At 40.1% G+C, this 127408-nt stretch overlaps 5 protein-coding genes across 7 annotated transcripts; 2 read left to right on the top strand and 3 right to left on the bottom strand.

The window, feature by feature from the left end:
* The first annotated feature begins 34620 nt into the window (after positions 1-34620).
* LOC137286638 (coiled-coil domain-containing protein 83-like) lies at positions 34621-55893 on the top strand. Of its 2 annotated transcripts, none has more exons than XM_067818604.1 (12): positions 34621-34661; positions 36633-36789; positions 43305-43389; positions 43615-43783; positions 44028-44195; positions 44538-44629; positions 46358-46426; positions 46740-46861; positions 47206-47339; positions 49802-49909; positions 53899-53972; positions 55559-55893. In XM_067818604.1, exons 2-12 carry the CDS (start codon positions 36683-36685, stop codon positions 55733-55735), a joined length of 1305 nt encoding a protein of 434 aa, XP_067674705.1. In that variant the 5' UTR covers positions 34621-34661; positions 36633-36682; the 3' UTR covers positions 55736-55893. The 2 variants fall into 2 exon arrangements, with proteins under 2 accessions (XP_067674705.1, XP_067674704.1); XM_067818603.1 differs by having other exon boundaries at positions 34624-34708.
* A 6076-nt stretch (positions 55894-61969) lies between these two features.
* On the top strand, positions 61970-78698 carry LOC137287252 (con-Ins Im2-like). 2 transcript variants are annotated; one of them, XM_067819483.1, is made up of 3 exons: positions 61970-62232; positions 75315-75579; positions 78242-78698. In XM_067819483.1, the coding sequence occupies exons 1-3, from the start codon at positions 62200-62202 to the stop codon at positions 78391-78393; spliced, it is 450 nt and encodes a 149-aa protein (XP_067675584.1). In that variant the 5' UTR covers positions 61970-62199; the 3' UTR covers positions 78394-78698. The 2 variants fall into 2 exon arrangements, with proteins under 2 accessions (XP_067675584.1, XP_067675583.1); XM_067819482.1 differs by lacking the exon at positions 61970-62232 and adding an exon at positions 71173-71240.
* A 2643-nt stretch (positions 78699-81341) lies between these two features.
* On the bottom strand, positions 81342-90989 carry LOC137287793 (UDP-GalNAc:beta-1,3-N-acetylgalactosaminyltransferase 1-like). The gene is made up of 3 exons (XM_067820181.1): positions 90843-90989; positions 85171-85741; positions 81342-81487 (listed from the first exon to the last, which is right to left on the bottom strand). The coding sequence occupies exons 1-3, from the start codon at positions 90987-90989 to the stop codon at positions 81342-81344; spliced, it is 864 nt and encodes a 287-aa protein (XP_067676282.1).
* Positions 90990-94860: 3871 nt separating this feature from the next.
* On the bottom strand, positions 94861-95859 carry LOC137288112 (beta-1,3-galactosyltransferase 5-like). The gene has a single exon (XM_067820507.1). It carries the CDS (start codon positions 95857-95859, stop codon positions 94861-94863), a length of 999 nt encoding a protein of 332 aa, XP_067676608.1.
* A 6518-nt stretch (positions 95860-102377) lies between these two features.
* LOC137288091 (ras-related and estrogen-regulated growth inhibitor-like protein) lies at positions 102378-109749 on the bottom strand. The gene is made up of 4 exons (XM_067820468.1): positions 109624-109749; positions 107008-107064; positions 105940-106016; positions 102378-103150 (listed from the first exon to the last, which is right to left on the bottom strand). Exons 1-4 carry the CDS (start codon positions 109685-109687, stop codon positions 102677-102679), a joined length of 672 nt encoding a protein of 223 aa, XP_067676569.1. The 5' UTR covers positions 109688-109749; the 3' UTR covers positions 102378-102676.
* Positions 109750-127408: the final 17659 nt, after the last annotated feature.

Below are 127408 nucleotides of genomic sequence, written 5' to 3'. Positions count from 1 at the left end.
AATGTCCACTGTGATATTGACGAGCAAAAGCAGCCCCTACCTACCTGTCATTTAATTGGAATTAATGTAATTGATTAGATACTCACAATGGGAGAAGTCATCAAGGGTAAATAATTCAGGCATGAAGAATCTGTCATCCACACATATGGATAACTTAATTAGGGGAAGGCTGCAGTGTCCTATCAGAAAGGGTTAAGTCTCCAGGTGATGGTTTGATTCTGTGTGACTGGAGTTCAACAAAAGACTTGGGTATATGGGAGGAAGCATCAATGCATGATACACCATCACCTAGATAGGATACACCAACTTCTTGATTAGGACACACCAACACCTAGATAGGATACACCAACATCTGCATAGGAGACACCGACATCAACATCTTGATAGGATACACCAACACCTAGATAGGATACACCAACATCTAGATAGGATACACCAACATCTAGATAGGATACACCAACATCTTGATTAGGACACACCAACATCTAGATAGGACATACCAACATCTGGATAGGACATACCAACACCAACATCTTGATAGGATACACCAACATCTAGACAGGATACACCAAACATCTAGACAATATACACCAGCATCTAAACTGGATACACCAACATCAATATGTATATAATCTGCTTCTTGCCCCCCAAAAGACCTCTACTGAAATAACATGAATATATATATAATCTGCTTCTTGCCCCCCAAAAGACCTCTATTGAAATAACATCAATATATATATAATCTGCTTCTTGCCCCCCAAAAGACCTCTATTGAAATAACATCAATATATATATAATCTGCTTCTTGCCCCCCAAAAGACCTCTATTGAAATAACATGAATATGAATATCATTATGAATACCTAAAAAGACAAAATACAAAAATGTTCCCAACATACTGACCTGGGTACCACTCACTGAGAAAACAACACTATATAAAATATTAGTAAAGATTGCTGGACAGTTAAGCTGTTATATTTAAGATATAACTTTTTATATTCCATAAAAAAGCCATTGCAAAATGGTTAAATATTTGTTATCAGTCATGAGTGGAGCATTTTAAACAAAAAGAAGCCTGTAAAACTAAACGAGAAGTTTGGTTTAGTGTTTCTGCTGCTGCCAAAAGTCCCTTGATCATCATCAGAAGTTCACAGTCAATCGCCTCAATCTCTAACTTGACCATAATGACCTGCAATTATCCAGGAACAAAGCACCCCTACAGTCAGCAGGCGAGGTCACTCATCCAGACATGTGACCACAATGCATCACTGGTCCATGCAGCAGCTGACCAGACCAAGCCTGGGGCACAGAGTCATCATCCGTGACCAAGAGAGTACTGATGGTGTACACCAGTCCAGATAACATCATTCCCGTCATGATCAGGTCTTGGACTGGAGGACTTAAAAACTTAAAGAACTTACTGGCTTGTCAGTTACTTTAAGATTAATTATACTTGTCCAACAGAATAATTGTACAGTAGGTAACATTTATACAAAAGTTGGATTGTCCATATATGTGAAATGAGAGTTTAAGAAAAGAAGACCTGATGACTCAATTAGCCATTTTAGTCATTATTTTGCAGAGACGTTTAGATAAACATCATGCACTTTGTCCATGTAAGATTGATGGTATATCCATCAAGTGTTTGACTGAGTCATGTCACTTCTGTGTTACTATTGTCCACACGGCTGATGTGAAACACATGTACATGACTGCAAATACAAGTACATTCTGTTTGGAATGCCAGCATCTTTATGCTTACCTTTACATTTCATTCACTGAATAACAGGAAATTGAAATACAATATTTGATAAATCTGTTGCATAGTGATCATAATGAACCTTTTTGATTATCAATACCCACCACAGAAACAAGTTTACACAAAAACAGAAAACCTCTACCTCATGGACAAATGCTGTACATTCTTCAACAAATAAAACCAACTAGAACATATAATACCACATGTTGGTCAGTGATGAAATTTACCATTTTCACCATGAGTCTATAATTATTGTTCTTGACTATTCCTTTAAATAGCAGTTGCATGTGTCCGGTACACCAATGCATACATCTAGCAGACCACAGTATGTCTGCCCGACCACCGTATGAGTCTAGCAGATGACTGCATGTGTCTAGTGCATGACTGCATGTCTAGTGTACTACTATTTTTCTAGTGTACTATTGCATGTGTTTAGTGTACCATTGTATGTGTCTAGTATATCACTATGTGTTTAGTGTACCATGGCATGTGCCTAGTGTATCACTGTATGTGTCTAGTGTACCATGGCATGTGTCTAGTGTACCATGGCATGTGTCTAGTGTATCACTATATGTGCCTAGTGTATCACTGTATGTTTCTAGTGTATCACTGTATGTGTCTAGTGTACCATGGCATGTGCCTAGTCTATCACTCTACGTGTCTAGTGTACCATGGCATGTGTCTAGTGTATCACTGTATGTGTCTAGTGTACCACTGTATGTGTCTGGTGTTTCACTCTAAGTGTCTAGTGTACCATGGCATGTGTCTAGTGTATCATTGTATGTGTCTAGTGTATCACTCAGTGTCTAGTGTACCATGGCATGTGTTTAGTGTATCACTGTATGTGTTGAGTGTATCACCACTGTATGTGTCTAGTGTATCACTCTATGTGTCAAGTGTACCATGGCATGTGTCTAGTGTATCACTATATGTGCCTAGTGTATCACTGTATGTGTCTAGTGTACCATGGCATGTGTCCAGTGTATCACTGTATGTGTCTAGTGTATCACTCTATGTGTCTAGTATATCACTGCATGTGGCTAGTGTATCAATGTATGTGTCTAGTGTACCATGGCATGTGTCCAGTGATGTGTCTAGTGGACTAGTAGACTACTTTGAACAAAAGAACAGCACTCTTTTTATGGCTGTCGCCCTGGCCCCAACCTCACATGTGTAGACAGATGGACCTGACACCATGAATATATTGATGAGACATACAGGACTGTGAAATATTAATTATAAGGGAATCTAGGAGCTATCATCTGCAGCAGGAGCTCAAGACGGGAATGTGGGAAACAACTGGCTGAGCTGCACTCACCCTTACATCATTCATATTTTAATAATTTACAAAAACCTGCATGAGAAAGGTCTGAATACGTTAACGATTTACATACAGCTTAAACAAACCAACATCTTGTACATAAACATCTTATATGCATTTGAATGACACTCAAGTCCAACTAAAGTATTTCAGATGATTCTTTAAGTGATGGCCCTATACTGTATTTCATAAAGGCTCCATATGTGAGCTTGTGGAACTGATATGACTCTACTACCTGTATTTTATGCACTGTATGTAACTTTCCAAGATAGCCAAGATTGAGATTTAGATAAATATACCTGAAGTTCGTTCTCATATGCACATACATCTGTATAGAAGACTGTTTTCGGCAAAGTACAAAAGGGGAAAGTGTAAGCGCTTCTGTGGATGCTATGTTGATAGGGGTCACACTTCCCTACTGTTAACTCCCCTACAAAAGTAGTCATTAGGGACATCTTATGACCAAACATTTGGCACAGACAAATGCGCAAAGCCTTTTTCTCTGTTGTAAGCTGAATGTTAAATGCAGTAGAATCATTAGCTTTCTAGTAGGCATAAAGTGGCTGTTTAGTGGGTTTCGGAGTGTTCGGTATGGAGGCACAGCATAGTCATGTTGTAATATTGTTTAAACTTCACAAAAAAAACTCTATATATTGGAATCATTATCCTGTGTGTCCGTCATTTCATGAAAGCAGTGCATGAATTCTTGTAATGACTTCAATACAAAAGCCAGTACAAAAGTAAAACCAGTGTAGTAACTACTTTAACACATTATCTTTCAAATAACTTGTCTTTCATCAAGAAAAATTGAATTTAAATTAGTTTTATCCTTTTTGGTTCGGTTGATTTCTAATTGCATCAATGTGTGTTACTGGTGTGAACAGTTCTGAATTACTTTGTACCTGAACTTGGGATCACAGCACTATTTCTAAAGGTATTTCATATTTTTGTCCCAGTTAATTTTTTTCAAAAGCAAATTTGAATTGTAGAGTCATGTACAGATCTTTTCCTGTATTACTTACATATTAGTTTTTGTTTGGATTAGAAAAGGAAGTTGAAATGGGTTGACTACAACTGTCAGTCCCTCTTTCATATGTCCACCCTTGAAGACTGGTGATATAAGATCAAAAGAAAACCATGTGACATTATTATAATCTATTGATCCAGTTATAGTTTGCTTGCTGGGACAGTGGCAGTGTACATGGATGCATGAGCCATTTCGAACTTTCAGAAATGACATTTATATAGTATTTACAGTTACATTATATACTAGTTTAAACACAGTTACACCTTACGTACCTGCTTCATACTCACTCACCCACCTGTACATCCAAATGTCCACCCATTCACTCACCCATCCAGCTAAACAATTACTCACCCACACATCCGTACACCCAAACTTCCACCCATCCACCCACCCACTCACCCACACAGCTAAACAATTACTCACCCTCCTGTACACCTAAATGTCCACCTATCCACTCACTCACTCACCCACACAACTAAACAATCACTCACTCACCCACCCGTACACCCAAACTTCCACCTATCCACTCACTCACCCACACAGCTAAACAATTTCTCACTTACCCACCTGTACACCCAAATGTCCACCCACTCACTCACCCACACAGCTAAACAATTTCTCACTCACCCATCCGTACACCCAAACTTCCACCCACCTACTCTTTTTATCCACCCAGCCATACAACACACTAACATTCTCACTCACTCAACCCTTTGGATTAAAGAATTTCCCAAAATACAGATGAGAGAAAATCTTAACAGGGTTGTTTTTGTTTGTACCATCTAAAATTAGGAGAAAGGACAAAAACATTTTTCTGGGGTTTATTTTTCTGTTGTATTTTTTTTCAAAATTGTGTTATCTGAATTTTGTATTCTGAAGTCATAACCCTATCACTCTTTTGTTTCCTGAATTTGACTACTGAGACAAGAACAAAGGTCTGGCCATGGAAGTAGAACTAACACATTACACAAGACCACAGTGACTGGTGTAGCTGGGACAGTTCAGGCTACAGAGAAGCAAGATAAGACTCCATGGGGTATGTGCTGCACACTGTTACAAATTTACATCAGCACATCAAAATATAGCAAATAATTCATGTAGCTCAAAATCTTTTATAGATGGAAAAACAAAGCATTTCAATGTATGTACATTAGTTTTTTATCCTATTTGATGCTACTAGTGATCAGTCGTGAAATATGAAAGACTGACATCAACTGATATACCTTGCCACAGGTGAATACCCTTATCAAAATGTTTAAAAAAGATAATAAACAAACATAAATGTTCCATGACATAAAGCCTACATAAACTGGTACCCACTCAGTTGTGACCTTGGTTCATATTTTTTATCATATTTTACCTCCTGTATCTGCACGTCAGTACAGATGATAAAAAACAAATCACTTGTTCTGACCTAAGATAAATATTCTCATCACAAAAGAATTGATCTGATCTAAGATGATAACAGCCTTTGAACTGTTCTTAAAGAAACATTAACCCTATGTGAATTTATTACTCTGTATATCTCTTCATACTCTGTCTTTAAGCAACAAAATATGAACTTCCAGAGAGGTTTTTGTACCTCGGGAAATGTCCATATGAGACATGCATCTGTGGAATTCAATACAAAATTGATTTAAATTCTTCAAATTTGACAGACCAGAACATTTCATGACATTGTATAAATATTTCTCTTGTGTAGTTCCATCTGTATGGAATTGAGATTTTCACTTGACACAAGATCTGTCTCCTGGCTTGATTAATTTTATATCACCAAAAAAGTAAAAGAATCACTTTCTGTGGAATAATTCATGATTTCCCAGGTAATTTAATAATGCCACATTAGTTGCCTGAATTTTGAATTATTAGTTATCACCTGTTTCAAGGCAATTAAGAGGGCCGAATTAGAAGTTGTTTCATTTCACTAAAATATGAACATTTTTCTGGGTTTTTTGTTTTTTGGTTTTTTTTGTTTTTATATGTTATGCATGATTTTATTCCTGACCAAAAGACACGGGCTTTGTTGTTGGTTAACTGCTTCAGACTGCAGTTGTAACCTACATGTAACCAATATCATAGATATAAATTGATAAACCTAGTTTGACCTTATTCCTCTGACGCAACATGTTCTGCAGCATTAGGCATATGAATCTGATACTTCTAGTTTGTATAATGTTCCTGCATGGGATATCAGCCACTTCCACAGATAATCACTGACTTGAGACTACTGTCTGTTCAAGACTTTATCAACATGGTAAATAAGTTTTTTACGATTACTACTAATTGAAGCATTATGAACATATTAACTGTAAATGAAGCTGTGGCCATAGTGTTGTGGTTCCTAAGACTTACACTACTTGATTAGTGAGTGAGTTTAGGTTTACGCTGCACTTTAGAGAGAGAGAAGATGGGAGGGTGATTGAATGAATGAGTCATGCTGGTAGGCAAGCATGACTTTGTCAAAGTGTCCCAAAAAGAGTAAATATATTGGTACTGAAGTTAAATAATGTTGTCTTCCTCAAAATGATTTAGTATAAAAATGCCACTTATGAGACTATAAAATTGAGTGAGTGAGTGAGTGAGTGAGTGAGTGAGTGAGTGATAGATACACATAACCAGCCCATCCACGCGGCCTTGTCCACCAGCAATGGTTAGTGTAGTGCAGTCAGCTGTTGACCGTTGATTAATAGGGAATAGAAGACATACTATTCTGTACTTCTTTGTCCTGTGTATGATGAAATACAGAAACAATATTAAAACAGTCTGTGTAGAAGTTATTAAACAAAGGAACAAAGGAAATATTTCTGCACTTTCAATGCTGAATATTAAATATCCAGTATCACGGACAATAATATTAATGAACAGAATCAGTGGAACATCTGATTGATGTATATATCTGTTGGAAATTATCCTTCACCTAAAACATTTTTTTTTCTCTGCTTCCTTCACACAAAGATTCTCATACCACTTCAAATATCTTTAAAATTCAGTACACTTACAAAATATGAAAAAATACTGGAAAAATGAAAGCACTGCCCTTCATTTAACTTCTCACACCAATGTTAAAACAAACTTTCAGACACTAGAGATTGAGGTATTCAGCAAAACAAACACTGTCCCTGAAGTCATACCCCTATTCCCTCCTGTGACAATGTCTGTATATAATATGTTGGGTATGGCCAAGGATACCATTACCACAATCCTGATACCGAACACAGATAGGGATCAGGTATTCACCATAATGTTTTTGCCGCTACTCAGATAATCCCCAGAGGTGACCAATCAGGGGCAGCTTTACTTGTTCACCTGTAAATAGAACCAGCAAGATGGCCAGATAAACCCCATGTTCATATGTCAAGCCGCCAAGTCTTTGTTTAGACTACTACAACAATAATGTCAGACAGAATACGAAGACTGCTCAATTGAGCTTTTGTGAACCTTTTCTCCAACAGTAAAAGACAATACAGCAATCTTAGATTTCTGACTTTTTCAAGGCACTGCTAGTATTCAAATGAGCACTGACTCATAGAAATGGCTCAAATGGTATATAGGTATTCTGGTTCAGAGAGTAACAAAGTTGAAGTTGGAGGGTCACTTTTGAAGTTCCCATTGCACCTATGGGTATTGTAAACAACAGAAGATCAAAGGATATTGCGGACCTATATTGAAATCTAATCAGCACCCCATGAAGAATGACATTGTATCAAGTGTACATTAAGGGAAATGTGCTCTAAAATTGGTCTTGCTTAAAGTAGGCACAGGTATTCTCATAAATATCACCTCGTGCACTAATATAATTTTCTTAATGAAAAAGGTATTTCTGACTTTGAAATTTGATACCCCTTGATTCTGTGAGAAATATGTAGACTTCTTGTGAAATTACATTAAGGCTTAAAGTAACTGGAAACTGGTAACAGAATTATCATTTCACATGTCTGATATTTACCAGGGTATGAGGGGGTGACATTCTGTGGTGTAACATGCACAATAACCACACCTAGTTTAGTAGAATGTCCACACTGATAGAGAGGGGCAGATCGTGTAAATTTCAGAGGACAACTTTCTACAAAGGAAAAAGATTTACAGTCCCTTCAGGACAAAAAGAAACATTACTGCACAAATAAACAGTTCAATGTTTGCAACATTTCTTTGTCCTTGGTTGTCCCCGCAAAGAGGTTAGCATTCTTTGAAACGTTCCAAACCACATCCAAACTGAAATACCATTAAATGTTCTTTTTCACTGTGCGACCAACTGATTATATGTTTACCCTCAAACCTCCATGCCATTGCCCAAGAAAAGGGAGAATGTTTTTTTTAGAAAACATAACAATTTCAATTCCTCATTTAACATATTAGGGACATAAAATAAGCCATAAAACTCTAATCTTTCCGTGATAACACTGTTACAGCTCGGACGTACTGACAAAGGAGGCGCTGCACTTACTGAACTAGCTCTCTTATGGCCTGAATCATTCATGCCTCCTTTAAAATGACCTGCAATATTAATGCTGATCTTCAAGTGTGTAGTGGGCATTCTGCGATATTTCTGATCTATGAGACATAATAAGCCCCGGGAATGCCAGTGTTCACACCAAACAGAGTACATTATGGGCAGATAAGGTACAACGACTTTCACCTGGTGGTGCCTGCATGTGACTGATGATAATCTGAACAGTAGCTGAGCATTTCAAATGCAGTTGAGGTGATAAGTTGTTGGTTGTGCTGGGACATTATCACTAGCTCAGTTGCAAATGATGTGAAATTATAACAACACTTAGATGAATTATAGTAATACTTAGATGAATTGTAATAATACTTAGGTGAATTGTAATATAACTTAGATGAAGACAAGTAATGAAATTATTTCAACATTGAATTTTCAGCTCCTTCCGATACAAATGTGATTGACAGGAATCAGGAGAAACTCAGTAAGTATGCAGATATTTTTATTAAATGTCAGGCTTGCGTCTCAAGTGCCTTAGGTTTGGTACCCCTCAATCTCTTGACTGATATTAGATTAGTATCCTGGGCCTAGATATTTGAAGGTCTCTCAGTGCTAAGTTAGTCATAAGTTACATCATTTACATTAACTTATGCTCAGCTTCACTCTAGGACAGCTTAAAAATCTAGGCTATGGTTTGTTTCCAAGAACACAGTTCTTTGGACACTCTGCAGAGGGATGTAATACTGGGGAGTTTACACATCCTCCGAGAAGTTCTTGATAGGTTCATGTAGGCAGTGCTTCTTGGGGAACTCCTATTTGCTGCGGTTTAAGAAGGCAAGGACCATGAGATGATGATGAACTTAACCAGACCAGCCTGACTGGCCCAGGAGCATCTGAATACTCTTGTCTGTATTTATTTATACATGTATATGCATTATAATCTGCAAATAACAACAACAATAATCATAATAATGGTTATTATTGCAGAAACTCTAAAACAGTATATAACCTTGATATCATGCACCCATAAATGTGCACTTTGCCCTATATGGGGGAGTTCCCTCTATATTCATATATAGTTTCTATGGTTACTAAGGTGAAAAACAATGTCTTAAACTTACTTTCAATACACATAATCTGTTTGGTAATGAGATCCTTGATCCCATGTGCTTCTGTTTCATTCACATTCACTTTAGGAATAGTGAAAAGGAGTATCCACATTTATACATTAATGACAAGATCTTGCTTTTAGACTTTAAAATTTAGTTGTCAGTCAATGGATGATTTAATCAGAGCAGGTATATTGTACATAACAACAGTAAGTTACTAATACCAGTGTACAGATGTATCCTATCAAACAGTACATCATGGACAACTTCTAATTATATGATTGGCTTGACCACAATGGTGTGACACATGGCCAAGAGAAGCACTTTAGATATCTAGCAAGTATATGTAATTGACAAGCCATCATTATCACTCAATCTGGCTATGCCAAGTCTGTTCTTCACACTTTTTCATCAATCACTTGTCAATAATTCAATATATCTCATAAAATTAGAAATAAAGCTTTAAGCGCGCCTGTTGACTGACCAACTGCTTGTACATTTCACCATATGCTTGTACATTTCAGACATACAGCCTCAATTTCAATCAGTTTAATGCACTGTTTTTATGATGCAGTTATTGTAGTATGCAAAATAAAATTTCTAATCACCTCTTTCTTGATGAGACCAGAAGTACCTCATTATAGCATGGGTGATTTCCAACAATACCTGAACATTCTGGGTAAGAAATTGATAACTGTTTCACAGTTAAAATTGCTTGCAAGCATCAACATAATTGTATCTATGTCATGTGATCCAAATGTTTGAAAATTTCACTTTGCTGGCCCCACTTGATCAAAGCGCATTATAATGAGGATTTCAAGTCTCCGTGAAGCACAGGTAAACTTTCCAGGTAGTGTAGTGGGATCACAGCCTCACTGCCCCATGGGGTGAATCGATTGTTGATGGAAGGTAATTACGCTTACCTTACAGGAGGGATACTGTCTTGAGACCCATTTTTACCTGGCCAAGGTAATTTAATCAACACATAAGTGCCTTAATTATCATGAGAGTTTTCACCTTGCAACAACTTGATTAATGATGATCAATAAAATTTCTGTTTTTGGTAATTTCATCAAAAATCATATGCTTCCGATGGAGAGGGAATGAAGAAGAGACAGTTTTAATCAGCATGCTGTGTATGCTGATGGGCCAGAGTTTTCAGTTATCCCAGGGAAAGTGAATTGGTTCCAACTGAGAATGCAATGATGCTGAATACCTTGCAGGTGACAAATGTAATTAGCTGTACATCAGTCAGAACAGATGTCATCATACCAGATTAGGTGATCATTCAAAATTTGGGGAGTTGATACAATGTGGATTTCATTTCTTTCAAAAATTAGTTCCCTATGTATAATCCTGTCATGAGTATTTTTCAGCCTAGATGGACATTTTGTTAAAATCTGTCAAATTCATTGGTGACTTATTCCAAAAATGTATAATACTGAGCAATATGTCAGCACAGTGTGTGAAATAGTTTCCAAAGTTTGCTGTTTGCCTGTCCAGTTAGCTATGCATGACAGTTACTAGCCCACAAAATAATTTACTAGCCTGATATGTGAAAGTTCAACTATGCAAAGATTACGCAAAATTAAAATACCCTCATTTATTAGACCATGATCTTGCATGACTATATAGTCAGAGAGAGTGGTATGTTTAAGAATGACCCCATGGAAATTCACTGTCCTATCTAGTGTCACATGATATCAGTGTGTGATATAAGAATGAGATACAAGTGTATGATATCAGTATATGATATCAATGTGTGATCACAGTGTGTGATGTTAGTATGTGATACAAATGTAACACTCAGTATGATATCAGTCTATGATATAAGTATGTGATACAAGTGTATGTAACACTCAGTATGATATCAGTCTGTGGTATAAGTATGTGATACAAGTGTATGCAACACTCAGTATGATATCAGTCAGCCCTTGTGTGGTATAAATTTGTGATACAAGTGTATATGCAACACCCAGTATATCAGTGAGTGGTATACATATGTGATACAGGTGTAGGATATCAGTGGGTGATATAAGTAATAATGATATCAGTGTATGATATCAGTGTGTGATATAAGTAATAATGATATCAGTGTATGATATCAGTGTGTGATATAGATATCTCATACATGTGTATGATATCAGTGTGTAACATAAGTATGTGATATAAGTCTTTGTGACAACAATGTGCATTGTAAGTGTGTGATATCATGCGGTCAAATGTCATGATGCCACAGGCTGCAACAATAACCATACCGTCTAATTTTAAAAAAATGCATAGAAAAATCTAAGTTTAAATGTTTATTTTTAATCAATTTGACTGGATGATTAATACACTGCTAACAGTAGCCTATCAAAATCAGAGATTCTCACATTTTGTGATGCACAAATATAATTTTTCTTACTTTTTTAAAAATGTACAGTAATGTAAGTCAGTCATTTCGAAGTTACTGATTTTTTAAATCCCATTCCAGTACACTACATTGTAGCTACATTTTCAGCAATGCATAATCTGTTGACATTGTACCCAAAATAAGGAACCATCTGACTGTTAGAAGCACAACACCTACATACATTTACAAGTCCCAACTTCACACACATGGTTATTTCATATTGAACGAATAAATTAGACAGGCTTGAAGTGTGCTGGACTAAGGCAGATCACCAGGAAACTCCAACTGTTTACAGTCTGATCCTGTGTGATTATCAGCCACCCAATCCTCATGACAGGTATGATCATGTAAAGCACATCATCTTTGTGATCATCAGGTATGATTAGCTTAAGCTGGCTGTATCCATGATCAGCTACCACCACTGTCAATGTACTGTGTTCTTTGTTTATTCAACTGACATACACCTGAGGAGACTGAGAGTGGATCTGACGTTGCCTGACATTTCCAACAGTCTTGTTTACGTATCCCTTTTCAAAAGTCTGAAATCGGATCCTAAATTTCTGTATGAAAATTTAATTTAGTTGACTTTGACTATTCACTTAGAGTGTGTTTTACTGTAAATGGACTTGTGTACATCAATGTGGCACAGGACCTAGGTGGAGCCTTACAACACATGCTTCAGTCTCATCTAAGCCTAAGCATAGGACGGGGGAAGGAAGGGACATGATAATCCACTAAAGTGGGAACCATGCTGGCATGTGCTGGGTTAGTCCTGTTACTTGAAGCTACATGATGACTGCCTTATAGCCAGTTTGTCCATTTCTGATGATTTCACTGAGTAGGTTTACAGGATGATCTGGTACAAAAACAATAATAACACTACAGTTGCAGGCCTTATGTCTGTGATTCATTAACGATTTGGACAACATGGTCACTACTGGTGTAACAGGTCAAACATTCCCCTGGCAAAACCTTCCCCAGGATAATTTTGGTCTTGGACAAATTCCCTCCCACTAGAGTTAATCTTCCTCAGGAAAAGTTTGTCCTAGGACAAACTTTAATCAGCTTTAAAGGCTCAGCACTTCTTTCCCACCTTTGTTTTCATAACAAAAGGGAACTAAATCTGGAAATATATTTAAGGAATAAGAGTGAGAAAAATGGCCGACTTCTTTCAATTCAATGCCAAACAATTTAAGGGTGGAACATCATATGTGTGTAGTAGATCCTTTAACTTACTATGAAATTAAAAAAAAAACAGTTTTGTATCAATATGTATCTCTCTGACATGGGTACTGAAATATAAACAACCACTGGTATAAATAATCATGTTTGAACACAATTCCCTAGTTCAAAATCATGAAAAATAATTTAATACTACAAAATGTAACTTTACTTTGTTTTATATTATCATTTACTTATTTTTATATTTTATTGATTTATTTATCCCCACTTATTCCAAATTGGTTATCTCGAAATCATTACTAAATTCAAAACTAAATACACAGTTTTCACTTGCATGTATGTACCCATCAATGAATGTTTACCTCTTATGATGACATGATTTGGACAGATGACACAATATCAATATCAAATGCTTTATCATTCCACTATAGTGCCTTATTCTAAATTAAAAAGGCAAGGTTTGATAAAGGGTATATACCTGGCCCATGGATATTTGAAACATACTTCATTCACAAATAGTGAATATGGATTAGTGAACAAGATCATGTGAATAATGTTCCATTACATTTATAGATAAATACAACAAATATTAGATAATAAATAGCATGATAAGAGACTTTAGCCTAGCCCAAACTTTCCTTGGGGTAAGGATATCCTAGGACAAAACTTCCCTGAGGAACGTTTTATCCTACTCTCCGGGGACAGTCTGGACTAGGGGTAAGAAATGGCCTGATACACTGTTACACAAGTATATTGTAATACACAACATATATGACCTCATGATCTCAATGGTTTAAAGAAGAAATAAATTCACATTTTTTGCACTTTTTTAACCATTACATATGAAAGACTTAAGCAGAACACCAATTTTTTTTGAAGAAACGCATGGTTAATTAATACCAAGCAATTAAAAGTTGCCAAAAAGTTGCTTCCTGTACTCTCGCCTGCCAAGGAAACCACAAACAGATTACACAACTATGTCACCAGAGCACTGCAGTTAACTGCAGTGACATCATATCAGGAAGGGTTTTCAGTTAGTTGTATATAAAATGCGTAACAAGCTTGTCAATTTGCTGATTTCTCGACGTCAAAAAGGATGCCAAATCATTAGGGTGCCGCCAAATGCTCCCAGGTGTCGGGTGATAGTGTCACCATGCACACATTTCCCTGGGACCCCTCAGTTTGTGCTGAACATGTTGTTTGTGAGTGTGAAGCGAGCATTGTGGAAGCCTGTACGTATTAAATCAGGTGCTTTTATAACTACCTCGCTTCCAAGATAGAAAATGTTGTTTAGATATGTTTTCATCGAGTTACAAAAACTCAAAACTACTTCCTAGTAAATGATTGATAACCATTCTGCATGGTACAACTTGTAACTTAAGGATTTCTTCCTCAGAAGTGATTGAGGTTTTGGTCGAAGTATTCACAATATTGTAAGAAGCATTATATTACCAACTATTATATTGACACCCACCTTGCTTCCAAGAGTGAAATTGTTATGTTATGAGGAACATCATTCAAAATCCTATTGCCTATCAATCAAATACACATTTTGCCACCAGTAGAAAGTAGTTTAGATTTTGCAACTCAGTGAAAACAATCCTTAAAACACCTCTTATTCTCAGACTGGTGGATGTTCGCGACAGGGTGCCACCACTTTTTAAGTCAGTTTGAGAATCAATTAGATTATGGTTTGCTTTCATCAGGTTAAAAGATCAAAACTACTTTATACTTGTGGTTAAATATGTATATGAACCATGACCAAAAAAGATTTTGCATGACACCGCTTGTAACAGAATGATTTATGACCATTATGACAACAAGCAATTTCAATAGAATTGTCTATGAAAACAAGCTGTATGTCAGAAAATAAGCAAAGCAGGTGACAAAATTAAATGTCAATAGAATGTGACAACATAAAGCTGTCATTTTTCAAAACAATTTTCATGATTGCAGATTTAGACAAACTTTGGAATGTACATGAATACTACAGCAACCCACATAGGTTACCTACCATTACGTCATGGAGGTGTGCCTCTCTGATTGGTTGAAATTTTGTTTGCAGGCTAGAATCATGCACTGTTGTCAAAAAGGTCAATCTAAGGTAATTAAATGTCAAAATGAGTAGTTTTAATGATGGAGTTTCATTTATAACAATGTCAATAAATAATTTATGTATCTGTACCCACCTAGAGTATATGTGATCTTTAAATTATAATCCACACAGACTTTCATTCACAACACGTTTTGTTTCATTACTCAGTGACAAAACTGCACACTGTAATGCTATAAACTGTGTGAAAAAGACATTGCTGTTATAAGAACTATAACATATATATGTTTAGGGATCTATATAATTTAGAAAATATGACTGACATGCACAATTATTGTCACTCACTCTCAAACATGGAAGTTCAGCAATAGGGTACCTGAATCGCAATATATTGCCCTTTTGATGATTGTACTTGTATTTGGTAAAAGTTTGACTCAATCCAACTGATCTCTCCCATTTAGGCTTAGAACTTTTCAGCCAGCCCTTGTATCTCTCATCAGCAACGGCCAGCAACTAATGCATTCATGTCATGCTGTGGTTTTAGATGAAAAAAATACACTGTTGCAAGACCATTCACATTTAACTGTCAGAGGCAAACCAGGGGTATGATTTAAATACAAAAACAACAAAAAACAGTAAAAATCTAAAACCATTTTAACATCAAAGGTATCAGTTATTTTATTGTCAGAACATATTTCTTTCCTCACATTAAGTTTGTTATATAAACAGGTTTCTGCAACCATTGCTGTGATACAATATTTACAACAACCACCTAGAGGAAATAAATATGGCAAATAACTACAAATATTCATGGATCTATCAGTGGAAATAACGGATGACATTTCCAGATGTGGTGTGTCTTGCTCTGGTGATACAGAAGACAGTGAGGAAATTCTGTTGATATTTCCAACACTTCTATTTTTATCATAAATACTTCATTGTGGAACACTCAGTCAATGTATCATGTAGACTAAACACTTATCAAGTTACATTCTAGTGTTAGTAACTGCTACCCAACTTAAATAAATCACAGTAGGTAAGATATTATAGTAACACCCCAGAGTCAAATGTTTGCCGTGGAGTTCAAGGAGCTGAGGGAGTGTCACTGTCAGTGTTACTAAATTGCTTTCCATTATGGACAAATGTCACAACAGCACTAATTAAACATCTGTCATATGCTGCTGAAAGATGAAATGTTAGTTACAAAAGTAACCATTCAGCAGCATAACTGTCGTTACTTGTGTAGTAATTTCCCACATATTTCTCAAATGAATATTTTAAGTGTTTCTGCCAAATGTGAGGACTTTAAAAGATGAAATTGACAAGATTCTGTTTCAAATTTACTCAGTGCCCTCTGAAATACACACCAGAAAATCAAAGTGGAAAAAATCTGTCAATAGCTCCTGTGAGCAATTAACGTACCGACACCTGTCCCGGGTCGGAAGTGCAGAACGTATGAGGCTGTTGGAACACTGGATGAATTATAAACAAAGCCATGCACAGGCAGACTACTGCTGGATCAGTTCCTCCGACTTGTAAACTGCACCTCAGACAGTGCTGTTTTCAATGGCTTTGTTCAAGTGGAAGGCATATGCTATTTTTTTACAGGTATCAGTTTAATCACATTTTTCTGAAAAAAAAATACCACACCCTGACACTGATATAGTGAAAAACACAACTGAGGTAAAATAGGAAAATGTTTGTCTAAGAGGTTTGTTAGAAACATAAATTACAGTCTTATCATAACTAGACAGACATATATTACAGATTTCAAATTTAAAGATTCTATCATTTTTATTGAATGTTCTTTTAGAGTGGCAAGTTTGAACTTTACCTTAAAAAATCAGACTTCTTGCATGTGATTTATCAGCAGTGAATATGTGATAATCCTGCACTTGTGAAAGTTTATTCAGCCGAACGTGCATTTGCTTTATAAAGACATGTCATAAATTATAACTATTAAAGTTTGTAACAATATTGTAATAGGCCCCCTATAGCGAGTAGACGTCAAGCAGGTCTACAGCACTGGAGCATGACAGCTGCAACATTCACTAGTAGGAACCTGCTCACACATTTACCTGAAACCAACAACCTGTTTATACGCCACCCAAACTGGTTTTATGGGAGATTTGATAAATCTCATGAAATAAACATAATAATTACCAAATAATGTATCAAAATTTATAAAGAAAAAAATCGCAATTATGAAATTAATAACACTGATACTTTTGTTAACCCGTGATAGCATTTTAATACTTTAAAAATTGCACATATATGCTTTGTTTTGACTTATTTCAAAGAAATATTGGAAATAACTTTGGTTACCAAGTCTTGCAGAAAACAGCAACTTCAATTAGTTGAATATCGCATAAATTATGCACCATCAGTAAGGAGAATGTTGCATGCAACTGGCTGCATGTTGTTAAACAAATGATAAAGGGCAGTAATAGATCATTAGCATACTAATTCTTTGCTATTGTAACAAAACATTCAAAGAGAGAACCACTGCAGTTTAGTGTGAGGTTTCTGTCTGCAGATTTGATAACGGACAAAATGGGAGCAAATGGCGCTAGCCATTAAAAGAAACTTTAAACTGAGCTCTTTTAAACTGAGCTCTATCAGTGAATGTCAGCTCTGCGTTACGCTTATTCCAGATCTTCCATTTCTACTTGTGTAAATCCAAGAAAGTGCTAGCTGACTGAGGTACAATGGCCCTAGTCTGGCAATGCTAGTTTCACAGTGCTAGCTGTCTGAGGTACAAAGGCCCTAGTCTGGCAATGCTAGTTTCACAGAGCTAGCTGTCTGAGGTACAATGGCCCTAGTCTGGCAATGCTAGTTTCACAGTGCTAGCTGTCTGAGGTACAAAGGCCCTAGTCTGGCAATGCTAGTTTCACAGAGCTAGCTGTCTGAGGTACAAAGGCCCTAGTCTGGCAATGCTAGTTTCACAGAGCTAGCTGTCTGAGGTACAAAGGCCCTAGTCTGGCAATGCTAGTTCCACAGAGCTAGCTGTCTGAGGTACAAAGGCCCTAGTCTGGCAATGCTAGTTTCACAGAGCTAGCTGTCTGAGGTACAAAGGCCCTAGTCTGGCAATGCTAGTTTCACAGAGCTAGCTGTCTGAGGTACAAAGGCCCTAGTCTGGCAATGCTAGTTTCACAGAGCTAGCTGTCTGAGGTACAAAGGCCCTAGTCTGGCAATGCTAGTTTCACAGAGCTAGCTGTCTGAGGTACAAAGGCCCTAGTCTGGCAATGCTAGTTTCACAGAGCTAGCTGTCTGAGGTACAAAGGCCCTAGTCTGGCAATGCTAGTTTCACAGTGCTAGCTGTCTGAGGTACAAAGGCCCTAGTCTGGCAATGCTAGTTTCACAGAGCTAGCTGTCTGAGGTACAAAGGCCCTAGTCTGGCAATGCTAGTTTCACAGTGCTAGCTGTCTGAGGTACAATGGCCCTAGTCTGGCAATGCTAGTTTCACAGAGCTAGCTGAGTGAGCTTCCATGAACCAAGGCTGGTAATGCTGGTTTTACAGAGCTAGCTGACTGAGGTTCCATGAACCAAGTCTGGTAATGCTGGTTTTACAGAGCTAGGTGACTGAGGTTACATGAACCAAGTCTGGTAGTGCTGGTTTCACAGAGCTAGGTGACTGATGTACCATGAACCAAGGCTGGTAATGCTGGTTTGACAGAGTTAGCTGACTGAGGTTACATGAACAAAGTCTGGTAATGCTGGTTTCACAGTGCTAGCTGACTGAGGTTCCATGAACCAAGGCTGGTAATGCTGGTTTCACAGAGCTAGGTGACTGAGGTTCCATGAACCAAGTCTGGTAGTTTCACAGTGCTATCTGACTGAGGTTCCATGAACCAAGTCTGGTAATGCTGGTTTCACAGAGCTAGCTGACTGAGGTACAATGGCCCTAGTCTGGTAGTGCTGGTTTGACAGAGCTAGCTGACTGATGTATCATGAACCAAGTCTGGTAGTGCTGGTTTTGCAGAGCTAGCTGAATGAGGTTCCATGAACCAAGTCTGGTAGTGCTGGTTTCACAGAGCTAGCTGACTGAGGTTCAATGAACATAATCTGGTAGTGCTGGTTTTACAGATCTAGCTGACTGAGGTACCATCAACCAAGTCTGGTAGTACTGGTTTTACAGAGCTAGCTGACTGAAATACCATGAACCCAGTCTGGTAGTGCTGGTTTCACAGAGCTAGCTGACTGATGTACCATGAACCAAGGCTGGTAATGCTGGTTTGACAGAGTTAGCTGACTGAGGTTCCATGAACCAAGTCTGGTAATGCTGGTTTTACAGAGCTAGCTGACAGAGATACCATGACCCTGGTCCATAAATGCTGGTTTCACAGTGCTAGCTGACTGATGTACCATGAACCAAGTCTGGTAATGCTGGTTTTACAGTGCTAACTGACTGAGGTACCATGACCCTAGTTCAGAAATGCTGGTTTTGCAGAGCTAACTGACCAAGGTATTATGACCCTAGTCTTATAATGCTGGTTCCACAGTGCTAACTGACCGAGGTACTATGAGTCCCTAGTCTGATAATGCTGGTTTTTTCACAGTGCTAACTGACTAAGGTACCATGACTCTGCTCTGTAAATGCTGGTATCACAGAGCTAACTGACTCTGATACCATGCTGCTAACCTGCAGTAATACTGGTTCCATACAGCACTGCTGGTTTCATGGTGGTAGCCATCTGAGATACTGAAACTGAGACACATTGAACATAATCAGTTAGAAAGCATGATCCCAATAGTCTTTAGGCATCACCATCTCATTATGAATACTGAACCTTAAAGTAAGAGTCAAAGAGTCTTACTATGGATAATGCACAACCTACAACAGTAATGACTGCAGTTAGGTAAACTTTCATTAAGTGTCAGAATGAAGAATAACACCCTCCCAAGTGCATAAAGAAATGGGGAATGTGCATTGTTTCATGAATGTTGTCATGCAGAAATGTTCCAAAACTGATCCTTCTTCAGACAACCTATAATTACATATTCATTACATGATCCCCTACTTTTTTCAAAGAGTATATGTGAATGAAAAGAATAAAAACTTCTCTGGCTTGACTGCCTCCTTGACAAATATGGCTGATTAGTAATGATGAATAATGTTAAGGTTTACTAATATCTGAGGTCTCACATCTGAGTTGGTCTTGTGCCTGGATGAGCAATACCCAGCTTTGTCTATCACAGATCACATAGGTAATATCTACTTATAGATAAGCTGCTTCAGATAGCGATCCTCTTCAAATATACATGGTGCTTAACACAAAGGGATGTTGGTGCAATCATTCTGTGTTGTAAGACATATCCTGAATAAAAACATATCCAACCATCTTGACTGGGATACTAGGCTCTTGTTAATTTCAGAGGGTTTGGGTTCAGTATGAAACAATCATATTCCAGGCTGTGAATATACGCTCTGGTCTGAATATAACTTGCTCTCTGGTTATTGGTTAAAATGTTTTCTTTGGAATAGATAGAGAATCATTCTTCAAGTTTCAAATCAACTTATGTGAGAAGTAAGCTGTCTTACAGTCCCTACTCCTAGCCATCGCTGCAATGCTAAAACCCTAATTGAAGCAAGTCTAGATTCTTTCTGAATTTCCCATCTCAATGGGGCTCCTTTTCAATTAGAATCGGTTATTTGTTACTGTCAGTATTATAAATATTATTCAGAGACTAAGCATTAGTCTATACAGGGAACAGATCACTGATGTACAGAGTCTGGGGATATGTGGTTGCACACATTAGTGTGATGTTCTAATTATTGGCAACCATCACTGTGGTGTGCCCCTATTTAAATACTTTCCGCCACAAAAAGACAATTAGTACAAAAAATAAGTACTAAAAATAATGCTACTACTTTAGAAGAACATATTGCAGCAAAACCAAGATTAATCTGAGATTCCTGTCAGATCTTCATTCAAATATCGAGACTGAAGTGAAGAATTTTCTTTGACAGGAGAATGACAAACAGGAATCAGCAAGGTATAAGTATCAATGATCTAATGATCCATCTGGAAAACTGATAACATGGGTGCTTAAATAAGGCATACCCTTAACATTTGGGAGATATAGGTGTAGAGAGGTGCAAATGTCAGTGAACTAAACCGTATATTTAAGTGATGATTCTTACCTGGAAATGATGTACCAGCACAACTCCAAGAATTTGAAGAATACCTATTTACAAACACAGAATTATTAAAGTCATATAAAGAACAGGCCTACCATACAAACAAAGAAGAAAGCATCAAAACTGAACACATTTACACCAAAACAGAACAAAATCACCAAAACTGCAACTCTATAACCGAAACAAACGTTTTTTAACCAATCGTTTGAAATGGAAACATAACTTGTGTATCAGCTACAACAGCACCCGAGAACAGTCACCAAGGGCAGAAAACGGCAGTCATAGCATCCCAAAACAGCAGTCATAGCATCCCAAAAGGCATAGATATCATAAAATATGGTGGCCAGGGGAGACAAACAGGCTGTAGTCAATAATGTTTCCTGTCACCATGAGTCTAATATTGAAAATTTGATATCGCGATGTAGCGCATCAACCCCCTATTGTATTAAGCTTCAAATCTATGTTCATACTTCTCAGTGTCAGGCTTGTGATTCTGCACAATTTGATCCCTTGTTCGACTGAACAGGCTTTGCTCCAAAAATGTGAATGTCTGAGTGTATTCAGTATAAAAAGAAGCAAAAATTCTGGCAACATTGCATTCTCATCAGAAAAGGAAACATGAAATTGCTTATATCAACTGCGAAATGTGTATGAGTGAGGTTTTTGATACTATGACTACCGCTTTGTACACTCGGTGACCGTTCTCAGGGGCTGTTGTAGCTGATATGCAAGTTTTGTTTCCATTTCAAACGATTAGTTTTTCATTGAAGAATGTTTGTTTCAATTTTAGAGGATATTGTCGCAGTTTTGATGAGTTTTGTTCTGTTTTGGTGTATATGAGTTCAGTATTGATGATTTGTACACCATTTGTATAGTGGGCCTGATGAAAAGAATCATTTATATCTTGAACTTGTATTGTGAAGTACACATCCCTTCTAAACTGCTGTGTCTATATTTGAAATGTATTGTATAGACATGGACATTAAGACTGTACTGAGAATTTTAATATTTGAATGGGGCCCTTTTGCTTTGTGTAGAAGTTGATTACTGGATACGTATTGGAACAGGATGCTTAATGAAGTGAATAGGCTCTGTGCCTGTACAAATAAGAAGGGCTACTGTTCATTGCTGCATTAAACCTTATTCACTCACTCACTCACTCACTCACATGTGTTGGATTCACTGTTAGACAATAAGAATGCCAAGTTTTTTATTCTGAAATCATTCAGTTTTATACTGCAGCATTGATGAAAACCTAATGTAACATAAGTTGAGTAGCACTTAGGAACCAGACTGTACAACTGTCATTCAACAGACAATGTGAGTTCCTATCAAAACTTGTAATTGACAACATACTCAACACACTGAACATTGAAACATCTGGTGATACTTTACTATGGAGTTTATAACATTTTAACTACTTTTGTGTATGAGATGTAAAACATCAGCAACAATTCAAAGAAAGAGGTTAGATTGTGTATATGAGTAAACCCATGGAAAGTTCCCAGAATGTGGGATATCAGTGTGTCAAAACCTCTGAAGGAAGTTGTACACTGAAATAACATGAATGAGTGGATCGGGAGGCCTATTGCTTGTATTACCTTGGTAGACAACCTAATTACTTCTAAGTTGTGTCCTGGTTGGCTTCGTGCAACCTTTGTGTTAAAAAATAACTTTTTATTTCTTACAATGTTTCACTGCTTCGGAAAATAAACATTTACCTTTCGATTGAGAAGATATATGTAAGGCCTGACAAATATTATTTCTAGTTTTACAGAATTTTGTCTTCAGAAAACATAAAGACTGGAGGGGAAAAATAAAATTACCTTTTAAAGTAATATTCCTCTTGAATATCAAAAATATTTTACTTTTAGCTATGACATGCCCATGGGGGAAAAGACAATTTAAAAAAAAAATCATGAAAGTTTACACTTTGGGCCAGTAAAAAGATTCAAATTTTATATTTTGGGTTGGAAACTTTTTTTTTCCCTTATTCTTGGAAATATATGACAAGCTGATATATAAAACAAGAAATAAAATTGGTCTGGCCTAAGCTTCATTATTGTGCATATAAAGTTTCTTCACAAATGCAATTGCTACATTTTAGTTCAAAAATACACTTTAAAACATAGTGGAACCTACACTTTCAATTTGTATAGTAAGAATACTGATGTGTACAAACTCTTCAAAGACAGACATCTTATAAATGCACCATGCCTAAACACAACACATGGGATGTACATGCATGATGCAGAAGCCCCATACATGTGTATGGGGTGTGATTCTTCATTTTCACAGTTTTCAAGAAAGTTGATAAATCACTGTAGGCCATTAATTTTGACAATCATCTTGCATCTTGTTTGAAAATGAAAATTGAACATATGCAAATTTTACGTCATACGCCACTCATCTTTCAAGAGCGATTACTGTACAAACAACTATGGCCATAAGGAAGTGCAAGTGGTGATGCACTCTCAACACATAATATATTATCATATTCACATTGATTGACTACTATACATCTCCCTATGTTTCTCAATCGTAAATTAAAATTGAAATTTCACTAATTTTTTTAGGGGTATAGCAAAAGTATTTGTCCCTCACTGTGATGGACATTTTGGAATGTAGAAAAAATAAGGAGTAACAATTTCTTCATTTTGGTTGGACCACATATTTTTGTCTGTTGAAATCAAAAAGAATAAAAACTGACATCACTTTGAACCTTTGATATTAGTTTTCGTTGGATGAGTTGTTTCAGTCTACTAATCTAGTCTATCAAAGCACAGGCTGACTGATGGATCTGGTTAAATATGAAAGTCACTTCAACAAAACATTCATTTTCAAGATTTGGTAATATAAACTTTGCAATGACGAATATTTTTGCAGAAATTAGGGTTGTCAGATCTGTGATACAGAAAATGGAAATATAATGGGGTTGCAGCAAAATTGTTTTTGCATTTTTAACATATGACAACTTTAAGTATTTCACTTCTAAATGCCCTTCAAAGACTTGATATGACAACTTTTCCCAGAGAAAATTCTGTATGGCAGTAGTGTTGATGTTTATCATGGCAAGTCAGGTGAGAAGTTCCATCTAGACAAGGGAAACAACTACATTTCACAGACAACAGGATATAACACATGATAATATGTCCTAGCAAACAGTGGTCACAGACAAAAACACTTCACAGAAAACATGTCACATATGATAACATGTCCAAGAAAACAGTAGCCACGTATGAAAACACTTCACAGACAACATGTCACACATGATACCACACCCTAGACATAAGTGGATACAGACAACATGTCCCACACAACACTTGTCACAGACAACATGTCACACATGATAACATGTCCAAGACAACGGTTGTCATATACTACACTTCACACACAACATATGACAGATAACATATCCTAGACAGCAGTTTCACAGACAACATGTGACAAATGATAACATGTCCTAGACAGCAGTTGTCACAGACAACATGTAACACATGATAACATGTCCTAGACAGCAGTTTCACAGACAGCATGTGACACATGATCACATGTCCTAGACAGCAGTTGTCACAGACAACATGTAACACATGATAACATGTCTTAGACAGCAGTGGTCACAGAAAACAACATGTAACACATGATAACATGTCCTAGACAGCAGTTGTCACAGACAACATGTAACACATGATAACATGTCCTAGACAGCAGTTGTCACAGACAACATGTAACACATGATAACATGTCCTAGACAGCAGTGGTCACAGACAACATGTAACACATGATCACATGTCCTAGACAGCAGTTGTCACAGACAACATGTAACACATGATAACATGTCCTAGACAGCAGTGGTCACAGAAAACAGCATGTGACACATGATCACATGTCCCAGACAGCACTGGTCACAGAAAACAACATGTCACAGATGATAATATGTCCTAAACAACAGCAGGTCAAAGACAGGATAAGAAAAACACATGCTCCTGGCAGAACCCTGATCTTCACATTGGAACACTTGTGGGAGACCAAGATACACATGCTGAGATTCAGTAATAACATAGGGTTAATTATTTTGCTTTCTCGCTGCTGTTAAATGAAACCAACATTTATGGATCTGAATCTCAAATGCGGCCTGAAAATGTTCTTTGTTTTTTGTTGACATGGCCACAGTGGTACAAGTTGAAAACATACGTGATATCCAACTGTCCTTCCCACATCAACTGAAAAGCTGATGCAGACCTGAAAAACTGCTCAAAACTTTGTCAATCTAACCCACACAAGTCATGTGAAATTTCTTTCGCAACACATAAATCATAGTTCACCACAGGTTATAATATGTCTTGTTCTTAAAGAAAGAATACCCCAGAGAACTGTGTCAAAGTTAACATAGAACTGCTACACATGAAGACTGATTGTGGAAACAGTGTCCTATCTGCACTCCACCTTAAACCTGCCCTACTCCTTTGTACCTGGCATTTTGTAGGAACCCTTCCTGTTTACAACACACAACAGATCTCAGACAGGGTCAATACAAAATGAAATCATCATGCAAACCCACTAATAATAACATATAACAAATCACATTGTAATCATATTTACACACATTTCAAAATTATCACAAAATGGCAGCTGAGAGCAATACCTTGGTCAGTATTTATAAAACTGTCTTGTTTAACATGACAACATTTGGATACCTGCCAGATGGAATATTCATGGGATTTCCTCCAATCTGAAACCTACACCAGGAAGTGTTTCATTGTAGAAATTTGGAATCCATATTACTATAAAAGGAACCATTTAATGATGAAATAAAATCAAACATAAAATGCAGCAAAATATTCAGCAAAAGTCATCTTTATGATATGGACAGTTAACATGTGTATATTAATTGTCATTAGGTCGTATCGAACAATATCAATCAGTTGTCAGCAGTGATGTGTACATCTCAAGCTAATACAATGTCTGATCAGAGACATGATCCAGCTTATAGCATTGCACATGCCATGGCAAGTGACCAGCACAGTGATACACTTCAGCTACACACACATCTAAGGCATGTTGATGTATAAAACACATGACCACCAAAACTTAATCAAGAATAGCATACAAGAACTATCATCTAATCTTGCAAAAGTCTACAGAGTTGTCTTAATGTGGTGTTATATTTTCTATCACCAAGGGGAACAAGATAACTTTGGGTTTTCAATCCTCCATTCTGAAAACTCCTTCCTCAGCTATAGTTATGAATTCCCTCTGCCCTGTAGGGGAAAACCTGGGCACAGGCCCTCTTTCATATATTTCATGGTTAGCCCTTACTTCTCTTATCAAGTTTGGTTAAATTACCTTGTTCAAATTTCCCACATACACTGTCCCAGACAAATGATATGTACATTGAAAACTTGTTGTGTTTCACAATCCAGTCTTTGCATTGTATACAATATATCACACATGCTAAGGCTTTTACTTTGTTTGGAACTTTTAAAACATAGAAACTCAAATATTCATTCATGATAATCCCCATAATTCGCTTTTGAGAAAATAAAGAAAAAAAGGAGATTTAAAGGTTCAGTTTTGAAACATGTATTGATGTACAGTGAATAACATGTAAAACAAATCTGCTGATACCCTGACTTTAACTGACTGTTCACTGACTATACTGAACTGACTGTTTACTGCAGTAAATATGTTTTTATCAAGCACCATCCTTTGTATGTAACAAATTAAATTTAGTGATGCCTCTGATTCAAAGACTTGTATTGCAGCCTACATTTCACAGTGAAAGACCCTTCTCAATCAGTAACTGTTTTTCAAACTTGAACCAAACAAAGACTGCAAGAAGTTATCAGAGCAGCAAGGCCAACGTCAGCAGGTCGAAGGGAAATAACTCTGGGTGTATTTAAAGAAGTATCTGTAAAATCTGTGTATGTATCCTAGAAATCTGCGGTAGTGATGTTACTCAAAATCAGCTGGTGGAAGGGAAATAACTGTGGGTGTATTTAAAGCAGTGTCTGTAAAATCTGTGTATGTATCCTAGACATTTGTGACAGTGATGCTACTCACTGAATTGGAACTTATTTACCAACAGTTATAGCAATTATATCATGATGACACACTTCTAATGAGATTACAATCACGCCTGTTTCAGCGCGCTGCCAACTACCATAGAACAAAATTAAGTCTTCCGTCGTTACCTCGGTATTCAAATGTCCCGCATGCATTGAGATTTGTCTTGTGTCAGATGTTGTCGAGATCATTGTTCGCTAAACAGGCATGTTTTACTTTTCATACTCACTAGCGCTCTGGTGGTATTCGTCGACAGAGAAATATGTAACCCCATACACGATGTTAAAAGAACAAGAAATGTATGACTTCCTTTTTTGCAAAAAGCAATCCATGCTTGACCTAAAAGGTGACACTGCTTGTCGTGTGAGGCAGCTAACGGCATAGGGTGGCCAGGCTCGCTGACTCGGTTGACACGTCATCGGTTCCTAAAAGCGCAGATCGATGCTCATGCTGTTAATCACTGGAGTGTCTGGTTCAGACTCGATTATCTACAAACCGCCGCCATATAGCTGGAATATTGCTGAGTGCAGCGTAAAACTAAGCTTACACCTGGGTCAACTTATGGCCGGAGACAATTACATATAGGTTTACCTCTACATATACTGTCCCTAAAAGGAAACGCATAGGTGGTTTGTGTGTTTAACAAAGTATTAATTGCCTATTGTGTTCAAACAATCGTCAAAATATGTAACAAAAGTATTGATAACATGATTTTACACAATTGCACAAGCAACAAAACGGATTTTACTTCAAAATGTTGATTTTGGTGAGATTTCTTACAAGGATTAAAAAGGCATCTCCACAAGATAACAGAAATCACCTTTGAGTTGAAATTGTGCAGCAAAGAGCAAAGAGCATGCACTGTCTGGCAATAAAAATCCAAATTGGCAATCGTTTCGAAGAAGGTTCAAGGTCAAATCACTACGCCACGTCTTGACTCTGCGACACAGAGCAATGCCATTGAAAGAATGCATGTTGGAGATTTTACCAATCTTTTGTGGCCAGGCGTCTGAATGTTAGTCTGAGCAAGATGTCACGCCTTGCAGTTCGTTGCAACCAAACAGGTATAACAAATGACCGTCCCCGTGCAGACAGACCTCGACCACTGCAACCCATGATCGGTACATCCGGGTACTACATTAGCTTGATGGTACTGCCGGTCGGACTGTACGGAACAGGTCGTGCTACGTCGTCACCATTGCGCTCAACGTCACCGTTATCTAATAGTATCCGCTTTTTTGTATAGACATAGCCTTCTAAACTTGTGTAAAACGTCACGTGCTGAAGTCTATTTGTGTACGAGTTATGAATTTTTGAAATACAATCCTTTCGCAACACATTTCTGGTCTATGTGTATCTTTAAGGGGGATAGTATATGTTCTGAAAGGGGTTCATCGATTTTGAGCCCGTATCGTGGAGATGGTGATCTTATCGTGGATGCAGTAGGGGTAAGTGTCTGAATTCTTAGGGAGTATGAAACACTTCAAGTTGTACGACGCCAGTTTTAGTTCAAGGACGACACAGACGCAGTGCCAGTTTAGCCGTTTTGTATGCCCTCGGCAGCATGCCACTACAACATTACATAGATAAAAGAACATTCCGCCGACTAACAAACGTATGTAATGCAAAGTATAACTGTGTTTTTAAAGTCATGTTTCAAGTTCGTCAGGGTCACATTTGTTGTACAGACAGTTCTACATGAATCGTATGAAGTAGAAAATCTCCTATATACAATATGCTGTAACTTATAAAGTGGTATAACTACACGGTAGACTATATCAGTAATGTGTCGGTTCATTACTGTACATGCTTGCCATATGCCGTTAATGATGCTGTTGACTTTCATCTTGATAATGTGTTTAATGCTCATATTGCAATCTTCATTCACCTTGGGGAAATAAAGAATTATATCTATATACATCTACTAAAAATATGATGCAGGTTACACCCACACCCATACCCACACCCACACGCACACCCATACCGGCACCCACACCCACACCCACACCCACACCCACACCCACACCCACATCTATACTTGCACATAAATCAACACTTTCATGGACATCTACACCTACTCAATTTCTACACCTACATTTACACCTAAGCAGTCTATATTCACACCTTTGGCTACACATAAATCTACACCCACGCCTATACATTGCCATGTCTCTATCTAGGTCTGCTTCTATGGACATGGGTTGATTTCAGGTAACTGCATGAACAAAATCATACCAGCAAAATCATTAATTGCTCTCATTAAACATCTGACTTAATATTGATACCGGGGTCACTTTTATTTGTTGAAAACAGTGATCTGTGAATGTATGTGCCAACCCAAGTGAGAAACTGGTCCATATGCACGTATCATGTTGCGGGCACCTCCGGTACATCACGTAATGGTGAACGGATATTATAGTCTTGTTGATGAGAGTTGATATTGGGCACGATTTAGGTGGTCAATCAAATTACGTCAGTCAGTGTGACCCTATCAGAGATAAGATGCGAAATTAATTCAGCGTGACAGGTGGCCATCAGTTGTCCAGACCGAGTGGCGGACCTTCACTTTGGCTACGGTCAATAACCCCGGCAGTGACGTAACGCTGACGATCTTGGAGACACAACCCGGGGCTACCGTGTGTAGGGTACCTTTACATGACTGATGACTGTAAATAGTCAACATTTCATAGATGAATTGCTTCATTTGACTTGCGAAGCAACACGTGTAAAACTTACATGTAAAAGTATGAAGTTATCTCCCCTACTCCGCGATGTGACCTAGATAGGAATTATATCAGTAGCAGCGTTTTCCGCATCAGGTTATCAGGAGACGTTCCCTCACAGATGAACCTTGTCGTTTGAGGGCACCGGTTGACTACGCTGAAAATTTAACCCCCAGCAGACACGTATGATGCTATATGCAGTTGAAAGAGTTCCACGCAAACCGAGTCCTTGAATCCACGTGTTGCACCCGGCGATACATCGGACTATAACGTGTTTCCTTATTCCATTACGTCATTGCATTTATGAACATCTCATCACAAACTGCGAGAATCACGTCATGTCTGTGACGTCACACTATTGTTGATTGTGTTTCTGGTGACGAATCATCGTAGCCAAGAAGTACTGACTGTTTTGGGTAAGTAGATTGTCTAATCAACCCAACTCAACTTATGTATTTATATATTTCGGTTAGAGTGGTTTCTCATCAATCCATTTGAAGTGTAAGAATTCGGGAATTGTTAAGACGATTATCTAAATCAGATTAAGTGGAATAAACACTTGCTGACATGTTTTCACTTAGAAGGACTTTTGTTAGAAATTTGATCTTCATCTTTAGGATTGAAAAAAGTTTATAATGAAATGCATGTTCAAACAGACCCGTTCGTAACATATCTATAACCATATGCTTATACCGTTTCATCACAGTCGTTTGATTTTAGCAAAGAAATTCCATATTGCATATGCGATCCCAGGAGATGGTATTGAAGGGGTGCCTTGAATCAAGTTGTTTACACCCCCCATCCTACATTCGCACTTAGCTGATGTTATACGCAGCGCAATCTGCTACGTTAGGCCCAGAAGATTTGTTTTAATGGTATGTAGAAATGTAAATCAGGACAGTCATTATAACAATGGTCACTGGGTTTCCTTGTTTCCCTGACAGGTTACAGAAGACGATGAGTGTGTGGATCGCCTCCTCCGCTGTTGTTGCAGGCGCCTATGTAGCTTTGAAAGGTATGTCCAGTCTCGGCTAAGGATGATTCCCTGATCGTACCTGTTCTACATAAGGATTAGTGTTATATCTGCAGTGCAGTCATCATTAACTGTCAAGCCCCGAGCTATGATCAACACACCTGGCGAACATAGAGGTAGTTTGTCCATTACTTTATGTACCCTGTAGATGATGGTGAATTATTTTACGAGCGTGCGAAATCTGTTCATGGAGTTTTTAATCGCTCATTAAAGAAAGTGAGAGAGTGAGTATGGTTTTACGCCGCTTTTAGCACCATTTCAGCAATATCACGGAAATGGGCTTTACACATTGTACCCATGTGGAGACTCGAGTCTCGACCTTCAAACCTGACCCCACCGCCCCTATTAGAGTAAGCTCCCCAGTGGTTGATAGCGTGAGCAACGTCTACCCTGATTCAATGGCAAACAGTAAACCAGTTAAACATTATGACCATCAGCCCCATGCACTTGCACCGATGTAAAGCCCTAGCATTCTTCAAATGTCTTTTTTTTCTCAATTTCAGTCGCATTTTCTTGGTATGAGACAACCCAACGCCCTGCCCTGACCAAAGTGGAAGTTGAAATTATTCCTCCTACCTTTCTCTCAACTTCTCCTTGGGGTCAAGCCCACTATTCTCGACCGTCGGCCAGTCTTTCGGGTGATGCTAAAGTTGCGAATTTGAAACTTGCCGCCTCCCAGCTCTACCGCCGCTCAAGAGTGGCGCTGTGAATCCGTGTATAACTAATAAACTGATATGTAGAAACACATGATATGTAGAAACACATGATATGTAGAAACACATGATATGTAGAACTAAAGAAAGGAGAGTCAGATAATGGCACTTACCTGTTTTATGTGGAATAGTGTGTATATTCTGATGTCGATGTCTCCAGAATCTCCGGGTACTTTCATTATCGCTGTGTAAAATAAAGTGCTATATAGTTTTGTCAAAATAAAATGTTACAAACAAACACAGTGTCTTCCTTTCACTACATGACTATTGATACGTTTGTCTGGTCAGGTTGCGTTTAGTCACTGTGGCATATACTGAACCGTTATACAAACAGGAAAGGTTTTCTATTTTTCGGTGGTTTCTTATTGAGAGATTTCCCTTTTCTACTTTTATGCCACTGGGTGCGAATACTTCAACTGGATGAGAATAATTCTAAAATTCGCTTACTACACAGGAGTGTAGTATGTCGTATAGCTGAGACATGTAATTTATTTAGATTTACCAGAGATAATCTACAATCGTGATGATTTTGTGGAGCCCAAGAAATCCATAGCTACCCTTATCGTATGAGGTATCGTATGAGGGCGGGCGTTGTCCTGTTGGAATGTTAACCCAAGGCCATGACGTTTCAGAAAAGGTCGAAGAATCTGATCTGGCCCCGATTTCTCGAAACAAACTTAAGTATTTACTCAAATTTCAAACTGAGATTGACAATTTGAAACTGCTTTATTTTTAACTCAAGTGCATTTTTTAAAATAGAAAATGCTCAATGCTCAAATACCGTAAGCAACGTATTCACAAACCCAAACTGTCTACTGTTTTTGAGTTTGAAATCAATTTCAGTACATTCTGGAAAATGTATTTTCTCACATTTGAGTAAAAACTCGAACTTAAGTCAAAACTCAGACTGAAGTTTGTTTAGAGAAATTGGGGCCTGACGTCGTGGTCTGATCCCGTGATGACGTAAACGTTGTCGAACTGTGTTGGGGTGAATACGGCGAAGTACTGGGATGGTCCGGCAGTCATCACCGCAGTCTGAAACCTGTGGCGAAGATGGGTCACCCTTAACTATCTACCCTGTCTTGCCGTTGTTACACGTTGACGTCCAATACGTGGCCGATCGATGACGTCAATTGTTATCTGGTAGCGTCTCACCAGTGCAGAGATGGTGTTCTGGTGGCAGTGGAAATGTGCAGCCACTTGTCGTTTAGACATTCCCCCATGGACCATTCCAGTGTCCCCTTGACGTTGTGCAGACGTTAGCGTTGGCATGCTATACTTTTCGAAAACCGTTTAATATTTTGAACGAGCGCAAAGGCAGGGTTTGAGCTTTCCAAAGTGACATTACTCTGTGGCATTCATTTGCTGTTTCTCTTTCCCGCAATGCACGTGCGACAACGTATTTGCACGTCTCAAGGACGAAACCACTGACGTCACGGAACGTGGCACGTGCATGCATGCTGAATACATGTCACTAATCCTTATGTGTCTACACGGGTTTGGTAAATTTAGATTTTAAATTTTCGTCTGCATAGTTTCTTTGTGTGCCTAGTATGTTAGCAGATGTGACTTGTTGAAATTTACTTACATGTGACAGAACTATCATCAAACTGGTTTGGGTAGCAATCTACAGATACTGAAAAGTACTGTCCGAAAAAAAGTATGTTAGTCTGAATTTAATTATAACATGGAAAAAGTGTGACAAGTAACCCTACAAAGAATACGTAACAAATTTACTAAAAACTTGTGCGTTCGTTTAAAACAAATTAATGAACGAAAGCATCTGTTTCAAGAGAGGTTCTATGCATTCGTAACACAGGGTAACAGAAAAGAGTGAGTGAGTTTATAACACGGCTGTATGTCCAGCGTGTCAGCTTAAAGGCGATCGGCGACGAGTTTGCTTCGAATAGGCCTGGACACATTCTTTTCATCTTTCAGTTTTATAAGCGTAACCACTAACCCGCTGGCAAATGGTAGTAACTGAATCCTTTCTAAGTGTAGCCGTGTGTCCTTAGTTCGGCCCTGGGCTGCTGCTCAAGACGACAGGACACAGTGGTAATGAGATGATATGCTTTTTTTGCTGGAGCATGAAGCTGTTGTTGAGTTCAGTCTGGGAAATGGAAAAGATGTTTCCTGCTCAACAACAGCTAGTGGAATGAGAAGGAAAACAGGTGGCCAAAGGAAGTAAGGTCAGACGACACAATAGCCAACGAGGAAATAGATAAAACATCAAAGGAAGTCTTTGATGTGCCCTATAAATAGAGAAGGGAAAATCCCAAAGAACGGGTTGTCTGGCTAAAAATGGAGAGGAAGTTATGGGAAAACCTTGTTGACAAGGTTCCAGGAAGCAGAAGAATAGGGTGAAGATGTATAGAAGTGGCATTCAACGGCAAGACTAAGACAACATAGGACAAATGAACACTTAAAATACAATGTGTATGAATCATGTTACTTTTGTGGATGACTTGATTTGAGATTTATACAATAAATAAAAACACTGCTACACAAGCATGTGCCATAGCGCTTGATTATTTTTACATCCAACTGAAAAACTCGTGAACCTATCAGTATAATTATAACAACGTTATATGCAAATCGCGAGTACGAAACTAGCGACTACTCTTGACCTAAAGCTGGCTTTGCTTGAACTCGTTGCTAGTCCAAACAAAGATGGCGGCGTAAATATACACGTTTGGTAGGTGTTGGTATCAGCTGTGCATATAACCTCTTCGATGGAGTAATGTAAGCATTTTCTTCATATGTTCCAATAGACCTACATAGGCAAGTGCTATGTATCTTCAATTTTGCACACGTGTGCTAGATCAAGATACGTTAAATTACACACTGAATATCAGAGTTACGCTGCAGTCAATACTGATGAAGTTGCAGTGCCCGTTACTGTTGTACATTTGACAATGTTATCACAAACAAAATACATATACTTTAGACAATGTTAAACATGTGAAAACCTTATCAGTGAGCATAGTGGCATGTTGGACTTGAAATAGACATAGATAGTCGCTTGAGATTGTTGATTTTTTTTCCTTGTTGAACATTTGAATTCACACTCATGAAGCAGATTTGCAGTCAGTGCAGACTTAATGTAAAATTTGTCTTAGAAAGAGTTCAGCACATACCCCGCTCTCTTTACATTGTAAATTTCCTCATGGGACAGTCCTTCCCCAGTGTATTATTCCAACACTGAAATAAGTTCGTTGATTGTTTTTTCACACCTGTTCTTGTTTATTGAATGTACCCCAAAGCGAGCTGAATTCAATTATCTGGTGATTTGCATTGCTGGCAATGGTACTTTTGGGGAAGTGCATGCATGATCAGAGTGCACAAACAGTTTCATCGGTACGGCGGATGCCCAGTTCCTATTGTGAGACGTTTTATTGGCAATTGAAATCCAGAAGTTGAGTTATGTAAAGATCAAATAAACATCAATACTATTTACCCGAGATCGTTAATACCACTTCAGATGCAAAATCAATTGCCTGTATAACAAAAAATCGCGAGCAAGATCAGTCATCAGCTAGTGACAGGTTATGAATAAAACATGAAGCCACATGATCTAAACACTCTCTCAAGTGCAGAGGGAAAAGTATTGCTCATCATCGAAAACACATACAAAATATGTGGATATGGCAGGTGGTAAATCGATATGAAAACATTTCATCATCTGTAAGATTAAAAATGTTATAATAATTTCATAGTCTGTATTGTTGTTCTATAGAAAATGCCCAAGACAATTTAAGATTTTAATTATTTTACTTTGTCATACATGAACTGACAAAGGTCATTAATGCCGCTCGACTTGTAAATACAGTATACAGTTTTGATCCAGAAAAGTTGTCAGCTTTCGATGTAGTATTAAATACATTGATATCCTGAAACCATATACAAGCAAAGATATGTCACATCAGTATCCATCCTCCTCCTCTAAATAAGAGGATGTTTCAATTGGAACTCATTCACAGTGACTTGAAATTGTAATCTATGGCCATCGGGATGATACACAAAGTAATTAAAGTCTGATGGGATCATAGAAACATGTTGAATGTTTTTAATAGAATTGTTCCTTGCCTGCACAGAGGTCACAAGATGAGGGGAAGAAAAATAATCATAAGATTTTGTGTCAGATGAAGTGAGCATCTTTTTACTGGCTGCAGAAATTCTGTGTACAGTTAATAATCTTTCATTCCAGGGCTTTCTTGATCATGATGTTACAAAAATTACAGAGAATGTGATCATATTGATTCGTTGTTAGAAATGTAAAATTAGGTAATCAGTCATCAATGACAATACCTGCAGTCAACATATACATGCCTGCCACAAGTCATTTTCAACTTTAATTTGGTCTTGGGATAAAATTGTAATCATTAATCTCTTGACACCTGATATAAAACACTGAAGACCCTGTTGATACTTCAAGAACTTCTAATGTGAATGAGAATCATAAGCTACAGTCATTAATATTGAGATTGTGAGTCTCTTTAAAACCATACAGCATAAATACAAGCATCATTTCTCACCATCTCAAATGCATTATTCTAGAATCAGTGGTATGTGAAGTCTTTTAATGATATTAAGACTGCCTGCCTGCTTGTCTTTTCACTCAGCAATTTCAGTAAGTTTAAAGTAAATGTATGGATCTATTTTTCAGACTTTGGATTTGCATTTCAATACCACTGGCCACAAAAGTAGTCTTTCAGTATGGGTAAAAAAGGGAAGAAGGGTAAGAAAGGGAAGAAGGGGAAGAAAGGAGGGAAGAAGAGCAAGGAACCTCAGATGACAGCAAAGGAAGCTATCCTGGGATATCAGTGAGTTGTAATGCTTAACAACCTGAATGCTTTGAACATTGATAATTCCAAACATTGATAACTCTCTATTGTATAATTTATGATAACCATTTTGGGGGAGGGGTGTTGTCATCACTTTAAAGATTATGCTTAAAAATATGGAAAGGGGAGGGGCAATCAGTGTATTTTGTACATTACATGCAGAGGGGGTGTTCCTTATTTGGTCCATAAGTTTTAATGGGGGTGGGCTCCCAAAAAATCATCATCACACGCACATGCTTCCCTCAAGTCCACTAACTATATATTAGGAACGGTCCCACATCATGATTATGTTTCTAGATCGATTCAACAAAACGGTAAACTGTCTAAAGCCTGCATCACCTCAGTTTTCTATCTGTCATTGGTTGGACTACTATCCAACATGTACAATTCAACAGTGAACTTAATAGTATGTCAGCCCAGATGGAAACTGTCATTCCCTGGTTTTAGACCTAGCCTTTTGTACCACTGGAAATGATATGTTAAGGGGCCATTCAGAATTTATAGCTAGGGGGTGATGAAAATTTGTATGGAGTTGCATGTGCAATGTGAACGACACCCCTGTAAAATTAATGTACAAGGTAAGTGTCCCCCTTGCTAGTCATGTACAAAATTAATGAACTACCCTCCAGAACATATGTACAAAACTGTTGAGTCCCCTACCTCCCCAGAACAAAATGGGTCACTCTAACTTTCATCAACACACCCATAAATGTTTCTTCATCCTGACTCATGCTAATTATTCTTGTCTACTTCTTCTATCCGAACATAGTGGAACACTTGAATCCCTTGAAGTTCCCTTCATTTAAGAGGACGTAAAATCAACATTCACCCATGAGTAGCCTCCCTTTAGCCCATGCATTGGCATGCAAATCAGTCACATGACTGGCCTTGCTTGTCACTCTCTCCTTCATGTATACCAGATATGGCACCATTTTCTTTTAGTTTTTGACCTTATATCATCTAAATTTCAGCTGTAACATATTTTTGGTCTGTGTATTCACATTATGTATCAGAATTATTACCAAATTGTGCGGCAGTGCCACAGCTACTCTGATGCACTCGGGCCAAGTCTACAGTCTTCGAGAAGATCTTGATGATGACCTGCATGGAGACTTGAGTGAGGGCCAATCTGAATTGCAACGTTGACTAGTTGAGGTTGAAGACCTGCACAAAGACCGGCGCTGAGATCTGTGCAAAAGTGCACAGTCCAAGGCTTAACCGCATGACAGCAGGAGTTTATAGTCTGCCACAAACACATGCTCGGCCTTGGCTACCAGGACGAGTCGACTGTTACCGTATAAAAATGCCACAGGGTTTCTGCAAACAGACTTGGAGCAGGTCACTCCCCACTCCCATACAGATGCTGCAGACATGATTAGTCATCACAGGATGATCATGACCATGCACAAAGAGGTTATCACTGATACTTCTCATCATGAGACCAACCTGCGGAGAGGCATTCAGACTCAAGGGAATTTCAAAGGAAATTTATCAAAGTCTTTCACCTGCAGTAGTCAGCCATGAACGCATGCATGATCTCTCAGTTAGGAGCATCTGCACAAGGATGCAGGTTCAGCAATGCAGCAAGTTTTACATATGCAGGTTCCATGAAGGCATGTTCAACATGCACATGTGCGCCGAAAGCAACTGCAGTCATCGAGGAGGTTCCACTAAATTACAGCTTCAGGAAGGTGTAGGCAACACCTCAGCATACTCGAAAAGCTGCCATTATATCATGTCAAGTTTCAGCCCACATCATAGAACTTTGTCCCAGGCGTGTTCATGAAGCATATGACAACGTCGATGTTGGCTATGTTGGATTAATGTGTAACCTAACAATGTCAGATGACATCTGAGAAAGCACTGAAGTTGGATCTTCATCACACAGGCTGTTGTAAATGCCATGTTTGTACATGGCAGACAGATTACATGACGTTGTCCTGCATAAAGAAGATGGCGTCAACTTTGCAAGATTGCAGCTACAAACAGATCCTTTTGATTTACATTGTTGCTGTACAGTGTACAGAGAGAAAGAGGACAGTTTGGCAGTCGTCACCAGCCTGAGATCAGACTAACAGTCTTTGATGTATAATTGTTGCAGTCAAGATCTGAGCTCTACTATAACCTCTTTTGTGCATTACAGCACAATTTGGTTTTTTAAGAGAATTTTACGTGGCTTCAATGAGACTGGTTTCTAGAGTCACCTAGTAACAACATTAAGGAAGTGTGGGAACATCATCACATCATCTGTATATGATGGCATTAAAGAATAAAAAGTGGAAGAACAGACACAACTGCCAAGTACACGCAGTGATGTTTTTTCACGCACTTCCATTCAGCCACCCATACACGTGTCCACTTGTGTAACTCTGGGACAGGCCGAACTGTGAGATTACGGACAAGACCTAGCGAAAGAAATCAGTGACTGCACAAGATTCCATGATGATCAATTGACTGCAACACTGGCAACGTCACTTTTCTGGAATCTGATTGGTCCATTGTTGACAACATCTTGTGCAGAACTCAGTCACAGTTCATGTATCAGGAAATCATCTACAGATGTAAACCATCCTTTCAATGTCGGAAAAAGACTTCATTTACAGTCCACATAGCAGTGTACAGCATTGTTTGACTATCTTCACGGGTCATAGAGGTCTTCTGTCAGCAGGTTAAAGGTTATTTATCTGTGACTTGAAGCAGCCAGTCTCCACCACAATCCAGTCTACTATAAATAGACTCCCATCGATAGCATTGGATCATGGATTGTCGGTGATTTGAAGTCGATGATTGATGCATCATCACTGCATATTGCTGAGATTCCGTTAACAACATCTTCATTACAGATGAAGCATGAACATAGTTGATTCTACCTCAGCCTATGACTGATAACATCAGTAATCATTTGATGGGAGCACTTTGGCAGCAATGAGTATTCTGCAAACAATAACATCATATTACCCGAAGATGGATGAGATACGATTCAAGTCATGATGCCATAAGCAATACTCTCTCCCTTGACACTTCGTAGTTGGCAGTGTTTACTTGGTTTACTGATGTCATGCAGGTGGGGGTTACAGTTATGCCTGTTACAGAGATTTATCAACGATCACATGAACAATACCCACCTGCCAGATCATCTCAAGCCATATCAGCTTTGGTGGATTCACAGAGACAACATCTGTGGGGGAACCTGCCTAACAGAGCCACACTGCAACGTTCATTTATAGTCTGGTTCATAATTATTGAGAATTTTTCTTCTTACTTTGAGCTATCCTAACACCTCAGCTGATTCACTGATACTTAAAACTAAGTAATGGTATAAAGGAGGAAACTCATCTTGGCCTACTGAGTATAGTACAATTAGAGTTACCCCCCCTGAATTTGTAGCAGACGTCATTTTCCTCAGCACTGTCAACAATGTCTGCTGAAGATAAAAGAAGGTTGATTTTTGAGTTGTGTAATCAAGGAATTGATGATGTAAATACATTGGCAGAGAGAAAAGGAACTCCTCTTTCTACTGTGTATAGGATTAGGAAGAATTTTAAAGAGGGAAAGGATTTTGGGCACCAGAAAGGAGCAGGGAGACCCAGAAAATTGGACTTCTCAGATCGCGTCCGGCTGGGAATTTTAGCGTCTAAAAAGCAAAGGGCAAGCATCTCCAACATCAGGTATGAAATGATAGAAAGGGGATCAACAGTTGTATCAAAATCTACAGTTAGAAGAAATTTGATTGATCTTGGATGGGAGAAAAAGACTGGAATTCCTTCTCCTCTCATGAAACAAGAACATAAAAACAGGCGTGTTGAGTGGTGTTTGGCACATGAAAACTTTGACTGGGAAAATGTGATTTTTACTGATGAAAGCTCAATATGGGTATATCCCAATAATGTGAAAATATGGACAAAGTCTGCGTCAGCACCGTTGCATCAACGACCTAAATACAGCCCAAAGTTTCATGTATGGGGAGGGATATCCTTATTAGGAACGACCCCGCTGTGTGTGTTTGAGGGAAATCTGACAAGTCAACGCTACACTAACATATTAGATAATTTTCTCCTTCCAAGTGCACATGTGTTTTATGGAAATGACTGGATTTTGCAGCAAGATAATGATCCTAAACACATCGCCAAACATGCCAAGCAGTGGTTTCAGGAGAAAAATGTGACTGCATTACCATTTCCTGCATATAGTCCTGACTTAATCCCATTGAGAACATTTGGGGGATGATGAAGGAATGTGTGAATCAAAAGGGGTTGACAAAAATTGAAGACATGAAGAGAGAAGTGGTCCGATACTGGGACAACATAACTCACGAGACACTAACCTCTCTGATAGGAAGTATGCCTACCCGTCTTAGACTGTGCCGTGAAGCTCAAGGAGACTTGATAAAATATTAAATTGTTACCTACACAACATGAAAAGGTCAGTTCACTTTCACAATACATTCAATTTTATCTGATTTGTTCTCGTTTAATAATATGAAATGCTTTAGCTATTCTCAATAATTTTGAACCATACTGTATATGTAGATGCATCTTTTCAAGGATAGGGCACTCACCTAAACGACGAAGTAGCTTCAGGGAAGTGGTCGAGACAAGATCATATTCAACACATCAGTCTCTTACAGATGAAAGCAGTGATCAACACAATATAACACTGGTCAAGCCTTCTCAAAAATGCAAGCTCACTCAGTTCACACAGACAACTCCATAGTAGCACTCTACATCAACAAACAGGGCTCAACTAGGTCACCAAGTTTGTTACAGTTCACATTTCACCTGTGCAGCATCGTCATTAAGGTGAACAGAATGGAGGATACATCCAGAGACGTTTTGGCTCATAATACAGATATTAGGATCCGCAAAAATAGACAACCAAGTTCAACAAACAGTAACAGACATTTGTGTCTCCAATACCGGATCCTGACGTGGTACTCTCAGCATACCCTGTTATGGACTCAACACGGGTGCTCATTTCCACCTCAAGTACAACTGCCTCAAGTATTACAAAAAATCAAGCATACAAGATGACTACAACTGACTGTGGTCGCGCCCTACAGGCCAGCGAGGGTGTGGTTTCCCAACCTCCTACAAAACCACAGAAATCCTGCCTTAAACCTACCATAATGGCTGAATCTGCTAATTTATTCACACACCTAGCAAGTTCTCTGGAATCCATCATTCCAGCTACACTTTTGGACCATATTGAAGAAATGAGGATATTCCGTCCGAGTGTCAATGGTTGTCACATTCGCCTTACAAACATCTACTCAATCACTATACTATGATACGTGAAAGAGATTCAAGTTACATGAAAAGTGAGAGAGCTTTACTACGAATAAAGCATGAACATGCCCAAGAAAACAGTCCAGTCGTGACATTGTACACCTTGGACCCCTTGCCAAGAATCAGCTGCCTGGACAGCCTGACAAACAATTTCACATCCCAGCACTGTCTGCAGTACTCGATCCAAGCGACATACAAGATTATCCTTGTGTCCCATCAGAGCATTGAAAATTTACCTGCAATGGACAAAGACAAGGAGAGAGAAAACTGCTCGATAGCAGCAATTATGGAGAGTTGCTTTATACAGTGTTTACCAACCACCAGCCCAGAGATATCGCTACCGAAGAGATTGCATTCACCAGTCTGGAACACTAGTTGTAGTACAACTAACAGTTCCTGAAAGGCATTGAGACAATCTCACCCTTTTTATCACATGACTTGCCCTTGACAAACACGGAGTAAAATGGTTGTGGAGTAAAATGGTTGAGAGGCCATGCACATGTCTCAGAACAGACTAACGTTAGTGATTGCATCCCTGTACTTGTATGCTATATTTGTACCTGAAGAAGGGATTGCATCTTCAATTGACGCATCTGTCAAATGATGAAGTTGCTATAATATAACTAGTAGTACACTAGCATATCTAAAACCACATAAAGACAAGTTTGTCAAGTGTGGTCCCACCCAGATACAGAACGAAAGCTGAAAGTTTGCAAGTCTAGAGTGCTGTTTTCAAGGTCCCATAGGGGGTTACAGGATGTAAAGTAAAGACAGCCGGAGAATCCAGGAAGTGGCCTGACCAATTCTGTCAGATTCTGTCAAGCATAATAAGCATGAGTCAGGATAAGGAAAAATATGTAATTTTCTGATTAAAAGTGATATTTTATACTTATCCGGACTCATGAGGTCAACAATCCCATCCTCCCCTCTCATGACACTCTGATTTCACTGTAAATCCAGGTATGGGGCTGTTTGATTCGGAGAGAGTGACAAGCATGGCCTGTCATGAGACCAATTTGTGCACCAATGCATGGGCTAAAGGAGGCTTCTCATGGGTGAGTGTTGATTTTACATCCGCTTTTCTGAAGGGAACTTCAAGGGATTCAAGTGTTCCACTACATTCGGATAGAATAAGGAGACAAGCATAATAAGCAGGATAAGTATAAAATATCAGTTTTAATGAGAAAATTACATTGTGTTTTTGTGCAGGATCAACATTGTGGAGAAGAAATTAGAGGATGTTTCTTTTGAGATCCGTGGCTGGGAGGAGAAGAACAAACGCCATCTTGAGAGGGTAGGAAACCAAGTTTAATTTGAATTTGATGTCCTCATGCACACACCCAACACTCACACACACAGACACAGCTTGTATACAGGGATATTGTGAGTAGCTCTGTGGGTGTGTCAAGAATTGTCTGCTGCTTGTGTCCAGGGGTGTTTTCAGCTGGTTGTAGAAGTGTAGCAGTTTGTGTCATATGGCCCAGGTTATTACTGATAGCTATCCCGTTGACTTTTCCAGAATGAAAAGCTAAAGTCTGAGCAGCTGCTACTAGTGGAACATCTTCTCAAGCAGGCCAAGGATGCAGAGCGTTTTTTTGAGTCAGAGGAAATCAAAAACAGGGAAGATGTTGTCCTAGCCATGAAGAACATGTGGCTTCTTCGACGGCAACGAGAGAAGGAACTAGAAGGTGGGTATGTTTGTTGCAAGAAAACTATCCATTCAAATTCTGTAGGATAAAATAAGCGTATTGTTTTTCAAAACAAAATGATGTTTATGGAAAAGAGATTTGTTTGACTGCTTCTGATGTAACTTACTGAAACTCTGAAGTCACTATAATTCAACATGCTCTTGAATGCACTTTCAGAGCTGAGATATTCATACAAGTTAGTGAAGCATGCTGGCTGACCTAACTGTGCTTTCCCTAATTGCAGAGAAGAAGAGTGCAATAGCCATGGAGCAGACCAAAATAGAGGAGGTGTCAAAGGAGGTGCAGTGCTGGTCTTGGTACCGGGACAAGGGCAAGGCGGAACATGAGAAGCAGATCCGCATTCTAGAGCAAGAGCTGCAAGACATGCAAAACAGCTTTGATGAGATGGCAGGTATGTTATTCAACATCATCATTGGGGATACTGGTGGCCCAGTGTATTTGTCATAGTGAGCGATGTAGAGTTACTTCCCTTGACATGATTGCTTCTCAAACCCAAAAGTGTCTCATACCATGTGATGTCATTTTAAGACTATCGCATATTCATGTGTAAGGTGTAGTGTTAAAATGGCTTTTTTTGGAACAAGGCTTTGTTCTGTGTTGTCTCACACTAGGACGATGTGTCAGGAGAATTGGATGGTATTATTCTAATGCTTTTTAGGGGATGCTATTTATTCAGTGATGATATTCTGTGTGTGGATGAGTGTCCAAGTGAAGATGGCACTGCCTGTTCCAGGTCACCTGAACAAGTCACTGGAGGAGTCCAGAGCTGAGGTAGATAAGTACACAGAGGAGACTCTGGCCAAACAGAAGGATCTGGCCTCTGAGGTAGGGACAAACTGCCAACACTGCCGGATTACACACTTGGTCTGGATCTGTTACCATGTTACTATTGTATGGTTGGATATGGGAGGCTGGGCGTGGAAACGGATTCAGTCTATTGTTTCAACCATACAATAAACATTGAATAATATCAGAAATGTGCTTATGCAGTTTGTAGGATTTCTTAAAGGTCACATGCAACCAAAAATCAAACATAAATAAAACACATTTATCACTTATTCATGACATATAATATACATTGCTGCTTTTAAAAAAACAAATAAACAAAATTATAAGTGTACAATCACAGTGCAATATTTCGTCCTTGGGCTTACTTCCCCCGAAATGAAACCAAACCCAGTTGTAGCTGGTGGATCTGCACTCAAGTGTAACGACGACTTCCGATTGGCTGTTTCATTTGGTGATATACTGAGGATTCATAGCATGTACAGAAAGATGATCTGTTTGATGGGAATTTTAGAAGTATGGAGAGTCACAAGTCACAAGTAAGATTCTTTATGGATAACAACTTCTTTTTGTGTACTTGATGCGTCGTTTCAGTATGGATTCATATACTGTTGTCAAACAAAAAATTATATACAGTAAAAAAAGTTGTTATCCATGAAGAATGTATATAGAGATGTTAGGTTTTGAAAATACATGTTCTCTGAATTTGCACTCGATTTTGCACTGTCAGATCCACTCATCTGAAAAAAATGAATGTAGTTTGTTTGCAACCCACAGACATAAAAACATGTCATGTGTATCACACCTGCCTAATTACATTACTTGGCAGAGACGGGACTCGGGTGCATGAGTCATAAATCAATTTATTTTCTTTATGTCGTATAGTCTGATAGGTGTTGAGTTCAAATTGCACGTGGTCAATGATTGAAGCTGTGTACTGCATGTTGTCTTTAGCAGACAGGCAGGCAGACACATAGGTGTGAATAAAGCAGAGACTGAGCTTTCTCTGAGACAGAGACTGCTTACCACAATCAACAAGTTTTTTTGCGTAACAAGTAGATTATTTACTTGTTTGTGTACACAACCAACAATAGACTACTGCTCACAACCTCAGACTCTGGGCATGCATCCTGTTTTAACTTATTCACTGTGCATGCATCATGGACGCAGTGCAACACAGCTGTTGAAACCAGTTTTCAATTTTAGTGAAACGTTTGAACTCCGATTTTGTGGGCTTTTTTTTTCATCGCTTTTTTTTTCAACTTTATAGGTTGAATTGGCATTTTTTCTGATTTATTTCGGTAAGTGTATACCGAAAGGTACCAGAATCTGCAAAGTTGTGTTTTAAATTGCATGTGACCTTTAAATCTTTTCCTAAATCTTATGAGTATATGTTTATGGGAATCTTGACTTCCCTATTATTTTGAATGTTTTAAGCATAGTTTGGTGCACAAAGTCATGTCCCATGGCGTGAGGGCACCAGAAACCTGATTGTAGATTCAAATCCAGGGCTCACGTGCACAAAGTGATCTTAGTGCTACAATGATTGTAACTTCCATTCTCCAACATAGACTTAAGGCAGTCGTAGCGCTTACATTACCTTGTGCAAGTGGGCCCAGGTTTCGCTCCAGTTATGTTTACAGGTTTGAAACTGAACTTGTTCAGCATCTGGACACAAATTTAAGAAGGGTGAGAGATGCTCTGAGGCCACTGATGCTGTTTCATGTCATAGTTTGGAAGATTTTAGTGTTGTCTTTGTGCTTACAGAAAGCCATTGCCCACATGGACAAGTACAGCCGTCAGGAAGTGCTGGACAATGACTGGCTCAAGAGGGAGGTAGGTCAACATGGCAACTGTAAACACTGTATCACAAACAGGCTGGCTTGAAAACATCTTAGGATCAATAGCCATATCTTATAAACCCTTCTAGCCATGATCATGATCCCTCCCATTGTTGTATGTACTAGGTGCAGATGATTCATTATGTGAGCCTGATGTTACAGGAGATGATCCATCCTGGCATTGTGTGACTCTGATGTTGTGTGTACTATTTGCTGGTGATGATCCATCCTGATGTTGTGTGTACTATTTGCAGGTGATGATCCATCCTGGCGTTGTATGACCCTGATGTTGAGTGTACTATTTGCAGGTGATGATCCATCAGCGTGAGTCTGAGGAGCTGCACAGTGTGGTGGAGGAGCTGGAGAAATACAACCTCAATGTGATGAGTCAACTGTTTGAGTGTACTGTAGATGATCTCAAAATATCCAGGTCAGTCTCTGTGGTGAAAGAAAGTTTGGGGATTATTCCATCAAGTGAGGGCAATGTGTTTCAGGATGAAGCTGATATCTTTGCAGAATGTTATGCTTGACAATTGTGTTACCATTTGGGATGATGTAATAGAATCTTGCACAGTATTTAATGATTTATTGAATGTGACACATGATGCCATTGTATTAGGCTAGGCCGATAAACATTTAGTTAGGGAGTGTATATAATTTATGGCTAAAGGAGAGGAGGATGTTTGTGTGGAGAAGCATGTAAAATATGATTTTACAGCAGGTCATGCACAACATGTAACCTGTTACTGTTTACCTGTTACTTTTTGCCCCCAGAAACTTCTTCTTGACCCAGTTTGCTGACAGGGAGAACCTGGATGAAACTGGAATCCTGGAAATGGATCTTGCTAGTCTCACCTTCCCAGAGGATGAGGACAAGGTAGAGAAGAACATCAGTCTCAGTGAAAAAGGTGAGGCAGAGGGAAAGGTTTACATGGTGTAGTGAGAGCGGAGCGTCTCAGTGGGAGAGGTTACTTGATGTAGTGAGAGAGGGGAGCATGACTTAGTGGGAGAGGTTACTTGATGTAGTGAGAGAGGGGAGCGTCTTAGTGGGAGAAGTTACTTGATGTAGTGAGAGAGGGGAGCATCTTAGTGGGAGATGTTACTTGATGTAGTGAGAGAGGGGAGCATGACTTAGTGGGAGATGTTACTTGATGTAGTGAGAGAGGGGAGCGTCTCAGTGGGAGATGTTACTTGATGTAGTGAGAGAGGGGAGCATCTCAGTGGGAGAGGTTACTTGATGTAGTGAGAGAGCGGAGAGTCTCAGTGGGAGAGGTTACTTGATGTAATGAGAGAGCGGAGCGTCTCAGTGGGAGATGTTACTTGATGTAGTGAAAGAGGGGAGCGTCTTAGTGGGAGATGTTACTTGATGTAGTGAGAGAGGGGAGCATGACAGTGGGAGATGTTACTTGATGTAGTGAGAGAGGGGAGCGTCTCAGTGGGAGAGGTTACTTGATGTAGTGAGAGAGGGGAGCGTCTTAGTGGGAGATGTTACTTGATGTAGTGAGAGAGCGGAGAGTCTCAGTGGGAGAGGTTACTTGATGTAGTGAGAGAGGGGAGCGTCTTAGTGGGAGATGTTACTTGATGTAGTGAGAGAGGGGAGCGTCTCAGTGGGAGATGTTACTTGATGTAGTGAGAGAGGGGAGCGTCTCAGTGGGAGATGTTACTTGATGTAGTGAGAGAGGGGAGCATGACTTAGTGGGAGATGTTACTTGATGTAGTGAGAGAGGGGAGCGTCTCAGTGGGAGAGGTTACTTGATGTAGTGAGAGAGGGGAGCGTCTTAGTGGGAGATGTTACTTGATGTAGTGAGAGAGGGGAGCGTCTCAGTGGGAGAGGTTACTTGATGTAGTGAGAGAGCGGAGAGTCTCAGTGGGAGATGTTACTTGATGTAGTGAGAGAGCAGAGCGTCTCAGTGGGAGATGTTACTTGATGTAGTGAGAGAGGGGAGCATGACTTAGTGGGAGAGGTTACTTGATGTAGTGAGAGAGGGGAGCATGACTTAGTGGGAGATGTTACTTGATGTAGTGAGAGAGGGGAGCATCTCAGTGGGAGAGGTTACTTGATGTAGTGAGAGAGCGGAGAGTCTCAGTGGGAGAGGTTACTTGATGTAGTGAGAGAGCGGAGCGTCTCAGTGGGAGAGTTTACTTGATGTGTAGTGAGAGAGGGGAGCATGACTTAGTGGCAGATGTTACTTGATGTAGTGAGAGAGGGGAGCATGACTTAGTGGGAGAGGTTACTTGATGTAGTGAGAGAGGGGAGCATGACTTAGTGGGAGAGGTTACTTGATGTAGTGAGAGAGGGGAGCATGACTTAGTGGGAGATGTTACTTGATGTAGTGAGAGAGGGGAGCATGACTTAGTGGGAGATGTTACTTGATGTAGTGAGAGAGGGGAGCGTCTTAGTGGGAGATGTTACTTGATGTAGTGAGAGAGGGGAGCGTCTTAGTGGAAGATGTTACTTGATGTAGTGAGAGAGGGGAGCATGACTTAGTGGGAGAGGTTACTTGATGTAGTGAGAGAGGGGAGCGTCTCAGTGGGAGAGGTTACTTGATGTAGTGAGAGAGGGGAGCATCTTAGTGGGAGATGTTACTTGATGTAGTGAGAGAGGGGAGCGTCTCAGTGGGAGATGTTACTTGATGTAGTGAGAGAGGGGAGCGTCTTAGTGGGAGATGTTACTTGATGTAGTGAGAGAGGGGAGCGTCTTAGTGGGAGATGTTACTTGATGTAGTGAGAGAGGGGAGCGTCTCAGTGGGAGATGTTACTTGATGTAGTGAGAGAGGGGAGCATGACTTAGTGGGAGATGTTACTTGATGTAGTGAGAGAGGGGAGCGTCTCAGTGGGAGAGGTTACTTGATGTAGAGAGAGAGGAGAGCATCTCAGTGGGAGAGGTTACTTGATGTAGTGAGAGAGGGGAGCATCTTAGTGGGAGTTATAACATGATGCTTTATCAATAGAGATTATTGGAGATGACTGACCATGAGGTTGAGAAGTCAGACACACAGGTTTGCTTGAACACTGCAACAGTTCAAATGAGAATGATGAACTCGAAATAGATGTGACATGTGGTCCTAAAACCTCTGTACCCAACAGGATCTGACATTTTATTATCAGTCACCGTAAACGTTGTCTAAGAAACCATCATGTAATGTGCTATTTTCACGCTTCACACCAAGGGCTGATACACAGCTGGTGCCAAAACAGACTGTAGACAAAACCTTGTACTGGGGATGCAGTTTTGTATGTATAGGCTTTTCCTTACGGCTACACGGCTGAAACATTGCTGTTGTTAAATGTTAACTCACTGTAGCAGACTTGTGCTGTAGAAGATATATTTGATACTTTGATACATTACTCCTCTGTCCATCTGTTACAGCAAGACCAATGAGTGCCACCCAGAGAGCTGTTGAGCAGAAAGTGTTCAGTCTGGCCACATCCACTCTGGATGAAGGAGATACAGAGGATGATGAGGACGACTCAGCAGGTGGGCACTCACACTTCCACAGTCCTTCATAATCGGAAAAGGTCTTTTATATATATATCACATGACTTGATGAGGTATTTCTGAGGCATTGGTGTGAAAACGTAGCATGAGAAAACTATCTACCCTGGGAGTGTCATGTGATGCTCACTCTGCTGTCTGGAGTTGCCTACCACATGCATGCAGACATACCCAGAACAGGCCCTGTTATACCATATAACGTTTATTGTGGTGCAGGACACATTTTGTGATATACTGCTGAGATGATGTTGATGTATTGCTGAAAAGAAATTGCTGGCCAATAATTTGAAGACAGTTGCTTAGATGTTGCTGTCATGCTGCTGACACAGCAAAAGGCCAGCACTGTATGTTATTACCCCTAAGATAAATTTGTGGAATTCCTTTGGTTAATTGCCATAGCATATGAAACCATGCAAGAGAATTTGCCGAGATGTAAGGACTGTGCAGTCCCTGTCAAATCTGCCATGTGACACTCTACACTGGTTCACAAATGACCTTGACCTCAGATGGAATATGACTACCAAACATCACGTTCAAAATATTAGAGTAATAAAAGTGTTGCTTTAATTTCTTATTTGTGCCAAAATAGAAATATAAAAAAATAAAACGTTTCTCATTCCAATTGTCATTTAAAAAAAACATGAATTTGATCATTTTTATCATAAACTGAGCCACCCTGAGTTATCTCCCTTTTTGACCGTTCAGGAAAAAGTATGGCTAAACCTTTTGCGTTTCATTGTGCCGAAGGTTGAATGCTGGTAGTTAAAGGGACACTGATGCAGAACAATTTCCATGGACTTGTGGTTTTTTTTGTTATTGTTTTTCCCCCGTGAGTACCCGGATGATATACCAGAATTCATGGCTGGTTTGTGATCTCTACTGCGCCACCTATATGTGCAATTGATAGTTTATGTGTAGACTGATCAACAAAGATGAAGCAATTTTACTTCGTTATTATGAAAACAAATCACACACCTTAAAGTTCACTCATCTGCCAGTGCTAAAAAAAACAAAACGTCAGGGCTGAAAAATAACGAAGTCAGTGTAGGTCTTTATATTTTGTCTTATAAACCTTATTAGTTCCTTGTCACATTTGTATGCATTTTGAAAGTTAATAAAAAAAGCCACATGGTCTGCTTATACTTACAGTGAATTTCTAACATAATTTTAATGTCTAAACATTGTATAGATTGCCAACGTGAATCATATTTCACACACACCCTATTTGCAACCTAGTGCATGTTTTCTGTAATACAGATTCTGCTGAATGCTACAAGAAATAAATTAAAAGAAAATGCAAATATTAAATTTAAGACAGACGAAAGTGAATGCAACAATGTCAGGCTATTACCTCGTTCAGGAATGTATCCATCAATATCCACATAAAAGAATGATATTCCATTCATCTGCAGCTGGTAAGTAATCCTGCTCTATGTCTGGTGTCTTTCAACAGTCTAATATGCGAAAAAGTGACACATCGTTTGAGAAATTTTCACACTTGTGTATACATAATCTCACTGGTCACCCAGGACAGCACACCTGGCAACTAACTGTATGATGTCTGCCATTAGTTAGCCAATAATGAGCAACTATCAATCAAGGCAGTGGCGGTTAATTCTTTGTAGGAAGGATGTTGTTTTCACACTCGTACTTTACGACAGGGTGTATTCAGTATAGAGTACTGATTACTCCACCTCACTTCCAAGAGTGAAATTGTTTTGTTGTAAGCAATGTCATGCCAAATCCTATTGTCCATCACTAAAATACATATTTTACTACCAGTAGAAAGTAATTGTCCATTTGTAAGTCGATGAAAACAAACTTTAAAAAATAGCATTCATCCCAAGACAGGGTGCCGCCATTTTTGAAAATCGTGAAGTCAAATCCATTTGAATTAATGAGATTATGTATGGTTTGTTCTCATTATGTTAGGAAATCAAAACTACATAAATATGTATTTGAATCATTACCAAAAGGAGTTTGCATGACACAGCCTGTAACATAACCTAAGCGAGGTTGGGGTCGAAGTGAAAATACTGTGCGATAAATTTCTTCACTTGCTAAATTTACTTGGTTTGTAACGTTCACTTACAAGTATGTAGACACTTGTCAATATACGTCTTTATACTTGGTCTCATAATCACAATTACTTTATAGTCATACTCGTATGCATTTTGAAACTTAATAAAAAGAAGCGATCTGTAAATGTATAACAGGAATGTAATATGTAGACATTTCATAGTTTTCCTATATGAATCATAATTCGCACGCACGCCCTAGTGTATGTCGTCTGTATCATTACACTTAACAACGAAAACAATGATTCTGTTGAAAGCTACGACAACTTATTAAAAACAAAAATGCAAATATTAAAATTAAAGTTATAGGAGCAATGTCATGCTATTACCTTCTTCGAGGAATGTATCCATCAATATCCATAAAAACAAGTGATATATAATTCATCTGCAGATTTCCCAAGTGATGTGTCTTTTAACAGTCTAACATACGAAAACGTGATGTATCGTTTCAGGTTTTTCACATGGCTGTATAGTTTCATTGGTTACCCAAGATAGCACACCTGGCAACTAATTGCATAATGTGCGTCATTCTTTTTAAAAAGTTATTTAGTTAGCCAATAATGAGCAATCAATGTATTGGCGGTTAATCCTTTGAAAGAAGGGTGTTGTTTTACATAGACACAGACACGACAGAGTGTATTCAGTATAGATTAGTAAATGTACATACATAAACACTACCTTTTGACAAATCCCCCATTTAAATCCCCATAAAACTAATTAATCAATCAGCATGTTATCGGTTAATCCTTTGATCGATCAATCCAGACAAAAGAAATGCCAACTGGGGGCCTTTGTCGGGTAATCTAAGTGGCGTTACCACTAATTATACTTGTTATAAATTCATTAACTGAGCATCAAGTGAATGATAACAAATAATGTGTAGGTTTATACCAGCTAACACGGATTACAACCTAGCGACACCAAGTGATTTTGACAGAATCGTCTATGAAAACAAGGGCTGTAACTCGAAACCTGCAAAGCAGGAGACAAAACTAAATGATAGTAGATTGTGAGAACATATAGCTTTCATTTTTCTCAACAGCTTTCGCGATTTCAGGTTTGTACAAACCTGTAAACGAAATAGTTTAACCCCTGAAATGTAGATGAATACTGCACAGACTCTCATTTCTATACCCACTATACGGAGACGCACCGCTCTGATTGGTTGAAATTTCGTTTGCGGCTAAGAATTGTGCACTGTTGACAAAAAGGTCGATGTAAGGTAATTAAAGATCGAAATGAGCAGTTTTAATGACAGGGTTTCATTTATAACGATGTCAGCAAGTGATTTTGCATTTGTACCCTTTTAGAGTATATGTGACCTTTAAAGGGTGTATGGAACTGTAAGACCCTTGTAAATTCTGCATTTCCCTGCACCTCTTACAGTCCTGTACAGCCTTTCAAAACACCATGTATCTAATAGTATTACTGGTATACTGCAAAATACTTTGCAGACAATACATATTACAATATTGTTTTCTGAGATCCAGTATGTTGAGTAAAAAGCTATTTGAGGTTTTATGATTATTCCTAGGGTTAACAGATGTTTCCCTTGATAATTTACTGACTGCGTAAAATGGAAAAGAGAATCTAGAACAGTCCTACCTAATGTTAAGATTGCTGTTACCAAAACTAGAACTTTTTTATTCCGCCTTATCATGTAGAAAATAGGACCTGCACATACAATCAGTGTCATTTAATTTTGTTCCCAATAATACATATTATATTATTATATCACAATATGTGATATATATATATCACAATATGTATTGCAGTTAAGGTACCTTACTTGCTGTATGTTGCAAAACAGCTTATTCGCCCAAACACAGCTCTACGAAAGGCCGATATGTGATGACTATGTATTCAGTAAATATCTTGTCTTGATTGTTTCAGATGGTGCTTCTACACATACCAGTCAAGGCAGTGAGCAGTTTGAAAACCTCTTCTATGAGGAGGAAGATTTTACTGTAAGTTATTCTGTGGTGATACACACTCAGGCAAAATTAACTTCGGTAAAAGGAACCTTAAAGGTCACATGCAACCCAAAACTCAAACATAATTAAAACACAATTATCACTTATTCATGACCTAATATACATTGGTGCCTGAAAAAAAAAAGCAAATAAAAAAAATATAAGCGTGCAATCGCGATTCAAAAGTGCAATATTTTGTACTTGGACTTACTTTCCTCGAAACTAAGCCCACGGGAGATCGAACCCAGTCAGTCTGCACTCAAGTGTAATGACGGCTTCTGATTGGCTGGTTTTTTGCTGATATGCTGAGGGCTCACTGTGAGTACAGAAAGATGATCTGTTTGATGAGCATTTTAGAAGTATGGCGAGTCACAAGAAAGGTAGATTCTTTATGGATAACAACTTCTTTTTGTGTACTTGATGCGTCATTTCATCATGGATTCATATTCACATGCATGCAGCACAGCACAGCTGTTGAAAGCACTTTCCTCCCCAGCGGTGGGATAAAGATATTGAATCATTTCGCAGGCTTTTTTTATCACATAATTTTTATCTTTATAGGTTGAATTGGCATTTTTGATGATTTAATTTGTTTCAGTAAGTGCATACCGAAAAGTATCAGAATTTGCAAAGTTGTGTTTTACGTTGCATGTGGCCTTTAACCTGATCATTGAGAATGTGATCATAGAGAATCAGCTGTTGTTAGGAAATCTATGGAGGTATTCTTCTGTCATTTGAACACTAGTAGACTTCTAATCTTCTAAGAAAAAGAGTTTTGAGTTGTGTGCTTGTTCTATGTAAGAACAGTAAAATAACATGATTGTAGGTCCATTTTGAGATATAGCTGACCTTGACAAATAGAGTGCTGCAGTTCCCTGTACAGAGTTGTCTGATATCATGGCTTTTAATCGCAGATCTGTTTTGGTTATGGTTGTTGAGGTTTCAGAATGATACCCATACTACTGTTCAAATGCAGTTAAAACCAAACTCAGAGAACATTTACATGTGCCAGTTGTTATACTTGTCTCCTAATCGTCATCTGCGATACCAGTGATACAGGCAAACCACTAGAGGTGTAACGATACAGAAAATTCACAATACGATACGTAATGTGAGATTTTGGAACGATACGATACAATTCGATTCTCATCACAGTATGCTATCTTTAGTTATTTTCTTTAAAAACGTATATTTTTATATCAAGTAACAGTGTAAATTTGGACATAACCGTCAATTTCTAGTGAAAATTAACAATAATAATGCCAGCGATATGTATCACAATATGAAAAACGTATTGATATATTCATCAGCCGATAAAGTATCACCTTTATCGATACTGCGATATATCATCACAGCTCTACAAACCACTGGGTCCTCCTTTGTGTTTGTTCAGTCTCACTCCCCCTGGGATGCTGGGGTAGTCCAGTGGTCAGACCACTCGCTCTCAAGGCCTCATAATGGCCCAGGTTCTCTTTCCAGTTGAGCACAATACGTAAAGCCAACTTCCTGTACCTCCTGCCATAATGCAGGGACATTGCTAATGCATCAGGAAACCCACTTTCTATTCCTTCACCTTGCAGGACTATCTACAGCTGGGCCCACTGGAACTGAAGCTACTGAACGTCACTGGCACCCAGATGCCCATCCACAAGCCATGCCAGCCAACAGATGAGGAGTTGCAAGCTCTCAAGTGTAACCCAGAGGAGTGGCCTGTCACACAACCCATGCTCAAGGGTGCTATCACTCACACAGCATAGCCCTGGGGGTGGGGTTGGCTGGGTGGGGCAGGGAGTGGACCATGGGTGGGTTGTTGAATGAAGTCCTAGGGTAAAAGACAGGGTACTGTATCTGTCATAATGAGATCAGTTTGGCGAATATTGTATCTCAAGTCACATATCGTCTTGTAACGGTCTTACAGAGCATTCTGTCTGAAGACAAAACTAAATTATGTCAGCTGATGAGACAACTATTATTCGACTACTAGATACATAATACTCACCTTAAAGCTACAACTGAAATCAAGTGATGGATTTGATACACTATTAGAATCAAGGGAGATATGCCCCAAACTTGGTCCCAGTAGAACTGTGTGTGGAATGACATTGTGAATCAAACTTCACCGATTATCAGTAAAAAGGATGTGTTGCCAGTTATTATGCTTGTGTACCTATTTACAGATGTATGTTTACATGGTGATATCCTTTCTGCTCTTCAGTATGTATTTGTTACTTCTTTTGCTCACACCTAGTTTACATCCTTGATTGTAACCTCTCAGTACATGGTTTTCATATTTTACATATTTTATTTTTATACTATGATAATGGTATGTCTTCCCAAATTGTGTCCTCTTTAAAGTATTATCATACCCTCCAGGGATCATTTTCATGTGGATTTATCAATGTGGCACAATGAGCTTGTCTGTGTGTCACTGTCACTCAGATGTTGACAGAAAACAGACAGTGCAGTGGACATGATCATCTCAGCGATCTTACTTTGATTGCTGATGGGGAGCAGCTCATGTTTCTCAGTGCCTTCATAATTTGTAAAGAGTCAGATTAATACATGTTTTTAAACAAACAGGACAGTGGATTCCACAGGTCTTAGAAATACAGTATTCATAAAATTGTTAAATTAACATTTGATTATATGAATTCAGAACATTAAACTTAAAATCCTCCCAATTGCTTTTTGGGTTTGTTGGTTTTAGGTGAAATGTGTAGTTATTTTCAGTTGAATGTCAGCCAAACAAAAATTCTTTTACCTCAGTATTAAAGCTTATAGTTATATTGAATGCTCTGCTGGAACACTGATCAATAATCCTGTCTTATCTAGTCCACGTAATAATTATGATTGCATTACAGGTTTTAATGTATAAGATACATTTGATGTTTCACAATGAAAATATTCTATTCAGGTGATCAATCTTTCGAAACATTATGCTTGTTTATATATTTCCTTTGAGTATGGGTAGAATAGAGAAGATAATATTAGAAGTTAAGCATAACTGCATGTATGGGTTCTGGTAGTTATATGAGACCAATCAGTTTGCAATCATTGTGTACTGTTTACTGTTATGTTGTATTATTGTATTATTCCCAAATGTCAGACGTGTCAATTGTCAGACGGGTAATTATCAGATTAGTCATGGTTGGTTAGGCAAGCATTAGTTACCTGTTTACCTTTCAGTAAATGGAACAGACCACAACAACAAAAACTTAGTAAGTCCCAGGAAAGTTTTAATAACCTTTGCTCTTTTATTTTTTACATATCAAATTATCAAATGTAAAATATGGTGATTTGATTATTTTACATCACAATCTTTATAAGTAGTGTAAGCACCAACTTTAAATGTTAATTACATATCTTGTTGAGAAATGTAAGTACCAACTTTATTATTTAACAAAAATATTGCACTGTTTACTATTTACATATATGTCAGTCAGTAACGGAGTATTGTATCCAATACTTATAGCACTCCACATGCACTATTTACATATTAGTCACAGTCACCTTCACAATTCAGTAGTTTTAGCCAAGTTTCATGTAGATGTCCTACAGCATCCAGGAATTCAGTGGATGTCAGTCGACCAATTCCCTCTGCATGTCTCATCTCCAGTGTGTGGTCTGGAATCTGGTATTATTCTTGGAGTATGTGAACCCATCAAGAAATATATACTTGCTGGGTTCCTCACTGAGACTGAATAAGTTCCACTCTGTGTATGCCAGCCATAGCAGCGATATCGTACTAACTTTAGAGTTCATGTTATATATCACATGTGAGATTCAGCTTGAGTTGTGGAGAACTTTAAACCACTTACGGAAGTACATGCAAAACAGTTAATTTAATAATGTTTACTGCATTCTGCATACTTCCTGTATTCCATATAGTTGAACAAACTACTACAAAATCACACGCCTCTCTACATACTGAAGCAGCGGCAACAACAAAAAACAAAAGAGTTTAATCTGTTTCAGTTAACAAACTTGAGTAGCTGGGATCAGCCTACTCACCCTGTCCAGAGTTTGGAGCAGTTCATTAATTAGTAGGTAAGGCCAGACAGTTACACTGGTCACACTTGACTGATTTGTCTAATGATTGAACCGTCTGACAATTGGAACGTCTGATGCTTGGGAGTGAACCTTATTGAGTATTATTACCCAAAGCCAAAATAACTTCTATATCAGAGCATGTGTCTGTTAATGAACACCCACCGGTGTGAAGGAGAGATTATATTGTATGGACTGTTGAATAAATGTGATGGAATGTGTTAAACATTGATTGACTGTTACAGTTGTTCACTTTTGACGAGCTTAGTCAATCTAGTGAACCACACCCACAGTTATACGAACATGGGAATATAATTTAAGCATGCAATCTGGGGAATGGATTAATGCATCCTCAACTGACGTGTGAGCAAGGCATTGGGAGCCAAGATGCTTGATGCACATGGAAGTATGGATGCAAGGCAGCGGGAACCAAGATGCTGGAGGCACATGGAGCCAAGATGGTTGATGCACATGGAGGTATGGATGCAAGGCTGTGGGAGCCAAGATGCTTGATGCACATGGAGGTATGGATGCAAGGCTGTGGGAGCCAAGATGTTTGAGGCACATGGAGGTATGGATGCAAGGCTGTGGGAGCCAAGATGTTTGAGGCACATGGAGGTATGGATGCAAGGCTGTGGGAGCCAAGATGTTTGAGGCACGTGGAGGTATGGATGCAAGGCTGTGGGAGCCAAGATGCTTGATGCACATGGAGGTATGGATGCAAGGCTGTGGGAGCCAAGATGTTTGAGGCACGTGGAGGTATGGATGCAAGGCTGTGGGAGCCAAGATGTTTGAGGCACATGGAGGTATGGATGCAAGACTGTGGGAGCCAGGATGTTTGAGGCACGTGGAGGTATGAATGCAAGGCAGTGGGTGCCAAGATGCTTGAGGCATGTGGAGGTATGGATGCAAGGCTGTGGGAGCCAAGATGCTTGATGTACATGGAGGTATGAATGCAAGGCAGTGGGAGCCAAGATGCTTGAGGCACGTGGAGGTATGAATGTCTGAACAGTTGGGTCCAAGATGCTTTATGCACATGGAGGAATGGATGAGTGGGAGCTAAGATGCATTTAATGTACATGTTATATATAGTTCATGGATTGGTGTAGTAGAAATGCCCAATCACACACTTAGTGTAGGCTAATATGTACATATGACATATCACACACTTAGTGTAGCTTGGATGTACATATATGACAGATCACACATCCAGTGTAAGTTGGATCTATATATGACGAATCACACATTTAGTGTAGGCTAAGATACACATAAATTTAGAGTAGGTTGGATGTATATTCAGTGTAGGCAAGGGTGTATGTATAACAGATCATATGTTTAATGTAAGCAAGGATGTACATATGGCAGATCACACATTTTGTGTAGGCAAGGATGTGTACATTACAGATCACACAATCAGTGTATGTTGGATGTACATGTGATTGGAGTTTAGCGAGGTTTGAATATTAGGGGCCTTTAGCGTGACGTTTCGTATCATACACTTCTTTCATCTGCTTTATGTATCCTTGAAAGTTCCTTTGTTACTTTTACTAATCCCCAAACCAGTCTCATCTCAAGGTAAAACTATACCAAGGTGTTTCGTTTGAACGAATGGTTGCCATTTTGTTTGGAATGTGTATTACAACCATATATTGAGAATTGATTGCATGCTTCACCAACGCTTGAACTTTGACTGATTTATTCATTTCGGTTAGTGTTTTCAAAGAGCTAATTAGGCTCTTCATGGTCCCCGTTTTTATATGATGAACGTTTCGATTATATGTGGTAGGTTGGTCAACAAATTAGTGTCCTTTCCTTTTGATGTTTCGCCCTGGCCACTAATTGCCATCCAAATCAATCACACCACTGTCGATGACGTTGATATCTTCACTGATAACAGGGTCAGCCAAACTACTGCTATGGTTTGTAATTCTCAGTCACCACGGTGAGATATTCTATTGTGTAGATTTTTCCTGCTTAATAATTCATTTACGATGCTACAGATGAAGTGAAGGGTGGAATCACATATGATAGGTTACGCGTGTGACAGGATGCGTGTACATTTCTTTGGTCATACATTGGTGTAAGTTGAATGTGCCTGCCTGTTTATAATTTCCCCAGAACATTGTCTTTCCCACAAACAGTCATGGTAAATATCGGAGACTCATGAACCATAGCTAATTGTAGGAAAGGGTATAGCTAATATGATGTAACAATGTTTAGGAAAGAATAAGCGATCTTTTAGGTCTTACGCTTTCTTGTCCTTTTAGCCTCTTTTGAGATACATTTAGACCATACTCTCCGGTACAGTATGTTGGTATTAGTGATTTTGGTGTTAGCAATACTCCAGCAAGATCACGACGCCAGAAATTGGCTTCACACATTCTAACCATGTTGGGAATCGAACCCAGGTGTTCGGTGTCACGAGTGAGCGCTTTAACATCTGGGCTACCGCACCGCTTGGTATTAACTGCGGTCGTTAAAATCCCACACTGTGCACACAACAATGCAGCAGCCAGTGATTATGTAGACAATACCTTAGTTTTATACACCCCAGTAAGACGGATACATGACACCTTAACGCATATATCCCATGGTTATATTTACATTTGAAATCCACCTTTAGTCGTAGTCTGATGGGCCTATGTTTGATATGTCCCCTCACATGCGAAGCCCCACAGAAGATTTCCTCCACAATATCCCCACGCGGGCTCGCTCTCGGCGTGGTCAGTCAGTGTGTCAGTCACCGTGGACGATAGTCCCTAACGACAAAAGTGTAACCAGGTAGCTTTAATCACGTCACTCATACAGAATCTACATAGCCTGACCATCTGTTGGATGCTTTACTTTTATGCCGCACTCAACAATATTCCAGCGGTATGGCGGCGGTCTGTGAATAATGTAGTCTGGACCAGACAATTCAGTGATAGTGATCAACAGCATGAGCATCAATCTGCGCAACTGGTAACCGATAACATGTGTCAACCAAGCCAGCGAGCCTGACCATCCGATCCCGTTAGTCGTCTGTTACGACAAGCATGCGGCGAAAAATAACTTACCACCAAGAATGAAGAATTTTACTGAACATGGTTATTCGATAGCTTTACGAGACAAGCGGACATCCACATGCCCATACTGTACTGCTTATCTTGACGCCCCTTGAACGTGATGTCATTTTCAGCTTTTATTGGCTGGGCGTTTTTCATTTTAGCATTACATCATGAGTTACTTGATAGACATTTTTAGAAGCTGGGTAGTGGCAAAGTACCAATTATATATATTACAACGGCTTTAATATCAGTCTGGATAACAGTATAGAGATCGATACCGAAACGTCATCATGTACACGTTGAAAAGTTGTAAGCTTTATAACTGCTACAGGAAATGTTTTACTCAGATATGTACAAGCTTTGTTCTCCTGTCATTCAATCTTCGTAATAATCAACTACCCTCCCCAGCAGGCGCCCGGTATTTGTCTTTAATTCCCCCATACGTCATGTGTTGCCATGTCCTCTTCGGGTTAATCATTTCCAGATGCAAGTATTGACTGAAACTCCTTCGGTTCCGACTGAGGAACAGTAATAACTGTCCGACAATGTTGACCTTAACGAGATGAAAAAGTACATGTATTGAATCAACTTTCTATAATCTTAGAAAAAAACTTCAGTTCCCATACATATGTGAAATATACTAATTATTGAACCGTTTCCACAGTGTTCCGTTCAAAAACAGTCGTATTTACATTCTTCACAAAAGATTCCTGCCGAGTTTTGCCTGAAGCAACAGCCGACCATCTCTGAGAACATATATATTTACTAACTGGCACTTTTCTTGTAAAGAACGAGGAGACTCATCAACGCGTGTGGGCGAGGTTGCGGCTTGCGTGGGTTGTCGGTGACTACTAGTACTCATTATACCTGCCACACACAGGTGACAATTGTCGGCGAGTTCAGACGACACCAGACAGCACAAGCCCTGTCGAAGAGCCTCAAGCCAGACAGCCAGCAACCTTGCTTCAGAACTCTACGCACATCCTGTGTCAATTGTTACCAGGTGCGGAGATTAGACTTCTTGTGCGGCTTCCCCCATCGATGCCAGGATGAAACTTCAGCTATAAAATGAGCCAATTCTGTCACTCGTCCCTATTCTAAGACTCCCTAGGTGGACATCTATCTCCATGAAGTGTTGGGACACAGACATACTGCATAAGGTGAGTAAAACAATGGCGCGAGACATTTACCAAAACAAAATGATATTCTATCATGTTTACTTTTATTTAATGCTTCATGTCAATCACTACAGGCCACATGTCTACAGTACTGTTAACTGTCAGCAGGTATAATTTTCACTTATAACATTTTCAACTTAATAATGTAATATTATAATATGCAAATAATAAATAACCAAAACAACAACAACCAAAAACAAAGATCGAGCAAGGTTTTTTTTAACAAGACAACTATTCAATCTTAATATCACTTCAATAATTTGTGTGCTAATAACTTTCAATGAAAACTCTATTTCTGTTATTAAAACGATAGATATACCAACTTAAAGTCGTTAAGTTTGAAAATTCTAGGAATAAGTCCATATATGTATTAGACACATGTTTTGGAAGTAGGCTGTTTATTTCGTGTTTGTTATATACAAAATATTTAATTAATATGTTTCTCGCAATTCATCTTCCCATTTCATCTATATATAAATTAACTATCAAGATGGTGATGCTAAAATGCTAATAAGAGTATTTATATAGTTCTGACTTCCACCACACAAAGGCAGTGGTCAAAAAGCTGTTGTGATAGCGGGCTGTGTACAGACATATTTTCAGGCTGACATTGGGTAGGATATATACATTTCTTTATCCAAACAGCGTAAAACCGAAATGATTTTATATAATCTTTCTCTATTTGTGCGTGAATTTACCTCTATGCTGATGTCTAGGCGTGCGTACAAAACAACATTCATATCATGAATGTCAGGAAAGTGAAAGTAAATATGGCAATTTTTATGTTGCATAATTAAGTTTGTGTGAATTTTTAATTTAGAAAGCATGTGATACATGCATCATAACCTCTGTCAATTGTCATGGAAAAGGGACCGACGAAGAATATTTGACAGGTCAGCAAAAGTAGAAATAGCATGCAGAAGGTGGTAGAAGCGACAGCGCCTACTATCTATGTCCAGAGCTTAATTAGTGGCGTCCGTGATTTGACATGCCTCATTATCGACAAGTGCCATGGAACTGTTGGCATTGATCTCCTGATAACAAGCAACCACTCAAGTATCTGTGTAACACAGCTTCTTTGTCAAGCCTTTCTTATCAACGCCACGTGTTCTGTTGTGAATCCATGCGCATGTAATTAATGAAAGGAGTTTGACGCTCTCTTGCATGTAACTGTTTAACGCACACTCGAAATATGGCGGAAATCCTTTAAAGAACTCATATTTAGAACACGACAATACATTGTAATGGTATTATTCCACTAGTTTAATACAGCAGTGGTAATAACAGCAGTGGTAGCATTAGTAGTAGCATCGTAGCAGCGGTAGTATTAGTAGTAACAGCAGCGGTAGTACTAGTAGTAACGGCAGGTGCAGTATTATTAGTAACAACAGCGGTAGTATTGGTAGTAATAGCAGCGGTAGTGGTAGTATTAGTACTAACAGCAGGGGCAGTATTAATAGTAACAACAGGGGCAGTATTAGTAGTAACGGCAGCGATAGTAGTAGTAGTAACAGCAGGAGTAGTATTAGTAGTAACAGCAGCGGTAGCGGTAGTATTAGTAGTAACAGCAGCGGTAGTATTAATAGTAACAGCAGGGGCAGTATTAGTAGTAACGGCAGCGGTAGTATTAGTAGTAACAGCAGCGGTAGTATTAGTAGTAACAGCAGGAGTAGTATTAGTAGTAACACCAGCGGTAGTATTAATAGTAACAGCAGGGGCAGTATTAGTAGTAACGGCAGCGGTAGTATTAGTAGTAACAGCAGGAGTAGTATTAGTAGTAACAGCAGCGGTAGTATTAGTAGTAACAGCAGGAGTAGTATTAGTAGTAACAGCAGCGGTAGTATTAATAGTAACAGCAGGGGCAGTATTAGTAGTAACGGCAGCGGTAGTATTAGTAGTAACAGCAGCGGTAGTATTAGTAGTAACAGCAGGAGTAGTATTAGTAGTAACACCAGCGGTAGTATTAATAGTAACAGCAGGGGCAGTATTAGTAGTAACGGCAGCGGTAGTATTAGTAGTAACAGCAGGAGTAGTATTAGTAGTAACAGCAGGAGTAGTATTAGTAGTAACAGCAGGAGTAGTATTAGTAGTAACAGCAGGAGTAGTATTAGTAGTAACAGCAGCGGTAGTATTAATAGTAACAGCAGGGGCAGTATTAGTAGTAACAGCAGCGGTAGTATTAGTAGTAACAGCAGGGGCAGTATTAGTAGTAACGGCAGCGGTAGTATTAGTAGTAACAGCAGGAGTAGTATTAGTAGTAACAGCAGCGGTAGTATTAATAGTAACAGCAGGGGCAGTATTAGTAGTAACGGCAGCGGTAGTATTAGTAGTAACAGCAGGAGTAGTATTAGTAGTAACAGCAGCGGTAGTATTAGTAGTAACAGCAGGAGTAGTATTAGTAGTAACACCAGCGGTAGTATTAATAGTAACAGCAGGGGCAGTATTAGTAGTAACAGCAGCGGTAGTATTAATAGTAACAGCAGGGGCAGTATTAGTAGTAACGGCAGCGGTAGTATTAGTAGTAACAGCAGGGGCAGTATTAGTAGTAACGGCAGCGGTAGTATTAGTAGTAACAGCAGGAGTAGTATTAGTAGTAACAGCAGCGGTAGTATTAATAGTAACAGCAGGGGCAGTATTAGTAGTAACGGCAGCGGTAGTATTAGTAGTAACAGCAGGAGTAGTATTAGTAGTAACACCAGCGGTAGTATTAATAGTAACAGCAGGGGCAGTATTAGTAGTAACGGCAGCGGTAGTATTAGTAGTAACAGCAGGAGTAGTATTAGTAGTAACGGCAGGGAAAGTATTAGTAGTAACAGCAGCAGTAGTGGTAGCCCGTGATACATAGAGTCCAGCACAGTATAAGTGGCCTTATTATCATTTATTATTAATTCAAAAGTGACCAGCGGCTCCTTTCATGATCACCAAGCACCCTTTACTGAGGTTAACCTTAACTCCCATTCTTTAACATGGCACTGAGGTTACGTTAGTGACGTACTATCACCTTAGTGCTGTGTGAAAGGAATCCCCTTCTGGCAAATGAGGGTGAGTCTGTGTGTGGACGTCATATGGATTCTGCCCAATTGCAAAGTTGGGCCATAACATGATTCGGGAGGGCCACCGTTGTGATACCGTCGGGTAAATCGATGCATAATATTTTGTTCAACGATAGTATTAGTACTAATAGTACTAGATTAGTAATAGATTACTATTAGTACTAATAGTACTATTAGTAGTAGCCGCAACGATAGTATTAGTAACAACAGCACTTCAGGGGTATTTTTAGTACTAACAGCAGCAGCAGTAATAGTACTAACAGCAGCTGCAGTAATTGCAAACAGTACTTATCAGCAGCTGACGAAACTGCAGCAGCAGCAGCAGCAGCAGTAGTAGTAATAGTAGTAGTAGTGAACCGGCTGAATGATAGCTGCCAGAATTGCGAGGAGTTAGCGTGTATAACTAACTGTGTACCACACTGACCAGGTTATTGGCACTGGTAGACGTGCGTGCAACGTGCTCAGTGCAGATTGATAGCGGCCAGTAGTATTAGTGTGTGGAGAATTGACGTGACCTAGTACACGTTGTTGAACACCTGTCGTAGTCATGACCAGATCACCTGAACAAAATATTATGCATCGATTTACCCGACGGTATCACAACGGTGGCCCTCCCGAATCATGTTATGGCCCAACTTTGCAATTGGGCAGAATCCATATGACGTCCACACACAGACTCACCCTCATTTGCCAGAAGGGGATTCCTTTCACAAAGCACTAAGGTGATAGTACGTCACTAACGTAACCTTAGTGTAATGTTAAAGAATGGGAGTTAAGGTTAACCTCAGTAAAGGGTGCTTGGTGATCATGAAAGGAGCCGCTGGTCAGTTTTGAATTAATAATAAATGATAATAAGGCCACTTATACTGTGCTGGACTCCATGTATCACGGGCAGGCTCTAAACCTGTGACTGGAATCATGAGCACAGTAACACATCGTCGGTGTACAACGGAACGAAATCAACGACACACTACAAGACCCACTGTAACAGCTTACGTCACAAAGGGTAGGTTCAATGACGCAACACATGGTGCACATGTGTCAATGGAGTCGATGTGACCAGGAACGTGTCTGCTAGATGTATTACAGAAGAACAGCTGGAAAATCATTCAGCTTACAGAATACGTATAGACTGACCCTTGTTTCTGTTTGTCATTTCATTTATAAATCACTATAAGCTCGTGTGCAGTAGACAAGTGGTTAAAGCGTTCGCTCGTCACGCTGAAGATCCAGGTTCGATTCCCCACATGGGTAGAATGTGTGAAGCCCAGTTCTGGTGCTAAAAAAGCGGTGTAAAACCATACTCAGTCACTTGTGTCCACAAGAGACTGCAAATCAACCCAAAACGTTTCCTCTCGCCAACTGGGACATTGTGTATTCAAGATGGTGCGTACCTAGTCAGTACAACCAAAACGAGGCAGATGAATGAATGAACTAGCTCAAGCTCGTGAGTGAGTTTCTTGTCGACAGTATTCTAGTTACTTCACCACGTATTTCCGTGTGAGCCTAAGGCTAGAGTAGAGCCGCAGTGCAACATTTCTCGCTGGCGAAACCCAAAACCACCGATGTGGTTTTGTTTTCTTTGGTTTGTCGTTTAATGCCGCAGTGGTGGTCGTCTGTTAATAATCGAGTACGGACCAGATGACATTTGTCAAACAGGTCAGCGAGCCTGGCCACTCTATCCCGCTGGTGGTGTCTTTGGACATACATGGGTTGCCGAGTGAAAACATTAGACAACTAGACACACATGTACGATGTGGGATACGCCACAAGATTGTAGTTCTTTGTGCGACCTCTAGTGAAGAGCTAGATTTTATTCTCTCAAGTTGTGATAAATGGTACTGGAAGCATTGATAAAGTAGATGTGATCCATAACCAACACAGCTAATGTAAGGACACCAGCACTAACATGTCGTGATGTTTGTCATCCTGCTTTACAAATGATAACGGTTTTTGCTGCGGATGGTACTGTTATGTGATATATGGTTCAAGAGATGGAAGACCTTGAGGTCATAGGTCAGTACAGAAAGTAGGCTCCCTGTTGGAAACTATGACACTCGTCATGGTGTTAATGAAAACTCGTTACTCTTAGCAAACAGTAATGTTCTGTAACTTGAATACATATCTTGAACCTCTCAAAATGATTTGATATATCTAACGTGATCATCTTTTTTCTCGTTTCCTTTCTTCTAAACATTGTTCAACAACAAAACGAACTATTTACACAAACACATGTAGATGGATATTTCAAATAATTTTCTCGTTTTGACACCCTGTACTGTTTGTCTATTTAGCTTCATTCATGTCAGCGCTCCATGCTGACTACGTGCTCAGACCGTGTCACTTAGTGACTGCGTGTCATTTTAGCCCTTGGTGCGGAAAGTGACTCAATCACGGGTTTGTCTGGTCCACGTACACGGACCGGCAGCAACCTGGAAGCAAGACAGCAACAACAACAACAGCAGCAGTACTAGTAGTAGTACTCGGCAGCAGTAATGGTGGTAGTGTTTTGAGATTAGTCGAATGGTCGAAATGAAATTAGTTTTCTTTGTTTTATTTCCTTCTTTGGTTTGTAGAACGTGTGTTACATGGGTTTACATGGGTTTACATGGGAACAAAGGTGTGTATAGTATTTGCGCAAATTGTATCTCACACTGACCACGTACCCTATCAGGCTGTGAGTGAGTGAGACATTTTGTGATCTTTCATTCATAAACATATTTACATGGTTCAGAATAAACTGAGGAGCTAAAAAGAGGAACATGGTTTAAACATATTTTTATTTCCCCCAAACTGAAACCTGGATTGGCGAACAAGCCTAGTGATTTATATCAACACCACCCCATCTTCCAATAGCTGGATACTTGAATGAAATAATGTAAGAACAAACGAATAATAATGAGAAAGAATATTGAGAGAACATCATACATTATGTCTCATACATGTATGATTGAATATTGAATATGTTCGTGATAGTGTTGGTTTTGCCAAGCAACGAAATGTGCTGCAGCAGAGGTACAACTTCGGGTATATTGAGTATAACTGGTGTAATGAGATGAAAATGTTACTATTAGTTGAGTTATTCAATGCGTCGTTATCGTATTTTACTCAATAATAACATCAATAAAACTAACTTGCAACTTTCTGAAATGTTTGCCACACCATTGTGATTTCACAGGATTTCGGCTGCTGTAATATGATCACTTATTATAACATATGTTGATGTATCACCGGCACAAAGGCAAATGTTGCCATCTATAACATCTACAGTGTAATTAATATAAATGATGAATAGAAGCTGTCCTAAAACGGAACCCCGAGGCACTCAAGCTGTGACAGATTTGATACCTGAACTATAGCTACTTATTTACACTTTCTGTATTGTACTATCTAAATAACTTTCAAACCGCTCCAAAAGTTCTCCCAGAGACCTATAAGCATGAGGTTTAAGAATAATGCATTTGTGCCAAACTTTGTCAAAGGCTCAGTCAAAGTAAACTTATCCTCAGTACTTTTCGTTACACTTCACTACTGAGTTTAACAAAACCTTATGAGAGGTCGCGTCAGGTAACCTCTGGGATTGACCAATCAGAAAACAGCTTACCAAATCGCGAAAATGGACATTCGCACATACCTTATGAACTTTTTATCTCGAAAAGGTTCGTACCCGAACGATTCCAAATGCTATTTAGTGTACGCTCGCTTCCGGCATACATACAACCATGACAACGGTGAGTGAAAATAGTGTTATTGGCAATATTCAAGGATGTCATCTTGCGGAAATATTAGGTAATGGTAACCATGTCAACAGAAACCCCAAAGCATATATACTGTAGGTCAAATAACTGTGTTATATGCCATTTTTTATTTGTGGAGAGATCTGTGTCAGTGTCCTGTATATTTTGAAAGTCCCTCCGATCCCTAAATAGTAGCCGTTGTCTGATTGATTAAATCTGTTTAATCGTCTCGCGTTTGATTGGACGGTCATTGGTCGCTCAAAGGTTACCTGACGCGACCTTCTACTAGGTTTTGTTAGACACAGTGGTGGAGTGTAACGAAGTACACTGAGACAAAGGCTTGACAGAATACGGCTCTGATTTCCTTTCCGTGGACTATTGTACTTGCCATGAAATTATGAAGATAAGTTACAATGTAGTTAATTTACTGCAGAATCATCAAGCATAAACTCTGACTGTAAGTCAGATAAAATATTGTTATCCCAGAAGAAGCTGCGGACTTTTTAAAAACACATTTTTCATAAAAGCTGAAGACTATTATAAACAAGCATTTTTCAATAACCTGAACAGCACAGCTTGTTAACGCGACAGGTCTATAGTTTGAACAATCTTATGAAGCGGAATCATCGAAGATGTAGGATACGTTTTATTACGAGGGAAAACATTAAACAACTTTGCTGAGAACAAAACTTCCTTGGTTCATTCAAGTGTCCCATGGTGAAAACACCTCACTTCAGAAAATACTACGATTAAAGAGATTGTGAGAGAGAAAGATTGAAATTAGTTGGAGAGAGAGAGAGAGAAAAAGAGAGAAAGAGAGAAAGATTGAAATTAGTTGGGGAGACTGAGAGATTGAAATTGGATGGAGAGATTGAGAGAGATTGAGATTAGTTGGAGAGATTGAGAAAGAGATTGAAATTAGCTGGAGAGATTGAGAGAGACTGGAATTAGTTGGGGAGATTGAGAGAGACTAGAATTAGTTGGGGAGATTGAGAAAGAGATTGAAATTAGTATCAGTTTCAGTACGATGTTTCCAGTGCCACCTCGCCCCGTGGTTTTCAATGTATCTAGACTCTGCAGAATATCGCGAACATCTTTATTACCTATTGTGATAGATGACATAGGATGATTGATCTCACGCGATTCGAGGAATATGTCTTCCCACCTTCTACATTTCCGAGTCCAAGTGTCTACATATCCGAAACCAAAACCAGGAAAGTTTTGATACCATCATTCAGTGGCCTTCAGAATGAAAGCACAAGAAATGTGTAACAGTGTTGTTATTGTTTATTGGATTCTATAAATAATGAACCTTTAAATAACGCCGAACGATATCAAAGACACAGCAGAATCTCAGATTCATTATTTTTGCTGTTGTTGTTGTCAATATGTTTGATTTAGATGTTTTTGTAGTTGGTATTATGTTTGAAGTAGTTGTTTGTGTAGCTGGTTTCGAGTTTGATGAAGTTGTTTTTGTGGTTATTACGATTGTTGAACGTATCTCCAGTCTGCCGAGAGTAATTTATTTGAAACAAAGTCAATGATTTTAGACAAATGCCTGCAGTTATAGCTCTCTACTCGATCAATAATACCTTCGACTGTCTAGCGTAGACAGCTAACATTTGCCATGTCTGTAAACAACACGATGGCCTCTGCTCTCCATCACTGTGACATTATAAGCACCTAATACGTATCTGGATATATAACTGGTCATGTAGAAACTATATATAAACATGCTACGTTGTAATATGTGTCAACAGCGGGTGTACGGGGATTCACCAGCTGACTAAGGTCATACACTACAAAAGCATCACGAGTTCAGTATGGATTTCTAAAGAATTTTAAGTGAATTTTAGATTTATTTTATGGACAACCAGAATGGTAACTCAAATCGAAAACAGTCGACTATAATGTGCCTAGTGACGTCACATTACATCATATCAGTCTAAGTAAACTTATCCTCAGTACTTTTCGTTACACTTCACCACTGAGTCTAACAAAACCTTATGGGAGGTCGCGTCAGGTAACCTTTGAGATTGACCAATCAGAACACAACTTACCAAATCGCGAAACTGCACATTCGCACATCCCTTATGAACTTTTAATTTCGAAAAGGTTCGTACCCGAACGATTCCAAATGCTATTTAGCGTACGCTCGCTTCCGGGTGATGCACACGGCGTACATACAACCATGACAACGGTGAGTAAATAGTCACTGAAAATAGTGTTATTGGCAATATTCAAGGATGTCATCTTGGGGACATATTAGGTAATGGTAACCATGTCAACAGAAACTCCAAAGCATATATACTGGAGGTCAAATAATTGTTATATGCGGATTTTTGTTTGTGGAGAGATCTGTGTCAGTGTCCTGTATATTTTGAAAGTTCCTCCGATCCCTAAATAGTAGCCGTTGTCTGATTGGTTAAATCTGTTTAATCGTCTCGCGTTTGATTGGACGGTCATTGGTCGCTCAAAGGTTACCTGACGCGACCTTCTACTAGGTTTCATTAGACTCAGTTGTGGAGTGTAACGAAATACACTGAGACTAAGTTTACTTGGACTGTACATCATATTATATGATATTAGAAAATAACGGCCAACTGATTTGATTGGTTGCTTTTAGACTGACCAAGTTTGACGTTAAATATTCGAACCGAAAATGAAGTGTTAAGGACACAACAAACTTTAGACAATGTGCCAAGCAGTGGCGCGGCTGCTCACGATCAAAGTATAACGAACAGCATTCGGGGAGTTTGTTGTCCAGCACGTTATATAAGTTGTACGTTCGCATGAATTATCTCAATTGTTGGGTGGTTCGAACCTTCTGTCCACGAAGTTTAATCACAAACTATGCCCGCATGTAGGGCCCGTAAGTGGGTGACGACACTTCGCAGACCTGTGTACCTGTGTACTGACAAACAACGTCTCATGTCTTTTCGAATGTTCTAATGGTTGTCAGTTGTGAGTAGGAACCAGTAATCCTTGCAGGCATAACAAATTTCCGATATAACCATTCCCACATTAGCCAACTATTACGACTGTCAACACCTGTGACAGTCAAGCATGGTTGTACACTTGCTCCAGTCTAGTAAAGTCATATTTGGTTGTCTCGCAATTTGGAAAGAAAAGTTCTGTCTCATGAATAAACGCTTGCCACAGGAAATCGGGTACCGGCTGTAAGCTGGGCCCCGTCTCGTATGTTGAAGCGCGCAAAGGGAGGCGGGGACAAGTTTAGTACGGAAGACTTACAGGCCCTGTGACAACTCTATGTGCGTGTTCATCCCTGCCAAGACTGTGACATATCGTTCATAGACATCTCTTACTGTCACTCTGACAGGTAGTGGATCAATTTCCGGACATATATCGTGACCCTGCATTGACACTGTCAATAACTGGCTATATTGTCTGATATTTGTATATCATTATGTCGTCGTTGAACACACTAAAGATCTTAGAATTACGCACACGTCGTTATATATTTCAGAAAATTAACTCTCTTCGTTTACATTAGTTAATGCTCTTGTCATCAATATCTTCACTTCAAAAGGTTTGACCACAATAACACATGATAGATATCCTCATTAGCGGCCGTGCCGTTCGACCGTACATATCGGAAGTAATATGCACGTGGACATCATACCGTCAGGGCAAACCTCCCATGTTCACAAATCGATGTAGACTGAAGCGACTGGAGGGTACTGCTGGCAAAATGCCGCTAAAATGATGTAGGAACTTGATTATGGCTCCAAATCCATATGTATGGTTCGGGATAATATGAGATTACTATACGTCTTTACAGAGCCTTACGATCAGCTGATCAGTATCTATTGGTCATACCAACACGTAAGCTAAAATACTTTTGCTCCCCTCTTGTAGTTTCGGAGCTCCAATAATATGGAACCAGCTGTCACTAGAACTAATACGACCCCTTGATTCCTTCTTGAGAATACTCAAATAAAACTACAGTGTCTAACAAACAATCGTGAAGTTTCATTATTTTTATGTACAAATGTTTCATGTGTTGTAGCACTCCCATTACCTTTCTATGTATCGCTTTGAGCATACACTTTTGTGTGGAATACAGATCGGTATAAACGTATACTAGCCACATAAAGAAACCGCGCACTGTCAAAATATTATCCCAGTTTATAAGTACGATAACAATATCAAAGATACACATAAACTTTATGAGACCGGGAGAATTTCAATTGAAAAGTCCATCACAATGACGTCACGAGTCCAAAAGCGGGCCAGGGTTCAAACGACCTTGTCACAAGCTCAATAACGGGTATGTCCACCATAGTCATTGAGACCAGCAGTGCGCCAATGCACAGAGCCTGTCAAAAGTGCAAGGAGGATTTGTGGGATGTCACGTCAGATTCTCTCAAGTTCTGTTGCAAGGTCAAGGACGTTATCTGGCGGATGAGGAAGACGGCGTTGACGTAACCCTTGTCGTATGACGGCTGGCATTGTCCTGTTGCACTGTTAACCCAGGGCCATGACGTTGCAGAAATGGAATTGCCACAGGTCGAACAATCTGATCCCTGTAGCCCAGTTAAGCTGCCCTGAACAATAAACAAGGAGTTCTTTGGTGTACTGTTATTCCACCCCAAATCATCGTGGAACCATCACCACCACCAAAGCTAGTCCTCACCAAGACACAGACCTGCGCATAACGTTAACTCACGCGGCTATAGGCACGTAGACGTCCATCACTATGGGACTTGTTAAACCTGGACTCATCTGTAGAAACGTTTCCCCACCAAAACAAGGATCTGCGGGTCTTCGGAACCACAAACGGCGAGCTTGTCGGGGCTTCGTGGTCTGATCCCGTGATGACGTAAACGTTGTTGAACTATGTTGGGGTGAATAAGGCGAAGTCCTGGGATGGTCCGGGCAGTCATCACTGCAGTCTGAAACTTGTGGCGAAGATGGGTCATCCTGATCCTTCTACCCTGTCTTGCCGTTGTTACACGTGGTCGATCGATGACGTCATTTGTGTTCTGGTATCTTCTCACCTGTGTGGAAATGGTGTTCCGGTGGCAGTGGAAATGTGCAACCACTTGTTGAGACATTCCCCCACGGACCACCCCAATGGCCTCATGCCTATTATTGTTATTATTAATATAATTTTTACGTGGAATTGAGAAAGCTGCCAACTTGAAGATTAATGTTCTACACCGAGTGCTATACGGACGCTGAGTGAAAAATCGGCATCGATGCAACTGTACGGGCAGCTGAAGTGGTACCCAGGAAAACTTGTATTGTAGAAAACTCACGGAAATACTTTTACAAAACCGTAAGTGACAGTGATTTGTCACCAAGTGTGCCTGGAAAGGAAAGACCTTACTATACAACTATACCATGTCAGTCAAAAGATTTGTAACACCTTCTGTTTACATGCTAGTCTTAATCATAGTTAAAATAGAGTATTGGCTGCAATGCAGCATTGAATGAATTGGATTCCAGTCAGTCTAAGTAAACTTAGTCTCAGTGTATTTCGTTGCACTACACCACTGAGTCTAACAAAACCTATTAGAAGGTCGCGTCAGGTAACCTTTGAGCAGTCCAATCAAATGCGAGACGGTTAAATAGATTTAACCAGTCGGACAACGGCTACTATTTAGGGATCGGAGGGACTTTCAAAGTATTCAGGTCACCGGCACGGATCTCTCCACAAACAAAAATCCGCATATAACACAATTATTTGACCTGCAGTATATACGCTTTGGGGTTTCTGTTGACATGGTTACCATTAGCTAATATTTCGGCAAGATAACATCCTTGAATATTGCCCAAAACACTATTTTCAGCGACTGTTTACTCACCGTTGTCATGGTAGTACGCACGCCGTGTGCATCACCCGGAAGCGATTGTACGCTACATAGCATTCGGAATCGTTCGGGTACAAATTTTTTCGAGATAAAAAATTCATAAGGTATGTGCGAATGTGCAGTTTCGCGATTTGGTAAGCTGTTTTCTGATTGGTCAATCTCAAAGGTTACCTGACGCGACCTCCCATAAGGTTTTGTTAGACTCAGTGGTGGAGTGTAACGAAAAGTACGGAGGATAAGTTTACTTAGACTGGGATTCCAGTCAGACCAAGAAACACAATGGAATGCTAAAAAATTTACCTTGTTTCTTAAAATGTTCATACTTGCCTGGAACACCGCCGTGGTGATCAGTTAAACTTATTTCAGCATTTCTTTGTCATTTGTGACACTGTAATACTGATGGGGCCTAAACGGTTTACTAATTCACCCTGTTACAGACGGTGTCTCCCTCCGCTCCCAGCGTGGAGTGGGCAATACGTGCAGTGATGGTGATGCGCTGTCCCACTTTGCTGCTACTGTTGTTGTGTCTCCAGCCCGTGCCCACCGTCGCCGACTTCGAGAAGACCTGTAACCTGGAAGACCGGCTGGAAGGGCCGGCAGCAGGCGGGATCTGTGGAAGCAGACTACCGGAAGTCGTCAGACTGACCTGTCTTGTCAGGCGGCATCGCAGGTCCACCAAGGCTATCAAGGGAAAGACTATAGGTAAGACGACTGGGTTTGTCTGTTGCACAAAAGGCACATTTTATAGCGTAGAAGGGCAGTGTGGAGTGGAAAAGGGCGAAGCCAAGAGCAAAGGCCACAGTCTATTGCATATACATGTGCAGTCTATAGCGGAGAAGGGGACAGTCTATTTAACCTAGAAGGGCGCGGTCTATAGGGGTCTTCAGATGGGTCTAGGGCTGGGGACGGAGAACGGCGCAGTCCATAGAGCGTTAAAAGGCACATCCTTTGTCGTAGAGGTGCTTTTCTTCAATGTGGTGAAAGAGCTTTGCGTGGTTAAAATATCTAACACGCCTGGTGAACAATTTCATTGTGATTAAAACTTAAAGACAAACTAGTGTTTCCCAGCAGTTTGGAGAACAGAGGACGTACTTATGAAAGTTCACAGAATTATAACCACACTTTTATGTGTAACTCTTAACTAAGAATTTTCTTAACGGCATAAGTGTATTCTTTATACACTGGCGATGTTGTGAACATAAACAGCAAGTGATTACAATTGTGAGCATCAGACATTCAAAGCATGTTGAATACATTTTTCCTCATGTGGTGTACACACACATTCAGTTCGCCAGGTTCATCCCCTAATGACACATGTAAAGTCAAGTTCTCGCAGGCCTCGTTACGGACTTGCGTTAATAAGATAGACGCGGAAACCATTTCTCAGGTATGGAAAACAGGTGATAATATTACCGGTAATGAAACACGACTGCCGTGTTATTACCATGAGAAGATGTATACAGCGACATGCGATAACCCGACTCGGAGTCAGCCAGAGGCTGCAACCCTAAGATTTAATTACTTGACTTGATTTACAGACTGCATAATGATAGAGAAAAAATTCTTTTAATCAGACAGTCGAAGACAGACACCCTCAGGCTGAGGGTAGGCATACTGACATGTAGTGATTTGTATAAATATGACCCCTTTGACGTATATTATCTATTATTAGCATTTATAAGCTCTTGTTCAGTGAAGAAGGTATCAACTGGTTGTTTTCAACATGTTGATATATTTTTACCATAGGTTGTTTACAGCAGTGTACAGAGTATATGTGATGTATATACAGGCACCTGAGGTGTGGATCATACCGTAGATATGAACACACCCCAAAAGACCAGTTGAGTATTGCTCGCTTTCTTGTAGAGCCTGACAACTGGCGACACTTATAAACAGTTTTGTTATACCGTTCAGAATAGGTGCAACTTTTGAGAAGGTATCGCAGTAGTTATTAAACAATATTACGATACTATTTGCAATATTATTACACAGAATTCCCAGATATTGGCAAATGTTTGTGACAGTTCAGACTACGATGTTGACACTTACTGAATATAGGTGCAAGTATTACCCTAGTATTGCAGTAATTTCGTACATACCATCACGTCCCCACGACGATGTACATGTATTTCATTAGTCAGCTTGATGAAAAAGCCTATCACGTACTAGATTCAACAAAATGAGGACGTCTCTGAGGCGTTCAAGGAGAGACCACCTCATCTAATATACTACTTTGTACGGAGATAAATCTCTTTATTATGGTTTTGGGGGTGTTTTTATGAGATAGAATAGGAAAACAAATGACTGGCATTATTGTTTTTGCGTGTCATCACTTCTATCTAGCCAGGTGTGTAGCTCGGCATCTGTGTTACGTTTGCCTTCTTAACGAGTCTCATCGATGTACGGACATTGTCCTTGGAGACCCGCAAAGTATCGATAATGCGTCCTTTCACACTTGCATGACAAAGGAGCTCAGATCAATCACTTATGTGTGCCCTGACAAACGTCATTGTTCATGTAATTCGCACTCATTTAAACGCAATACTGATTCTTGATCAATGCCTGTACATGAACGCAGACTCATGTGTGAGTGAGCGAGTGAGCGGTTTATGCCGCGTTTAGCAATATTCCAGCAGTATCACGGCGGGGGACACCGCAAATGAGCTCCACACATTGTACCAGTTGGGAATCGAACAGAGAATCAAAACCTTCGTGGCACTGCTAGAAATGGGCCCTGATGACGTGGGAAGATGGTTTAATTGACATAATTATGTGCAACTCGCATTCACACATTATGCTGTCATTTCATATCCAGGACCTGTTATGAAATAATGACAGACTTGAGTTCACAGTAACGCCCATGCTTCAACATTGCTGTAGAGCAAACATTGCTATGTATAACGGGAAAAGACATTAAATAGGTCTGTAACATTGCATCGAGGTATCTATGGGCTTCAACTGCTGAGTCTCTGATACCAATTAACAGATGGTAGAAACGAAAACTATCACTAGTATGTGTGACTATCGACAGTTTAGTAATGACTTCCGTTGATAAATCAGCAGCTAACATGCAGAAAGTACAGATCACTCTGATGTAGGGTTACTACTTGAACACACGTGATCTGGGTTTCAAGTTTCCTGTCAGTTATTAAAAGAGACTGAAACTACTTAAGCTTGTATTTCATATAAACTATAGATTCATTTGGGAAATGACTTTAAATGAGACTTCAAGGAGAAAAAAACTATTGCAACAGTATGTTGCAATAGACTATCGCTGTTACAATACTTGTTTCCTCCTCGGTTGTCGCCCCTAACATTAACGTAAATATACCTGATATATTATTGTCACAAATGTCATTTTCAGATAAGCCGAGTGACTTAAAGGACCTAACACTACACAAGAGCACGGCATTGTCGTATTTGTTGAAGCGATCGAACAGCCTTGGCGAGCAGGGTATTACATGTGAGTGTTGCTACAACCGATGCAGCCTCACTGAGCTTATGCAGTACTGCTGACGTCACAACCAATCAAAGATACTGTGAAAGTGTCACGTGATGACAACATCCATTACATCGCAGTCATGTGCCTTCAGCATCCAAGTTCAAGGTCCCGGTTCTTAGGCAGATGAAGCTGTAGACACAGCTTGCAGTAATCTCATATTGACTTTTACCACTGCCATCCTGCGTCGTTGTCATCGACATGTCGTGCGTCCCCAAAGTCACCTGTCTAATGCGCATGCGTGTTCACGTGACATACTTGCGCCACCAAAGTCCCTGAAGGTGCGTCATACCAACAAGTCTTGTCCTGTCACATTTTTAATAAAGTTGTTGGTATAAAAATACACAGATTCTGCGTTTGTTATTTTGCAAGCCTGAACTGGTTGTTGTGAATGAATATTCCATGCGAAGATGTCAGCTATTATTTTAATAGTATCTCTCAGTCCATTCTCTTTCCACAGAGGTTACTTGTCATATCTTCCTGCGAACCTCTGTTGTAGTACGCCCATATTTGCTGGTTCTCATAAAATCCCCAAGCGGCAAATAATCGCAACTGGAAGTATCTCCCTTCTTTCTATCCTTTCTTACATCCAGCGTGACTAACGTAATCAACTTGTGTTGATGCGACACACAAGTTTAAAGGCTAGCTTGTCTGTTGTCAACGAGGACGACCGAGACGCCATTGAATCGCCATTTCATGGATCTGTTTTGTCTTGAAGAAACATTTGCGCCTCGTGTTGGGGAAGAGGTTCTAGTTTTCCCGATGCATATGGAAATTACCGAGGCCTTACGAATGATTACTTTTGAAAGAACGTCGCTGACTGCACAACTAAATCAGATGGCAACCAATCACGGATCTTGAACACTCGCACCATGAAAGAGCCGTATTAGAACAGAGGTTCGTAGGAAGATATGACAAGTAACCTCTGTGGGAAGAGAATGCTCTCAGTCAAGAAGTACTGAAACCTGCTTTAATCTATTCTACATAATTCCGGTATATTTCGTCAGTTGGGTTACACATATCTCCTGACATGCAATGTAAACACGTCACACAGGACGCGATGCACTATAGTGGTAGGCTATCAACAGCAACTATGACACATCCTGTTACATGTACAGTTCTTCTCTGTTTTTTGTCCATCTTGAAGGAAGAGATCCGTGTTCGAATCCCAGTACCAGTTTGCTCCGATCACAACCGTCCTACCAAAAACGCCTTAAACCTTCATCACCTCGGGTTTACCTTCAATATCAAGTTGACCGGCATATACATGGAGATTTTTACAGTTGCAGTGCGTTGTAGTTGAGGTTAACTTGCTTTCTATTACCCATACGATGAAACATCACTAGCGTCATATAGTAATCATATGCGCATATGTGCACATGCGAACCTAACAGGTTTACTTACGATTGTTTCTGTGTTTCATCGTCTATGACATCATTCAACAATTGAACGTGACGTCGGTGAAGTGGGTCGTCACATCCCGTTACACTGCACGATTACATGAATGAGATGGATAATAAAGAAATTACTACAGTCGAGGAAGTGTGTCATGACTTTTGGGAAACTCGTGCAAAATAATGTATACAAATTTCACTCTCGTTTCAATATAAGTTGTATGATACACCTGCTATTTAATCTCAACTATAACACACTGCAACTGGACCATTCAAAGCTGGTCACTGTCTCTTGTCTCTATTGTCTCTAAAAGCAATACCTGGTTTATTTGATGAATTTCAGCATTCTCACGGGACTTTTAGCTTTCTTGGTATTTCAGCTGGACTTCTACACATCTCAGGACATCAGTACCTACTTTGACCTCTACTGTTGTCTTGTTGACAGAACGTCTGGTCAAAGGTTTGGTTGTTGCTGTAGTTGTTGTTGTTGCACTCAGCAATATTCTAACTATATGTCAGCTCTGTGTACATAATCGAGTCTGGACAGTCCAGTGAACAACAGCATGATCATCGATTTACGCAGTTGGGATACGATGTTGTGTCATCCAAGTCAGCGAGTCTGGCCTCCCCGTTAGTCACCTCTTACAGATAGCATGGGTTGCTGAAGATCAGTTCTAATCCAGATCTTCAAGGGTCCTCTCCACAGGAAGGACTTTCATTGGTTCGAGGTGACTAACGGGATCGGGTGGTCTGGCTCACTGACTTGGTTGACACATATCATAGCTTCCCAATTGCGCAGATCGGTGTTCATGCTGTTGATCACTAGATTGTCTGGTCCAGACTGAATTATTTACAGACTGTCGTCATATAGCTGGAATATTGCTGCGTGAGGCGTATAACTACACTCATTCACCCACATTTTAAAAGTAAATAACCACGATAACAACTGACCCTACCAATACCAAAACCCTCTTAATACAGCAACTGTAATCGGTCTATACTTCAGGTATCTATTGATTGCCAATGCTAACGCTAATGCACAACCGACTGGACACACATAAGAACTACATTTACAGAACATGCTCATTTTGGAGTATCGGTCTTTAAAGCTCAAGATAGCAGAACAGTCCATTAAATCATTCCACCTGTGATCGGAGGTTTGAATCCTTATTCGTCTTGATTATAATTGTATGTTTTCCTGCACCACACCCGTAGAAATCACCAGTGTAGTGTACGTGTAACAACCACCCCACTTCTTGTCCTACGTGAAGCTGGCACGGTGTCATGTAAATGAGATACTGTTCAAGACGGCGATAAACACAACTCGCTCACTGTGAACATGAAAGCCTTATGATTCAGAATGTATTTTTATTTCAACCCGTTTAAGATTATTTGCTGCCAATAAGCTGCAAACCATGACACAACAGAACGCGTGTCTTTGAATTATCGATGACGATAAACTGCATTGGGCATTGTCACAGTCTTAAACATATCATCGATACATACCTTCAATGCAACGTTATGAATTGCATTTATTCGCAAGTACGAATTTCCAAAATGTATTTTGGAAACTAACTACACACATAGCATTGCTGTATCGTTATCATCATCATCATCTTCTTCTTCTTCTTCTTCTTCTTCTTCTTCTTCTTCTTCTTCTTCTTCTTCATCATCATCATCATCGGAACCAACATATTTTTAGCATCTCCAGTCAGAGCTTTGCATCAAACGATATGTCTTATTTGTGAAAAGTAGTACAAATATGTTTGAATGTAGCGCAACAAATCGTGAAAGACTCTTACTCGTCTGTTAGGGCCTGACTCCGACAAACGTCCATTAATCATGGATCTTGTTATAGATTTGCACGTGACTCATGGCGCTACATCATAACTGGTGATTTGAATCACATTACAGTCGTTTGTAAGGTAAGAACGTCAAGGCAAAGGGATGTGCTTCTGTACTGGGATCTTATCTGACTTTCATGGCGTTTTTCTCCTTGGTACCAAGACAGCTTGCAAATATCGATGGAGTCGCCCAGTCGATCCAGTGTCTCAGATTAACGCACACAACCAAGCATTCAATAGTTCGTCGTTGAAACATATTACATTAAATTTCACCAGTCCTTTCCAATCTCAAATACACACCCACCTTCTGTGTTAATAATGAATAGGCATACGATTTATCCGCTGAATCGTCTCTTGGCTTCGCAAACTAATACAAGAATGTTGTTTTCTACTGAGGTCCATGGCGTTTAACGTTGCATTCAAGACTGTAGGACCGCTGTGGCGGCTTGGCTTATTATAGCACTGACATATTGTGTAGATAATGTGTGACTGCTCAAGAACGCCGAGTTTAACATTGTGGTGAATCTAATCGAATCTCTGTGGTGAATTTAATCCAAGTTTATACTTTACAACACTTGCTTATAATTTATTACCTATGGAACCTAGGCTGATTATTGTCTGAACTATTATCCACCCATTGAGCCTGTGATGTGCTCAAGAAGTGATGGTAAATACGTATCTCACAGAACAATATACTGGGACATCTACCAGAAACTTGTTCTCTGTAGAACATCGATGGTTGAGTTAAATCTTAAGCGCCATATCGTTAATGTTACCATCCCCTGCAGGTTGGTCAGGTGGAAGTGTACGTGATACCACGTGCGTCACCTTAACGTGAGAGAACATCACGATGAATAGTTCTTTAACGACAACTTTGTTTTGTAGTTTTCACGATAGTTGCATCAAACGATGGGAGAAGTGTGCAACTCTTGGTGGTTGCTATGCAGAAAAGGACTACTAAGTGTGCCAAGTTTCGTTCCACTTAGTCCACTGCAACTGGGTCAGGGTAAATCGTTAATGAACGCTCTTCGTAACATGTGCGGGTGTGAGGTTCCCCCTGTCCAGCAGGGTCTTCTTATCGTGTTGATGAACACCTGGTGTCATCGCCAATTTTGTGTCATTCGTTCATTTTTCCACCAAAGTTTGTGAGCGGAGTCCAAAGCTATTCAAAGCTGAGGATTATTTGAGAAATGGGATTGCTATCTAATGTTTGCTTGGTGCTTGTTGTCAGTTTGAAAATTACGTTTATCATGCTGACCGTTTTAAGTGTGTTTGGGTGAAGCAAAGGTTCCAGGTTATTTCCCCTCTAATCTATCTCACCAGTCAATATCACGTTTTAGAATCCATTTCGTAAAACATAACTAGTGTCATATACATCACATGTGCACATGTGCACGTATCACTTTTGCCTAGCAACCATTGTCTCTGTATTTCGCCGTCTTAGACTTTGAAACATTTGAATGTGGCGACACTTGTTTACTGTGTTATACTGCACAAAAGAACATGAATGAAATGGATGGTAAAGAAAAGTAAAGTAAGTATGTCATATGAATTATTTTGTATTGTATTGTATTATACTGTATTACCTGTGTTAGGCTAATCATGGTACTGTGTCATCATTTGATGTAATGTCACTGCTGATATGTTCTCTCGTGACTAACGTATGCTGCGTTGGCAGGCATTGCTATTGATTGTGTTCTCATGATTAAAATATTTCGTTGGCAGTCACTGCTGATTGTGCTTGCATGACTAACGTATGATGTGTTGCCAGTCACTGCTGACTGTGCTCTCACGACTACCACATATGGTGTTGGCAGGCACCATTGATTGTGCTCTCATTTGCTAAAATGCAGTTGACACTCACTGCTGACTGTGCTCTCAGTACTAACGTATGATGTGCTGGCAGTCATTGCTGATTGTTCTCTCATGACTAATGTTTGCTGTGTTTGCAGTCACAGCTGATTGTGCTCTCGTGTCTAACACATGGTGTTGGCAGCGAAAACTGATTGTACTTTCAGGTGGCTTGTAACGTGGTCGTCTCAAATACGCGTAAGCGGGTATATCCATACCAACCGTGCCAGAAACTTGGAAAAGCTCCTATAAAGTTTGAAATGGTACTCATCGAGAGATGGATGTGTGTTCGCTGCTCTCGCCTGTACCTACACGGTGGTGAGTGGTTTCTGTGTAGAGTTCACTCTCCTAATCGTGCACTTTGTCCTTCCAAGGGAAGAAACACACCCGGGAAACACGAGCCAGCCAAAGACGGTTTCTTTCCTTGATGTCAAGGAAGACTTAATCATTCAGTGTGAGGATATATTTACACCTTAACCCCCCTTGTTGTGTTTTCTTGTTTCTCTTGGAAAGAGTCTTTGGCCAGACTAGAGGGTTCCATCTGGTTTCCTTACCCAACGATGTCACCTCCCAGTGAGTTGCCATGTTTCGGATAAACACATGATCGCTCTCTCAAGGGAGCCGGCCAAAATGAGAAGTGGAACCTTATATGTATTCGCCTCAGTCACATCTAGGCATTGCATCAAGGTTTCCCAGTACAAGCCCTTTAGGGACAAATATTAAACTTAAGAAAGATATGCAGTCTGCTTGTAAATGCCCTTCAAAGATCAAAACATTCAGGTGCATGTAGACTAGCCGTTTTAACTGGACGTCTTTCGATAAGTGAAGACTGTCATATGAAGTTCCAAACTGTGTTTTGGTATTTTAAGTCAATATTCCGATTATATATTTGAAATGTTCTATTAGTTCAAGAGAAACTGTTAAACATCTCGGCATGCATAGTTACTAATTGCGTTTCCCACTTTTTGATAAGGTGAAAAAGCGATTACGGGTGAGCTAAAATGTTGTAATGGAATTTCCACTGAAAGAAACTACACGTGGCATTCTTGCTGGACAAGGTGCTGGACTAAGAAATGAGAGCTTCATGATCTGATTAAGGAGAACGCATAAACTTCGAAGTGCCATGGTTTTCACAATAAGGAAGATGACGTCGATAAATCTTGCTTTCCTTTAGCATTTTACTTCTAAATCAAAGATCAAAGGTACATATAAGCGTGGATAAACCGATTTAACTTCAAGTCGTGAGTGATGATAGTCGATTTTTACTCCAGACTGTGTAGGGTATTTGAAATCAATAGTCTGAACATATATTTGAAATGTTCTGTTAGTTCAAGGAGAACCTGATGAACATTGTTATTAATGATTGAACAGTTATAGGTCTGTAGGCACACAGCATATATATGATCACATCATTTGTGATAACTGGAAACAAGAAATGAGCAATGTACATATGATTTTCTTTTGATTTAATGACAAATACACTCGCAAGACCACAAAGAGTATTGTTCTATGAAGTAGTCTTTGACAACAATAACTCCTTTATTCGCTGACAATTTATAAGGAGTATTTTTACTATGTCTTTGTATGACATTGGTCCAAAGTGAAGGTATTTTAGGGCTATCGACAATGCTTATAAAGGAAGTGCAGTTTTCTCGAAGAAAACACAGCGTGCTATCTTTTCCAGTTCTTAATCTACCTGAAATACCTTTATGCTCTACCCGTCCGAGGCACGATGGCAGGACTCCTGACAAGTAGACGTCATCCACCCACAAGAATGGTGAGAATGTTGCTGCCTTGTACAACCGTCTAACCATGTCTCCACTCATAAACACACCAAATCCACTACAGCGGGTCCACTGGTACGTTTTGTAATGCCTCAGTACATATTTAGGCACACTCCATATCCCCGTCCTCTCTACGAATGAATGTCCTGACTGAGGACACAGTAGAAGAGAGCGATGGTCGTTGAGGAGCGGTATGAAGACTTTTAACACTTTCATTGTGTCGACGAATGTATCATCATCAATTTTAGCAACAACGCCCACGCGTGAACAGTACTGAGTTATCCAGTACAAGGCAGACACAACCTTCAACGTCAGATTACGATAAGAATCCACGAAGTTCCCTTGAACAACATCTCCATACGCCCGGTTCTCAGTTGCTAATTCTTTTTCAATATGTTCATCTTCGTGTCTTCCAACAAGAAATACAACTCGTACCTTGTAGCGAGTGAAGTAGGACTGATTAGCGAATGTGGATCGGATATTGTGACGTGCCTGGAAATGATGTGTAGCTGAATGAACAAAAAACAGAAGAGAGATATCACCCATATTTCCACAAAGATTCGGACTGTTCAAGGTGAAACTTCTACCAGAAGTTGGGTAAACCGTCTTAGTTCGGGTAAGGTTCCACCTGGATTGCTTGAGAATGTTGAAATAGATGTTGTGACGTTTGTTGTGTTTTAGAACTATGCCCATTTCGGCTACTAACATACACAAAGCGACGCTCACAACGATAAGAAATGAAACTTTAACAAGGAACACCATGGCGAAACACTTCTCTTTAATCTGACAGTGTGGACGTAAGTGATCAGTCGTGTCCTTTCAGTCCAACGTGCGTTTTCATATATATACCCAGAGGATAATTAAAATAAAATCAATTTCAAAACTAACGCCTGAACAGATGGCTTGCATACGTCTTAATGATGTCTCGAGAATGGTGTATACCTTTTTCGGTGATTTACTACCGAAATCTAACCTCTGTAATGTTTGGAGATATGATCTGGAGTGACTTGATCAGATTATTGCGGTTACATAGATTGCACTGTTGAAAAGCTGATACATGGAAGTCGGATGTTCCTACGAGTTGGGTTGTTTACATACCAACTGTACGAAAAGACTCATTTTTTCTGCAAGATCTTATGTATCTTTACGTCTGTGGAGACTCATATCGACAGTGATGTTTCAGTTCCATCCATTCTGGGTCAACTGCATTTAGTGCTGAGAACACGCGGTCGTCATTGTTCGCGTCTTCATTGTTGGTTGATTTGTATGTTGTTTACCGCTGCATCTGCAATATCCCAGCTATAGGGCGACTTTCTGTAAATACGTCCAGCCAGGACCAGACTGTCCAGTGCTCAGTATCATGAGCATCGACCTGTGCAACTAGAACATGATGACGTGTAAGTCAGCGAGCCTGACCACCCGATCCCGTTAGTCACCTCTTACTACAAGCACAGAGCTTTACGGGTATTTGGTGCAGCGTTTCTCTGTCTTCACGACATCACCATGTAATCAAGGTTCCAGGAATGAAAGGCATTAGACCTATTGTAGTTGGTCGAGTTGTCAGTGTCTGTTATTATGTGTTACAGCTTATAAAAAGTATGCAGAGGAGGTTCTGGAAATCATGCAGATAAGGCTGATCATTGATTTATACGCAGCCCAGTTAGCAAGTGGGACCTCAAGTGTGCTGCAGGTGGAAAACCCGGGCACTCTCCTGAGATCTGGCTGTACCAAACCAAGAGCACCGAGAATTATGGGGAGCCTGAAGAAAGTGACCTTTTGATACAAGCAAGACATTTGAGAGGCCTATTTAATACGCTTTCCCAGAATCTCTACCAATCTCCTTGACTTCTTCAAAAACATTATCTAAAGGAGACTAAACAGACAAATACTAAAAACACTTTCTAAAAGCTATGTAACATGCAAGTGTCTTTGTCTGTTTGCGAAGGTAATGCAGATTCGAGAACACTAACCGTTTTTACTATATATCTAAACACAACTAAGCTACTCTCTGTTCCAGGGAACTATTTTTTATCACAAGACTACTTCGAAATGACGTGGCCTTGTAACGATTTCTATTCCTAAAATACCCCACAAGCACCGCTCGGTTCAGCTAAGATAAAAAAAATTCCAGTGGGACCAAATGATATTCTTAGGTCCATGAATCCAAGTTAGATCACATAACTCTTACTTATAGAACCCTACACTTTGTTGCATCTCATACAGACTTTAAGTTCCTGCGGGCTAACCTGATACTGAAGGACTAATATGGCTCGAGCGACCTTAGTATTTTCGGTGGCAAAGCTCCATCCATACCTTTTCGAATGGTCTCATGGTTGTCAGCTGGAAGTAAAGAGCGAATAATCCTTGCAAGAATGTCAAATTTCCGATCTAACCATCATTAAATTAGCCAGCTATTTCGATTGTCAACAGATGTGACAGCCAAGGATGGTTGTACACTTGGTGCGGAATAGTTAAGTCAAATTCGGCGGTTGCGCAATTTGGAACAGAACTGGTAATTCGTGAATATACGCTGGTTACCGGAAATCTGGAATCCGAAGTAAACTGGGCCCCGTCTCTCATGTTGCAAGTTGATACTGAGGGAGGAGGGACGAGACTAGTTCTGAAAGTAACGCCCTATTGCATGACGATCATTGAGCCCACATCGCTGCTCGTACTTTTATATCATCATTGCTGGGGTTGAGTATTGAGTGGTAATCAACTACTGCGATAGCGATAGTCTATTGCAACATACTATTCCGACAGTTGTGACCACCTATTGCAGTAATATTGCTGTAGCTTTCAAACATTATTGCAAATATTTAGTTCTTTTCTCCTTGAACTGTCTCTTTTGAAGTCATTCCCCAAATAAATGTTTAGTTAATATGAACTAGAAACAAACTGAAAACTCTATGTCTCTTTTAATAGCTAATTTGGCATGTGGAAGTGCGTGCGAACAATTGGCTTGTGGGATGTCGGAACAAATCAGAACTCTCAAGCTTGACATAAGTTCTGAATTAGCAGACAGTAATTAACAGATTACACTGACGCTATCGACAGACAAATCACGGTAATGGCACATTCCGATCTGGTCGAGAAAATGGCGAAAACTGGTGACAGTTTGGTCATAACCACTGTTACAAAACCGTGGTCAGTGTGCCGGCGGAAACTGGAGATGAGCGTCACAGAGCTACAGGTGTTAATCGAGTGGACAGAGGATTCGAAATCCACTACACCGAAGGAACCTGCCTGTCTGACGCCCGCGTGTCATCCCACGATTGGACAGCCGTCACACGTTACCGTACAAAGATGTTGCTGGTGTCAAGAGCGACAGCACTGGGCCAGTCGTTGTCGGGCAAATGATTTTTACTGAATCAAGGTTTACTTTGAGCTTTTTGGCAGCTTCAACAGGGAGTGGCATATAGGTGTGATGCTTGAAAATACTGTAAGGCCAGGCCATGATGTGTAATTCGAAACGACTATAGTCTTTACTGTTGGTATTTACTTGCTAATTTTCATTGTTGTTACGTTATTTGGCTCTAGCTGCGAGACTGTTATGTCTCTACTGGTTAGAATAAGAGAAGAATACCAAATTAAACATTGAAATTTAAATTATAAGATTTACATACACTGGCAGAACACATCCATTGTACTAAATGTGCATTTCCTATATATAAAGAATATCACTGACTGACCTAAAAACCTAAGTTTAAACATTATATACACATTTATTTTATGTGGAATAAAACAGGCTGAGATTGACAAGTTTGTATTAAGATGTACCGATCTTAGTTCAAGAATCTGTAAATCAGAAAGCTCTGCATTAAACTTTTGACTTACTGCCGTTGACGTGCCACGTACTGCCGTTGACGTGCCACGTACTGCCGGTGAAGTGGCATGTATAGTCGCCGTTGACGTGACACATGCTATCATTGACGCAGGTTAACATACACAGTACTACATATGAACCGAGATATACTTCTAATTACAAATGTATATACATACTTTCAAAAAAATACACAGATGTTACAGTCGCACCGACGAATATTTACTAGATAATGATGCTGCCTTGCAGTTTAAGAATGGTGACATATTTAGTGACAGACAAGAAACAAAACAATGTGTTTCACATGGGAAGTAATAACGAGGAAGACATGCTCGAATATATCGCAATTACATAGTTTGAATGAGTTCACGTTAGGCTCACGTCAATGATTTCTTTGATGAATCTGGCATTTTCACAATATTTCCATGTACGTGTCACTGAAAGTGTGGGTGCGATCACAATATTGCAACAATGCGTGGTTCTGTGCGTTGATCGTATTAGACTGTCGCGACGTTTTATATTATCAATATCGATGTGACTAGTTAGTACGTGGACAGCTTGCTTGTATTGATGTCCAGCGACATCAATAGTCTAGGGGAAGCTATATTAAAGAATCACTGATGACACCAGGTGTTTTCCACAACTGTAAGCACGGCCTGCCCTACTGGTGTGGCACCATCACACAACCGTATAAGCACGGCCTGCCCTACCTGTGTGGCACAATCACACAACTGCTGCCACGGCCTGCCCTACCTGTGTGGCACAATCACAGAACTGTATGCACGAACTGCCCTACCGGTGTGTTACAATCACGTAACTGTATGCACGCACTGCCCGACCGTTATCGCACAATCACAGAAATGTATGCACGAACTGCCCTGCTGCCCTGCAAGTGTGGCACAATCACAGAACTGTATGCACGGTCTGGGTCTAGATTTTCGAAGATCTCTTATCGCTATAATTGTCGTTAGTTAATATTAATGTATGGCACTTACGACCATCGTAGCGTAGAGACGCGTGTACTACTAAAGTATTAAGCTGTGAAATGTCTTAAATTTATTGCATGGAATATTTACATAGGTGAATGTAAATATAATTGTTGCAATTACATGTGAATAATGTTTTTATTAGGCTTCTGATTAAAACTTTCTTTAATGTATAATTAATTGACATAGAAGAATTAAGTGATGTACGTACTCAACTAATCCGTTCTTACAACACCTTGTCAAAGGTCAGTCAAAACTCTACGGACCGGTAACGGACATTCATAAAATATTCCCAGATAACTCTGACATCACTTTGATTTATAGTGGCCACTATATATCTACAGTCTTTACGAAGAAGACATTGTTTGTTTTCAGACGACGCTAACCACCGATTAGGAATATATTTATATTTCACACCATGCAGCTTTGATGGCAAAATACCGGAAAAATATACGTCATCAAGCCACAGGAAAGGGGAGAATGTTGCTGCCTTGTACAACCGTCCAATCATGTCACCACTGATGAATACCCCGAAGCCACTGCAGTATCTCCACGGGTATGTGCTGTAATGTCTTAGGACCTTTGTGTCAGATATTTTCCATTTTCCCCTTCTCATTATGATCGAACCGGAAGGATTACACAATATGTACTTCTTCTTCTGCTTCATAATCGGCATATATACTTTCATAAATTGGATAGTATCAACAAATACATCGTCGTCGATTTTGGCCACAACTGAGACGCTTGGACAATATCTGGCTATCCATTGAAACCCTGTCACTACCTTCAGTGTCAGGTTCTCGTATGCATCAAAGAAGTTCCCTTGAATTACGTCACCGTACTTCCGGTGTTCACCCGCCATGTGTTTTTCCAAATCTGCATTTCCTGATATCCCAACAAGGAAGATCAATCTGAGGCCAAGTGTGAACATTGTGCGATTAGCAAAAGTATTTCGTATCGATAAGCGTCTTCTAAAATTCTTTGGACTAGAATGAACAAGGAAAAGCAATGCTATATGAGCTTCTCCGGCGCAAATGTCACGATTGTTCATTATGTAGTCTTTTCCAGAACTAACAGGATAATGAGATTTGGTCCTCTGGCAACTGAAGGTTTTTTGTCTGGAAAATATAAAATTATGACATCTTGATATTCCTCCTGTCAATCGACCATGGCGCTGAAAGCCAATCAAGATTTCGTCATATGCCTTGAACGAAAAATCACCATATCCTCGATGTCCACCAAACACTGCAATGTTGGCAATCAACAGCAGGGCAGAGGAAGCAAGGGTAGCGATGAGAAAAGTATTTCTTTTCCATTTCATAGTAGCATATGATACTTAGGGTACCTGCTGAGCTGCACAACCAAAATGTCTGTAATAGAACTGACTATATCTCGACAGCTTCACGGGAGCCCCACGGCTTACAGCTGTTGTCTAGTCTGCACTGCCCACAGCATGCCACCACTCGATATTATTTTCTGTTTTGATTTTGTATTCGAAAAAGTTTCATATTGATGTTGATATCTGTGTATATCTGGAATAGCAGAAATATCAGGCATATCTAGGTACATTCATGAGAGTAATGTATTGGGTGAAAGACGCGTTGTCATTGGTGCTCCTTTCGAATAAGGTCCATTATCACGGATCCCGTGTGTTCAGACATTCCATTAGAGCCTACATATACATGTATGCATAGACATAAAAGCTAAAAGTCGATTGAACGCTCCACCTTCGATGGTGTTCGTCAATGTTCCTTTCTGTGTTCAGCTGCTCCCTCGGTCCACGTCTGTCATGTTCATAAACAACATGACTCATTATGAAAGGACACGGCCGTTGAGAAAAGGAAGATTTGGACCTATCTGTGTTCAGTGCATATGCAGCTGTAATTGATTGGCTCTCCAGCTGACAGGAAGAGGCTGTGCAAACACACGCATGCCATTCATCGTGCCATCAAGCTCTTTAATATGGAAGCTGAAATGTGCTCTTAAATCCGTTTCTCGTGTAACATTTTGTAATATTATACTTTACAGAAACTCTAATGCGTATTCCTCTCCCCAAATTAATCTGTGAGATAACAAAACATCAAAAACAGCTGGAAGGGTATGTTTCAGATCTCAGCGTCTTTAGTTTGAAGGTGTCTTTTCGAGGGTAGAGCAGTCTGTCAAGGACCAAACAAGTCATGGCAGTGATGAAAATTAAACATACTCTGTAAAGAATGTACAATGTATTCAATGTAATAATGACAACTGGAACCATATATTTTGTGCGTTTTAGTTCACTTAGATAAAGTCATGCACTTTACACTTTCCTACTCGACTGTCCGATTATAACTCTGTTTACCGTTACATAGAGAAGATGAACTGATACCACAGGTTAGGTATTTAGGATTTATTGACAATCTTGTAAACTTGATAATAATATGTTCCTACGCGTTATTTGGGTCTGGCGGTCGCGGTTTTATAAAAAGAAAATTACTCAAGGTAAATACTTCCTAAAACAAAAAAAAGTAATAATTCCCAGGTAAGTCCCCTCAATCCATAGCGAGCCATATTGGGCGGTGTCCTTTAAACAGGAAGTGTCATCAAACTGGTTTCAATTGTACATAAACATGAAGGGCCAGTTTGACTGCAGTACATGTGTGACAGTTTTGTTTATGCAATTATTCATTGTATTACAGAGTGCTACCTCTGTACTAGCACATCAGTTATTCTATTCTTTATTCTATTCTTATCTATAAGGGGCATTAACTGAGAATTGATACCATATGTTAGAGAACTTTCAGGATTTGGCCGAGGTCAATTTTGTTCAACAGCATACCTTTCTTGTATGAATATCAATACGTATTCGGTTTCTTTCCGGTCTCAGCATACAACATGGAATGAGGACTACTTTTCTTTACACAAAGTAGTTTTCTTAAAAACATTAAAGGAACATTTTCAATAATCAATAAGTTTTCAAAGTCCAACTTTTCACCTCAGCAGAAATTGCACATCTATGACTGGTCCTCTCTGCGTACAGTATCGGATGCTTTTTCCGAAATCTTTGAGTGCACGCACAAAATAACTTTTGTCTTCTCGCTTTTAAAATTTTTAATGCTACAAATAGTGAGAATACGGATAACCATTTCTAAACCTAATGCTGCCTTTTTCTAACTTGGCACATACCATTATGTTCAGCTTAATTAAGCCCTATGCAACCAACCATAAAATGTGTTCTTTAAAGCGGTCTGTCTTTTGGGAAGTCTGTCTTGTGGGAAGTCTGGCTTTTGGGAAGATACCGATTCGGACGCAACAGCTTCATGGCTTCCTAGAACTGATTCAAAGCAGATTTAAATCCAACACTCCAAGATGTGTTCCACACATGTAACGCAGACGGCACACGACTGCTAGATGAAGAGCAATCAGGCAGATAATTATACTACCTCGAAGGCTTTTAGGCAAGTCGTGTTTGTGTCAGATATGTGTATTGAAGCATATTTGTGTCAGATATGTGTATTGAAGCATATTTGTGTCAGATATGTGTATTGAAGCATATTCTTATTGTTTTGAAGCTCATGGGTGTAGCACGACATTTGGGTTTTTCAGACAGTGTGTGTTATTAATTTGACAATAAATCATTATAGATAGATAGGTATATAAATCATTATATACTTACACGCATAAGAAACGCAAGTTGTTATCCAAATAGGAGACAAACTCGGAACCCTAAACTAAACCCTAAACTACGCTAAATGTGTATTTGGCGTACAGTGAACCCTGATGGTGTCATTTTTTGTGTTTTGGAAGAACCACCAAACCGCACCATACCATGCCACTGAACATGCGGGTATCATTCACACCTTTCTCGTGAAATCGAACATGCACGAACTGTCACCACCATAAAACTGCGCACAAAACTTGGGCCAATCACTCCTTAACAATACCTCGCTTAATTCGCATTGGAAGAAACCATGGTCACACTGATATATTGACTATTGACCAGAATCTGTGTAACTTGTTTACCTTTCGAAAACATAATGATGTTATGAGTCCTTGCAGTCAATGAAATGTCGTCTCTCATTTTTTGTTTATCTGACGCTGTTGGTATATCTAGTATTCAATGCTGAAAATTACATACATGTTTACTTTATACTCGACTTGCGTTGAATTTGCGTATGAGTATATATTCCATTGTGTCCAGTTTCTTACGATTGTGACCGCCAGTTAAACGTGGAAACATCAGACTTTGGTAGACTGTATGTCACCGTGCCCTGAAGGAATAACATGGTGATCAGACTATCTGCCTCTAGATATCAAAAGGTTTTGAACCTAAAAAACCCTGCTATGTGCATGATAGAAATTACTGTATGATACTGAAGAGTGATTTATATTTTTCACATAAACGTACTACTGACATGCCCATGTCGCTAGTTTCCTAGTAACGTCTAATCACAGGAATCCCTGCTGAAATGGCAGACATAAATAAACTTGAGTACAGACAAGTCATAAAGTTTTGGTACTCGAGGCCAGCCAGTGAAGCACACGGGAGAGCGACTGACAGCAGTATGAATTCCTCATGGAACTCGGTACTGGTAAGGCTATCAATCGTTCTTCAATGTTGACATGGTGTATTCTCAAAATCAAATAACATATTGTGTCTCACATCCACAACTAATAGCCCTGTCTTTGATTAGATTATTTCTTTTTCCATAGTTACAATATTAGTGAATGATTTTCAAACATGATTTTCACGTTTTAAAACAATAACACACTAACTAAACAACATTTATCTACATGAAACAATATTCATTCACTGAGCGTTCATATCAAAAGGTGTATTGTCGATATCGTATTTTTATAGTGTAATTCCAAATTGGATACAGATCTTCTTTTTGCACTACTCCGAAAATATCATGACAGTTGGAGCGCAGGAAACATTCTGTGTTATTGACTTTCTCGTTCCATCTATTCTCTATGTGTTTGTACTTGAACCCTGTGAGTTTGGACGGGAGTATCCCCGAGAAATAGACGTCATCCACCCACAGAAACGGAGACACTGTAGCCGCCTTGTACAACTGACCAACCATATTGCCGCTTACAAACACACCATAGCCGCTACAATAGCGCCAGGGGAAGGCATCATAGTGCTTGAGGACGTGCTCTTTATTCGAGATTTTCCATCGTCCATCGCGGTCTATCAGCATCCTTGGAATAAAATTACACAAAATATATTTCCTTCCAGTTTGGAAAATGGGAAAGTAGGCTCTTAAAAATTTTACAGTATCTACAAAGGTGTCGTCGTCAATCTTACCAATAACAATTGCATTAGGACAGTGCTTCGTCACCCAGTGAAGCTCCGTCACGACCTTCAGCGTAAGATTACGATAGGAGTCCCGGAAGTCAGCTTGTATGACGTCACCATACATTCGGCTCTCGGCAATTAGTTTGTTTTCAATGCTTTCCTTCTGTGATTTACCCACAAGAAAAATGAGTCTGATGGCATGGAACCGGAAGTACGTGTGATTGGCAAATGTATCACGGATATATTGACGAGACTTCACGTGAGTTGTGGATGAACTGACGATAAATAAAAGCGACACTGTCTCGGTATCCCTGCATATGTTAGGGTTGTTAAGTGTGTACTTTATGCTGTTAGTGACTGGATATGGCGTCTTCGTCCTTAGACGACGTGGTGGGGGATGCCATGGATGACTTATTCGATGGTTATCACGATGCCTCCTGAACACGTTAATATTCTGCATCCACAGCAAAAGCACACTTACCACCAGGAGCGTGGAAGTAACACCCAACTTGAACCTGTTCATTTTCATCAGACACGAGCAGCCCAGGCGATCGGCGTGGTTTGGAGAAAAGCAAAACTATTTACAAACCTGCTTCCCTATCGACTTATGTTATATTATGGTGTGATTCGCCTCAAATATTGCTCACAATGTGTCCTTAGGAACATCCACGTAGGAGCATCACGTCCTCACGGTCGTCCTGGAGATCCCGACGAGTCAAAGCGGATTTTTCATAGTCCTCAGAAGACATGCACGTCTCCATTATTTGCTAGTGGTAGTCTTGGAATATCTGCAAGTGTAACTGTACAAAGTGCATTCGAATTCACTTCGCTCATTGCGTCCACAACAAGGCGATTACATGTATTTCAGTAATACTATTTGGAAAGTAATACGTTGCCTGTGCTATGTATACAGCGTGGTGTTGTGGTATTGACTCAGCGTGGTATTACTGTAGCCATCGATCCACAGCTGTGTACAACAAGAGTTCAAACAGTCGATCCTTCTGCAAACAACGCGCTGTGACCAGGTTGTATCCCTGTCGTGTACAATAAAACTCACAGTCTTGTCAATAATCCAGATATTAAAGTCTGCGGTGCACTGCAATGATAGCACACTGTGCAAGATAAGCTGGCGCTTGCTTTAGTCTAAGATACTGACCATACCTCCAGGCCCTTTGTTTCTCGGAGGAAGATTCGTTCAGACACAAAGTACAATTCTGTCTCTTGAGTAGATGGTGCCGCTCACTGGTTCTAATATTCCTGAAATGAAATCATTTTATGGCGTTACATCGTGGCAAGTTGAAATTTGAGGGGCTGAGTTTAGTTTTACGCAGCAATGTTTCACTTATATGGCGGCTGGCTATAAATAATCGAGTCTGGACCAGACAATCCAGTGATCAACAAAATTAGCATCGATCTATTCAACTGGGATACGACGACATGTCATCCAAGCCAGCGAGCCTGACCACCCGATGCCGTCAGTCGTCTCTTACGACAACCATGGGCTGCTGAAGACCAGTGTAACCCGGATCTCTACTGATCAGTTTTGCAAATGTAACGACATGACATCATTGAGGCAAAGACATTTCAGATATATAGACACTAGTGTTAAAGCCGGGTTTTGTCAGTACCATGGCATATAAAATGTTAGTTGAACACCGCTGAGAAAAAAGTGACTTTCAGTAATTGGTTTGAATTCAATCAAACTTTTGACAAGAAATGTGTGGCAATAGCAGGATTTGACGGCTGCTGTATTCTTCTACGGAATAAATGTATGTGAAATTTTCGTTAAAATACTTAGTACTAATTTGACTAACAGTTAATATAGTCCGTGAATGGGGACACACGTTGGGATATTAGTGATAGTGTTACTATTGTATCATCTAAAACGTTGTTTATTACCTTTCGTTGAAAGAACGTGGCATTTAGAAGAAATACCCAGGATGAGCTTACGTAATTTGGTTATTATGGAAGGAAAACAACCTTCAGAATGTATGATTTTTATCCGTTTTAGAGCGTGAGTATGGTGTTAGGTGTCTGTTGCAATAATCCAGCAATATCACGGCGAAGGGCAGCAGTGAAAGGCTCCATACATTGTACTCATGAGAGGAATCGAACCCGTGTCTTCGGCGTGACGAACCACAAAGTCTACCCCACAGCCCCCTATAAGGTTTTGGATATTTACCTTCTCGGTATACGAATACGGCAGACGAACAACCAAATGAACAAACACGGGTGTCCTCTCACAATGTAAGTCGCTCTTGGGACAATTCAAAGGTATATTGGATACATGTATCACTATACGCTAGTGTACTGGCAAAAATAGTCTTCATTTGACTTTCCGCGCCTTTACTTCAAATACTAAATGAATAAATTAATCAAATATATTACAAAAGGGACAAACAATTGCCATTTCACATACTAATTAAATCTGTTGTAATGAAGAATGACGATTTATACGGCCACAGACAATTATCATTAGCCTCTGTGGACTAAATCACGAAATTATTACGAGGAAATACTGTCAGAGCGGAAAAGAACAGAACTGTCAATGAAGACCCGAAAAAGCATAATTATCAGACAAGGCTGTCACTATATCAGATCCGCCATTCTTCATTTTTGGACTAGACGGAAACCCAAACTGTCCTTATCACTCGTGTTGTTATTGTGGGTCAGTGTATTTAGCATGTCTGCACCGTTGATGACAAATTGTGATGGCACAGGTAAGGAACATCTCGGATATTAATCGTTTTTCTAGAGATTCCCGTTTTGGTGTCCAAACAATCTTAGTGTCCATCAATGTGTTTTGACTTGATACTGCAATAACAGGACAATGCCCGCTGGGGTACGGACAATAGTTTTAAAGGCATCCTCTATCAATGACGTATGCAAACAATAGGCTTATTGAGACTATCTCTAAAAACTGTGTGTGCGAAAAAAAAAGTCATTGATATTGAGGTGTTCTCTACCAACTCTGTGTTCGAAAATATACCTTGCTGAGACGTGCGCTACTCTATATAAAACAACACAATGGTATACAAGAAACGAATGTTGAGACTGCAGTCGTATACAAGTGTGAGTGAGTGGGTGGAGTTCAGTTTTACGCCACACTCAGCAATATTCCAGTTATATGGTGGCGGTCTATAAATGATCGAGTCGGGACCAGACAATCCAGTGACCAACAACATGAGCATCGATCTGCGCAATTGGGAACAGAGGGCATGTGTCAACAGACAGCGAGCCTGACCATCCGCTCCCGTTAGTCGCATCTTACGACAAGCACAGTGGCCTTTTATGGCAAGCATGGATTGCGGAAGGCCTACTCTACCTCGGTATATACAAGAGACTTATGTTCAGACTGCAGTGGTATACAAGACACTAATGTTGTGACTGCAAACGGTGTACAAGAAAATAATGTTGAGTTTACAATGGTATACAAGACACTAATGTTGAGATTGCAATGGCATACAAGACCTTAATGTTTAGATTGCAATCTTATACAAGACACTAATGTTGAGACTGCAGTGGTATACAGAAGACGAATATTGAGACTGCAATGGTACACAAGAGACTAATGTTGGGACTGCTTTCGTGTACAAGACACTAATGTTGAGACTACAATGGCATACAAGAGACTAATTTTGATACTGCACTAATGTTTAGACTGCAATAATTCACTAATGTTGAGAGTTCAGTGATATACAAGACAATAATGTTGAGACTACAATGGCATACAAATGACTAATTTTGATATTGCAATGGTATACAAAAGAATAATGTTGAGACTACTAATGTTTAGACTGCAATAATTCACTAATGTTGAGACTGCAGTGATATACAAGGGACACTGATGTTGAACGTGCAGTGGTATACAATATAAGTTGTTCACTGGTCTCTCGGGGTCCATGGGCTCATGTACCCTCGAGGTTTGTTTATGTTCCCCTCGCCCTGCGACTGCAAGGTAAATATCGGTAATTTCCGTGCTTCATGCCTGATTCAATGGTATTCGAGGCAAAGAGGTACTACCGTGAAGCACCACAAGAGTTCGGAATTCCCAGCAGTGTACATTGAAAATAATACATCGCCTGTAAGCGGGGTATACATTGAAAATAATAAAATAGCGTTTAGCCAAGCGACATTCATGTGTGAGGTAAGATAAGAAACTAATGTTGAGACTACAATGGCACACACGACGCTAATGTTGTGACTGCAATGGTATACAAGAGACGAATATTGATACTGCAAAAATGTACAAGAGACTAATGTTGATATTACGGTGGTTTACATGAGACTATGTTCAGACCGAAGTCTGTTCACCTGAAGGTATTGAAATTAGATGAGACGATTCCATAGCCAAAATAGTCTATAAACATGACTCAATACACCGAACACATCCATATGTCAGTGTATTGACTTTAAATCATAATTTCTAACAACTATGTACACTGAGAGTCAACTACAAGTTGTTGTGGTGATGCTATATCACTCGCACTGGGACTATCTTGCTACAAGGATTCATTGCGTGTAGATAAATTAAACTCGTGACATTAGCAAAATGTATTTTACGCAAGGTTTATGAAACTCCTCTAAGAAACACTGAAAAAATATGGACTCAACACAAAATGATTTTTTCACAGATACCTAGTGTTAAACTAAACCACGCTATTGCTAAGGGGCGACAACTCGTTTGACCTGAGATCGTTTATCAAAGTGGGGATACAGTTATGATGTAAAAAGTCACCCTGTGATATCAACACCCCGTGGGCTGTTATAAATTAAATATGTCCTATAATGGTAGTTTCGCCTGGTCGCCTCTCATACCATTATCATTTGCAGAATTACGACCGTAGACAATGTCATTGACCGAGGTCAAGGTGAGATCTTTCCTGGGGGTTAGGATCTCCTGCAGTTCACTGACCCGCTCCCCAGTTCACGTACATCATCCCTCGCTCATCATTCCCGCGCCACCACCCACGACCATCCCCCGGATCAGTGTTGGCAATAGGACATGGTACTTTCATTATCAGTTACATGTCACCATGTCTGAAGCCAAAGGGCAGTGTCACAGGGCAATGTCTCCGAATCTGTGTCTTAGCCGGAAATGGAGTTCAATGTATAGGGTGCGTAGCGCGTGGATATCGGTTTCCAGATAATGTCCAAGGATAGAACATCCCGATGGAAATGATAGAAGTTGCAATTTGATCCAATGGCAAGGTGACCTGGTGCGCCATCTGAAGCCAGTAATGATCACCAATACATGGCTTTGTTTATGGAATTACATTTAATGTCAGTGATGTAGAGATGAAACGATTCCTTCCAATCCACTTGCTACTTCAGTAAACCATCTGAAAAATATATTACTGACAGCTGATCAGCTGGTCTGATTCAACTTGGTAGTTCGAGATGGGGTAAATCAGGGCATAACGCCGGGTGGGGAGGTTGGGTGGGTTATAGCCACGTGCACTGCGTGTGCGTGTATGTGTAACAGTGCTAGTTCACTGAAGTCCAATCCATCGAGCGTAACTGACTTTGGTTAATATGCTATGATATGATATGGCCTCTCCCGATGCTTATTGTCATTTCCGTTTTAACATTGTGTTGTAAATTTTTTCTAACAAATTGATATTGTTATGTATTATGGTCTTTTTCAATATCTTTAGAAGTCCTGAACTATATCAAATAAATTAATACGTGCATCACGTCGATGCAGGTGTGAAAAAGCAAGGGGTCGAGCTGTACACCTTGCGTGGAGTGCCAGGGATGGACAACGACATGCCTTTTGCAACTCACAGACATGTCATGTGATTTAACCTGATTTAATGTGCAGGGTGGTAAAACATGTCTCATGGCAAACGTGTAATAGAGGGCAAACGTAGTTATCTTTGTATCATACATGGCGAGACACATGCATTATATACTGGAAACTTGATGAGACATTGCATTTATTCGTTGATGTCCAGAGATATTAATGTCATGCCTTCTTTTTAGACACAACGCAAAACCCTTTCACTGGAACTGCATATTTACAAGACAAGCTAAAACCGACACAAATCATAATCTTGCGCGCCCGTGTGTGTGTGCGTGTGTGTGTGTGTGAGAGAGAGAGAGAGAGAGAGAGAGAGAGAACTGTAGCATGCTTATTGCACAACCTTCACAGATATATCTGTCACTTGACTCAGATGCAAGTTCATCAGTTGAATATGTGTCAGTGAAATGCATTAGGTTGGGTAATGTTCATCATTCGATAGGTAATGTTCCTCATTCGATAGGAGGCCGCATGGTACATCATAAATGTAATAGCAAATATCATGGACATTGTGTTTATTAAACATATTTCCCTCTTGTTTGCACTTTTTATTGCACTTCGTATATACAAATCTCGTTTGAAATATGTAACGGTATATATATACATGCACAAAACAGACAGCAACAATGGTGTAGCTTGTTGATGGCATCACAAATACGACGACAGTTCTAACAATTCAACGAGAGGGAGGGGTTTTTCTCGCTGTTATGAGAACTGTCAAAACGTTGTAAGCCTCAGAGAAGGATCACTATATATATTCCGCCTACAGTGTCATACGGACAGTTGTTATCTACTGCTACAATCTCCGTTTAATACTGTTGACCGGATATGACGTCATGGGAATCTCTACCAGTTGGGCAGCCAGTCTGCACATGTGTCCTGTAAAACAAACGGAAAACATCGGTAAAGTGGCAACAGCAAAGGAATAAGTAGGTAGGGATGTTTGGTGCCGCTTGGAAATGTGTTTCAGTTTTACTCATTTTACGTTGAAAGCAAACCCAGCCTGAAAAAAAGGCTGTGAACACGGGTATTGTCTGAATAGCATACGGTCACCAGTTTCAACAGCGTTATTGACGAGTTCACCCGTTTCAACAACATCATTGACGAGTTCACCAGTTTCAACAACATCATTGACGAGTTCGGGTACATGTATACACGTGTACACATGCAACATCATGGAATGAATATGAAATGCATGTTCCCATCTTGTGATGTAATAATTCACACGCAATACCTACCCAAACAATCGTGACTGTGTCATCAGACGTGTATCTGTGGTTCCATGTCACACCGACAGTGAGTCAAGCGGTTTTTCAGCGGTGTGGAGTGAACGGTCACCGACCGATAGAGTTACTGGTTACAAATCGTTTCCTGCTCATGCTCAATGTTCCATATCATGAGGCAGCATTGTGTGCATGGTATGATGTTTCTTAGGGATGAATACTCAAAGTCACATCAATCTGCTTTAGTTCGCCTTTTCCCTGAAAAATTGTTTTGTCTATTTAAACTCGTATAAATGTTTCGTATAACCACTGTCTCACAATGAACGTCTTGCACTTTGCCTGGATGGGGAAAGACGCCTTTTTAGGAGAAGATCTTCTAAGCTCTTCCTTTTAAACATGTTGCCCAACTTTCTCGACATATTCCCTAAAATACTCCGCCTCCTCTTCACATTTTTCGACCTTTGTTTCTGCGCCTCAAACGCTTCTGACAAAAGTCCTTCGAAAACAGAACATACGCTCGAAAAGTCTTCGGCGGCGGATATTTCAACATGGCGACACTGGTACTTTTGAGCAAGCGGTCGGATGTCGTCTGCTTCCACTTGTCGGAAGTGCTCTAGATCGAGCTTGTTGCCAAGTATGATTACGGCACTGCGCTGAGTTTGCCGCCCTCTGTGTATTTTCTCCAACTCACTTTGGACGGTGACGGTGGCTGAGTCATCAGCAATGCTGTAGACGACAATGAAGGCGTCTGCCTGGTACCTCCTCAGTGTGGATTCCGTCAAACCGTCCTGTAATACAAACATTACATGACACACAAACCTTCTTTGATGATCGACATATTGCACCTGTTTTCTATTGCTTTGTTTGAAATTATTTAGCCTGTGTACACACCAGTTGGCAAATTTATTTTTAACTAAATTATGCAATACCTTTCCGCTCATGACAACCGGTGCGGTAAACCAATGAATAGAGCCATTATAGCTTAGCGAAACACATTTTTGATGTTCTGGGTCACCGGGAAATTGCTGAACCTTGTCTTCATATTAACCACTCGCCGCTCGTTTAAACAAGTGTAAAATTTCTTGAGTTGCTACTCGTCAAATGTATTCCCACGGATTTATCGATGTCTGTTCGTTGGGTTGGTTCAGTCAACCAAAGTTTTACTTTATTTGGCGTGGTAGAAAACAAAATAACAGTCACTTCTTCACTCGTCTGTCAATTGGTCACAAATATCCAAATCAAAAGCCAAAAGCACTGAAAGCATGTAAATGCATCGGGTTGAGTTCGTGCACTCGTCACAATGCACAAAGGCCGAACTAGGTGCAAGCAGATTACTTGTTTGTGCACAAAAAGTAACGGTGTCCAATATCAACAAAACGAAGTTTGCTAAACAGATGAAAAACGGAAATAATATTTCCTAAATCCTTTTCATCCTACATCCTTTGGCAAATCCAAGATGTTTTATTGATATTTACAATAATACAGTAGCAATGGTATAGGAAGAAGTTTGCCCTATTTTGGGCAGGGGAATAACTCGAATCTGTTATAACTTTGTGATGCATACCGGTCGTGATTCTAAATCAGGTTTCCAGCGGATGGTTTCTTTGTGAGAAATGGCTTAAGCTTTCCAAGTGCATCAATATTACAAACAAGTGTAAATTGAATTTGGCTCTGGGGCGACTTGTGCAAACAGCGTTGTTGGCTCGGAACGCAAGAAAACAAACATAGTTCTTAGAGGACAATCCCAGGCTTCCATCCAAACCTGGTGTGGGATAAACAGGTTTATGTGTGATCTTGTGATGCATTGGAGAGGTTATTTGCTATAACGTGTGACCAGAGACGAGAGGTCAAAAGACAATACAAACGTGGTCAGTTAATGTCTAGAGGATATACACCAAATCACATGTTCCTTGGTGTGGAGGTGCGATTACTCCGGCTTACCCATGAGTGTGTCCGTGAAAGACTGCAGACTGGAGGAAATTTGTCGTTGGTTTTATGTTTGCTGGACATTTTAACCCATACGTCATGGCATTCACAGATGTCACACAGTGCGTAAGGTAGTGGTGCTTGACACCATGTTAGCAGTTCTGCAGCTATAAGATGGGACATTGTAATGTTTTGTGAAGGGCCAGGACAGTGCTTGTAGTAAGCGGGGCTAACAGTGTTGGGTGGCTATGCGTTGTTGCAGGTCATCGTATCCAAACAGCGAAGATCGATGCTCATGGTGTCAGTCACTGGAATGTCTGGTACAGACGGCACGGAAAGCTGCTTAGATCAAACAACTAACAAACAAAAGAAGTACTGTAATTGCACCTGGCTCTGACAAACTAATAGTTGACATGATAAGCACCGAACGCTCGGTCATCCAGCAACAACCGTAGGGGACACGTGTCATTTTTCTTGGGATCCTCAAAAAGTATAAGGTATAACAAAATCCCCAAGACTGACTCGTATTTTTATGGAACAAAACATCAAAACTGGATTCAGGGATGCACCTGCGGGGAAATTCTGCAGCAATGAAGTTTCAGTAGTCAGTACATTTACTGCCTGCTGGACAGAGAGTCCCCCACTTAACAAATACCTGTGGTCAGGTCCTTCCTGGCGAGAGAGTCCTGTACTAAAACGTCGCTCTGGTGAGTGAGTGAGTTTGCGTTTACGCCGCTTTTAGCAATATTCCAGCAATATCACTTCGGGGGACACCGGAAATAGGCTTCACACATTGTGCCCATGTGGGGAGTCGACCCGGTTTTCCGCGCGACGAGCGAACGCTCCAACAACCAGGCTATCCCACTACCGAGTCTCTGATGAGGTTGTAAACAGGAACTTAGACAGACAATTCGTTTTTGAAATCTGAACCGGTGACTGACATTTTGTAAGTGATATAACTGCCAGGTGACATTTAAACATTTCTATCTGACATTTGTTGACTACCGCAGCTGGGAAAGTTGGGGAGGTTTTTTTCCGTCTAGACACACCTTGATGATGAGAGACGAAAACGACAGTCTGTAGAATGTCTCCGGATCAGATAAACAAGTATCCCCTATTTATTGCCTTTTCAAGACTATAATTTGTGAGGGGGTGGGGCGTCAGCCTTGAACGTGTATTTTCGAGTTTTCCAGAGGTTGTAGTAAAGGTCTTCTTTGTTGATTATGAACTAGGCTACGTATTAGGGCAAGACTGCTGTTGTTGCCATATTCCGGCAGACATGTCAGTGAAGAAAACTTTTCCTAAACAGTCTAGGTGATTGATTCAACATGGCAACACCTTGGTAAGAACTTACGGGTCAGTCAGCCAGTATTGCAGTTCACAGTGAGTGTTCATCATCCAGTCTATTGGCAGTATTACGGTATACAAGGAGTGTTCATCATCCACTCTGTTGGCAGTATTACGGTATACAAGGAGTGTTCATCATCCACTCTGTTGGCAGTATTACGGTATACAAGGAGTGTTCATCATCCAGTCTGTTGGCAGTATTACGGTATACAAGGAGTGTTCATCATTGACTCATAACATATCGTTTGCATTGCATAACCTTTTCACAAAAATCTGAAACCTGTCATCGCCCACGTGACCTCACCTGGCTGTCGGAAGTGTCCAGAATCTCCAACTTGACCGGTTCATCCCCGATGTTAACCACGGTCGTGTACTCGAAGTCTGTCGTAAATAAATGCAATTGTAAACTCCGATTTTAAAAAATTCATCAATTACCATCTGGTCCATCATTTAAGAATTGACTACAGTTAAAAGACACCTATACAAGTTAGCCTTCGTCGTCTCTATTAAACAAGACACCTGCATCGACAACGACAGCTTTTCTCTTGGAACACCTAGCAAGTCATTGCACGAACAATGTACCGCGGTTTCAGGACTGCGTGGTAGTTTGGGCTTGTGCAGCATATAGTGAGAGGCCTTGGGTCAAGAGATGTTTGACCGGGAGCCAATTCTGTCTGACTTTGGGTTTTTACCTGGGCTTCCAGTGTATATTTTAATCAGTAACTGTGTGGACAGTTTAAGAAATAGTTTGAATCAATGAATATTGTTTCAGGCCGCAGTTGACAATAGCTAGCCACAGAACGAGCTGGGACCAATTCGGGACCAGAACTCAACAAAGACGAAGGCCTCTCCCACAGTCAAATACCATATAACAGTGGTATCAGTTCGGAGACTCCAATTATTCAGTTTGGATTCTGATTTTACAAGACCCATTCAAAGCAGTATGCGAAATAGCCACTAGCCCGATACCCGAGGCTAGCAAAACTCCAAGGTCAATAAATGTCCACAGTCACTTACCTGAATGGCTAGTGAATTTTGATGCGTTCGTTTGGAAAATATATCTCTAGGACTTTTTAAATCATAATATATTTTTGAATATAGCCTGATCAATATGTTCATCGTAGTGACAGCTCAATGACGAAACCCGTGTCTGTCAGATTTCGGGCTAGTGAAAGATTGTGTGGTCTAGTAGGTTTCAGGCATAGCGTGGCCAGCTAGCTAGCATTCTTTGGAAACTATTTCGCTCACTGAATTCACAGTGAAGTAATTCTGACATGTAGATTTAGAAACAGGATTTCTGTCTAGCCCTCAGTGCAGACCATAATGATACAGTGACGTAATGAAGGGCAAATGAAGCGTGACCCAGTGTTACCTGAACCGGAACTGTATTCCCCGATATAACGCTTGGTCAGATAGCGGACAGTGATGGCTGGAATAGGAAGACGGAGTTGTGACAATAATCATAGCATGGTTGTGCTGTATGTAGAAGGAAAACAAAAAAATGAAATAACTTAAACTGAAATTATTTCCCGAATTCCAATAGCCCTTACTTGGTATTGCTGAAATGAAATGAAAAATACATGTTTTATCAAGGTAAACTGTACAGTTTGTAGCTGAATGTAACTCTCGAGAGGCAGAAAAGTTTAATCAAGACGAAACGTGTCATGTGTGTCATCAAGTTGGATCACGGATCACCCAGTTGAAACATGGCTGGTGACATAATATACATAAAAAGTCTCGGGGTCGATCCCATGACTCGCATGCAAATGGTCTAAAACCACCACACTAAGTAAATTCTATTGTGAAATTGTGTAAATTCACCTGATAGAGAAAACGATTATTTGTGTTTTAGATTTAAATATCGAGTATTTCATTTGACATTTATCTAGAAACTAGTAAATGTGCTGGATTCACACAAAAGCGTTAAGTATAACGACTATTGCATACTGAACATTTGTTTTCATACCTGTGAGTCAGGCGCTGATGCCAAGACGTGTCTACATACCCCGTGCCCGTGAACACCAGGACGTGTCTACATACCCCGTGCCCGTGAACACCAGGACGTGTCTACATACCACGTGCCCGTGAACACCAGGACGTGTCTACATACCACGTGCCCGTGAACACCAGGACGTGTCTACATACCACGTGCCCGTGAACACCAGGACGTGTCTACATACCACGTGCCCGTGAACACCAGGACGTGTCTACATATCCCGTGCCCGTGAGCACCAGGACGTGTCTACATACCACGTGCCCGTGAGCACCAGGACGTGTCTACATACCCCGTGCCCGTGAACACCAGGACGTGTCTACATACCCCGTGCCCGTGAGCACCAGGATGTGTCTACATACCACGTGCCCGTGAACACCAGGACGTGTCTACATACCCCGTGCCCGTGAGCACCAGGATGTGTCTACATACCACGTGCCCGTGAACACCAGGACGTGTCTACATACCCCGTGCCCGTGAGCACCAGGACGTGTCTACATACCACGTGCCCGTGAGCACCAGGACGCCGAGCTGCTACTTACTTTGTGGACCCGTGAAGGTCCCGGGGTAGAATAGGCCTTCAGCAACTCATGCTTGCCATAAAAGGCGACTCAGCTTGACGTAAGAGGCGACTAACGGGATCGGGTGGTCAGGCTCGCTGACTTGGTTGACACATGTCATCGGTTCCCAATTGCGCAGATCGATGCTCATGTTGTTGATCACTGGATTGTCTGGTCTAGACTCGATTATTTAGAGACCGCCGCCATATAGCTGGAATATTGCTGAGTGTGGCGTAAAACTCACTCACTCACTAGATACTTTGTGTGTGAGTTTTATTAGCAATATTCCAACAATATCACGACCGGGAACATTGGAAACAGGCTTCACACAATGTGATGTGGGGAATCGAACACGGCGTGATAACCTTTAACCACTAGGCTACCCCACCGCCCCAGGTAATAGTGAGTACAGGGACCAGTTGCAAGGGGCACTTGTAGTAGTGCTACTGTCATACATATTATTGTCACCGCTTCCTGGGCATATTGATGTAACGTAGGTTCTGCTGCGTGGCTACCAGCAGCCTGATCACCAGACTATACGCTTGTTCTTACTTTAGAGACTGTTTGTTTCAAAAAGCGGTATCTCTGTTAAAGATAAATGTACATGTGGCTCTAGCCGGAACACTTCTAGTCCTGGGGCGCCAAATCATGTGTAAACAAACACTAGACGTCTATGGCTAGTTGATGTAATGGTCAGGTGTGAGGGAGCAATGATCCAGGTACACGAAATATGTATTTCGTGATCTTTAATAGAAAACTTTTAGTCTATCGGGATACGTGGAATCACGTGCAATCATTCTCCAGGCGGCGTGTTGCCAAGTGATGGACATTAGCGCCCTTGAACTAGTTTAGTTCAGTTGGCATGCGTTGTACCATTAACACAGAAGTTCTGCTACCGGGCTAATGTTGATGAAATGTGCATTTGGTAATCATACTTGGCATCTGTTGTTACAAATACGCAGTCGGCTGGGCAAATGCAAATTGTGTCTGGTAACAACAATAGAGTAGAGTAGTCATAGTGTCCTTATTGGCAACGGGGTAGCCAAGTAGTCAAAGCGTCCATACGTCACGCCGAAGACCAGGGTTCGAAACCTCAATGTGTGAAGCCCATTTCTGGTGTTACCCGTCCGGATATTACTAGGATATTGCTAAGTGCGCCTTAAAGCCCAATTCACCCACTCAATTATTAGCAATTGCCCTGGGGAATATATATCCCAACAATGAAGCATGGAGTCAAGGGAGTCATTATCATATATATATATGTATATACAAATGAACAGATAGGGTGCCTAATGTTCGAATCTGAATAAACCTACTTTACTTATTTTTGTAGTCAGTGAGCCAACTGTGACTCAACTTGCAGATTCAGTTGGAAATTATACACAGCTATGTTCAATGTAGATGATATTAATCAGTTGAAATGTTCCAAACTTACCTGATTTCCCAACCTTTCTCGCGCCAAGGACCACAATACGTAAACTCCCTACAGTTGTTTTCATTTTGAACTCCCAGCACTGTGCGTATCCTACGAAATGTGTCCCCTTCACAGCAAGACTCGAGCGAAACTGACGCAGGTTTCAACGTCCGGCACGGATAAATCGTACTTGTTTACGAACCTGTGATCACGTGACACAAACAAACACCACCCTGACCTTCCTACACGAACTCGGCGCTCGGCAAAGTGAAAAGAATCCCTGTACATTTGCCTGACGGACCTCGGGATTAACCCAATCATTTTTAGATTCATATCTTTCGCTCATACAGGCATATTTTGCGCCAATGGTATTAAGGGATTTCAATAAAAGTGTTTTGAATCGATGTAGATGCCATTAAAGGTGTTCGCGAGCCCACACAGACTATTGGTCGTTTGTATACAACGTCAAGGTCTTAGAAATGTTTAGAAGGGAATGTCATATTCGACATTTTACAAACACCGACGGTTTGTCGTATAAACATGGCTAAAATGGTAAGAAAAAAACATTGCAAGACCTTGTAAGGTTTCCAGAAATCGTTTATCTTGACCCAGTTTTTCTTAAAACTGTAACCTAATTATGGAATGAATGAGAAGATAACGCTGAGAAAGGTTTATCCAAATGGGTTAACTGATGCCTCCCCTTCAGTTGGACCTTTTGTCACTCTCACCCTCACTGTAGTTTCGTGCTAGTCCCTACACCGGTCATACGTCATACCTCACAAGCATGGAACAAGGTGACCAATGACAGACACTGTAATTTGGCTCATCTGAAACACCACTATCCCCCAAATAACCGCTGTGTGGGTGTGTATGAGTGAGGTGGGTATTTTTTTCTGTTTGAGCAGTATTCGAGTACTGAACGGAGTTTTTGACCCGAGGTATACACGAGAGAGCAAGATGAACATCGCGTAGTGTGAAAAAGTACCCTGACCTTAATTGCAGTTTCCTCCACAACATTCGTTTGCGCTTTGATCCCGTATTAAGACCAACGCTTACTCTGAGCAAGCTCTAAAACCTTTCTAATAACGCATCTAATAGTCTTTATCGCACTTCCCTACCAGACACAGTAGACATAGATTCTCTTTTGATAAACAAAATAACCGCTATAATATATTCCAGCCGTGTAATCGATCTTCAATCAGTCCATCCTCATACTGACATTTGCAACACCCCTTTTGAATCTACATCGCCTTCTTCGTTACACACTCCCAGAAGGTGGAAACCGTCTACCCGGAAGCCCGTTACACACTGCATGTAGATACACGATCAAAATGTACCCGTTACACACTGCATGTAGATACACGATCAAAATGTACCCATTACACACTGCATGTAGATACACGATCAAAATGTACCCATTACACACTGCATGTAGATACACGATCAAAATGTACCCATTACACACTGCATGTAGATACACGATCAAAATGTACCCATTACACACTGCATATAGACATTGGGACAAAATGAACGCATTACGCACTTCATGTAGGTATTGGGGCAAAATCTACCCGTTACACACTACATGTAGGCATTTGGTCAAAATCTACCCGTTACACACTGCATATAGATATTGGGACCAAATCTACCCGTTACTACTGCAAATAGACACTGGGACAAAATCAACCCATTACACTCTGCACATAGGTATTGGGACCAAACCTACCCGTTACACCCTGCATATACTCACTGGGACAAAATCTACCCGTTGCACACTGCATATAGGTACTGGGACAAAATGCACGCATTACACACTGCATGTAGGTGTTGGTAGACAATCTACCCGTTACACCCTGCATATAGACATTGGGACAAAATCTACTCGTTAGACACCGCATATAGATACTGGGACCAAATCTACCAGTTACACGTTGCACACAGGTATTGGGACCAAATCTACCCGATAGACGCTGCATATAGCAGTGTTGTAAACTCCCCAATATTTCAGCCTTAGTCTCTGCCTTAGCCTCACCTCTAAAAAGTTACCAGATCGATTGGAAAGTTGCCAGAATTTCCTTGTTTAAAGGTCACACGCAACTATAAAATCAAACATAATTAAAGCACAAACATCACTTATTCATGACACATAATATGCATTACTGATTATGAAAAAGCAAATAAACACAATTATAAGCGTACAAATCAAAAGTGCAATTATTTGTATTTGGGTCCACCACGCTCGAAACGAAAGACCTGGGATGCCGAACCCAGTCAGACCCGTTGGGTGTGCACTTAAGTGTAACGAAACCTTTTCATTGGTGGGCTCATTTGCCTATACACTTAGCCGGCTTACTTTATGGCTTACAAGCCCGATGGGTGTTAATTCAAATTGCATGTGATCAATGATTGAAGCTGTGCTTTGCATATTGTCTATAGCAGACAGACAGGCAGACATATAGGTGTCAATATATCAGACAGAGTTTTCTCCGTGACAGAGGCTGCTTATCACAATCAACATGATTTTTAGGTAATGAATAGATTATTTACTTGTTTGTGTACACAACCAAGGTTAGACTACTGCTCACGACCCCATACTCTGGACATGCATAGTGTTTCAAGCTCGGCGAACCTATTCACAGCTGTTGAAATAACTTTTTTCCCCCATCGCTCGTTTTTTTCAGCTTATTGGATGAATTGGCATTTTTGATGATTTGTTTCGGCAAGTGCATATTGAAAGGCATCAGAACCTGCAAAGTTGTGTTTTACGTTGCACGTGACCTTTAAGAAAAATACTAAGACGGTAAATAAGAGGAGGGAAACTGCTTAATGTTTTCAATTCTGTTTCAGTTAAGGCTTTAGTCTTTATACTCAAAAGTCAGATTCGTCCATGGCCATCGGGTGTGCAACTTTTTTATACTGACCGTCCGGTTGCAAAACAGACCGTCCGGGACGGTCGGGCAGGCGGGAGTTTGCAACGTTGCGTGTAGGTATTGGGATATAATTTACCCGATACACACTGCATGTTGGCATTGGACAAACTTTACCTGATGCACACTGCATTTTGGCATTGGCACAAAATCTACTCGTTACGCATTGTCTGTAGGTATTTGGACAAAAATCTAACCGTTACAGACGGCATGTAGGCAGTGGGAGAAATTTCACCCAATACAGAGTGCATGTAGGCACTGAGACAAATTTTACCCAATAAACTCAAAGACAAATTTTACCCGATACGCACTGCATGTATAGGCAGTGGGACAACTTTTACCCGATACACACTGATTGTGGGGATTTAGGATCACGTTTACGTTACTCAGTATTGCAGAACGTTTAATATGATCGCTGCATTGAAAATCAGATGAAAGGAGGGCAGTACTTGATATTGTTTGAAGAGATACTAATAAAAGATTAGATTTTTTAGATTTGCTGGTGCATACAAGTCCATGCCCAGAGAACTGATTTCGAAGCAACGGGTTTAATAAATAATAATAAGAAGAATTCGAAGCATCTTGAAGTGCAAAAGGTTAGACAGAAAGGTGTATTTGATGTATTTGATCCCATCCTTTCAACAATGTTTTAAACAAATCAAATTGTAAATCTAACACACGCACGAACGTATGCGTGCGCACGCACACAAACACACACTGACTGAACGAATGCACATATATAGAGGCAAGAAGAGATTACGTAGATACGGGATATCTTCGTAAATATTTCTCTCGAAACACCGTAGATTTACCTTTCTACGTTCTGTCAATAACCACGAGCTGCTAAAGAAGGATTCCACCTGACCTTGACTCAAATCAAATTGCATGACACAGACCTCACCACAAAAGCCACCTCATAAAAAGACCAACAATTTGAGTCACTTCTTTGAAATGGCAGAGCCTTGAATCCCTCCATACGTACATGGATAGCTATAGGTTTACGGAGGAGCGAGGTTAGCCTTGAACGCCGTGAAGTCGATACCTTAAGCCGGTCGGGAGCCAGACCCGGCGGCAAGGTTAAGGAGGCTGGAAGATCACCTTGTTCACTCAGTTTACTGGGAGCATTGCATAATGCATGACTGTTTGACTGTTTCGCCTAGTCCGGGACGACCCAGCCGACAGTACCAGAAGAAATGCCACTGCTGACGTCATGAATTAGGAAAAAGGAAAAGAACACGACAAGTAAACAGTTTATGCATTGCAAGTGACGTGGATACATTGAAGGTGACTACAGGGAGTGAGACAGGTTGACTACCGACTTAGCGTAGTGTGTTTTAGGTGCGGTTCGACACTGCTGTAGCTGCTCTGAGTGATGATCGACACTGCTGTAGTTGCTCTGAGTGTTGTTCGACACTGCTGTAGTTGCTCTGAGTGTTGTTAGACTGTGCTGTAGTTGCTCTGAGTGATGTTCGACACTACTGTACTTGCTCTAAGTGTTGTTCGACACTGCTGTAATAGCTCTGAGTGATGTTAGACGCTGCTGTAGTGATGTTAGACACTGCTGTAATAGCTCCTAGTGATGTTCGAAAATACTGTACTTGCTCTGAGTGATGTTCGACACTGCTGTACTTGCTCTAAGTGTTGTTCAACACTGCTGTAATGGCTCTGAGTGATGTTAGACACTGTTGTAGCGTTGTTAGACACTGTTGAAGTGATGTTAAACACTGCTGTAGTGATGTTAGACACTGCTGTAGCGTTGTTAGACACTGTTGTAGTGATGTTAGACACTGCTGTAGTGATGTTAGGCACTGCTGTAGCATTGTTAGACACTGTTGTAGTGATGGTAGACACTGTTGTAGTGATGTTAGATACTGCTGTAGCGTTGTTAGACACTGCTGTAGCGTTGTTAGACACTGTTGTAGTGATGTTAGACACTGCTGTAGTGATGTTAGACACTGCTGTAATGATGCTAGACACTGCTGTAGCGATGTTAGACACTGTTATGGCGTTGTTAGACACTGTTGTAGTGATGTTAAACACTGCTGTAGCGTTGTCAGACACTGCTGTAGCGTTGTTAGACACTGTTGTAGTGATGTTAGACACTGTTGTAGTGATGTTAGACACTGCTGTAGCGATGTTAGACACTGTTATGGCGTTGTTAGACACTGCTGTAGTGATGTTAGACACTGCTGTAGTAGTTTTGATCATATTTCACCATACCTACACGCTTCTACATCTGGAAGTGATGGAGCATTAAACTTGATATTGCAACCTAGGGGTTGATCGTATCCAAGGCATCAACTAGGAGGAGGGTATCGTGATATACCAGGAATTGGGATGAGTGCAATCTTAACAAAGAAAACCGAGCTCGTTTGATCACTGTCTCGCTAACACGCCATGCTGACTGCATGTGCCTTCAACACAATATTACTGATGACGAATACTGTATGATCCGTATGTCCAACACAGTGGTTGTTTAGAGGGTGGACATACTCGTCAACTCCTTCTTATGATTTGCAGGTATTTGATGATTTGGAGAAGATGAATTTTACATATGGATGTATAGTTTTCATAAGTTCCTTCCCGTCTTGTACTAAGGCATTTTTATATCCTGATATACATCAAAATTCCTATCGTAAACTGTAAGTGATATACGTTTCATCTCCACCTTTATCTGAAATCCTTATCATATACAGTAAGTGATATACGTTTCATCTCCACCTTTATCTGAAATCCTTATCATATACAGTAAGTGATATACGTTTCATCTCCACCTTTATCTGAAATCCTTATCATATACAGTAAGTGATATACGTTTCATCTCCACCTTTATCTGAAATCCTTATCATATACTGTAAGTGATATACGTTTCCATCTCGGTCGCCTATAGTTACGACCAGTACACACACATGACAGCATGTGACATCTCTGTTTCTACATGTTACAGTTTGCAACACAAAACACGTGTCAACAAAGACATGAAAAAGGCAAGGCACGTGACCTATTTTGGGACAAACTTTTTCACCATTTTTACAGGTCTTAATTAACCCCTAGAGAAGCCAAAAATGCCAGTTATCTGTCCATTGTGCTCTTTATGTTTAGAGTTGACTGTTGATATTTGTCACGAGCACTGAGCCACGGCTTGAAGCAACATCCCACTGGGTCAGGCGAGTGTGATATGATCACTCTCAATACACTAAAGGTGACGACCGACACGGCCTTAAAGCCGTTGTCTCGCAACGACACAACTTGACTGAAGGCACGGCCTCTGGAAGAATGGCTTCAAGCGCTGATCTAAATTTGGTGTTTGAGATTTGCGAAACATCTCTCCCAGAATGAAAATATTTGTGAAATGTCTATCACCCTCTGCGACCTTCCAACCTAAATGCGCTTTAACATATGTGTTGAAAATAACGTTTCAAAGGACAGGTGAAGCTTGAAGGTCTGTGACCGTCTGTGCTTTATGGTGACAGAGAAACTCCTAAGAGCGATCTCCTCCACATTCACTTTTCAAACACTTAAACTAACTTCTAGGACAGCCTTGCGTTTTACCATTTGATGTCACATAGTGAAAAATAATACGTTCCATCCAGTCACTGCACATAAATATAGTCAATGAGTTATTTATAATTTTCAAGTTTCATCCATTGATCGCGCATTATCATATCTAATAACTTTCATCCATTGATTGCACATTATAATTAACAAGTTTCATCCAATGATAGCGCATTATAATAATTAATAACTTTCATCCACTGAAACTTTCGCTAAACCTTCTGACATATCCCACCCAGAATAACAAGTTTAGTGCAGTGATAGTATGATAGAATGAACTGTATTGTGGACTCAGTGACTCAGTCCCACCTTTTGCTCCCCGTCTGTTTTTTCTCTCCCAACCCCAAACCCCCAACCGCCCCCCCCTCCCCAGGACTGAAGCACAATGATCACTGTTTGTCCGCTACACGCATCCAAGTCCCTGTAACAAATATTGCCCCAACTGCATTGGGTGCTTGAATCATGTCGAGCGTGTGAAGACAATCGGCGGACTACGTGCCGTCTACATGATATGTATGTTATTCTCGTAGTATATAGACCAGCGTGTGTTTAAGCAAGGTTTTGCATGTTTAATGTGTTCTTCAAATTTCACACCGTGACACCATCAAGGAACGCATTTCAAGATAGACGGAATTATGTCTGCTAGAAGAAACCTGTGCCATTGGACCATTAAACAGAATGAACAAAGCCCGTGCTATTCTGAGCTTGCTGTGGTGTGAATGCATGTAGAGGTGGTATGAATGCCCTTCCCAAACACACACGTACATGAAGACGTCATTAGAGAAGGTAGGAATGCCCACCCCAAACACACGTACATAAAGACTCCATGTAGAGAAGGTAGGAATGCAATGCCCATCCAAAACACACACGTACATGAAGACGGCATGTAGAGAAGGTAGAAATGCCCCCCCCCCCCCCCCCCCCTCTTCTCCCCCTCCCCAACCAGCTATCACTTAGACACCACGAAGAAAATATTCAGAAACAGAACTTCTAAACAGGAATACATGGTGCTTGCATACATGTATTCGAATATAGTTTTGGCCTTGTGAAGTGGTTTTGTGTAATATGATTAAAATTCTTTGTATCGTTTACCGAATACCCTTTTCGTGTTATTTTATATTGTTACTGCATCAACCTTCATTTGAACAAACACAACTTTTTGAAGCACGAAGCTTCACTTGAAAGACAAATAGTTTCAAACCTAAAACTGAACTAATATGGAGTCTATGCTGTGGATATAAGAAAACCGAGATACACGGACGTTATTGTATGCTATAATGACCACCCGGTGTCCTGTAAACACCCCATACCCTGATGTATTTAGATACTTTTACGACTGTATGGCTCCATAGCTTGACGCAGTCATGATGTAAACACATGTATACACTGGCAGCTTCCCATGATGTAAACACGTGTATACACTGGCAGCTTCCCATGATGTAAATGATGTAATACGTACATAAATGTAAATACATGTATACACTGGCAGCTTCCCATGATGTAAATACATGTATACACTGGCAGCTTCCCATGATGTAAATACATGTATACACTGGCAGCTTCCCATGATGTAAATACATGTATACACTGACAGCTTCCCACGATGTAAATACATGTATACACTGACAGCTTCCCATGATGTAAATGATGTAATACGTACATAAATGTAAATACATGTATACACTGACAGCTTCCCATGATGTAAACACATGTATACACTGACAGCTTCCCATGATGTAAATGATGTAATACGTACATAAATGTAAATACATGTATACACTGACAGCTTCCCATGATGTAAACACATGTATACACTGACAGCTTCCCATGATGTAAATGATGTAATACGTACATAAATGTAAATACATGTATACACTGGCAGCTTCCCATGATGTAAATACATGTATACACTGACAGCTTCCCATGATGTAAATACATGTATACACTGACAGCTTCCCATGATGTAAATGATGTAATACGTACATAAATGTAAATACATGTATACACTGACAGCTTCCCATGATGTAAACACGTGTATACACTGACAGCTTCCCATGATGTAAATGATGTAATACGTACATAAATGTAAATACATGTATACACTGACAGCTTCCCATGATGTAAACACGTGTATACACTGACAGCTTCCCATGATGTAAATACATGTATACACTGACAGGCTCCATGTATGGCTCCATACCTTGATAATTCTTTGCTCTTTCTTTGACGTCATTACGCCCCACCCCGACAGCATTCGGTACAATGTGTCATTCATTCTATAAACTCAACTGTCAGTGATCATTTGCTAACACCCCTATGCCAAGCCTAGAGTTCCAGCCTCACAAAACCTGTGTTGGCACCACAGAGTGGGAGAAGCACACATCCATCGCCAGTGCATAGTTCATACGTTCATGAACAACATTGAGATGCATTCACGTTACAAGACTTCGATGTTCTTCAAACTCAAAGACGTTCCGTTGAAGGATTATCGGGCAAATACGAAGTCTGAGGTAAAGTTGGACAGAGGTTATGTCTCTACGACACACGGTCAATGTTTACGTGAACAAGGCACAGCTTGTAGAGAAGAATCGTTGTTTCAATAAGCCGTTTGTCAACAGCTTGGAGGTGTCAGGCTGCTCATTGACAACACTTTCCCGGGTCAGGTGGTGTACGCGCTCTGACGTCACCGATACTGCTGTTGGAGCTAATTAGTGAGAGTTTAGAGGAAGGTGCCTGGGTAGTTTCGACAGAGGGATGTTGAGCAGCGTAAATAATATCGATCTTACTGGTAAAGTTCAAGTGAAGCACATGTATGTACCGACAGTTTGGCATGATGTAAACACATGTATGCACAGCTTCCCATGATGTAAACACATGTATACACTGACAGCTTCCCACGATGTAAAGGATGTAATATGTAAATACATGTATACACTGACAGCTTCCCATGATGTAAACGTATGCATACACTGGCAACTTTCCATGATGTAAACACATTATACATTGGCAGCTTCCCATGACGTAAATGATGTAATATGTACATAAATGTAAATACATGTATACACTGACAGCCTACCATAATGTAAACACATGTATACACTGGCATCACTGACCGTTGTATTGTGCTGTATTGTACGGTTCTAAATTGTACTGTATTGTAGAACTGTATCGTTTTGTATTATACAGTTTTGCGTTCCGCAATTCTGTATTGTTCTGTGAGATACTGTTCTGTGTTCTATAATGAGCGCAGTAGTATAGTTCTGTGTTTCACGTTCCTGATATGTATTCTATTCTTCTTTTTATTACACAATGTTGTGTGTATTCTTTTCTACTCTATACTGTATGGTTTGGTGTTGTATTCTGATGTTGATGCTGTGCCGAATACTGAACTGTTATTAATTACACTGCATGTTTTGTACTGTACAACCGTACAGTACAATGTCCCTGTCAGTTGTGTGGTTATCATGGATCTGGAGTCAGTGCTGCTAAACATGGTCTTTCTTGTGCCAAGTAATGAACTGGCACAAAGCATTCAGTAAAAAGTACACCCTGTCACAATCACACCTATATTGCCTGCAAAAGAACGTTGGAAATCCATGTGGAAAGGACCTACAGATCCCGTCTGACCAAAATCAATGGTGCCGTGGCAGGTGTTGTTGCAAAGGCGTCGTCGTCACAACGACCTCTCACTTCTCCCAACACTTATACGATCACCTGTTGAAGAACTTTCCTATGTCCACCAACTGTCCACAATCACTGACCAGCTGTGTAATGTCCCCTTTCAGTTTTTTTTCATTGCTGTGCTATGTATCACTGTGGATAAAAGTTTCTAGAACACATCCATGATTCTATTTAGACTAAATGTTGGTTTACATAATCATACCTGAAAAAAATGTTTGATATCAGTTTCATTCTTCTGTTCGAGTAAATGCCTCAACAGGTACAAGTTTCTTTGAACAAGACACTTGAATGTAGACAATATTGACTAGCGCAGGGTGATGACCTCCTGTCAAATCTGTCTAGGTCAGTGTGTGGTCCACAATAATCTCCTGCCGTAAGGGAAACAATAGTTTCACATTACTCACATTCTGTGCTGGTCTTTCTATTAGGCAAAGCCTAAAATATCATAGAGTGACCCTTTGATCCCAAGGTCACAATTGTTTGAGTCGGGGATACATTAATAGCTGCTGACCGTGGTTATTTCGGGAATAACGGTCGACCACGACACTAGCCATGTCCACATCCACGGACAGCCAACTTCCATGTTGTGTTAAGGTGCCAAACGCGATTAAATATGAAGTTGTTTTTTTTCAAACAGTGTGCTGCTGCAGAGTTATCTTAGAAACATGGTGGCAATCTCCATCTATTATCTATCTCCATCAGTTATCTATCTCTTATATGTCATTCGCTCAGATTTTATCTTTTTGCTGTACAGATTTAACACTAAACCGATTCTTCAACAGGAGAGTTATTAATACAAAATGTCTGCTGTGTGATATTTCTCAACTAAACAATACACGTAAAGTTATGTTTGTGAAAAAACATTAAATCCTGACAAATATTGTAGTTAGAAATAATTTATCCCAGGATAGTCAGGAAAAAATATTTCTTGCAGAGAGTTCTGCATCGAAAGGAAATTAGCCAAATATTTCTTCAGACATGGATTTTGGAACCCCATTTGTTATGAATCTTGACATAAATCAAGAAATTAATCTCATAGAGAGCCAATGATAAAGTGTCTTCTTCTAGGTCAAGGTCAAGTCATTACATGAAGTTTACATTCAGAAATTGCTTGGTTTCTCGTTGTTGATTGTTGTTTAACGATATGGTCGTGTCATTGTAGCCGTAAATATATGTTTCTGGGTCACATAAACCAGAGGATGACATCGTGAGCAACCGCTGTTGACGTCAGGGAGTCCATTTGATCGAAGGGCAACCAGTTATAAATACCCACGTTATGCAACGAAGAATGCACACTGGCAGCAATATAGTGAAGCACTTGGACAGTTATCACAGACAAGTGAACTAACAGCGGTTTCCGAGTCCGACATTATCAGACTCCACACGGAATTACTAAATATGTATCAACATTAATATAACACTATTTAACCACAATATGTATTACACCATGGCATATATTAAGCGTTGGTATACATCATGCGTTTGCTATCGGGATTTTATGAGGGAAAGGAAATTTTCCTCGGAATATAGACCTATTATAGTTTGTGTCGTTCCTCGCGAGATGACGTGTTGACATCAGGTCATGAGATCATTACAATCTACATATTATAAGGTAAGAACACGTAATATGCCTTAATCTTTTTTCGGATATAACAACCTTATTAAAACGGCATTGATATGGCTAGCAAAAGCTGGAGATGTATAATTACATTCGTTTAAAGCCATGTGACTGTTTTGAAATATTCCCAACAAATAACAGGCTTTGTCAACCGTCCAAATAACGATCTCCTAACAGACTATCATACGCACAAGGAACGTTAATGGTCATAAGATACCCTTGCGAGGAATTCTTCCCTGTTCAATCAATATGTATTTCATCCCTTTCAACACGTGGACAGCTATCTTTCGCATGTCACCAGCCTTCGATCGACTATTTATATAACTTCTGACCGAGATCAGTATACACAAACTTGCGAAACTGACATTTGGACTTTCAAGAATCAAACAAACTGGGATTTAACGATGGACAATGATGCCAGTCAGAATCTAATGTTCGGAGTAAGTGTAACAGGGGACTATATTTTTCAATAACTATGTTTATATCTGAAAACGTGCTGAAAATTAGAAGACTGATGTGAGGGGACTATCTTTACGGAGATGTATCTAAATCATCGAGCTTTGATTTCCTCCTCATGTTGTGTGCTTGTTATCATATTGATATGCATAGTTTTGGACGCATGTGTGTGGATCACTCGGGTTAGTCGTGTAACCAGCGGTTACTTCACCAACTATACACTCTCCGGACATTGGACTACAGACCCGCACATGTACATAGATGTTACGCGTTCCAATAGATCCAGGAAGCTGAGAAGTGAAACGATGTATCCACACACGGATTCTGTAACCTTTACTTTGAATAATCCCGATATATGTAAAGTAAGCCTTCGTGACCCAGACGAAGGTTTGTCTCTGTTGTTCCTTGTGCATAGTGCTCCGCATCACTTCAAAAATAGAGAAAACATTCGCTCAACGTTTACGAACCAATCTTATTTCAGTCTGCACACGGTACGAGTGATTTTTATTGTAGGTATATCGGAGTTCAAAAGATTCAACATAAAAATTTCTGCTGAGCATCGGAAGTATGGTGACGTCATACAAGGTGATTTCCGGGACTCCTATCACAACCTCACGCTGAAGGCTTTGGCGGGATTTCACTGGATAACAAAATATTGCCGCAATGCCAAAGTCGTCGCAAAAATTGACGACGACACCTTTGTGGATACTGTAATGTTCCTTCAAACATACTTGCCGTTTCTCAACAAGAGGAAGAACAGCTTGATCTGTCATCGCCTACCATTTATGAAAGTGAACGCCCGGGGTATATGGACCGCCATGGAGATCGCAGCCACCCTCAGGTACTACCCAACATACCCCTGGCATCACTGCAGTGGGTACGGCGTTTTTATCCGAGGAGATCTGATTGGTCCTTTGTATAAGGCAGCTACCATCACTCCACTCCTGTGGGTGGACGATGTCTATGTAACAGGCATGCTAACATCTAGAATTACCGGAGTTACATATAAATACGCTCCTAATAGGATGTTGAATCACTGTTTTCATAAAAGAAATTGTAACATGTTGTATGGCAATGTCCCAGTTAAAGACATTCCGTCAATTTGGAAGCACATGTTTAAGGTGCGTTATCACAAGGGCTATGTGTGATGTTACTTGGTGAATGTCGACTTATATCGACTTTGACGTAGTTCGGGACAAGCGCACGATTCCATGGAGACTATGAGACTACAGGTCGAGCTACAGGAGTGAGAGTTGGCCAAGTGGTAGTGTGGACAGTGAGGTGAATTCTAAATGGCTTTATTCCAACTGTGCAAACTAATGCAACTCAGTAGCAGACATCGCTAATTCAATAAAAGAAATTTCTAGAGTTTGTGTTTATCTGTTTACCATGTCACATTTTTACGAGAGTTGTATCTAGGAAAATATGTACGCTATGCCATTTGTACATAGCTTCATTTGAATACCCAAAAGCATGACACGACCATGATATTTTGATTGTAATATCACAATATTATTTGTATAAAACATTCTGGTGGTGAATTAGTAACCTGCGATGTATTAGGTTCCACGCAGTGCCTCCCTCATATACTCCCCCGATCAGAAAAGTGTGAGACTCCCGGCTGAAAGTACAACACAATCGCGGGGCGGTAGTGTAGCCTAGTAGTCAAAGTGTGTGCTCGTCAGGCCGAAGATCCGGGTTCGATTCCCCACATAAGTACAGTTATTCTGGCGTCATACCCTTCACGGACTCACAACAGTCTCGGCAAGCACTGCCCACGACGCCGCTCTATGAGGTTTTTTACGAGCGCTTCTATAGACTCATTAGTCTTATTGCTTCAAGACTTATTTGCTTCAAGACGATCGATTAACTCTAAAAATACACGTTTTCATAAAACCCAATCTGCTGTCAGTATATATTTCACAATGTGCGATTACAGATCTAATACATATGTGACTGACCGGGCAAGTGTTTTGTTTACAATATGAAATAACGTTATCGAACCAATATAGTTTGATTTAGAACCAGAAGCGCCATAAAAGGTGACTTTGAAGGTTGAAGTTTGTGAATTTATAAAAGTAATACAACCCCTTACGACCTTGTTGGCCATGGACTCGTGTTCTTCGGAAAGCATTGTTCTCATAACGCCAATCAGTTAGATCGAACCAAGTGTTTGACTGGATTTAAACAGCGAGCTGAAACAGTAAGCGTGTTTACCATGTGTCACCCTATGAGTGCCTCAAAACACTTTTCAAATGTCTTAATACTTGTCTGTTGTATGGTCTTGTTTGTTTGGGCTTTTTAATGTCACCCTCCGCAATATTTCGGCTAGGAAAATCGTAGAGATTGCGTCTCAGACCGAAAAAAAGGGTGAGAAGAATCCGAACATCGGTGGTCTTAACTGCGCAGTTATCAGCCTCGATATCCTTATGTTTGGTTTAATTTCAAGTATCCTGAGTGTTTCCCCTGACGTTTGTACCAGCCCATCACTGTCACGTGATGTACACATCTCTGCTTTCGGTTATTAACTCCTGGTCAGACGGACGTCGCTGACAACTGCTAATGTGGATAAGGGATTAAGAGAGATTTCTTTTCAAATTCAAAGAATGTATGTGGCCAGTACTAGCTCTGGCAACTCGGTGAAGATACCCACCTTCTTGTTGACAGTCCACTCCGCTTGCAAAGTTTGAGATCGATTGGATCATTGGATGAAGAGTTATTTACAAAACAATCCCCGGGTCCACCTGCATTTCATGCCAAACAATAGGCTAGAGCTTATCTTCAGTAATCCATGCTTGTCGTAAATGCGACTAACGGGAACGGCTGACTTGACCGACACGTCATCGATTGCAAATAGTGTAGATAGATGCTCATGCTGTTGATCACTGGATTGTCTGGTCCAGATCAATCATCAACAAACTGTTGCAATATAGCTGGCATATTGCCCGAAGCGGCGTAAAACTAAACTCACTCATCAGTTTACACTTTACGTATCCTGTGCTTTGTAACTGATATGTGACCCTTAATTAAACTGTTGCTCTCTGTTTTGCGAACCTGTGGTCGACGTTATAACAATGTTTCCACTGCTATGTTATTTTCAAGTGGTCTCTTGGTTGCTGACCATATTTAGCATGTAATAACATAAATTAAAACTCAGTTATATGAATGTTAGTTGGAAAAAAGAGTAAATTTCCATGTTAACTGCAAACGCTACTAGTTCAACGAACTAAGGGAAAGGTTCCCGTAGTTTGTAACTAAAGTCTACTCTCCCATAGCCATGTGCACGCTCACAGAGTAAGCGGAACTGATCCATAGTATGCAACGTTCTAATGTTACCAAAAATGATCGCAGAAATACAGCAGGTGGAGACAGTATGGCGTCATTCAGTAACAAACTTTTGGATGGTTGAAAAATGGTATCTAACCGTTTTCAACAATTCCTTGGTTGGTTGTTAAACGCAAACATAATGACAGTGGTTCGAAAAAATAACATATCAATAAGAATACAAATAGCATTATATTTGCATTCAAAATTTAAGAGACAGCGTCACACCATCTTTCAAAACTAGTTGAAGATCTCACGGAGAAGTTCTATCTTGGCCTCCAGTGTCACCTTCAGTGGCAGGTTCAATGGCGGCTGTAGCGGCGGAGACTGAAAACGTGGATGTGACTGTAGCTGCTGCTGTGACAGATCGTCTTTTCTCTCATCAACCCGGGCCTCCATCTCCAATGATGTTCTCTGCGTTGTGAAAACGTTAACATTATTCACAGCAGCATGTAATCCTGATCTAATATTGAGGACGTTCAGGTAAATGTAATATAGGCTAATTCTGCGATCTGAAATTTAGGCGACTGGTTGAACAAACTTACAATAATCTTAGCCAGACGAATTGCAGTTCACAAATCGATATCCACAAGGACTTGGCCCAAAAAGCTGAAATGTGGAACATTTGTGTCGACAAACTATATTTTAAGGCAGTTAGATTATGTTTCGCCCAAGATACTATTGATGTAAAACGTCGTTTGGGGATCAGTTTACGATAAAGAATAACTGTATACACACCTTGTAACTCCTAATGGCTACAGATTTATGCCCCATTCTTTCTGCAATATGCTGTTCGTCTACAGCGGCGTCGTAGAGACGTGTAGCTGTTGTTGCTCTCAGAGAGTGGTTGGAGTAGAATCCTGCAAACCCAGCAAGTTTGCATATTCGCCCGTCTGAAATGAAGTTTACCAATAGGACAGTCAGCATACCACGTCATCTTTCACAAACCTGAGAGGTCGGAGATGGAAAGCAGAACACTTGCAATCCCTTGGCCTAAAAAAGAAATAGGAATTTGTAATAGTGATACCATCTTGCCCATTCAGTGACAACTTACAGTAATGTCAGTCCATTGTAACAGTATTTGTATCCAATATTATACACCATGACAAAAATATAAATAATTATTTCTGACAGTCGCACATGTCATGCCTTTTTGTGTATACCAAATATTAGGACTGAAAGCGTGACCCAAATGAAGTACACTTTATTTTTATAACACAGACGCGTAGGAGCGCGGGGATGGTCGAGGGGACAAGGGAAGGGTCTTTTTTTACATGAAGACACCATATGTACGTTACAATAACTACAATTTCATTTTACTTCACACTGAAAACCGCCCCTTCGTCCCCATGCAACATAGTAAAAATATTTGTTACTCACCGAAGTGACATGTACTTTTCGTATTAGGCATCTCTCATATTGACGGATATGCTTATTGATTTCTTGTCCATGCGCCTGTGTTTTATTCCTCCTCTGTAAGAATTGGAAACATCCCTAGTGTACTTAAGAGTTTTGCACCCATCTTCCGTATTGGTCAGGTAGAACTGTGAATTCGGTCCAACCCACAGATTTTTGTGTTCATCTTGATGCACATTTCAAACCAATCAGATACACCAGAGTGTCTATGAGTTTTTGAGGGGTGTCCTCACCTAAAATTCGCTTTTTCCACAACACATCTTCCTGTTCAACAGTTATTACAGCAGTCTGTCTCTTATCAATCCCAATTCCTTGTCGCGCTAGAGATTTCATTTGGGCGCCCAAAACAGTTCTAAGTCAGGAGAATAAGGGAGATTTGTTAAACATTATTTGAATTCCATTCCGACAATAAAGTATTGAAGTGAGGCAATAACCTCATACAGTGTATTGCCCCGATATTCTTCGCCCTTCCGATTCCTGACCTCCGTCACAGAGTACATTAATGCTTTGTTAAATTCACCTTCATTCACAGCTGATTCCAAAATGTTTGAATTTAATCACAACCACTAGGATCTTCTCTTGCTTTCCTCTCGTCTACCCACGCCTGGTAGAGTCTGACAGCCCACATACTTTTGTTTTCAGTATTTCTAGAATAAGATGAATTACACAACTTACTGAAGTCAGAATCTGTCAAAGGTTCGGCAAAACGGCATCTATTTTCAGCAGTAATTGTTTCCGGAACAAATGGCTGCAGTTGCTTCTGTAGAAATTCATCTGATTCATCATATATTCTTTCCTCAACAACCTGACTTGCTTCAAACAAAAAATC

The sequence above is a fragment of the Haliotis asinina genome, chromosome 6 (genome assembly GCF_037392515.1).
Source record: "Haliotis asinina isolate JCU_RB_2024 chromosome 6, JCU_Hal_asi_v2, whole genome shotgun sequence".
Lineage (NCBI taxonomy): Eukaryota > Metazoa > Mollusca > Gastropoda > Lepetellida > Haliotidae > Haliotis > Haliotis asinina.
Note: the sequence above shows the minus strand (reverse complement) of the source record. Positions and strands in the feature narration are given on the sequence as shown.

Coding starts and splice junctions, on each gene's coding strand:
- LOC137286638 (XM_067818604.1), top strand. CDS start 36,683: ATGGGTAAAAAAGGGAAGAAGGGTAAGAAAGGGAAGAAGGGGAAGAAA. Junction 43,784..44,027: donor ACGAGAGAAGGAACTAGAAG/GTGGGTATGTTT, acceptor CCCTAATTGCAG/AGAAGAAGAGTGCAATAGCC. Junction 46,862..47,205: donor GATGATCTCAAAATATCCAG/GTCAGTCTCTGT, acceptor TTTTGCCCCCAG/AAACTTCTTCTTGACCCAGT.
- LOC137287252 (XM_067819482.1), top strand. CDS start 71,178: ATGCTATTTAGCGTACGCTCGCTTCCGGGTGATGCACACGGCGTACAT. Junction 71,241..75,314: donor TACATACAACCATGACAACG/GTGAGTAAATAG, acceptor ACCCTGTTACAG/ACGGTGTCTCCCTCCGCTCC. Junction 75,580..78,241: donor TATCAAGGGAAAGACTATAG/GTAAGACGACTG, acceptor TGTCATTTTCAG/ATAAGCCGAGTGACTTAAAG.
- LOC137287793 (XM_067820181.1), bottom strand. CDS start 90,989: ATGTTCACACTTGGCCTCAGATTGATCTTCCTTGTTGGGATATCAGGA. Junction 85,742..90,842: donor ACGAGAACCTGACACTGAAG/GTAGTGACAGGG, acceptor CATCATTTCCAG/GCACGTCACAATATCCGATC. Junction 81,488..85,170: donor CGGACGGGTAGAGCATAAAG/GTATTTCAGGTA, acceptor TTTGATGCAAAG/CTCTGACTGGAGATGCTAAA.
- LOC137288112 (XM_067820507.1), bottom strand. CDS start 95,859: ATGAACAGGTTCAAGTTGGGTGTTACTTCCACGCTCCTGGTGGTAAGT.
- LOC137288091 (XM_067820468.1), bottom strand. CDS start 109,687: ATGAAAACAACTGTAGGGAGTTTACGTATTGTGGTCCTTGGCGCGAGA. Junction 106,017..107,007: donor GGAATACAGTTCCGGTTCAG/GTAACACTGGGT, acceptor TATTTACGACAG/ACTTCGAGTACACGACCGTG. Junction 103,151..105,939: donor TGGACACTTCCGACAGCCAG/GTGAGGTCACGT, acceptor TTTGTATTACAG/GACGGTTTGACGGAATCCAC.